This window comes from Pseudochaenichthys georgianus, chromosome 19, assembly GCF_902827115.2.
Source record: "Pseudochaenichthys georgianus chromosome 19, fPseGeo1.2, whole genome shotgun sequence".
Taxonomy (NCBI): domain Eukaryota; kingdom Metazoa; phylum Chordata; class Actinopteri; order Perciformes; family Channichthyidae; genus Pseudochaenichthys; species Pseudochaenichthys georgianus.
Genome location: NC_047521.1, coordinates 23741567 through 23884447, shown reverse-complemented (window position 1 = coordinate 23884447; position 142881 = coordinate 23741567). Strand labels below are relative to the sequence as shown.

General features: G+C 41.5%; 12 protein-coding genes across 13 annotated transcripts in view; 4 read left to right on the top strand and 8 right to left on the bottom strand.

Moving 5' to 3' along the window:
- Positions 1–19462, bottom strand: part of cyth3a (cytohesin 3a) — a 32372-nt gene extending 12910 nt beyond the window's left edge. The window contains exons 1-7 of the mRNA XM_034106678.2: positions 19090–19462; positions 5314–5396; positions 4915–4979; positions 4625–4691; positions 4364–4482; positions 2075–2155; positions 1879–1991 (exon numbers count right to left, since the gene is read on the bottom strand). Coding sequence (XP_033962569.1) covers positions 1879–1991; positions 2075–2155; positions 4364–4482; positions 4625–4691; positions 4915–4979; positions 5314–5396; positions 19090–19108 — 547 coding nt within the window. The 5' untranslated portion in view covers positions 19109–19462. The remainder of the gene's footprint in view (positions 1–1878; positions 1992–2074; positions 2156–4363; positions 4483–4624; positions 4692–4914; positions 4980–5313; positions 5397–19089) is intronic.
- An 8456-nt stretch (positions 19463–27918) lies between these two features.
- rac1a (Rac family small GTPase 1a) lies at positions 27919–34731 on the top strand. The gene is made up of 6 exons (XM_034106681.2): positions 27919–28239; positions 30239–30310; positions 30989–31106; positions 31607–31669; positions 32182–32341; positions 33414–34731. Exons 1-6 carry the CDS (start codon positions 28205–28207, stop codon positions 33542–33544), a joined length of 579 nt encoding a protein of 192 aa, XP_033962572.1. The 5' UTR covers positions 27919–28204; the 3' UTR covers positions 33545–34731.
- A 2457-nt stretch (positions 34732–37188) lies between these two features.
- crym (crystallin, mu) lies at positions 37189–40883 on the bottom strand. The gene is made up of 8 exons (XM_034106680.2): positions 40420–40883; positions 39849–39999; positions 39616–39678; positions 39427–39528; positions 38699–38882; positions 38500–38621; positions 38333–38417; positions 37189–37768 (listed from the first exon to the last, which is right to left on the bottom strand). Exons 1-8 carry the CDS (start codon positions 40584–40586, stop codon positions 37695–37697), a joined length of 948 nt encoding a protein of 315 aa, XP_033962571.1. The 5' UTR covers positions 40587–40883; the 3' UTR covers positions 37189–37694.
- Positions 40884–41505: 622 nt separating this feature from the next.
- Positions 41506–43345, bottom strand: LOC117464854 (NHP2-like protein 1). The gene is made up of 3 exons (XM_034107573.2): positions 43127–43345; positions 42848–42968; positions 41506–41970 (listed from the first exon to the last, which is right to left on the bottom strand). The coding sequence occupies exons 1-3, from the start codon at positions 43127–43129 to the stop codon at positions 41708–41710; spliced, it is 387 nt and encodes a 128-aa protein (XP_033963464.1). The 5' UTR covers positions 43130–43345; the 3' UTR covers positions 41506–41707.
- A 2663-nt stretch (positions 43346–46008) lies between these two features.
- uqcrc2b (ubiquinol-cytochrome c reductase core protein 2b) lies at positions 46009–54626 on the top strand. The gene is made up of 14 exons (XM_034108143.1): positions 46009–46113; positions 47270–47353; positions 48053–48202; positions 48504–48568; positions 48664–48720; positions 48955–49079; positions 50112–50209; positions 50299–50356; positions 52361–52456; positions 52544–52743; positions 52952–53032; positions 53118–53194; positions 53758–53911; positions 54347–54626. The coding sequence occupies exons 1-14, from the start codon at positions 46081–46083 to the stop codon at positions 54428–54430; spliced, it is 1362 nt and encodes a 453-aa protein (XP_033964034.1). The 5' UTR covers positions 46009–46080; the 3' UTR covers positions 54431–54626.
- Positions 54627–54962: 336 nt separating this feature from the next.
- LOC117464917 (uncharacterized protein C16orf52 homolog B-like) lies at positions 54963–64592 on the top strand. 2 transcript variants are annotated; one of them, XM_034107680.2, is made up of 4 exons: positions 54963–55531; positions 55618–55677; positions 60716–60928; positions 62477–64592. In XM_034107680.2, the coding sequence occupies exons 1-4, from the start codon at positions 55513–55515 to the stop codon at positions 62659–62661; spliced, it is 477 nt and encodes a 158-aa protein (XP_033963571.1). In that variant the 5' UTR covers positions 54963–55512; the 3' UTR covers positions 62662–64592. The 2 variants fall into 2 exon arrangements, with proteins under 2 accessions (XP_033963571.1, XP_033963570.1); XM_034107679.2 differs by having other exon boundaries at positions 54963–55677.
- Positions 64593–66848: 2256 nt separating this feature from the next.
- LOC117464984 (transmembrane protein 235-like) lies at positions 66849–81113 on the bottom strand. The gene is given in 5 exon segments (XM_034107804.2): positions 66849–68061; positions 68063–68139; positions 79860–79997; positions 80516–80593; positions 80790–81113. Coding segments are annotated over 5 exon segments (666 nt in total). The 5' UTR covers positions 80968–81113; the 3' UTR covers positions 66849–67866.
- A 986-nt stretch (positions 81114–82099) lies between these two features.
- LOC117464985 (baculoviral IAP repeat-containing protein 5-like) lies at positions 82100–82828 on the bottom strand. Its single transcript, XM_034107805.1, is given in 4 exon segments — positions 82100–82313; positions 82315–82346; positions 82474–82591; positions 82684–82828. Coding segments are annotated over 4 exon segments (315 nt in total). The 5' UTR covers positions 82794–82828; the 3' UTR covers positions 82100–82258.
- Positions 82829–88203: 5375 nt separating this feature from the next.
- On the bottom strand, positions 88204–90124 carry LOC117464613 (transmembrane protein 235-like). The gene is made up of 4 exons (XM_034107142.1): positions 89801–90124; positions 89527–89604; positions 88831–89009; positions 88204–88305 (listed from the first exon to the last, which is right to left on the bottom strand). The coding sequence occupies exons 1-4, from the start codon at positions 89976–89978 to the stop codon at positions 88204–88206; spliced, it is 537 nt and encodes a 178-aa protein (XP_033963033.1). The 5' UTR covers positions 89979–90124.
- A 987-nt stretch (positions 90125–91111) lies between these two features.
- Positions 91112–93530, bottom strand: LOC117465002 (baculoviral IAP repeat-containing protein 5-like). The gene is made up of 4 exons (XM_034107830.2): positions 93312–93530; positions 91698–91807; positions 91488–91605; positions 91112–91360 (listed from the first exon to the last, which is right to left on the bottom strand). Exons 1-4 carry the CDS (start codon positions 93417–93419, stop codon positions 91271–91273), a joined length of 426 nt encoding a protein of 141 aa, XP_033963721.1. The 5' UTR covers positions 93420–93530; the 3' UTR covers positions 91112–91270.
- A 980-nt stretch (positions 93531–94510) lies between these two features.
- faap100 (FA core complex associated protein 100) lies at positions 94511–101366 on the top strand. The gene is made up of 8 exons (XM_034107704.2): positions 94511–94808; positions 95378–95496; positions 96150–97006; positions 97667–97829; positions 98377–99286; positions 99363–99470; positions 100059–100145; positions 101014–101366. The coding sequence occupies exons 1-8, from the start codon at positions 94653–94655 to the stop codon at positions 101143–101145; spliced, it is 2532 nt and encodes an 843-aa protein (XP_033963595.1). The 5' UTR covers positions 94511–94652; the 3' UTR covers positions 101146–101366.
- A 1316-nt stretch (positions 101367–102682) lies between these two features.
- Positions 102683–116262, bottom strand: fscn2b (fascin actin-bundling protein 2b, retinal). Its single transcript, XM_034107914.2, has 7 exons — positions 116166–116262; positions 115764–115862; positions 113291–114017; positions 105007–105163; positions 104506–104627; positions 103979–104146; positions 102683–103457 (listed from the first exon to the last, which is right to left on the bottom strand). The coding sequence occupies exons 2-7, from the start codon at positions 115854–115856 to the stop codon at positions 103252–103254; spliced, it is 1473 nt and encodes a 490-aa protein (XP_033963805.1). The 5' UTR covers positions 115857–115862; positions 116166–116262; the 3' UTR covers positions 102683–103251.
- Between the last annotated feature and the right edge of the window lie 26619 nt (positions 116263–142881).

Genomic DNA, 142881 nt, shown 5'->3' with positions numbered 1-142881 from the left:
GGGGGGGGCGGCGCTGCGGAACAGCAGAGTGGCGAGTGAGAGCTGTCTTCGTCCCTTTACAAGCTTCGAACATGTATTTATCGTGTGATTTTGGAAATAAAAGTGTCATATTCTGAAAGCCAAGACTTTGATTATTTAAAATCAAACAAAACACCCGAACCCCGTAAAACATTTTTTTTACGCAAATCCACGTTTATTTTGAAATGAGCCGTAGCGACTTCCGACTGATTTCGATAGAGCGGGTCACATACAATTTATTCTCTGGAGAACATCACATCTCTAAAAAGCTTTGTACAATATTACATTTGATTTAAAAGCATTTGATTTGTTTTTACTTTGAGCATGGAATTAACAAATCTGGCAGGCTTCCCTCCACGGCACGACATGCACCCTTTAATTATTTACAGCCTGTTGTAGTTGTACTCTTTGTTTATCACAAGAACACGCATCACTCAGCCACATTGAGCCGCTATGAATAATGGATGTCTCTTGTTTGTTGCTGCTTGTTTACTCTTCTGCTGCATCGATCCTGTGATCTGAAGTTACTGTAATCTGGTTGATCCTCATTGAGCTCTAGTTACAGTAACTCTCATGGCTTAATGAATCAAATGCATTTTAAAAAAAGGCTGATGCTCAATGTATCCTGGACCCTCAGGCAATTCTTCTGTTGGCACATTAGGGTAAACTGATGTTCAGTGCATTGACATGGTCCAACATATTGAGTTCACACTCTGCTCTGTTGTGTCACAGGGGCAACTTTTGCAACAACATAGACAATTAACTAAATCCAACTTGTTTTAAACGGCTTGCAATTTGATTAAAAAAGAATAAATGCAGCTGTAACATCAACACTGTTGGGATTAAGAGTTAATAGAACTCGGTCGCAAGAAAGCAGAGAAGTCTAAACGGAGAGTAATAGATGAAATGGTTAGCTAAGATTAAAAAATAGTAGGGCTGTCCCGTATACCATTTTTCGGGCTCCGGATATTCGGTAGTAATCAGCAGCGACTATTCGGATATTCGACACGCGCCCGCACGAAAACACGTGTATTTCGGTTTATTCGTGGCATTCATTTTGTTATTCTACAGTATTGTTGTTTTATAGTTATTTGTTCATGTAAATAACCCAATTTATGTTCTTGGAGATTGAAAAGGATATTGTGTTAGTTACTTTCGTTGCAGTTGTATATATGTCTTAAGTGTAATTTAGCTTGGCTTCCTATTTTGTATGGACATGCTTTTATTTTGAAGGAGAGTTAGCGCTGTTGACAGGAAGTTGTTGTTGCTATGGAAACAACGTGACAGTCATATGACGGAGAAAAGTCATATCTTACATATAAAGACGGAGAAAGTAAACGATCAAGTTTATGGTTAAGTGTTGGCACCCTCCGAAGAGGCACAAGCTCTTACGTTGATATTGGAGATTTCAACTGCGGCTGCCAAAAAAAACGGAAAAACAACGAATAATGAAATTGAAAACCGAATAGTGGGCCAACGACGGGGTACAGCCCTAAAAATAGTAAGCTAAATATTTTTTTTAAATGGATTGGAAAACACAACAAAGTAAAAAAAAAAGAGTTAGCAAACAGGTGATATAATAAATGCTTCAAATAGTAAAATAAACAGTTGGTTAAAAAAGAATGCAACCGAACGAATGCAAAAGTGAAAAGCCGACCTCAAGACTGACTTCCTCCAATAAATATGATATGCATGTGTATATAATTAAAGTGTTTAACAACATCCTGTTTAAGATCAATTGAAAAGACAGTTGATGTTAGTGAAGGGGGCTCTGGAGCTGATCCAAAGGGCCTTTGGGGCAATCGTCTCACATGAAAGGTTTGGTGAACAATGATCTACTCAACAGACTCTGACTCTGACCTGTGGACTGGAAGACCCCCGGGTTGCACTGGCAGTACCGCGCTGCAAACGCCTCCATCATACGGTCAATCTTCTGGGCTTCGCCTGGCAGACGGAAACTCCACAGAAACTGCCTACAAATGGAGGAGAGAATGGGATTTGTATTTGTGATGCTAGGGTGCATACAACTTTTCTTAGTTTTTAGAGTTGTGCTGACCTTAGTGCTTGGACCAGATTGAGGTCTGCGAACTCATGCAGCTCCACAAAAGCCGACAGCACCTTGAGGTTGAAGTCCTCCCTGTTAGGAGAAAATACAGATGAAAAAAATCAGATTTCCAATAGCCATTCTTTCAAATATCCTCCAGAAAAGATGCAACATAACTCTGGACAATAGGCGAACCCAGAGGAAAGGGCGACGAAAACCAGATTTCCTCCGTGAAAGCATTTCTCAACCTGGATTCGCGTTTCCCAGCATTCCTGTCATGTTTGTGCTTTTATTCATACCGGGCGCTGAGCGTGGAGTCTGGAAGCAATTTAAACAGCTGGCTGATGCTGAGTATTTCTCCCCCCTGAGGCGAGGAAACGGTGCGTTTGACTGATGAAAAACAGCTAAAACACAAAACCCACACAGGCTCCTTTTTGTCAGAGGTTTGTTTGGCTTTTGGAGGGTTTTCTCAGTCCACAGCTGCTCTCGGGCTGCGGTCACAGCTTCTCTGATCGTGTACAACACATGAGGGGCCATAATCCTGAGCCTACATCCTCTTTCTGTGGTTTATTGTACAAATGAAGCCAGGACATTTTTAGACTTTTTGTGGAGCGACATCAAAAACAGCGTTGGTTTACGAGAAGCAAAACAAAAACATGTTTCGCAATAACGGTCTTGGATCACTTGGACGATGACTCGGGGGATTTCTTCTACCCTACACTGTCATCTGCAGCCAGATCAAATGAATCCTGTCCGACGAGGGTTGCATGGGTTTATTTCTATAGGTACATTTATTAAAAAGAGACCTGAATGTGGTTTGTCATTTGCAAAAATGAAATTGCATTTATTGGTGTCTCAGTTTAAGGAACAATAAGATAGAGGCGTGTGGAGCAGTGGGTTGTGCGTTGGTGTTGGGATCAGGGGGTCACAGGTTCAAACCCCACTGCAGTCAGCATGTCGTTGTGTCCCTGAGACATTTCACTCCAAATTGCCCACAGTATTGAGTATGTAAGTCGCTTTGGATAAAAGCGTCTAACAAGTGACATGTAGTGATAAGATCTAGTGGCGTCATTTGGGAGCCAATCACCTGCTTATCCTGCATCTCCCCCATCTGTCCTCTCTGCATCTCCCCCCTCCTCCTCCCCCTCTCTGCTCAGCATGTAATGATAGGTTCTGCTCCCTGCATAAGCTCAATTAGTGATAATTACTGCGTGTAAACCCTCCGCCTGCGTTTAGTGTGATTTCCACAGGGTAGGTGGGCTCTTTGATGATCCCCCGTGAGTAAAGCCCACCGCCAACATGAAGAGTCCCCAGAGCCCCCGACGACTGACTCACATTGTGCTTTGTTTCTGTGCTAATGTAAGATAATTAAGACTGTAGTTGATGTGATTTCCTACGTATGAAGACTTCAGACTGTGCTGCTTTAAACAGGATCCTCTTCATAAGATGATTTGAATACTTCACAGCTCTTTCACTGTTAAATTCGGATAAACTACACATATTTATTTTATCTTTTTATTGCTTTTTTGTATGTTTTAAATGTTGGTTTTTAGTTTTGGGGGATTTACAATAGTTTATATATATTTTTTACATTTGATTTAACTTTGAATCTTAATTTCTATAACTGTATTTCGGTATATTGCATCATTATTGACCATAGTCATAGCTTGTATGGGAAAACCTACTTAGAGAAAAATCTGACTTCAATTACATTTTTTGTCCTAAAGAGTTTTTCTCAATGTTTCTATTAATATATATAATTCATAATTAATTACAAAAATAGTTATGTATATTGTTAATCCATCTCCTCTCTCACTAAGACCTTTATACAAAGACTGTAACATTTGGTACAACTAAGTCAAATATATTATATTTTACTCACAAATATAAAACAATTAAATGGCCTGCCTTGGAAATGTTTAAATTATAATTGTTTTGTTCTATGACATTTTGGGTGTTAATTGCTCGCTGCCATTTTCTCTCTACACTTCTCAAAGATCATCTGTCAATCAAAGAATTCGACATTTTTTCTGCTGACTATTTTATTCAGGCAGAGCAGATATTAAAACTCTAACTACCCAGATCTTATTCTGTAGGATCCGCAGTAAAATCAAACTTTGAGGGATCCTTACAAAACAGGTCCTGCTGTTAAATACATCACCAGAATTAATCAGATTCATGTTAAAAAGCGTGTGTGTTCACAGCAGCAAATGTAATCGTTTTCTCCTCTAACCACAAAGGGTGAATAACCCTCATGTGAGGAGGACGTTCTCCTGCCGCCTGATTAATGTTCTGTCTCACCGCTCGCCCAGGTAGTCTCCGATGACCGTCTTGTTGAGGCCTTCTCCTTTGTAGAGGAACTGGGAGACTTCTTCGGGGGTGTGCTGGAGGAGGTCGTTCTCCAGCAGGAACTGGATTCCCTGGAGAGGAACAAAACGGGACGGCTGTTCATCTCGACTGAGGACGGACGATGGAAAATGGATCTCTCTTCAGACTATAAGAAAGTCATTCCTTTTCAAGGCTACAGAGACTTCGGAGGATGATGAAAACATGAGGCATTACCTTCTTTGGATCCATGTTGAATTTCTTCCTGCCCATGGCAATCTGCTTGTTTCTCTGGGTTGTTTTACTGGAACACAAGAGTATAAATGTTAAATACAAATCTATACATAAAAACAGGTAGATGAGGCAACATCTTTCCTGCCTGCATTTTTCTTCTACTACACTTATGATGTTCCGTTTTATTTCTCAATAACTTCAGTATACATATAGCTACTATGTGCTTGAAAATACCTGCTCTGTTATAGCGATATTTTAGAGATTCGACCCCATATGCACATTGAGTTACTCACCTTTCTCCGACACACGTCAGCTGCTCGATCTCCGTCATGACTTCTGCTATCTCAAACTTCAACCTCTGAGAGAAAAGAGCGAGACAGTATTTCAATAAAAACCGGATAAAATACAGAGACAAAAGCATTAAGGCATGAACAGGACAGAACATGCACTGTACAGTTAGTAGAGGGAAGTGCATTACTGTCTGTAATCAAATTGAGAGTGCAATGATGTACTGGAAGTTCATTTGCATTACATAGATAGAGCATGCAAATACTTCTTCCGTGCAGCAGTCGAGAGCCATCAAAGTTCATAAATAACTAACTAACAATAACCAAAGTTGCAGTGCACTACTAATGAACTGAAGCTGAAATGCAACCTGTATATATAGTGCTCATACGTGCACAAACACACACCTCAATATCATCGAGCAGCTCTCTCTTCCTGCGCCGGATGTTTGACAGCTCATCCCTCTCCTCCGGGGACAGATCCTCAGGAACTGAAACACACGATGGAGGAAACACAGCACACTTTAACTCTCATTTTGTACACAGCTTGCATCACTCACAGCGCCCTGCAGATGAGAGAAAACTGGAGGACATTCCAATCTAATAGCAGAAGAATTCACAACCAGGAATGGAACATCGTAAGGAGATTCATCCTCCTCGTGCGGGAGAGTGACTGCTGCTGCCTGTTTCTGCCTGTTCAGCCGCAGCATCATATCCAGAGCCTGCATGATCGTCTTAATTAACAAGAGGAAGTGAGAAGGGTCTTAATTATTCCACTTGAAAGTGTTTTGCCCCTCCGTCTCCACTTGGCCCCGGGGGAATATTCTATTAATAAAACCAATCCAGATTAAGCGCTCTTTCATTAAAAGTGAATTTGCTCATTTAACACGGCCTACGACCCCGATTCCCCGACATTGAGGGTTTTCCGAGCTGCAGGCATACAAAAAAAAGAGGGGAGGATGTTCGATGTTCCTCCCTCCTCTTCTTCACTCACATCTTTCTGTCTCAATCTTCTTTTTCAATCTTTTTATCCCACTCCTCTCTCCTATTCTCACCCCCCACGCACACATTATTTCTCCTGTACGATCTTGCTTCATTAAGCCAGCTTAGAGGCAGATAACTCAAATCTCTCAACGGGAAAATGGCACATCTAATATCACAGTCTGAGCTTTGTGCCTACATGTTGTCGAAGGAGAGAAATACAGATGAAAAAAAACAACACTTGTTATTCTACCTCGCAGGCGGAGAGCAGCGGCAATTACGGTAAAACAAGGTCACTGGGCTCAAGAGGAAGCATTCAACCCAGTTTTAATTCAATATCTTGTACAATAGTTGAATACAAGGGAGTGGAGTATATATATTCACATTGAATCTGAGACAAAAGGCACTTCCTAACCTTGCTATGTAATCCTGAAGCACCGTGATGAGGGGCAGGTAACAGCAGGAGAAACAGCAGAGGGATTTCCTTCATGTGGTTTTAATACACCAGTGGGGGGATTTAAATGCTGAGACTATGACAATAAAGATGATAATTAGCATTGCTGACCTCCAGCTACTTACATTATGCAACTGTGAGAGCTGTGAATCTGACTTTAAATCTAATTAATACTCTAAAATAAGTTTCTTGATTCTTCTGCTCGAGGAATACAGCGTCTGTACTCCAGGGTCGTTTGATTCTTAAGCTCGAGGTAAAGATGCATTGTTGCTCTTAACGCTCAAAGCAACAGTTCAACATTGTGGGAAATACTCTTATTACTTTTCTTGCTAAGAATTATAGAAGAAGATAGACAATACTCTTATATTTGGCCAGTTCATATAAGGCTAGAGCCAGCTGACTGTTAGCTTAGGTTAGCTTAGCAAAGAGATTGAAAATGCGGAAATAGCTAGCCTGGATCTGACTGAAGGTTAAAAAAAATACTAGCAGCACCTCTAAAGCTTAACTTTCAGGATGTTATATATTTTGTACAACATTTAGTTTGACAGATGCAGTATTCCTCAAGTAAAAGATCTGAGTTCAGGGTAGCCATTTCTCTCTGCTTCCAGTCTTTATGCTAAGCTAACCGTCCGCTGACAGTAGCTTTACATTAAGCAACGTAATTTTCTCATGGGACTCTTGGCAAGAAAGAGAATAAGGGTATTTCCCAAAATGTCAAATTATTTATTTAAACGCACCGGGTTAATGAGGCCATTAAGATTTAAATGACAAATTGTTTGACATTTTGACGAAGCCTTGGGAGAATTAATGTATTTTATCACTTTGGTTTGCTGGTTTAAAGATAACTAAGAAGACACTGTAATTAAAAGGTCAACATATTAAACTTCTAAAAGGTTGTTCATTGTTCAAATACTAAAACTGAGAAATAGGCATTTGACACATAAAATTAACGTTGAGTGCAAATTAGCAAATGTTAGAACGCTAACGGACTAAACTAAGACAGTGCTAAACATCACTATGTTAGCTTTGCAATTATAATAAATTAGCATAGCATTAAGCTCAAAACACCACTATTTGTAGGCTTGCTTGGTGCATGACTATTGAAAGTACATTAAATCCCGTCTATTAATGTAAAAATACTTCATATCCTGGCAGAACATGAATATGAATATGTTAATTTGTGAAAGGCTTTTTATATGTTCACTAGACCAAACCAGTCAATAATAATCAGCAGATTGATCAACAATGGCAAGAGAATAAATCAATATTAACAGCCCTAACATCGGGATTCTCCTTTGTCTTATCGAACATCTTGCTCAGAGGAAGATGATGAGTGATCGGCCGAAAGCTCCATGTTTTCCATTAGCCTGAGGCCGTGCATTAGCTAATGGAGATCTCCAGTGGCTGCAACAATGTGCAGGATTGCAATCTTGATTCATTACAAATCAAATGAAAAGCAGAGGATGCTTCCTTTAATGAAAGCACCCCCCCATTAATGGAGAAGCATTGCCAATATCCTCCAATCTGGGTCTCTCTGACTGTATTACTGTAATATATGTCTTTCAAACGACACATTTGATAACAGTGAACCCAGTGCTAAGGTCTCTGCTCCAGAAGATAATCTTGTTTAGTGGTGGGGGGTTTCTACAGAGGTGGTCCATCAATTCCATTATTAACACACCTCCCCCTTTGACCTATACGACTCATTTAGGAAATTAGTTTAGTGTCTTTAGAAAGCAACAAGGGCGTCGTGGGGCTGGTTGTTACCTCAAACCAAACACAGCCACGCTTGAGTTGTAATCCAATAAAATCATTTATGGCATGAGTCATTGCTTCGTAGTAAACCTAGTCAGGGTCAGATCATCTGTAGTGGGGGTAGCTGTAGCTGATGAGGAGCATATTTGAATATGTGCGTGCAAAAATATAGACGTCAAGCCCATTTGAACCTCTGTGACTTCTAAGATAAATATGAAGCTCAGAAATCCACGTGATCAAGCGGTGGGTTGAGAGGGTTTAAACTCCAACATGTGCACCACAGAACAAGCGGCTCTGTTCATTTCCCCCCTCATCAAAAACAAAATCCCTCAAAATCTACTTTCAGGAATAAATCCCCTGCTGCTCTTCACACCCAAAACTAACAACTGTCCTCGGGCCCCCACTGAAACCAGAGGCTTTGGTGGCATTAGACTAATGCCGTGTGCACAAACCCACACCCGTCTGCACCAAACTGTCACTTTGATTACTTTCTCTTGTTTATTTTTGGTTACATATCAATTCATGTTGAAGCCATTTGTTGAAAACTAATTTCAATGCATTGAGATATGTTTCAAGGGCTGTATTTATATCAGATGCACGGCACTTCAACACATGGAGATCAGAGTGGAAATCCCACGCTCACTTAACCCTGGCTGCAGCCCCAGTTTTCACTGACTTGTGTGAGTGTGAGAGAGGACTTATCCAGATATACTGGCTTTAAACTAGTGACTCTAACGGACTTTAAAGTGGATGAGCTTTAAAAGAAAAAAGGAAAGATAACCCTGTTAACCTGCTGGCCCTGCAGCACAATGGGACGCATGGAAGGAAGCAGGACGGCGAGTGAAACTTCCTCTTGGATCCAAACTGTAATCTAAAACCCACCGCCCCCGATCCCTCTAACTAATGCTGAAGACATGCTCTGCTTTAAAATCTGGTTCACACATACAGACAGACATGTGCCCATGAGCACACACGTTAAGGCCAGCTGGCGCTAATCCCACACGCTCGCCCTCCCCGCCGCTCTGTGAGCCCGACACGAGTCCGTCAGAGCGGAAGTGTGATGTATAACAGAGCATGCAGATGTTGGCGTTCACCAGCCGCTGCCTGCCTTTAACCTACTTTGCCTTAGTGATGAAATGATGTGACGGTATGTGCAGCAGCAGATAGTCTGAGTGGCTGTCTGCTGAGGCACTTCGGCTGTGAGGCCGATGTGAGGATGTTAAAGAGGTCACGTTACAGACGGTGAAGGGCCATGCACACATGAGACTATGAGCACGTGCTTACATGCTTTTTGCATGTAAGTAAACATTTTAGGGCTACATATAAAAAACAACATCATTCAATATTCCATTAACATTGTTTTCTGGAAATTAAATCACTTGGTTGGTGAAATATTGTTGTGTATTTGATATGTCTGTTTTTGCTGCATTTAATGACCTGGACAAAGAAGAACTTCAAAGACTTATAAGGCAAAGATAGCATTTATTTTTTATAAGGCAACAGATTATTTGGTGCAAATTAGATTTGTGGCAAATTGCCGAAAGCTCAAGGCAATGTATTCTGATGATTGTTTGTCATTATAAAATTACAATTATACGATACAGAATTGCAGCAAATCCAAACTGAAAAGCAGGAACTGGAGAATGTTTGGCATTTTTTTGTTTCAAAAAAGTATTAAATGGTTAACTGATTATCAAAATAAGGACCATTTTTGTTGGTGTTCTGTTTATTCGAATCACTGAAAAATAATCAGTTATCTGTCAAGTCGTTTCAGCTCCACGTCGAGAGAAAGAACAAGAGAAAGTACAGACATACCATACAGAAATCCATTAAAACAGAAAACATAGAAGCTGAGTGTACGCTGAATCATCAATGGGCCAAATTAATTAGGTATGGGGAGCAGCAAAAATTGTACGGTGAAAATATCAAAGACTATTCCTTAACAAGAAGCACATTTTGTCTTAGTAAGCACACTGCCTTTTTTTGAAATTGTATGAAAAAGTTATTTTTGTCCTTTTAAGCAGCAGTAGCTGTTCTGTAGCCTGTTCAGTAATAATTCAGAAACAGCAGTCTGTGTGTGGGAGGAGAGATTTGGGGGGCTCAAATGGCCTCTAGTTTTTAAATACATCTGGGGTCACGAGGAGAATCTGGGGCTCGGGGAGCTGAAGAGCCCTCACGCTGATTATTCCGGTTAATCTGCAGGTTTTTGGGGAGGGACCTCCTGCTGTGAGTGCATTTGTGTGGTTGCATAGGCGGTGGTCTGCACGCCATGTCCTCCTTATATCACACATCTGCTCAGCATCAGCACTATGTCAATATTTGATTCGATGAAGGGAATCTAAGGGGCTTCCACCGCCATATGCCGGGGCGGCCAAAATAACCATTATCTGATTATTTGATCGGCCTGAGAAAGAGTTAGAGAGATGCTGTTTCTCCTGGCGGTGGGGCAGGATGAGGGGGCTTCTACAGGCTCAGTGCAGTCCAAGTGGCTTCCTGTGCACTCGCTGCAGAGGGTCTCAGATGAGAGGCCAGGTTTGAAAGGGGAGCAGTACAAGTTTAGTCTATAAAGTCTATGTTAATATATTTCATTATATCTCTCAAGGTGCTAAAATGTCCAAAATTCAACAAGAAGCGGTACCAAGAGTACAGGTGTCACACAGAGTTAGATTCTCACTGCTAGTATCGCCTCCCTGAATGTTACCATACCGACATGCAATGCTAAGATGGTAAAAAATGGCTTTAAGCATTGTTGTGCCTAAGTAGACTTTCTGGGTCTCAAAAGTGTACGGAGGTGCCTTAAGGTGCAGGTGCCGTACTTTTCGGACTATAAAGCGCACCTGCATATAAGCCGCAGCAGCTAAATTGTCCGTCTGTCTTGCTCTCGTTCTGTCTCTCGGTTCCACTTTCACTTTGGCGCTACCTGTCTCACTCTTTTCCGGCCTCCAGCTTTTCCTGCTGGAGCCCGCCCCTTAAAGGTGGCGGGCGCGGACCGGTCATAGAGCCCGTAGAGTTAAAGGTGGTTAATTTTACCTGTAAAATCCATAGATTTAGGAGGTTCCCTAGTGGCCGTTAGCTGGACAACAAAAGGGGAAAAAAGTCGCGGCTTATAGTCCGAAAAGTACGGTACTTAAAAAACAGCAATTGTCTAATAGCCAGCAGGGGGCAACTCCACTGGTTGCAGAAAAGGAGTTCAACCTAACTGAAGTCTAGGAGAAATGTAGCCGACTTCTCACTTGATTTGGTAACCCAGCAATCATTTTGTTGATGAGTTTATGATTTCGATCGCAAGTCTAAAGTCCTATTTATTACAGCTAAATGGTCACCTTGTAAAAGATGATCCCTTTGAAAGTCAAATAGACGATAAAGCTGCATCTGCTATTGGGCGCTGCTACATTGAGATTGACAGGTCTCCACCACGATGGTGTTTGGTTTGTGTGTTGTTTGTGTCTTACTTTTGTCTTATGTCTTGCTCACTTCCTTCCCAGAGTCTACGACGACTTCTTGTATTCAATATGGACAAACGTTTTACTTGCTAAACCGCATTGCAAGCCGGCTGACTTTAGCATTTAGATCTAAAGCACCATTGTGCCCAAGTACAATGTGAACGTCACATAGCTTCTGGACTTAAAGCGTTCATTTCTTTAATATTGTCAAATTAAAAGCTAAATCAGGATTTTCCCTATCTCAACAAACAAAAGATGGAAGACATGGATGTGACATTACATTTTGAAGGGCGACATATACATTTGAAGGATCATTTCCTGACAGACGCTGCTGCTGCCTCCTGTAGGTGTCAGGTGATTGACAGGAAGCAGAATGAATATGACGCTTTATCTGATATGAACACGCTCACCTCCATTATTGTGATGGATATCTAGCTCGGGAGGCAATTTTGAAATCTGTAATCGGGTTCTTTTCATTTCTGCACACAATGCAGGAGAGGAAAGGTGTTTTCATATCTCAGATGACGATATGCAGGCTCCAGCAGGGAGAGCGTCAAACTGCATGATTGGCTCCGACTTCAAACCTGCAGAGTGCAGATTCAGGATGTTCCTGTGATGCTTGTGCGCCTGCCTGCAAAAACACTGACTTCTGCCGGACCACCATGATCCCGTCCACAATGACACTAGAGCAACGTTTGATCGAAACCACCCCACAATGTTTAGATAAATGGGCTCTCCTGGTATTCACGCACTACGTTTTCTATTGATGGATTACATATCAACTAGGGTTGCCAGAAACTGACCATGATCAAAATCGATTATTCGGCAGCCCTGGCGAATAATCATCGATTATTCGACCGTTGAAACTAAGCCAGAAAAAAAAATAATAATAATAATAATAATATATATAAATAAAATCGATTTTTAAAAATAATATTCGATTATGGAGACTGTAGCGAATATTCGAATAATCGAATAATCGCTGGCATCCCTAATATCAACCTGTCCCATGCTACCTGCTGGATCAAAGACAGCTCTGTGCTCAGCAGGTCAACTTGAAAACAGAACAGGAAGAAAATATACTTGAACAAGGTCCGGGCAACGTTTAGATATCATGACATGAGACTAGATATCATCTCTTAGATTTTGAATATCGTTAACAGTTGTCTTTTTCCTGGTTTTAAACACAGCCATAGAGTAAAACATGTCATTTTCTGCAATTACCAGATGGATTTAACATTTTAAGTATTTTCCTTTGTTCGATTTATCAAAGAATCTGTATAATAGATTCTTATTAAGTAAATATTTTGTAAAAGCAATATCTTCATGACTTTAAGGTAATTGATCAATAATACCATAATAGGATTTCATGTCGTCCAGCCCTAACTTGAACATTTCAGCAACAGGAAATTAAATGAAGGCGTGCAAGAACATGTTATTAAGGTCAGAACAAGCTGTGATCTTTCTAAATGTATTGAGCGAAAAGCCAGCCCTCCAGCCTCTCTCTCTGCACAGCCCTCCCTGCGTATGGTCAGCTGGACCCTGTTTTCTCTTTAACCCTCCTTCCACTGACATGAAGTGTAGATTACTCGAGCACACTACATCTCTGCAGCCCTTCAATGTCTGTCTGTGTTCCTCCTCGACTCCAGCTCATTTAATTTGCCGTTCCTTTTGTCTCCCATCTGCTCTGTGTCTCGCGCTTAAAGAGCCTCCCCTCTTGTCAGCTCTGAGCAATAACTCCAGGCAAAGCGTAACTCTATTCACAACAGCAGAGATGTTGCCTTACAATGTCTTGTATCCACACACACACACACACACACACACACACACACACACACACACACACACACACACACACACACACACACACACACACACACACACACACACACACACACACACACACACACACACACACACACACACACACACACACACACACACACACACACACACACACACACACACACACACACACACACACACACACACACACACACACACACACACACACACACACACACACACACACACACACACACACACACACACACACACACACACGGTGATGGGAACATGTTGGGAAGCCTCCCCAGTCCTCTCCTAATCAGGTCCATATGTAGTCCTCTTTCTCACCACTTAAGTCAGGCAGTTTGTTACGAGCTCAATCCCCGCACAGGGCTGTCTGTGTTTGTGCATTTATCTCGTTGCATGTGGTAGACTCTACTCTACTGTATATTTAATCTTCTAATGTTGCACCACAAAAACCCATAATCTTGGCAGTCAAAATTAATTCCCGTTCTCTCAAAATCCCCCCTTAAGCCTTTAAACAACACGGCCAGCTTGTCGGGTCAACCGATGAGATTGTAAAGAGCACATTTCAGCACATTATTTTGGCATCTGTGTCAACACACATTTGAGAAGCGTTTCGCCTAAAACATTGCAGACATTCATTCATTTCAGGCTACTGGGTTGTTGCAGGAAATGTGGAAGTGGTGGATTCAATCCAGCTCCGGGTTTTGATATCCAAGAGGAAATTATTTCTGCAGCCAGGTGAATAAAACAGATGTGAAGTATGAAAGAGGCTCACATAAAACCAAAAGCTTTTAAGGTATTTATAATTTAAGTTATACTCAGTGGCGGTACTCGCACTGGTCTATTATTCGACACTTTGGGAAATACGTTTTTTTGCCAAAATGTAGATAAAAAAGATCCATACCACTATCATGTCGTTACGGTAATGAAGCTACGGGCAGCCTCAAGGAAACTTAGCTTAGCACAAAGACTGGAAACAGGGACACTTTTCGTATAAAAGGTAACAAACCTATAAAGAATCTGTGACATAACATCCCTATTAAAACCGTAACACCATTTTTTTTAATGAAACAAACTTGTTGTTGTTTTTGTTGTGCTTTTGTTTCTTTGGACAGAGCCATGCTAGCTGTTTCGCCTGTCTCCAGCTATTATGCTAAGCTAAGCTATTGGCTACTTAGCTTTAGCTTCATATTTAGCGTGCTGACTTGTAAGACCAAAACATTTTCACACTTGAGACTGAGCAGGAACTAGTGACTAGTACTTTGTCATTTTGTGAAAGTACAGCTGCAGGTTGATTTGATCTATCCACAAATGCTCTAATAACTTAACCTCTAATGTATTTAACCTAGCTTATCACACAAGCAGCAGGTTAGGTAGACAAGACATCCAGATGCAGAAAGACACAGCTGTCTGCTTCCATCTAGCCATTCTGCTCCGACCACTTACAATAAGCTAGCCTCCCTGGGCGAGGTATATCTGGAGAGCAGCCGCAGCTCGCCCCCAGACTGTCTGATGTCCTCCCACACACTCACCCTAAAGCCACAACAAAGGCTGTACCCTAATCACACCAACTTCCCCTTCTTACCAGCTAATCCCCCTCAGAACGAGAGCACTAGGCGCCAAGAAATCGCACATACAGTGTGTTGATTCAGGTTTTCACAAAAAAAGCCACCCAAGCTTGGGTTTCCTGCCTGCTGGGGTGATCGTGATGTGAAATAATTGCATTAAGTCAAATGTCCAGTAAGTTTAAGGAGATGTTTACAAAAAAAGCAGAAAACAAAGACGTTTCTTTTCTTTCTTAGGGAGATATTTCCAAGCAGAAAGCCAAGGCATGACACTGCACACAGACACTTCCAGGCGTGCACCATTAAAAAGGCGCCTACAGACAAAACAGTAAGTGCTGCAGTCAGATACGACTTGTTATTTCAGCGCACATTGAGTCCAAAGAGAATAGAAGAATCGAAGGAAAAGGCCTTTCCCATTCAACTTTTCCCACGCTCAGATAGACAGAAGAGTGTTGATTGACAGAGCGGGGTTATCACGGCACACGCAGGAAATATGGTGAAGGAAACCCCATTAACAAACATGTCAGAATATTTTCGGGCGTCTGCACGGCTTGTTTAAGAGCCTCAGTCGACACAGACATCTTTATTCAGGTGAATTCTATTCATGTAAGAGTTTTAATACCCAAAAATCCCCAAAGAGCCCAGTCCATATTAATCCTCTGACGACAGCGTTGCATAGCTCCTATAAAGAAGAGAAAATACAAGGAGTGTTCAAACTCACGGCCTTCCAGCCAATTTCTGCTTCTGTGTTCTTTCCACTTCTCCATCCAGCTAAACGAAGGTGCTAAAAATAGACGCGTGAGTAATAAAAACACTTAAGCCTGTTGCTGGTTTTTGAGCATTCTGAGGCCTGGCCCTTGTCTGCTCTGTGGCATGTAAACGGAGCAGAGAAGCGCCTTCTTCACTTAGCAAGCACAGTAAACATGTAGCAATGAATCCCATGCTATAACTGCAAATAATGCACAGTATTGTTGTATGCAGAAACGTGTGCAGGTTGGTCCAACTCCACCGTTAGTCCACCACTGATACTCAAATGAAGGTTTTCCATTGGTTGACAAAAGGTCTCTCAGTTCAGAAGCGTCACCATCCTTTCCTCAGTTTGGGGCCCTGTGTAATCAGTAACTGTGATTACTCACCGCTAACTGTTTCCGACTCATGAGAGGGGGCTTGTGGGAGCCTCAGGGCACTTTCACGAGCCATTGTCAGTTTGGCTAGTCCGAATCAGAGTGAAATTAATCGTCTTGGTTCGTTCTATTTAGTCTGGTTTGAGCAGAATTTATTGCGGACCAAACCAAAGAAATCCATGTTATTCGTCAGAAATCTGGCGGTGGATAATGTAAACATACAAATCAACCAGCGCTACATGAAAAAGATTCCTTTCTCCTCCAGTTTTTCATGGAATAGTTTATAAACATTGCCATTCTGTGGATTTGTTCTGTATGATGAGCACATGTATGCAGAAGGCCAAGTCTTCCATTCATGTTAAAGAAGACATAGTATGCCCTTTTTTAATTTCAAATTTGTATCTGGTGCCTCTGTGAAATTATTACATGCTTTATGCTGGAGGGAACTTTGGGATTTTAGCCTTTACAGACCATTTACAAACACCAATAATCCTGCTTTGTGGTTAACTTTCAGCATTGGGTCGGATTAAGTTTTCACTATCATCAAACTCTAAGCGCTCACTTGGAAAAGGACCAGACCTGCAATTATAAGGCTTGTGAAAGCGCCCTTAGCTGTATAGTATTTATTAATCCTGAAGAGCATCTGTTCCCTCTTTAGTCCACTGGTGCAGAACAAATCATAGCCCCAACTTTGAACATATCTTGCGCACATACATGCAAGCGTGAGAACATACCAGAGTCCCTAATGCACACATGATGGTAATGTGAACCATTGTTGGCATGCAAAAAGCACCTTCGAGCAACAAAGCACAGATTGTCTATGGATGTATTCAAAGCCACTCAGCGGAAAAGCCCCAACACATAACGTGGACAATTATGTTGAAATGTCCTGATCTGTATTTTATTTCAATGTTGATTTTATAAGAATTTGACCCATTGCTGTGTACGAAATCCGACACGTGTTAGTCCAATTTCTGCATGTTCTGATTCAAAACTATTATCATATGTCGGTTTACGAGTTGTATCTTCTTCTGCTGCTAAATCAGTCACTGTTTTAATTGGCACCGCTCTTGATGAAGGTGTCACTTTGACTTCAGCAGCTGTAAGTGACTAGGTGAGACCGATTTAGCTCTAAGTGCCCGTGCTGTGATACCAGCCGATCGAGGTGTGTGCATGTGAACAATGTTAAGTGATGCATGCAATAGAGTGAGACGCAGCCAGGGTGTGAGTGAGCGAACGAGAGCTCTTAATTACTTTAACATTTATGGTAAGTTATTTCAACAACTCTGCACACAATCTCTCTCTGGGATGTGTCGTATGCTCTGTGCTCGCTGACGGCCTGTCACATGATTCAGTATCTCTTCACTGGTCTGCTGTACGGCGTGTGGAACAGGTGATTAGATCAACCGATAAAGGGGAAGTGTATGGTTTATGATATGGTTTGAATCCCAAAGAGAACACGTGTCAATTTCTACACCGTGATTTTAGTAGTATTATTACTTTCAACCAGATTCTCAAACAACATTTGGAGATGGTGACATACTTAAATCTGCACGCAAGATGAATTACATATTGCTTGTGTAAAGTTTATACCAGAATAAAGCTAACATTTGAAGGGCTCTTCTCCCTGGATCTTCAATATGCTCAAATAGTTTTATGACAGGTTGCCCATTTAATTTTGATGTGTCTTTGGATCTAATGTGACCAAAGTTGGCACGAAAGGAACATCAGGAGGTCACCAATATATAGCTTGGACTCATCCTCTTGGCAGTTTGAGAAAAATAAAGCGCTTTTTGAGCATTAAAACATGGAGACATGTCACAGTAGAGGATCAAAATACAAATATGAACATGAAAATGAGCCCCTTTCAATGAAATCAGGCATTTCAACTTCAACTCAAACTTGAGTCACTAAATATGATTCGGTTCATTGAGACAGTTCAGACAGGAGAATACTGTGAGGGGGGAAAAGTGGAAGTCCAGATGAGGGTCTCTCCTGGCTCATGCTAATCTCTCACAGTTGAACTGACAAACTGTTATCAGCCGTTTGTTTACACACTGCCTTCATGGCCTTCAGCCCACAAGGCGGTTTGGATTATCTGCTCATAAGCATCTTGCGCTGTGTTTCAGAACACACATAATAACTGATATGGGCCTCCGAGCTGCGAGCGCTAATCCTGAAGCACCATGCAGCTGCACGGCTTCAATTCATTCACTTTATCACGATACACAGTCAGGTCTCTGGCACCAAATACTTTATTATATACCTGCTGGATTCTTACTTTCGATGCTTGATTTAATATTTACTTTGGATCATTTTAGCACAATGTCACTTTATAAACCTTTAGCTTCAAGTCAATATTTGTATTCCTTTATTGTCCTAGCCACTTCCTCTTTTATGTTTTTGTCAAAAATAACTGTTAATATGCATTGTTTTCTGTACTGAAAATGGCATTTAAATGTATGTTTGCTTCATTTATAATATACCATATCATTGCACACATATATTTGGCACAATCTGCAGCTTTTGAAATAACCTTAACACGCTTTATCTGAATCAAATATCATAATAGGGACCTATTTTGTATGTTTTTTATCAAAGGATGTAGCTCCTGCAAGGTCTCTCCTCCTCCATATGGAAGGCTGCCAGTCCATCTTATCATTTTCCACCAGTTTAGAGGCTTCAAACGGAGCAACAAGATAGTGAGAGCAACTTCAAAGCCTTACAGCAAGACATCAAACAGATGGAGAAGGTGCATGCATGATGAAAAAAATGCTGTGTTTTGGGCTTTTTATTGCCATGACTCCAGCATTTCGATACGGTTCTGTAGCTGCAGGAGACTCTCTCTCACTGAGAAATGCTCCAATAATGTCATGATTTGTTTTTTTTCTGGGCTGGTTTGCAGAAAAACATCCTGGTTGTTAATTCTCCACACACACCCTCCTGACTCACACACACACACATCCATCCATGCCGTCCATCCATCCGTGCACACAGGCTAAGGAAGAAACCCAATAAAGGGACAGAAAAACAAAAAACAGCCTTACCGTGATTGTCTTCATCCATGTTGATGGCAGCAGTGACAGAGCAGTCAGTCAGGAAGGTGTGTCCGGGTGAAAACCTTTTGGAAAAAAATGTATTTTGATTTTTTTTTTACAGCGGGATTTTTCTCTGCTTTCCCCCCGCTGACAGACAGTCGAAGCCGGCGTGTTGACAGACAGATAAAGGGGTCTGGTGCCAAGATGTCAGCGGTGAAATTAATGTGAAAAGAGGCAGAAAAATAAAAACCGCAGTCTGGGTGTAAATTAAAGGGAGCTGGTTAATTGTAGAGCGGGTTTTCAGAGGGTCTGACCGCGGTGTGAGGCTCCAGCAGCGGCGGCGTTTCTCCCTCTGTGCTCCATCCTCCAGTCTGCACCGTCTGCACACAGAGCAGGGAGGCGTCACTAAGCCCCGCCCCCTGCTAATATAACACACACACACCCACAACCACACACAAACACACACACACACACACACACACACACACACACACACACACACACACACACACTATGAAAACAGTTCAATTAAAATATATAACATCTAAAAATACTGTAGCCTATTAATTTGAATGTATAATTGGACAATATAAACTCCCCTCAAAAATGCTATAAAAAGACACAAATTACAAAACACTTAGGCTATAGTTGTGGGGAAAGTATTTAAGAGAAGCAATATCAAATTATGAGCACAAACATTCATGCATTCCATATTTTATATCACATACTTTTTTTTTAATAGATACTAAAAGTTATAATCTGAAATAAATAGATAATAGGCTACGGATTTGAGCTTTTTATTGCATTCTTGGAGGATTTTTGTATGCTGGGATCGCTCTAAATCTTTTCATACAATACTTTGCCTCATGACATACAGTACATGCATGATAAACAGCAACTGAATTGTGAGGTAAAGATTTTAAAGAATAGCGTAATCAGTGCACTAGTCAAGAGGCTAGATGTTAGTTAGACTAATGGAGTTGATCTATTAGTCAAGAGGCTATATGTTAGTTAGACTATTGGGGTTGATCTGTTTGTTATTCAGACACTATAAAACACTGATTATTGTGTCTGGTGACTGTTTAAGGTCAGAGGACAGGCTCCTTCAGTTCAGCGAGGGGTTACACTCCTTAATCAATGAGGTGAAGGTAAACGGATAAGGGAACATGTCAGAGGGCTTTGGGATCACGTTTAACTCATTCACCTCATACATCTACTCCAGTGTTTCTCAAACTTTTTCATACCAAGGACCACTTAACCAATACAAAAACACTCGCGGACCACCTAACTCCACAGATATCCAAATCGTTTTTCTAGAACAGATTACAAATCGCCTGAAAATTGTACAAACAAGTGGCAACAAGTGGGATGAAGGTGTTGCACTGGGCTATATCATGCAATCGAAAGTGAAACTTTAGCTCGCTCCATTGCGGAGATATTCCCGCGAGAGTGCGGAAAATGTAAATGTATTTATTTATTTCAAATGTGAAATTGTACCAATATACTCACAGACCACTAGGGGGCCCTCACGGACCACCAGTGGTCCGCGGACCACACTTTGAGAAGCACTGATCTACTCAGCCCATGAATATACATTCTAATATATCAGTAAATGAAACTTTGATATATTTAATAAAATATAAACTCTGTCCATGCACTGCTCCCCAAAAGTGATTTTACGTAATTCTATTAATGGCAGATGTTAGGCTTTGTGGATATTTTGTTGTTATGCTAGTTTATCTGGTTGACTTTTAATTTTTCATTAATTTTGATATGCTTTTTTTACATTTTTACCAACATATGATTATCACCATCCACTCTCTTTTTGAGTTTGATTCATAGTGTGATAATATTGTTCTCTTGAATTCCTTTGGCCATGATAATCTTGTCGTGAGAATTGAAATGGCCAGAGTCCCTAATGCAAGTATGATCACTTTACATTGTATTACTTTGTTTAATATTATACATTTACACTTCAGTATTTCAAATGTTATGATTTGCTTCATTTCTCATCCACAGTTTTGGTAAACCTATTCAAGAAGCCTTCCATAAATGCACGTCAACTCACTGATTCTGACCTCATACCTCCACCCTACTTCGCTAAATGATGACGCAGGCATGTAGACACCTACAAAAATAAAACAGCTCAAACATTTCCAGTGTGTCCCGGCCCTATGGTCCCGGCCCATGTGAGCTCATCCCGCGTTTCCAGGGAAGATCCCGGCAGCAGGGATGTTCTGTGGGGACGGATGTGAGCCGGAGCCAGAGTGGTCCAGAGTGCAGGAAGGGAGTTGTGCTGAGACGAACTGTGCAGCGCTCTGCAGGCGGACAATGGAAGAAAGTGTTGGAAAAGGAAGTGATGTGTAGGCCCTGCCCTCCACCCTCATTAAAAAAAATCTGATCTGACCTGTGTCACTGTACTACCAATGGTTGAGTAGTTTCACTCACGTCTATTGTGATTTACCTGTACTTTATTTGAGTATTTCCAGATTAATTATACTTTTCCCACCGCAAATCAGAGGAACTAGCCTACTACTTTTTACTACACTGAGAACCTAAAAAGTGCAATTTTTGGGCCACGATTAAGGCAACCAGGACAAAGAATCCTTGGTCTGGGGGCCTTTGTGCCACGGGTTGTGTGTGGTTCAGTCAGAGTAGTTTATTTGTTAAAAAACGAATTGTTCAAATCTTTGTCCATGTGACCAGAACATCCATTTAAGGGCAGCCTAATGCCACAAAATGTTGACTTTTATCTGGTCTACAGTCTTTTCTGGAGGGTTGAAGCGTGAAGCACACAGGATGTAGGTTTAATTCATCAGTCAGACATGGTCAAATTATCAATAGGCCAACATTTAAGTTGTAGGCATGCATGGTTAAATCAGTTTTAAGTATCAACTAGCTCGAAAAAAGAGCATCAGTCTTACGATTTGATCACATGTTACAAAAGTTTCTCTTTCCTAAAATAGAAAATAAATGGTCTCACATGTGTTTTCCCTCAAAAGCTCCAGGCATAAACAAATACTGACTCCATAGCTTACAATTAATTTGCGGCATTCCCCCATAAATTCCTCCTCACACCCCCGAGAGGCCCGCCTGCAGTGGGTTTCATCTTTACAGAGAAACTTGATGATTTCATCCTCATAACCCTCTCTCTTTCTCTGTAATACTTCTGCTGCTGTGGTTCCCTGAAACGCTCGCAAAGAGAGAAGTGTGAGGGAAGTGAAGGCTGTCACTTTTGGGGAAAATCCCGCGTTGAGTGCCGATGTCCGGAGCAACACAGGAAGTGGCTCCGTATCCGGAGTAAACAAAAAAAAAGGGTGGAGACCAGCAAGAGCTTTCTCTGTGCTACAATCAAATGAGTTTAATCAATAAAAGTCTGGAGTTAATTCATCTGCAATGCTCAGTGTTTATCAAGATTTGGAAATGACGCAGTCGTCTGACGAAGACACAAAGGCATGTTTAAACAAATTCAATACAACAGAAGATGTAAGAGTCTGTTTGATTGATATTTGACCCATACACTTGGCCTCGCTCTGACATCATGTTTGCCAATGCTAATATAGTCACGTTTATTTTTCCCCCTTTGCAAGCCAGCAGAAGAAAACATTAGATGGATGCACTTTATATTTCACTGGAAGCGGGTTACGACAAGGCAGCATATGTCAGCCACATTAAAACCATCAGTAGACGGACTGACCTCCAGCCTGTGAGTGATGGACGACCATGTGCATGTTCAGCAGTCTGATTACAGCCAGGCACATGCACTAATGTATGCATGCATGTGAGAACTGTAGGGTAAGGCTATTTTAGTTGGCTCATGAGGCTTGGTGAAGAAAAATGAAGCGGAAAGTCTGAATTAAAGGGGCCCTATCATGCTTTTTCGGGGTTTTCCCTTTCCTGTTATGTGTTATAGGTTTTAGTGCACGTAAATCAGTGACCATCAACTGGCGACCCGCGGGCCAAATCTGACACGCCAGACATTCTCATCCGGCACGCGCTGTGGCGCTGGCGGAGTGGTTAGTGCGTTCGCCCCCCACTCAATTTATTTTTACAACGTCTCGTGAGTAATGTGCAGTACCGGAGTCCAACAGAGAGGCAGCAGCTGCGGGACAGTAGCCTGCGTACTGCGTAGCCTTCCTTGCCCTAAAGAAGAAGTGATCCTTCGTTAGCGTGAAGAGTCTGCTTTATGTGCTCCGCAGTAGCCGCCGCTGCGAGGCTCCGGCGACTTGACAGTACATGAGCGTGCTCCACTAGCACCCCCCGGGTCAGCAACTTCAAAAATGTAGGGCTATAACAAATAATCGATGGCCCCCGAAAGTGTCTCTAGGAATCATTTTGGCCCTTGGTCAAATGTAGTTGGTGATCCCTGACGTAAACTCCAGAGGGAGTTTCTGAAACGCCTCCATTGGACTTCTTTGTTTACTTCTGTAACAAAGTGACATCACTGTATACGTAACACTCGCGCTTCTATTGGCTAGTGCTCCAACACATTGTACGTGATAGGCTACGGGGCGGGGCATCTCTAAGCGGTTGACCAATCACAACAGAGCCGGCCAGCTAACCAATCAGAGCAGACTGGGCTCTGGTTTCAGACAGAGGGTGAAAAGAGGTGCTGCAGCACAGGCAGTATGAGGAAAATAAAGACGAACATCAAGGTACAAAATATGAACCTAAAAATGAGCATAAATGGGCCCCTTTAAATCCCAAATCAATATCACATAATAAGTTCTACTCTCTAAGGTTGTAGAGGTCGTCTGGGAAATATGGGGCAACAAAAACCTTGATAGAGAAAAATAAAATGAAGACAAGTTATCCAAACTGGAATCGTGAAGAAAAGAGCTGCTATATATAATATGCAACAGGTTCATCCAAAATGCAATGCCGTGAACTTTTGTCACACTCATGGGGAAGTGACCCTGTGCTGCGTGGGACCGGATCCATCCAGAGAATCTCTTGGCTCATGTTGTTGGCAGTGCGGCACGTATAACCGGCCTCATGACCCATACCATAATAATGAGACGTTGAGCCCTGCAGCTTCAGTCCTCTGTATTCGAGTCTGATTCGTTTTTATTGAGACATGCTGATAATGTAATGTCTACCAAGCTCTTTTGTGCACAGACATATAGGTGGTTAAACTATAGAAAAGCATGCTCTATGTATCTGTAATGTCACTGAGGACAGTCCACTACCAGTAAAGGGTCACTTTGTGGGTTCCTATGAAAATGTGTTGTGTAAATAAATACTCAAAGCCGGGATTGAAAAAGTCTGGTGTGTTTCTGAGGAATTCCTGAATCCTCTGAAAACCATCTGCAACAGACCCACACACATTCCTGCTAACACAGAAACGTGTCACACTTCCTTTCTCACAATGGCTGAGAGAGTGAAGCTGGCCATACCGGTAAAGAACGGAAGAGAAACTGAAGAAGGAGAAACACACACACACACACACAGACAGAAAAGGAGAGGGAGGACAAAGGGAAACGCGTGGGACATCTTTCCAGCTGGGAGCAAAGGGAAACTTCCCATCACATCCACTGCAGCAGCATGTGCCTCTCTTCACAGCATGAACAGATCTGATCGAATGTGAATGCAGAAATGACTCATAAGTGGTTGTCATCAGAAAGAAATAGCGTTTCAAACAGATGGGACTGGACATAAGTGATCACTCAGAAGCTCCACTTCCACCTGATGACTAACGCTCTGCAATGAAGAGTGAGGAGGACTGCTTCAAAAGTGTATTTTTAGCAACATTTAACGTCTGCTGCCAGTCTTTAAAGCTGCAATCTGAACATCCTTCGCTACAGATCAACACGCAGTCGAACGTTAGAGGCTTGCGGGGAGCATCAAGTTTCATTTTACAGCTTCCACACAATAACAAATAATCAATTTCCTTCGCTGAGACATTTTTAAATGGGATTTGTTGCATTGTGCAGCCGTTGGGGGATCATGAGACAACAGGCCACTGGGCACAGACATGTTGAAGTCCACAAAAGCAAGATGTACAGACTGTATTGTGGCCTTTTTCCTATCTCTATCTTATTTATATGCATCTTTTGGCTATATTGTGTTACATCGGGGACATTTTGTTCCCTTTTTTAGTACTTTTATGCCATTTGTTGTGTTCCTTGTTGTGTTGTTGCATCTCTTTGTGGTTGTTTGCCCTGTTTTGCAGTTGTTTTGTGCCTCATTGTGGTTATTGTGTTTATTCTTTGGTCATGTTGTGCCTCTTCATAGTCATTTTAAATCTTTTTTGGTCATATTATGTAACTGTTATGGTCTCTTTGTTTTCATTTAGAATTGTTTTTGCATCTTTTTGCACTTGTTTTGTACCTCATTCAGGTCATTTTATTAATTTGTTGGTCAATTTGTGTCTCTTGAAGTGACATTTTGCAGGAGAAAACCAGGCATTATGCATCCCTCGGCCGATGCATGGTTCACTAATCCATCTGCAGCTACACTTAGCAGAAGAGTAAGGTTTTGCATTTATGATTATATGCGTATGAGAAGGGATAAACGAGGTACAAAGTGGTTCTTTGATGCAGCTGCGACACATTATCTATCAATGTTATATCTTTATCAGATATGCAGCGCTCTAATCAGACTTGCCTCCAGAGATGAATTCTCTAGAAAATCTATCAGATGTCACGGCTCGAGCTGCTGAATGATTCATAGCAGTGCTAGATATCTATAGGATCTTATTACTGCAGGATATATGGGCTTACATTGATCACATGGGGGAAGTAGCAATAACACACAACCTCTGCTTCAACATCTGCTCTATGTTCTCAGTTCAGCTGAAATGATGACGACAACTTGAGGATACTCTCAACCTTTAGCGTTCACTCCATTAAAATGTTGTTTACTCCACATTGTGTGGTGGCAGGCCTCCCGTGGCCTCTGTTATGAGTGCTATACCATTACAGAGCACATTCTGCCATTTAAGTGTCGATTGCCTGCAGACAGTCAATCGGACTCCTATGCAAATGAGAGCACCATGACAGGGGTCATTAAACCTCTGTGATTATTTAGAGAGCTAACGGTTAAACATAATGATGCGATACAATGACTCTGAGAAAGGCAGTGTGGGGAGGCAGGTGGAGAACTGAGCGTGACGGTGCACAATAAAAGCCTCGCCAACAAAGTTCACTTTAACGATAGCAACGCTTTCCGAATCACCTTATAGGAAGTTCTTGTACCAATCCTTCCAAGGACAGGCTAGAATTAACCTTATTTTCTTGATGCTAAGCCAACGTAGATGCTTCATTCTTTATGATGATATGATTGGTGGGTGTAATTCAGTAGAAAGAAAATAGTTCCTACATGAAATGCTTTCAACAAGGTCTCTGAAGGGTTTTGTGTATATAGGTCATGATTTCTTAATCTTGACAGATATATTACTGTTGAGTTTTAAATTAATCTTTTTGGTGCTCAGAGCACTACAAGCAGAGTGCTGCCTAGTTTCCTTACATGAGAGAAAAGGCAGACATCTCTTACACTCGGCCATTTACATTAAACCAATCTTGATAAGAGGAAAGAAAGTATTTGTTTGTTTGTGGAGAACTGTCTCTTTAATAACCCAAACTTAACTTTAAAAGTGGACTAGCAGAAAAACCGTTCTAAACACAATCAACAGAGCTCCGTCCAAAAAGCAAAAATGAAATTGCTAAGTAAATTAATATGTCAGCCCGGAAAATAATGACGACAAATGCCAAACAAAGATGTATTGCACTGAAAGGAGGCACTTAATGTAATACTAACAACTCAGAAATGTGTCTATGAAACTCATTCAAGACATATTACAATTTTATAATATGTTATTTCTTTCTGAAGATGCGTGAACACTGCCTCGGAGCAGATACCCTCTTTAATGTATTTTCTCAGTTTGACATCCTGAGGTCCCACAGTGTTTTACAGACTCCCCGATGTGCCGACGACAGGCCGGTTTATCCTTCATTAATCTCTCTCCTCTGCTTTTACCACCAACTTAATGCTGACGTTTATCCTATGAATGTGTTGTTTGCTGGAAAATCCCCCAATAACATTGTCCAGAGTCAAGGTTACTAATGTATGTGAGTGTGTGGGTGGAGTGTGTGTGTGTGTGTGTGTGTGTGTGTGTGTGTGTGTGTGTGTGTGTGTGTGTGTGTGTGTGTGTGTGTGTGTGTGTGTGTGTCTCCACTATTTGCTACACTGATTGCCATGGACTCGTGAGTATTTGATGGAGAAATAAAACCATTACAAAGATTATGCCTGAGACTTTCTACATTCAACAAACTGTTATGGATACGGAGAGGTGTGTAACATTTGGATACTATCATAAACTAGTTAGACAGTAAAACGCTGCTCTCTTGTGGTCACATGTGAAACTCCAGTGAATGATTTTGCAATACTACATGTACAGTAAAGTAAGTCATACTTTTAAATATTGACCCCATGTTCAAATGCCAACTTTAATTTATTCAACACATTTAGTATTTGTATGTACCCTTAGTATCACAGAAAAATGACTTAGTATCTCTAAATATTGACTTAGTTTGCACAATAATGACATGATATCGAAAAAATAACTTGGTATAAAAAATGACTTTCACGATTTTCAAATTCTTCCTCACAAACCTAGCTTTTCATGTTATTTTTTTTAATGGCGTAAATGGGCTTCCAAATTTTTCATTTGGGAAAAGTATGTTCATATTTCTCCCATCACTCTATTTACCAAAATAGATCTACCTGAGTTGCCTTGTCACCTGGTGTGTTTCCTGTAGTCACCGGTAGATGGCAGTGTTTCTCCGACCTGCTTTCACCGGATGTGACCGTCAGGGATCTCCGAGCTCCAGCTCTCATCTGTGGGCGTTTTTTCCCCCTATCTTGCCTCCTGAGTTTTTTCTTTTCTGGGTGTTGCCTGTTCGGATTACAACTTTGGAGTTTCACCGGGTGTTGCTGAGAAGGACACACAATCTGGATAACTTTCTTAAACGACGACATTATACTAACTTTTGGAGCGCAGTCGAAGGCACTTTGGTTACGTTGCCAAGCGACACCGGCTGGTTTTATTTTAGGCGCCGTTAGCCTCTGCTAAGCTAACTGAAACCACCTACCGTTGGCTGGTTGCTAGCGAGAGAGGAGACCAATGCAGGCCATTAAGTGTGTGGTGGTGGGGGACGGGTAAGTCTAACTATATTTGTAATCTTAAACAGTTAAACTATCATAATTAAACTCATATTAAAGCAGTTAAAAGCTAAAATAGTTAGTTTTTGCTGTCCCGGTTACCAAAAGTTGTGTAACGGCTAACATGCTCTAGAAAACACGCAAAGATAGTGGAGGACGGTCACGTAAAAAACATATTTGCAACCTTATTTTAACCCATAACACGCCCAAAACTGGCTTATATGAAAGAGGTTCAACAGCTAACATTATTTGTTGTCGTTGACCCCCTTTTCATACACTTGTCTAACCGCTATGAAGCTCCAGATAACATGCTAAGGCAGTAGGAAACGTGACGTAAAACCACCCTTTCAACCTTATTTTAACCCACAAAACGCCCAAAATGGACTCATGTTTATAACATAGGTCTTTGACCCCCTTTTCACACAGTTGTCTACCCGCTATGAAGCTCCAGATAACATGCTAAGTTGAGCGACGGCTGTTGTTGTGCCTGCTCTGCAGCCCAGCTGGGTCAGACAGATTTATCTACATGCTCCGGTTAGGTGTGACTAGATGGGTCACAGCATGTCATTTATTAGACATGACGCAGGCCGCCATGTCGACAGCTAACCGAGCTGCTTTATAACCCGACCCATGAAGAAGCAGTGGTGGAAGAAGCACTCAGATCGTGTACATAAGTAAAAGTAGAAGTACCAGAGTGTAAGAATACTCTTTTACAAGTAAAAGTCCTGCATTGCAAATGTTACTCAAGTTAAAGTACAAAAGTATTAGCATCAAAACATACTTAAAGCGCCAAAAGTTAAAGTACTCATCATGCAGATTGGCTGTAATTTAGATGAATATGTATTATGGGTTTTGATTTATAGATGTTAAAGGTACAGCTAACTTTTATTAAGTTGTATACTGCAGCTTGTGAATGTTAATCAAGGTGTAACTAAAGTCTGCAAAAGTAACTAAAGATATTACTATTAAATACATCTAGTGAAGTAAATTGTCAAGTAAAGTACTAGTCTCTCAAATGTATCGTTATAGTACTTTAGTAAATGCACTTTACTATCCCTTTTCAGAATGGCCGCTTTCGCAATATTATAAAATGATATCACTGGATGGTAATCAGTAATCCTCCATTACTTCATTTTTAATTAGCTGCTGGTAGCAAAGGTGGAACTACCTTTTAATGACTTGTTATACTTACAGTAAGTCCATAATAGTACATTATAAATCATTAGTTCTCACATTAATAAAATGAAACTGCCACTCTCAACTGCTGTTTTGCTTCCAAATTAGAGTAGTATAATGAGGTAGCATGAAATAAAAAATATCCAAGTACAAGAATCTCACAATTGTTCTTAAGTATTGTACTAAGTTACTTTTCAACATTGCATACAAATAATTGTATTTTTCACTATTGAGACATTTCACACACTTTGTACATTTGTCCTTAACCAAAGTCACTTAAGGCCTTGGAACAACTTATTTTTACAACTTATTATATTGTTTTGGATAACCCAACTACAATAAAGTCCACCACCAGCTTTAAAGCAGCCTTTGGTGTATAAACTGATGACGTAATCTGAAGTGTAGGCATCAAATAAGATGACCTTTTATGAGTCCCACAACCAGGAAATTACCAGGGTAATTTCTGCAGCGAATGGACAGTGTAACAACAGGAGCAAGTACTACAAACACAACAAATGATTGTTTCCACGTATGATGATAGTTTTGCACACATATTGATATTGCACAATACATGAATACAAAAAATGGATGATATTAAACTATCATCCCATGGGGAGAAACTGCACTCAAGTGGGGCAACACAGGTTAGACCTCCCTGACTGTTTAACCTGTCAGGCGAGACAGGTTAAACATACAATATGCATACACACACTAAGAAACTGCCTTGCGTTTGCCTAAATTCCACTTAAGAATATACTGTAAAAATACATGTTTTGGTTCTCATCTTTGTATTTTCTCTTTTGATCTTTTCTAATCTCAGGGCTGTGGGGAAAACATGCCTGCTCATCAGCTACACTACCAATGCCTTCCCTGGAGAGTACATCCCAACAGTGTAAGTCACTCACACACACACACACACACACACACACACACACACACACACACACACACACACACACACACACACACACACACACACACACACACACACACACACACACACACACACACACACACACACACACACACACACACACACACACACACACCATGAACAGCTGTGATAAGATGGTCAGCAATCAGTTCTGTCTTTGAGCTTTATCTCTTCACCATATTGTAATATATTAGGTAATGTTGGAAGGGAACCGAAATCTTCTATCCTATTATGTTATTTCACATCTTGATAGTGATCTATATCCTGATATATAGCAAGTTGTTGGGTGATTATATAAACATATAGTACAAAATAATTAATGGTAAACCTTTTTTTCCATACAACTGTGGCAAATATTAACTTGAAGAAGCAAGATGTTTCAAGTAAACATTTTGAGAAAGAAAGTATATTTATTTAAGTAATAGCTCACGACAGGCCGTGGTATATTTGATTTAGTATGTGTTGTATATGTTTTTTTTATGAATTTAAACTTTATTTCACCACAATATGATTCCATTAAAAGACAAACCATTATCATATTGAATAATCGCCTAGTCCTATCCTTTAGGGAAAATTGTTGGAATGCATTAAACTACATTTTTCATAGCTTATCCCCCCCCCCCCCCCCTCCTACAGCTTTGACAACTACTCTGCCAATGTGATGGTGGATGGCAAACCGGTGAACCTGGGCTTGTGGGATACAGCGGGACAGGAGGACTACGATAGGCTGAGGCCTCTGTCCTACCCTCAGACAGTACGTACACACATCCATACACTTCACTAACAACAGCATGGTCTCAGACCGCTGCCGTGCACTGACCAGTATCAGCCAGACAATGTTAGCATGAACACTGTTCTCACTTTGCCACCATTGATTTAGAGTCATTCACTGGCTTTAAATGCTTCAGACACTCAGCAGAGTAGAGCCTCGTATCCATAGTACCTATACACTGTCTGCAGGAAGTGAAAGGCAGCTCTTGTTTGCGCTCTTTGTCCCCACAACAAACTGGCCTCTGTGCCAGAGACTCTCAAGGAGCTGAGAGCGAGAGTCAGTGTGGATCTAACCAACAGTGTCTAGTTCTGTGAACCCCCATGTCTTAGCATTTGGGGTCTATGAAGTCAATGTTGTGTGCTATCTTTAGCATCATAGTGTCAAAGATGGAGGTATTCTTGTCCCAGTAGTAACTTAAACACTTACACAGTGGCTATAAAAGGTGTTACTGGTGACTTGATGTTTGTCCTTTTCCTCCTCAGGATGTGTTCCTGATTTGCTTTTCACTAGTCAGTCCAGCCTCCTTTGAAAACGTCCGTGCCAAGGTGAGAAAAACCTGCTCTACATCCCTGTAGTTTGTAAAATCGGCCAATAATGTTAATATTAAGTTTGCATAACATTTCATAATTACATTACATTTCGGTAGAGGAACGAGACAGCCGTATCTTGGATTCTAGCCATTAGACAATAACAGTTTCCAACACACCTATTAATGTAACAGTGACTGCGCTTGTTTTGATATCATAGGCATTTTTGAATCAAATCAACAATCTTAACTGAAATATTTACTTTTATTCTTATGTAAATACAAAATAACTCACAAAACCTTATTTTAAAATATATAAAATTACAGATTTAATGACAATATGCATACTTTTATGCAAAAGACATTCAACACGTTGCGATTAATGTAAATATTCAGCCATTAAGTACACATTTAAAGGCAGAGACAGACTGTCGGTCATGTTAAAATAACCCATGACCCTTTTTGAATATATTAAATATTCCACACTGTCTGCATCCTGCGACCGCTGACTGTCCCCCCTCTCCCCCTCAGTGGTACCCTGAGGTGAGACACCACTGTCCCAACACGCCCATCATCCTGGTGGGCACCAAGCTGGATCTGAGAGACGACAAGGACACGATTGAGAAACTGAAGGAGAAGAAGCTCAGCCCCATCACCTACCCTCAGGGCCTGGCCATGGCTAAAGAAATAAGTGAGTTGAAACACCACAAATGAATCCTCAGATCCTTTGAGAAATGGTTGAATGCTGTTCTCTGAATCGTGATTTTGTGTACTCATTATTATGGTCATTTTAAATCCGTTTCCTGATACCAATTATATGGAATTAGGGTTGTTCTAGAAACCTCATGCCTGCTCTGTAGTATGGGATTTACAGTGTATTACCATGTCCTAAATACTTGGGTATTCTACTCTTACACTTTTCTTGCATTGTATGTATTTGTACTGCTATGTTTGTAATTTAAATGTTCTCAATGTTTTATGTGCGGATGGAAAGTAGCTCAAAGCTAAATCCGGCATGTTTACACTTGGCATATTTCATGTTTTAAGTATTCATTAATGTGCAATGTCCCTGCCAAATAAATAAATAAAAATACTGGTACAACATCATCAAATGTGATATAAGACATTTGCCACTTGCTCAATTGTTAAAATAAGCATATATTGAATAGGTTGTATCACCAGGGGGTCCACGGGGTCTTAAAAAGTATTAAAAGTTGATGAATCAATTTAGCGAAAATTAAGGCTATTAAAAAGTATTAAACGCATTTTCCAAGGTATTACATTTTGTGGCTTGTTTTCAATAAGTATATAAATGGTCCAAAGAGGTTGTATTGTACAGTCTGCCTGAATGTAGTCATGGCGTAGGTGTGTAGTGTGATTCTGTGTAGTTTATTGATGGCATCCCGTTGGGTTAGACGTCATCTGAACAGGACATCGCACGCTCACTGCTTGATAGTGCGTGAAGGTCCGTTTACGCCGGTTGTTAAACAACATGGTTATGGGGAAATGCAAGTCTGCGTCCAAATGGTTGGAAGATAAGGAGGAAGGACAATCAATACTGTATATAGTCAATGTGAGGTAAAGTGTGTCGCCAAGGTAACCGGTTAGAACTCCAAGTGGCAATGAGGTCTTAAAATGTATGGAAAGGGTCTTAAAAGGTTTTACATCTGACTTCAGGATTTCTGGATGCCATGCAAACAAAAACAAACTTATTTGCTGACTTGCCCCTCTGCCTTTTTGCTTTCCTCCCCTCCGCCCTCCAGGTTCAGTGAAGTATCTGGAGTGCTCCGCTCTGACGCAGCGCGGCCTGAAGACGGTGTTTGACGAAGCCATCAGGGCGGTGCTGTGCCCCCCGCCCGTCAAGAAGAGGAGGAGGAAGTGCAGAATATTGTAAGGGAGAAACACAGGGAGTAGAATAACACAGTTGCAGTCAGAACCCGCCTACCTAGGAGAGGGAGAAAGGTGGCTGGGTTCCCCACATATCTATTCACCCCGTGTCCTTGCTTACATAGAAGCTCCGGTAGATCAGATCTCCATCTAAAAGGACTTCACAGATTTAAGCAGCGCTGAAGGTTTGTCTCTCAGATCTGGTTTCTGTTTGCTTTCATCTGTATCGTCCTTTCAGATCGACAGGAATGAAGTGACTTTGTTAGGCCTTGGGGAATGTGAGGGAGAGGGTGATTTAACATTTCACATCACCTGTCTCCTACGTTGTGAAGAAACACTACTTGAATGTGATTTTATCATGAATTAACTGAAGATGTAACTCTTAAGAGAAGGGGGTCCTGCATTGCACTCTTTCCCCTACACACTACAAGATTCCTGCTGCCTTGATGACATTTTACTTTTAGCAAGAAATGTGTTTCAGTAGCTCTAATTTCCATCGTCAGTTTCTTTTCAGCTGCGGTTGTTGGACAGTTTGTTTACATGTTTCATCTGACTAAACTGAGGTGTTGCCAAAACAGGTGGTCAACGGTCATCACTTTGTAGTCGCTCCTTGGACACTAAATATCTCTTCCTTATTAACTTAGTTTCTAACCTGTTCAAGGTACCATCATGCAGTCACGGTTAAATCCTTAAATTACATGGAACCTTTCTTGTAGCAGATGCTAAACGAAGTACTAATTTCTGTGTACAAGTAACAAGCATTTAAAACGCAGTCTCTGCTAGACGTCTAACAGGTGAATGTGAACACACGCAGTATTTTCTAACTGTCGGGCCTGTGAGGGTGCAGCGCTGCCAGTGTTGTTGTGCCGTTTCGTCCTCAATCTATCTGTGATTATAAAACTCTCACTAAGTTCTTGTTGATTTTGACCACATCTACTACTGTGTTTCATGAAGTCTACGAGCCAGTGCACTCAAGGTTGTAACGGATGTCTCTTGTTGTACAATATGAGCAGTAGCTTCGAAGCAAATGCATTTTATTTTTAAACGAGCAATGATCAAATTGCATGGGTGCCGCTGTAAATCTCATTTTCAGTGCGCAGTGGACACGTGGATTTACTTTCTCGCTTAATATGTTTTAATTTTCACATAGTAATATGCAGATTTTTTGTAAGCAAATAAATTCATTTAAAATTATCTGTTTGATTTGTTATTTCTGTTCAAACATCATGGTGCAGGGAAATAATATAAGAAGTGTAGTTTCTCTGGACCTGTGCGCATCAGAGGGCCACCTAGTGGGTCGTGAATGTACTGCCAAATTGTGATTTAAATAAAAATGTTGTGTAATACACAAGCTAGTTATTTTTAAATATCTAAATATAATTCACTCATTAAAAAATAAAATTCATATTTTTAGATACAAATATTCCCATGTCAGGTAGAAACAAACATGTTACCGTTACTTCATGCATTGATACTAAATGCACTAGTTTTGGGGTAAACCAAGTCATCATTCTAATGACTTGAATGTTATAGACGAACATATATGGAAGAACCCGGTCCTATTTCAAATTAAAAAGCATGTGGTGAGGAAATATGACCGTGAATACATTAAAGGGGACCTATCATGCAAAATGCTCTTTTTTATGTATTTTATACATAAAGATGTGTCCCCCGGGTGTGTCAGGGAACTCGCCTAGCGTCAGAAAATACAACCCTCTCTTTTCCTCCGTACCCAAATCTCTAAAAACTGGGCTACAACGGAGCTGATCCAGATTTGCGTCCGATATGACGTAATATCGGAAATGTAGGCTGGCTTTACACCCACGGCCCTATCAGAAACAATGCCCGACTGTTTTGGACGTAATATGGTCTGTGTTTACATTAGCATCGCTAACACTCAGAGCTAACCTGTACTGGAGAGCATGTGTGTGAAGAAGCAGGAAGTAAAAAGGAACTCACCTTGTGGTATAACCGACAAGAGAGAAAGCCTTTGAGCTCCAAACTGTTTCAGAAAGAATCCTTGATAATCCATGATATGGCGTTTCATCACCGCAGTATTTAGTTTAGACAGTAGCTGCCGGGTCCCGCATGAGCTCAGCCCCCTCCTTTTTTTTTAATCAATTCTTTTTATTTTATTAAGTTTTATACTTAAAGGGGACCTATCATGCAAAATGCACTCTTGTATGTCTTTTATACATGAATATGTGTCCCCGCCGGTGTGTCTCACCAAGTGTCAGAAAATACAACCCTCTCTCTTTTCCTCTATACCCAAATCTCTAAAAAAGGGGCTGTAACGGATCTGATACAGACTGATCCAGATTTGAATTATTTTCTACGTCACAAAAGGGGTGCTCCGCTTAGTGGTCAATTCTCCACCTATCAGGGGAATGAGAGGTTGGGCCACGGCCGGCCATTGCCACTCGAAAGCGCTGGAGACGCTGTAGTACATATGCCAGGCCTGTAAGTGGCACTGTAGTCTGCCACAAAAGCAGCGAAGAAGACTTCCCTTGCATGGTTGCCATGGTTGTCCTTCTGTTTATTCTCCGCTGTGGCTCTTTTTCTCCCACCCCGAGGCAAGCGTTTGTGCCTCCTGCTTTAAAACAAATGAATAATGACTCTATATAATCATATGTAAGGGATAATGTGCAGCGACGCGGTCATTATGGGCAAAAGAACACCGACAGGCTGATCAGGAGCCCGACGCGAAGCGGAGGGATCTAGATCGGCATGAAGGCACATTATGCAATGTGCACATTATCCCGCTTATTACATGGCCACATTCTCAACAAAGTAACGACATGACTCCCAATATTAATTGAAAATGCTTTTATGGATTTAGAAATTTAAAATATAGTTTGTATTGATCTAAATTGATATGCATCCGCTAAGAAAAATAGTTCGTTGTTACTGTTTGAACTAACGTAGCAACGGCAGGAACTGCTTAGATAGTGTTTTTGAGGAGCTTTTTGATTACAGATTTGAAAACATCGTTGCTTGCTTTAAAAGTAGCGCAATTCATTATGTCAAACCTTGGAAAGTATCTAGATATCCCTGCCCTAATGCCAAAGGAACTGCACACTGAATATGTGTCGCCGTTTGATGTCTATGTCTGGACCGCTGCGTAAAATGGAGGGTTTCTGCCCCATTACTTCTCTTCTTACTTCTATAAGAATAAAACACGGTGGACGGAGATCTATTTTCCTCCCCCTCTTCTCCCCGCTGCAGCCCAGCAGCTGATCTCAGAGCACGCTCCCCTCTCCTGCAGGGGGGCGTGGTCAGCTGCAGCTCACAGAATCAGCCCCCTGCAAAAACAGCGCTGGAAAGAGCAAATAGAGCGACATGAGGCATGGCTAAAATGCAGGATCTTTTTGGTATTTTGAAAAAAAAACTATATTTATATACTTTGTATAGGTATGGCCCTCCAATATATTGTTCAAATATAGCATGATATGTCCCCTTTAAAATCAGCTCTTTTGAAACATGAAGTGTAATAGAGGGATATGAGGCATGGCTAGAACGGGTGATCTGTTTGGTATTTTGAGCAAAACACTTCATAGACATGTTTTTTATATATCTGAGACCTATGCTATTGCCTACAAATAGCATGATAGGTGACCTTTAAAGAAGGATTACAATGGCAGAGAGGATGAGTGAGGGTAAACAGAATATGTATTTCAGTCATTAGAGCTGACAGTAGAATCACATATTTACAGACATGTCTTAAAGGTGGGGTAGGTAAGTTTGAGAAACCGGCTGGAGATACACTTTTTGTTATATTCCATGGAATGCTCTTAACATCCCGATAGCAATGAATATCTTAAGTGCTTTGACAAAAAGCACGACCAATCATCTGAGCCGGCCCGGCTAAAATAACTGGATGGCCTACCTGCCTGTCAGCCTTCCATCGGTGCACAAACTTATCTCATGCCCTCATCGGTCATGTGTGTGTTGGAGGAGGGGCTCTGTAAGGAAGTGGCAGATTTTTTTCCGGCTGTGTATTTTCAAATTATAGCACACTCTAGCTGGTTTCTCCAAAATGACCTACTCCACCTTTAAGGTACAAAGGTTGAGGTTGCTGATTTATTCTATAACATGTCAGAAAGTTCCCAGAGTTCAGAGAAGGTTAAAACAGGTCAGGATTGAAATAGGTGGCCACTTCATGATTTGCAGGATTTGGCTTCCCATTGGTCGAACACCAGCTGAGCGGACACTGCATCTTCCACTCCCATTCCTGTTATTCCAAAAAGAAAGTTTCAATGTATTCAGTTGGGAAATGTAAGTACTTCACTCTCTAGGGACTAGCCATAACATGGAGTCATATAAAAGCCATTACAAAGAATACATAATATGTAAAATATTACAAAAATACATGTTGAAATATTATGAGTAAATAAAATAATAAATATGTCAGTAAATGCTGAAATATAGTATGAATAAATAAAATGTAAGTATAGTATATATCTTAAAGTATATCAATATAGAGAACTATTACAAATGATTAAATAATTATTAAAAGCACATTCCTGTGTATATGTATTTATAATATATACAATTAATCCAAATGTATTTATTTCCTTTTAAATTACTCTTTATATTCCCTATTTTCTTTCATCTATTTCTATGTAAAGTAATTTATTTATCTCTTTGCTTTTGCTGATGCTCTAATGTTTTTGTTACTCATTAAGGACCAGGCTGTCAGTCAACTGCTATGGGCGGGACTTGCTTCAAAGGTCACGTAGGCAATTTATGCAAACCTGAGCTTTTTCAAAAATATATACAATCAAGTAAGGCTTACCGAGGGATTTGAACACGGTTGTCTTCTCTCTGAGGGCTGGTTTGGTCCCATTGATAACATCTCCGAGCTCTGCAAACACCTCGGCCTAAAACAAATAATATTAAAACAAATTCTGCAAAAAGACAGTTATGCCAATGAGGCAGTAAGAGAGCACAATGCAGACTGACCCCTGAGAGGATGACGTCCCCGGACTCAGTCAGCGCCCCCTCCCTGCTGTCAGCGTACACCACGGCCTCCTTCATCAACACGTCGTCCAGCTCCCTCCAGTTCGGCCTGCAGGCTCCGACCGCTAATCAGAAAGAAACCAGAACCGTTAGAAAACATATATTCCTTTTTTTAGTGTGTGTGTTAAGTAAGTTTTCTCACCTGCCACATGGGCTCCTGGTTTGACCCACTGCCCAAACAGCACCGGCTCTGTACACCTGGTAACCGTCACTATGACGTCTGCGCCCCTCACCGCCTCCTCAGCTGAGACACACACGGTCACCGGACCGCTGACTGAGCGGCAAAACCTCTCCGAGCCCTGACCTGTGCGGCTCCAAACACGCACCTGTGGGGAGGATGCTGGAAGTCAATGCAACAAATAGTCTGGCAAATAACTCCCCGAAAGAATACAACCTGTTATTGCCATATCTACACTAGCTACTGTGCACATGACAATAAAGCCTTGAATCTTTACACTTATATAGATGAATTAAATGATGTTACTTTTTATTAGCTATATATCTGCTAGTAGGTGGACTAGCATATTCGTTTCCTGTCTTTATGCAATGCTGAGCGGCTATTGGCCTCAACTTCCTATTTTTGATATTATAAGAGTTTTATAAGTTATTATAAATGTCAATCTTCTCATCTAACTCTGAAAGAGAAATTTCCTTTAGTGGGAACTTTGGGAATGTAGCCTTTGCAGACCATTTACATGCACAAAAACCTTTATAACACACTAAAGGAAAGGGAAAACCCCCCAAAAGCATAATAGGGCTCTTTAAATCACAGAAATAATACCCCACTTCTTTTATCATGCATATATTAAATTGCCCTCAACTGATACTTGTGTCCAGGCTGACTTTTTAAAGATATTGTTGTAACCGTACCTCTTTAAATGAGAACATTTCTGTGAAGACGTTGTAATGACTCATGGCCTGAGCGCCAGTCCCCAAGATGGCCAACACCTCTGACCCAGGACACATCAGCAGCTGCGTAACAAAATCATGTCTAAGTTAAAACAAGAGTGTAAATTAGAGAACAAGTTTGAATCGATACTCGCAAAAAATTGGAGCTACCTTAGCAGAGATGGCTGACACTGCAGCTGTCCTCATCCTTGTGATCAGCTCTCCATTCATAACCTGCAGGGTGGAAACGTGACTGTGTTTGAGTGAAAAGCTTTGCCTTTTGCCGTCTCATTAAAGGTCCCCTATTATACTGCAAGGAGCCCCTCCCCACGCCCCTCTGAGAGAGATTTGGTTAGAAAGAACACAATGGTGTCCCTGCCTGTGTTTAATAAGGTTTTCCTCACAGCCTTTACGTTCCCGTACTCCGGGTCCAGCAGCACCACCGTGGCCTGTGTGGACGGCAAATTTGAACCGTCCTCCCTCTTGTAGAAACACACAAACTTTGTGCACAGGACTCCCTTGTTCTCCATGTATGAAGGCATCAATCCCATAAAGCTGTGAAAGAAAAGGAGGGTCAGTCAGAAATACATCTTGTTTTTAATGTTTCCCCTGTAGGACAACCAAACTACTGGAAGGAATTCGCTTGGAAGTGATAATTAAATATCATATCATCATAACTGCAATAGATGTATGTTGTTTAAAAAGTATGCCTATTGTCTATATTGTAAATGAAGACTAAGTTATAGATAGATAGGGCTATGGTTATTAAGCCTCTCTCTGCCTCTCTCTCTCTCTCTCTCTCTCTCTCTCTCTCTCTCTCTCTCTCTCTCTCTCTCCCCCCCCCCCCCCCCCCATTGTCAGTAAATGGAAGTACTTGAAAAAATGTTCCGAGGTCCGGGCCTCGGTGACTTCAATGGTGGATACGGCCATGATAGCAAACAACTACATATCTCAATCATTGAGGCATAGGCCTACCCGTGGTGTTTCTGCAGCGGCACGGTGCTGCGCACAGGCTGGATCACCTCTGCGGGGTCCCGGCTGGAGAACTTCCCCAGAGCCTCCTCCAGCCGGGGAACCAGCTCTCGGTACCGCAGCAGACCCTCCACCTCGCGCTCCCAGATCACAGCAGGAGGTCCGGCCATGCTTCAGCTCCTCAGATCAGTTACTGCGGTGCAAAGTTTAGAAGCTCACTTGGTATACGTGTTGCATTCAAGAGCCGCAGTACAGCTCTTATTTAGTAGGTTTTTAAAGTTCAGTGACTTCTGAATGTTTGCCTCAACGGTAGGGTTGGTCAAATTGGGAAAAACAGCAAGAGTAAGCAAGAGGTTATAATATGTCCAGCCATAAAACCAAGCCATGTGTTGCAAAAATGTTTTCCGAATGAAAGTAGCACAGCCGTGAAGTAGTTCAATTGAAAATGTAACTACCCCTCAGGATATTTATGGAGCTATTTCCGGGTCATACGTTTTTATTTCTGAAATAGCTCCATATCAGGACTCCTTTCAAAGCCACTCCCCCCAAAATACAAGATTAATAATGTAACTCTTTAACTTAGTTCATTCTGCCTATCAAGTTATTTGACATTTATTTTTGCTGCTATATGTATATATATATTTTAGATTGTACTTGATTGAGTGAATATAAGGTTTTTAGTTGTTGAAGTTTTTTCTAAAAACAGGTTCAGTAACTACTTAAGTTTCACTATAGCGAGTTTTATTTCGACAGAGCTACTGATATATATGTATGTTGTTTTATAATTAAAAAAAAGTTTAAACCACATATCTTCAAGGGCCAACTTTTCTATTGATAATGAACAACATACCTTGAGTGAAGTTTTTGCTCATATTTCATCACGTTCAATATCTCACCAGAACAACCCAATCTGTTATATTCAAATATGAGGTTTGCCAGTTATGTACAATAAAACCATGTTATTGTGACCGTTTTTTTAATGCATTTAGCAATGTGAGGCTTTTTGAAAATAATTTACTTTCCAAAATATCTGGATTTTTAGACGACTTCTGAAGTTCACACTGAATGAGAACAGAACAAAACATCAGGTTTAAATTAAAAAAGTATTTTTTATTCATCAGCATATGCCTTCGCAAACTGATACAATGAAGTGGACACACTGTCCTAAAAAGTACAAAAGAAAAACCATTACATTTTCCTGTCATTCATAGCTGTTTTTCGTCAGACAGATGACAAGATAACGTCTTCCTCGTTTTTCAGAGGAGACTTTGTTACAACAGTGCAACAAAAATTAGACGAGCAGTCTCTCAATGGACAATTGAACAGACTGGATCTGTGGTTTGAGCTGGGACCCCTCCTTTATGGTGACTGAGGTAGCGATGACGGGGCGAGAAACCCCGCAGGCCCGACCCAAAGCCTGCTTGGATCGGACGAACACGTACGGGACGTTCTTGTCCTCGCACAGCAGGGGCAGGTGGAGGATGATCTCCAGAGGTTCAGCATCAGCGGCCATCACGATGAACTCAGAAATGCCTCTGTTCAGGGTTTTAGTGGCTGGGGAAGAATTAAATCACAATTAGTACAATGCGTTAACATCACTGTTACATCGTCATTACTTTAGTTATTGTTTTGGCAGCAACACAATGGTGGCCTACTGGTTTAAGAACTGATTCTGAGATCTTCAGATAATTTTAGTATAAGTATTGAACAACGTAAATAATGTTCTTGATTTATGAAACTAAACTCAAAATTCAAACAAGTAGCTAATTTGAGTTGGTAAATCATAGAACAGGGTTCATACACTTTTCACCAATGATTATCCATGACCTTTACCTAATTTTCCATGACCAAAAACATTACTCTCTCAGCAGTACCACTGAAAATGGTTTATTTTAACATGAAACAGGAAAATAAGGTCTGCATATGAAACATGTTGTGCCTATCTAAAACAAATCAAATAGTCGGCTTACTAGCTTCTACAGACTAAAGCAACTAAAATCTCTCACCAGCAAAAAAATATATTGTTTTCCATAACTTTTCCAGGGCCTGGAATTAGCATTTTGAATTTCCATGACTATTCCAGGTTTTTAATGACCGTAAGAACCCTGATAGAAACAAGCAGCAAACATTCATGTTTAAGAGGCTGCATCAGAAAGCCATTTACGTTTTTTTTTTTTTAATGACTAAAAGATTAATAAAGGTGTCTTTACTTTTGAAAAGATAACAAAGTAATTGACAAATCCCTGCAGGTTTACAATGAGTTTTTTCCCCACACATGCTGCTGCGTTTGTTGTTAACCTGAACGAGACCACGTTTCGCAGCCTTTCCTGATGTTACAATAGCTCTGAAAGTAGCAAATTATCCAACTACCAGGTTCTACTTGAAGCCACCATCTAGTTACATTTAATTTCCAATATGTACGTCTCCTCACCTTCATTAGCTCCCTTCCTGAGCTGTTTGTAGTTGGAGGCTTGCTGCACCAGGTCCAGGATGGTCTTGGACAGCGTGGCGTCGGCCAGCGGGTAGGCCTTTGGGTTTACTGCTGCTTCAGTCTGAACATGGAAATAAAACAACATTTAACACACATTAACAACAGCAAAGCTCCATATAAAGTGGACAAACAAGGAGGTTGGGATGAGGTTAGTACGACATACAACGTTGTTACCTTAAGCTAATGTTAGCTCAAAGTTAGCCTACTCACAACACTCACCATTGTGAATTAGTTTTTTGGGTATTTCTGTCCTCTCGGCGAAATGCTTCACGGAGGTTATTCGTCTTTTACCTCGGTAAGAAGAGACAACTAAACTTGCGCTGAGTTTTCTTTAAGCAATATGTTGTACCGATATTAACTTTCTAAGCTCTCTGTTGCATGCAGCCAGTCAAACGATCACCACACGTGTGGAATATTCGCACATGCGCACTGGCTACACCAGCTGAAAAGGACCGGAAGTGCTTTTTTTCCCTCCCGGGCCCTTTCTCATTTCTCGAACTCCCCTCCTCGACTCCTATCTTCGATACTTAGTCCCGCCCACAGGAGTTGCGAGCGGAGGAGCCGAGGAGGGGAACCGAGGAGAGAGGAGGGGAAGCAGCAGGCGGTTAGAGAAATGAGAACTCCTCTCCTCTGAGCGGTCATTTTAAAGAGACGTCCATTAATGATGACAGAAGGCACAGCAGCCCTCTGTCTGATGGACAGATGTGTTCATGATGACTTATATATTTACTTTGATTCATTCACAGTGCGGTATAATGAGACAATAACAGGCTACAGATGCGGACATGCACACACACACACATATATATGTATATATTTATATAAATATATACAATTTCAGAATCAAACAGAGCACTCTCATAATCAGTGGCGTTTCTATATGTACAAAAGTGGTGGGGCACAACAAACTTAGATGTCTATATATAAGCTTCTGCAGAGAGGTTCATGGCTGGTGAGGCTCTGGCACTGACTCTTCAGGTTTACAAATATATTAAATCAAAATATAATATTATTTTCAAAAGCTTTTTTTGTCTGATGCTTCAATTACTTTTAAACAGACAGTTCAACAGAAGGATACCCAAAAAATGTAATTTTATCATTTAAATATTGAATTGTTCTCTCTTAGTAAGATCCCATTTTCAATAAAATTGCAGTCTTACCTTGACTTGAAGATTAAGTCAATTTGCCTATCCTTCTGGACAAAAATCTCTATTACTTTTTTGTAAAAGTCCTCCTTATCTTCTTGTAGTTTCAAAAGTCTATCATAAATCTAATCTAATCAATAGATTTTTGATTAGAAAATTATAAAAGTAGGGTAGACATGTGGATATTATCCGGCTGAACAAAACGTACATTTATCTAACAGCTACGTTTCCCACAGATCTTATTTTGAGCTATTTTCTAAAATCCTATGGAGAAATCTCGTTGCTTTTTTGTGGAGGGAAGCCATGCGCAGCTTACTTCCGGGTTTTAGGACGCCTCACTGCATCTCTCTCTCCTCCTCTTCACACACCACACTTTTCGCGGCACACGTACTCACAGCCAATCAGCTCTGAATTATGTGAGATGACGTATGGTGGGGATGGCAGCACTTTGCCCCTATGGTCATTATTTTTTGCCACACACATTAAATAGGAAAATACTCTGAGCATGCGCAGTGTAGTTTTTGCAGTCACCGTTCACTTAGACAGTCAGAGGGAGGGGCAGGATCAGGTTTTGTCCCACATGGCTCTAAACAGCTCAATAGGCACACACTGTAGACACTAATTAGAAGAACACAGACTAAAACAGCAATGAGACGAATCAGATGATTAAACATGATCTTAAAATATATTTTATATATTTTTTCATTTATTTTTGCATTTTGTTGTAATCATTATTCTAATACTATCTGCTGACACTAGGTGGGGCTGTGCCCCACCTGCCCCTAATGACCAGTCGCCACTGCTCATAATAACGTAACACTATCAGAGACTGGATATATCCCCCCCCCTCTCCCCTCTGGTCGCTACAATGAGGAAAATAAATTACGGGCCAAAAGTTGTATTTACAAGTATTAAAAGTGGGCAGAGGACACCAAACCAACAGAGACCTGTCTGTCCGCTGCATCTACTCACACACTGTACCACACACACCTACACACTGTACCACACACACACGCACATACAGCTCCTAAAACAGGCTACAGCCGTTGTGTATTTTATTATGTGAAGCACTAAATGGTTTTAGAAAAATATCAACTCTTTGTTTGTAGATATCTACTAAACTAAAGCAAATAAAGAGAGTAGGCCTGTTATACTGAGTGATATTATACACACTGCTCTGCTTTCTGCACAGACCTCACAGCTGTTCTCACTGTAAACATCGCGTCGCGATGTAAGCAGTTAATTAAATAATATCCAGGGGATGCATGCAGAGCTGTCATTGGCTGAGATAAGTCCGGGCGTGCGTCATGACTCTTTGAAACATCTCTGTTGCCGGAAATGCATCCACGAAGGAGCCGTGGAGGACCGTGGAGGACCCATCAGTGTATCCTCGGTTATAGCTCCTCCAGGGAGCCTCCTCGACGCTCGGTCCTCGGTCCTCGAAGTGCATTTAGAGAAATGAGATGTCCTTCAACATGGCGTGCTAAAATTCATTTCCGGGTCACTACCGGAGGAGTCGAGGAGTCGAGGAGGGGGATTTGATGAAATGAGAAAGGGCCCCGGTGTTAGCTGTTTTGTTGTTGTGATGACATTTTAAACTGTGATTAATGATGAAATATTAATTATATGAATGATATCAAGTAATAAACAATAAATAAAAAATATACACCTTCTGATAGTAAAATACATTTAGTATCAATAATATAAAACAACAACATTATTCATGCATTATTAAATTACAATACAATCACCTATAAAGTTATCAGTTATAAGACTGGGAACATGTTACCTTCATCTCTTAGTACAATTCCAAAACACATATGCAAAGGTTTTACGTTTTTTTGCAGTACAGACATTTATATATATCATATTTAGAATAATAAACAGTTTGTGGTCTTGTCACACATCAACAACAGAGCGCGCTCATTGGCTCAGCGGATCATCAGCCGGCAAGGAACGCGCTAAGCATTCTGGGTAGGGCACACACGGCGGCCATATTACTCAGATTTACTGAAGGAGAGAGGGGAGATGAAGGGGATTCGTGGAATTAGTCAGCTTTCGGTAAGGATTTATCCAATTTATCCCGTATATATGTGTATTGGGAGAGATATACAGTCATTAGCTGTCTGTTTCAGTGTGTGTGTGATTGTCAGAGAGTGTAAAAGCTCAGGGTCAAGGTGTGATGAAGAGCAGAGGAACAGCTAATGCTAACCTGATGCTATCCAGCAGTAACCCAACTGATAACTTTAGCTTACATAATAAACATTACACAGTAATGGACGTTATAAACATAAATTACTGTTAACTTAAACCATATTTACTTAAGTCAAAGCCTTAGTAGTAAGAGCTAGCTTCTCGTAGACTTAACTCCACAACAAATGTTGACCGATATTGTGTGATGACAGCTGGCTTTAATCAGCCTATTTTTGTTTCTATCTTTTTTTAAAACATTTATTTTATAAGAAATGAGCAAAACAGTCAAAGTCTATATAGGTTTGGACTTGTATATTAGACAAGGGAGAGCACACGTTATTACAACATGTATTAAAACCAATCTGTCTTTGTGTTTTTTAAAAGAAACATACACACCTATTTTATTAAGTGTCACGATTCCCTATGTGTATTTAAAAAAAAATGGCGTTTATTTTGCTGTTTGAAATGCTAATATAAATCTAAATTGGTTTGTGACTGATTTAACATCTGAGTGTGTTTATTGTGTCAGGCCTAGGAAAAAGGAATCCTCTCAAACGTTGAATCCTTGGGTCCCTTGAAAGGCGCTATAGAAATCTCAGTTATTATTATTATTATTAATATTTACCTCAATATCTATCCACTCTATTGAAGGTTGGGTTCTAGTCTTTTTCATGTTACAGCTCTTTTTTTGCTGGCTGCTGATGATATCTTTATCTGAATTGTCTTGAACCAATATATGAGCTGCTATATTGCTTAGAAGATTAACGAGAAATAATTGAGTCACCATAGTGTTCTATATATATAGTGTTATCCATGCCCATATTACCAAATAGCTCGGCAGCTCTAAAATATTTAGAAATGTTTTTCTGCTATTGACCCTATCCCTTCTCATTGATCTATACACCTTTATAAATCCACAATGTTTAATTCCCCCGGATTTTCCTGCTCCCCCTTGCATCAATCAGCATGCCAGCAACACATTAGCTGTAATGTCCCGTCTTCCCATGTTTTTTCTACTTTCCAGACGAGGCTTTACGCGGCCCAGGCTGCCCGTAAGGTGGAGTTCACCGCCGCTGAACATGTTAAGTTTCAGCCGCAGGATGTGCAGGTCAGTAGTTGTTGATGTGTTGTTTCTTCTCCACAGAGGCACTTCCATGTGGCTGCCAGAACAAGCCAGTCTCTCGCTCAGCCACTGGCTGGCATCAAGCTCTCTCCAGGGGCCGCACACTCCCTCCAGGACATCCATGTATGGAGGGGGAGTGAAGAGGAAGGGTTGGATGGGTCCAGTCAGTTTAGGGGGCGCACACATTCATTTTGTTATTCTACAGTATTGTTGTTTTATAGTTATTTGTTAATATAACCCAATTTGTGTTCTTTGAAATTGAAAAGGATATCACATTGTGTTTGTTACTTTCGTTACAGTTGTATGTGTCTTAAGTGTAATTTGGCTTGGCTTCCTATTTATGGACATGCTTTTATTTTGAAGGAGAGGTAGCGCTGTTGACAGGAAGTTGTTGTTGCTTTGGAAACAACGTGACGGAGATTAAGGGAGAAAAGTAATATCTATATATAAAGACGGAGAAAGTAAACAATAACGTGTATGGTTAAGTGTTAGCACCCCCCGAAGAGGCACAAGCTCTTACGTTGATATTGGAGATTTCAATAAATTCAATTTGAAAAAAAAACGGGGGAAAAAACAAACAAAACGAATATCCGAATAACGAAATTGAAACCCGAATAGTACTCCAACGAACGAATATTCGGATATTCGGGTACAGCCCTAGAAACTAAAGCAACATCTCTGCAGGTGACCAGGCTGCCCAGCGGACTGGTGATCGCCTCCCTGGAGAATTACTCGCCCGCCTCCAAGATCGGAGTGTTTGTGAGGTCCGGCTGTCGCTATGAGACCCCTGAGAACCAGGGGGTCACCCACGTCCTCCGACTGGCCTCCAGCCTGGTATGGTGCAGCAGTTAATCCCAAATGTTTTTGTAATATTTATTCAGCCATGACCTGTGCAAAAAATGTTTTGGTAGAAAAGACAAAGAGAGAAAGCTGTGCCATTGGTGTCTGATTTACTTAACGACCTTGTAACTGGAAAACGCCCAATTATTTATTTTGAATGTTTAGAATCCATCACTAAATTCATGGCAAACATTTTTTTTCTCAACTTGCAATAACACTAACGAGTTTCATTTACAATTTAGTGTTAAAAGGTCCTCCTCAGCTCGGTGTTGACTGACATGTTCTGCTTCCCCAGACAACCAAAGGAGCCTCGGCTTTTAAGATATGCCGCGGTGTTGAGGCAGTGGGAGGCAGCCTGAGGTCAGTGACGTTACAGAAAGATCATTGCAAACCTTTGAATACAAGTTGTTCCTAGATCAGTATGCTTATCTGGATATTTAATTGTTTCTCTGCAGTGTGACTTCATCCAGAGAGAACATGGTCTACACCGTTGACTGCTTGAGAGATGACTTGTGAGTCTTTGAATAACTCAACGTAGTGACTAATAATACACTTAACAGGAATCTTGATATGAATTATTTGAAGGTCAGGGCCTAATCTGATAACACCTTATTTTTGTGAAAGAATAACTGTTTGGTACTTAGGAGAGTCCGGTGGAAAGGCAGATTATGCTACAGGATTTAATATAGTATTGGTGTAGCTTTGCCACTAACATGTTTTTGTGATTTTTTTAAAATAATTTGCAGTGACACGGTGATGGAGTATTTGATCAACGTGACGACAGCCCCTGAGTTTCGGCCATGGGAGGTGTCAGACCTCACGCCCAGAGTCAAGAGGGACAATGCTCAGGCCAAACAGAGCTCTCAGATCGGTGGGCCCTTAATTCTCTTTGCCTTTTGACCTCGTCTCTTAATTTTTTGTAGGTCTATATTGACCACTTATTAATTATCATTCCCTCCTCCTTTCTGCGGAGTATAGTTCAATTTAGCTCTGAAGATGCTTCTTTGCTGATTGATATCAGAAATATGTTTTGTATTTAGTTTTTTTCACAAATAAAGCTGCAATGCTACTTTCTTTTAAATCGAAATACTACTGCAAAGACGACAGCATCTAGTGTATAAAGTTGTTTCATGTAATTGTTGGTGAGACATTTCCACACAAATCTGTTATTTAAGGTGGAATTCACACCTAATAGTCCGCTTCTCTGGTGCGCACCAGACGACAGTTTGTTTCATTTTTCAGAAGGTTCGCTTTGCGTTCACACGGGTACAATTCTAACGGACTATGAACTTTAAACACAAGTCATGTGCTCGGAAATGCTGTTCAACAATTGGTCAGACATTAAGGGGGTAAAAACACAAATCCCGGAGCCTCCGCCATGGAGCATCGGCAGGTTATTTTCATGCTGCTGTTAATCTGGAGAGCATTTCAATGGACTCTAGCAGACGGCGCATATGATTATATAATCAGATAATGTGCGATAAAAAAACACAACACATAATGAGACGTTCTGCAGTCAGGAGGGGTTTCACCGACGGCAGGTGGCTCTGACTTTTATGTATAGTTTGATAGTTGTTTTTACTTTACCCGACACTGATCAACACTTAATTCTGCTTCACTCTTTCGCTAACAATTCTGAAGACATCCGCGTTCTTATGACACGTAAATACTACGCTTCCTATGTTTTGGTGCGGACTGCGTTGACACCATCCCAAACAAACCGCACCAAGCGGCTAAACGCATCAGGGTTCGGTTCAACCGGACTTTACAAGGCTGGTGTGAATGCGACCTAAGAGACATAAATGAATTAGACAGGTGGAACAAAGCCAATTACTCCACCAGGATATCACAAATGTTGACTTAAATAATAATCTGGCATCATGTCTCTTTCTGTGTTCTCCAGATTTGCTTGAGGCTCTGCATGAAGCCGCCTACAAGAACGCTCTCTCTAACTCTCTGTACTGTCCTAACCACATGGTCGGCAACATCACCTCTGAACATGTGAGTACTGTTCCAGTGTTCATTCGTCAAGACTTACAGTAGTGATATAGCCATTAAAACAATTCTAATGTTGTTTTTTTATTCTCCAGCTGCACCAGTTTGTCCAGAACAATTTCACGAGCGCAAGAATGGCTCTTGTTGGACTTGGTAAGGGGTTGTTATACTTTAAACATAATATACATACAAGGATAGCAGCAAAGTTTGAACGCAGTGTATCACATGACGCCTATAAAGGCTGTACTAAATAGTTAGAAACCTCAACAGTCGAATGTGTGTTGTTTATTAGTTGTGTGTAAAGCAGGTATTTCACGATTAGGCTATGCTGATATTGTTGTATAATAATTGTATAAAGACCTTTCCAATAACTCAAAAGTGAAGGAAAAATATATTCTCACTAGTTTTTATCTGAAGTGATCGGTTTGTTGCCTTTTCAAAAGCATCATTTTCATTGTGGTAAAAAACAGTTTGACTCCGGCTGCTGCAAACAAAAGAAAACGCCAACGAAGATTTTAAGTCATAAAAGACGGTCTATTTAAAAAAGGAAAAAAAACATTTTATAGTATAAATAAGGGTTTCCATTAAGGGTGGATGAAGTAATAAAATATGATATCAGACATTTGAACTTTCTTCATTAAACCTTCCTGAATGAAGAAAAAATTGAATTCTGTACATACCCACTGTTTTCCTTCAGGGGGTCCGCGGGGTCTTAAAAAGTATTACAAGTTGATAAATCAATTTAGCGAAAATTAAGGCTATTAAAAAGTATAAATGGCATTTTCCAAGGTATTACATTTTGTAGTTAGTTTTCAATATGTATATCAATTGTCCAAAGAGGTTGTATTCTACAGTCTGCCTGAATGTAATCATTGTGTAGGTCAGAGTTCCCGTTAGCCGGTAATTACCGGACTACGACCGGTAAAATATGCTCAAGACCGGCAAATCTAAATCTCTCCGGTCAAAGTGTCCGTTCAAAATCATTTCCGCTTGGCGCAATACCACATCAGTTGCGCAACTTGCGCCATTTATGTGACAGACAGAAGAGTAAGTGACAGACAAGAATAGTCAACTCTAATGTCTAACACTTAATGTGGAGAAAGAGATGTCCTGTGTGGGTTGATTGTGCGTTGATCTGTTGGTAATGCCTCGGGGTTCCGGTGGGCATGTAAACAAATGTATAATGCTGCGCTATACTTTGTGGCATCCAGTTGCATAGCGACACTTATTGTGTAGTTGTCTTTTAATAAGCAGGTAGTCTATCATTAGCTAGAACTAGCTGGATCTGATCGATATGGACATAAACGCGAGTGAAGTCTAATCTGACGGGAGAGAGATCAGCTGCTGCTGACGAGTCGAGACTCGACACGCAGCTCTGCATAAGCACCTGCCGCGGTGAGCGGAACAAAACACACACTTCAGGTTAGAATATCACACGTAGCTATTTTAATTACCTCTCAAACTACCTAAACTAGTTATAGATATGTTTAGTTTTACTGTCGGGTCACTCATTACTGGATCCGCGAGCTGCATGACGGGCTGTCAGGAGGGAGAGAGCTCCGTTTATTATTCCCGTGTTATTGTAAGTTACTGAACACTTTTAAATAGTTAATCTACTATAATTAGTTTGTTTAATATCGAATCATATCAATTTGTTTTAAAGCACAATAAATAACAAAGAAGACCTTTGACCGGCACTTTTCTCATTTTGTCCGGAAGATTTAAACTTTAACGGAAATGTTGACCGGCGAAAAAATATTCTAACGGGAACTCTGGTGTGTAGTGTGATTCTGTGTAGTTTATTGATGGCATCCCGTTGGGTGTGACGTCATCTGAACAGGACGTCACGCGCACACTGCTTGATAGTGCGTGAAGGTCCGTTTACGCCGGTTGTTAAACAACATGGTTATGGGGAAATGCAAGTCTTCCAAATGGTTGGAAGATAAGGAGGAAGGACAATCCATACTGTATATAGTCAATGTGAGGTGAAGTGTGTCGCCAAGGTAACCGGTTAAAACTCCAAGTGGCGATGAGGTCTTAAAATGTATGGAAAGGGTCTTAAAAAGGGTCTTGAAAGGTTTTACATCTGACTTCAGGATTCCTGCACATATCCTGTCCTTATAAGAAATGAGTGTCTGATGTCCGTCTCTCCGTCAGGTGTGGACCACGAGGTGCTGACTCAAGTTGGAGAGCAGTTCCTCAACATCCGCAGTGGGACGGGCACCATGGGGGCTGTGGCTCAGTACCGTGGAGGTGAGCTGGTCGCACACCAATGCGCTGCAACATGGGGAGTTTTCCTTAAACATGTAAGCGTATAACTCCCTGTATTCCCGTCTGAAGGCGAGGTGCGTGTGCCCGGCCTCGGCGCCCTGGTGCACTCGGCGGTGGTGAGCGAGTCGGCGGCGGCGGGCACCGGCGAGGCTCTGGCCTTCAGCGTCCTGCAGCACATACTGGGGGCCGGGCTGCACGTCAAGAGGGGCTCGTGCACCTCCAGCAAACTGGTGCAGGGTGTTACCAAGGCAACTGCTGACCCCTTTGATGTGAGTGATAGTCAGTTATAACAGAAATGCTTCATACACGGAGGCCTTGAATGGCTTGAATCTGGAAATATCGTAGATTAATAATAGATTATATTTATTTTAGCGCCTTTCAAGGGACCCAAGGCCGCTTTACATGGTGTGAACAAACAAGTTGGGCAAATAAAGATTCAACAGAACCTGTAAAAACATGTTTTTTCTCTCTGTGCAGGTCAGCGCTTTCAATGCAAGCTACTCTGACTCTGGTCTGTTTGGGGTCTACACCATTTCCCAGTCTGCAGCTGCTAGTGGCGTGAGTATCTTTTATTCATGCGAAGAGTCTGTTTGGGTTGAAACAGAAAGATGTCTTCATGTAATATCTGTCTTTGTCTCTGCAGGTGATTAAGGCTGCTCTTGCTGAGGTGAAGGCTGTTGCTGACGGTGACGTCACCGCGGCTGACCTCACTCGGGCCAAGTAAGACATGCAGAAACCACTGAGATATGATCCCTCTCTGCATTGATCATTTTTATATTTCTATTCCAATAAGCATCAAAAACATTATGTGGAAGACATGATTTCTTGCAAGCACTACTTTTAGTAATTTATGGTTGCTACTTCTATAACATCTAACTGAACATTTCAGTAGGCATTAGGTTTATTTAAAGGAAGGAATAGTTTCAGTTTTCTTGCTAAGAGATGAAAAAGACGATTTAAAAAAACAGCTTGCCTGTGTCAGTGCAAAGATAACAATACGTGGTTCTGCAAATAGCCTCACATCTTGTTTTATAAACTGATTAAAGAAATGGTAAAACATGTTTTTTTTATATTCATATAAGTCATGCTTTGCTAAGTTGTTTGGAGCCAGGTCAGCTGTTTCTCTCCATTTCCTGTAAACGGTTATTAACCATTGTAACTGGACTTATTAAAACATCTTGTTGTCCCCTTGTTCTTCAGAAGAAACTGCACCAAGACAACATTTCTCCTCCTAGTTTCCTGTATTGTATCTTATGCTGAGCGTGTCCTGGTTCTCTCCGCAGGGTCCAGCTGAAGGCCGAGGTCCTGATGTCTCTGGAGACCTCCGAGGGTCTCCTGGAGGCCATGGGCTCTCAGGCTCTGGCCGAGGGATGCTACAGCTCCACGGACGAAGTCTCCACAAACATCGACAACGTCTCTTTGACCGACGTCGCCAACGTAAGAAATGTGCTTCTTGTTAATGCTCTGCTATTGTCAGTAGAGATGAATGAGAATGTTGTACGGGGTACTACTTTGTATACTGCTTGGTATCTTAACCTTTTAATAATGTATACTTATTAGTGGATATAAGTTCTGTCTTCTGTATTATTTATAATCTGCAAATTAACTAAAGATAACGAATATATTTAATATAAAAAACACAATATTTTCTCCAAAGTGTAGTGGAGTAGAAGTAAAAAGGGACAATACTATAGTAAACGCATCTTAAATATGTACTGTTTTGAGTAGATGTACACTGTAACACTGGCTCTCATAATAGGCATAGATGTATAATACTGAATCTACTGCAGTTTTTTTTTAAATATTCTGTGTGAAAACATTGGTTTGAAGTTAATAACGTGGCTCTCAACTTGTATTGCTGCTTGTTTTCAGGCTGCCAAGAAGTTTGTGACTGGCAAGAAGACCATGGCATCCAGCGGCAACCTCGTAAACACACCCTTTGTGGATGAGGTCTAAAACCCTCCTCGTTTGCCTCATTTTGAAACAAACAAACAAGGCAGGGCATATAATGTCATAAGACCTCTTGGTATTTATCAGTGCTGTAACGGTATATTTTCAGGTGCTCTGGCGCATCATATTGTCGTGCTCCACTCATCTGTCCACATTAACTGTATAGCTGATGTAAAATAATGAATAAATTCTATCTACCTTACAGAGTTTCAAGTGATTTTGTTGTGGCGTTTTATGTTTTGAAAGCTTGACATGAATTACGTTTTATTGTTTTTTCTTCACAATAAAGAGGGACATTAACAAAAACGCTTAAATGAAAAAGTTCAGTTTTTTTTTTTTAAATAACGAGTTTAAGTGCCACTTGTGTAGATTTTACTGCATGAGTGTATAGGTGTAACTTCAATGTGCTTACCCATGTTTACGGAACATATATAAATGTCCATGTTGCATAATTTATGTGGCAAAAAGTCCCAGCAGCCTCGGCTATTTACAGATGTTCTCGCGAGAGTTGTCCACTACAGCCAAGGAGTGACGCGAACTGCCAGAATTTGAGAGAGGACAGCAGCGTTTTGCAGAAAACACATTTGCTGTGTGTCTTAAAAGCTTTCTAAAGAAGTCTACTGAAGATATTCTGCATAGGGTGTGTGGATTTAAAGCTCCAGGAGAGCGCCGCAGAGACTGAGTCATGGGCGGCGTTTCCCCTCAGTGTGCGTCCTCCAGAGGGAAGAAAAAGCTCCCATATGGGGGGAGAAAGCTCAGGGGCTGCATGCAGACTCAGGAAATAAGTCTGCTACATGCATGAATCCGTGTCAGAGATTCAACCAGCGATTAAAGCACATTTTCCACTCCTTTTTTCTGCAAAATCACCAAGATGTGGTGGAGCCTCCGGAGCTAAGAGATCCATAAACCCGGGCTGAGAGCCTCTCCTCCGGGGCTGGAGAAGCGACAGCAGGTCGGGTCAGGCTCGGTTGTTTGTGGGCTAAATAAAAGTGGATTTCTTCAGGAACGATTTGGATCAAACACAGTGTGCAGGAACATCGTGGATCAATCCTTCATGTTGCTAACCCTGGCTGTCCTCGTGCTGCTGGATGTCCCACCTCCCTTTAGGTGAGACAGAAACTCTCTAACCTGCAGTTTGTGCAACGACATGGATAAACTCACCGTGATTTCAGGATGCCTCTTCCTCACTGCAGACATCTTCGCCATCGCCAGCATCGCCAACCCGGACTGGATCAGCACTGGAGGAGCATCCGGTAGGTTCATGGGGACACTTTTCTCCCAGTTTGTGCTGTAAAAGTGTCTTTGTTACATTAGGAGGTCAGTTTATTGGGTGCAACTAGGAGATTAAACCCTAAAAAAGGCATATGTGTTTAGGCGAAATCACATACAACAGCGTTTTATGTTTAAAAAACCAACACGCTTGAAGGCAAAGGTTGCAAACAGATTTATTGTCCAATGTGGTTATTTACATTACATTGCATTTAGCTGATGCTTTTATCCAAAGCAAGAATCATATAAGTACATCAGGTTTCATGGTTCTCAATTTGGCTTTAAAATCAAGCAATTTCTAGAAGTGGAAGACGTCCGATATTTTACTTATGTAAAAGAAGCAATTTGTAGGTTAAAAAAAAACAAATAAGTACTCAAAGTTAGAGTACTCATTATTGTACTATTTTACAATTATATATTATTTTGTTGATTTTTATTTATTGATGCAACTTCTATTTAAAGTTTCAGCTGGAAAAAAATACAGCAAATTTGTATTTTAATTGTAGCATTACTTATAATAGAACATCACAATTAATGAGTTGACTTTAAGGTTAAATGATCAATCTGAATATCTAACAAGTTTAAGGTTGTCTTCCGAAATGTAGTGTTGAATATCTATTATAAATGGAAATACTTGAGTATAGGCCTAGTTACCTTAAAATGCTACTGAAATAATGGTTATTTCATCACAATTAATGTCATTTTTGTGATTAGTAAGTTGTGAGGTGAAAGTATCCATTTCTTCACAAAAAAAATAGAACAATAACTTGTTTTTTATTAATAATCCTGATTTAAATTAATTGGTGATCTGATCTTTCATTAAGATGTTGGCATCAGACATCAATGTCGTCAACTGTTGTTACAGATTACATTTTCATCTATGATCATTTCTAGGAAAGCATATTTAATTCATCGTACAGTCAATCCTAGAACGTATATGTTTATTACAGGCGATTATCACAGTATTCTTCTTACAGTCAGCCTCCCTGATTTTTTCAATAGTCATATTATGCAAAGTCCACAAGCTAAACATTGACTAAAACTGATGCAAAAGACAAACAGTACAGTATGCACAGCTGCCTCCATCCTTATGTTACTGTGCAGCACAGATAAGCACCTAACAGGCGTGCAAAGTACTTATTACAGGATTTATATTGAAGTAAAAACACTGACTGCTGATGCGAGTTGAGTACATAACAAGCAGGTTTTTGTTGCATAATGAAATAAGTAAACCACAGACTAAATCTCTATTTTCTTAAACGTCATAGCAGGAAATGGATTGTAGTCAAGAGCAGCTCACATTCCCTCATACGAGGCGAGGGTGTGAGAGGACTGTACTACTTACTGTATTGTACTAAAAGCTTTTTGTTCCTGTTAAATTAGCCGAGTAGTAATCACCTGAAGGCCCTCAGTGCAGTGAGTGTTGTTAGGGAATTAAGATGTGGGACTTTTAATTAAGCCTCTTGAGAGAGTAATGCTTTCCACTTGGAGAATAAAGCTCCTCAGACACGGTGACGTATTTAAGTTTAAGTGCATGCATCGGAAGCATGTAAAAAAACTCTTCTTACATTTGTGACGGCAACATTTGTGTTCATTATAGCTGCTTTATGAGCTATTGTTCCTTGTGTTTTTCCATCTAGTACAGGGGTGTCAAACTCAATTTCATCGCGGGCCACATTCACATAAATGTTGCACTCAAAGGGCCGGTTGTAACTATATAAATATATGTATAAAATAATGTATTACATTATTACCTCTGAATTGGATTATTATCGGATAGGATAATAACTTAGTAATTAACTACGTCTGAAAGCAGAAGTCCAGGGGAAATAATTGCAAGTCTCTTCAGTGCGCATGTCACAAAACAAGATGCATTGTGGGACATGTAGTTTATGGGCAACCTGCTTCTGTAAATTCGCATGTAACCGTATAATAAACGTATTATATTCTTTGCAAGCTCTTGCAGGGCCACATAAAATGAAGTCGCAGGCCGGATTTGGCCCCCGGGCCTTGAGTTTGAGACCCCTGATCTAGTACAAGGTCAAAATGCATGCCTGAGCACTTTGTGTGTGTTTGGGTGTGTGTGAGCATTTTCACCATGTGTGTTTAAGTGTCAAGTGGAGAGGTTGAAGGAGCAGGAAAGTGTCTGCGTTTCAGAAGTGTTCACTAACAGGTTAGGGATTGGCCATTCGTGACACAGAAACACTTCCTGCCACTTCTGTGTTCACTTAGGCCACAGCGAGACTGTCAGGACTCTATGGGTCTAACCATGGAAATATCATGTATAAAGTTAAACATTTATGAACTACAGATAAATCAAAGTGTAATATTTAGGGAGATCTATCAGCAGGAATGCTATGCAATATTCACAAGTATGTTTGACAAACATCTGAAACTAAGAATTGTTCTCGTTAGTTTTCATTAAGCTCTTCATATCTATACACCGAGTCCGCCATGTTGCATGATTTAATTGTAGCCTAAAACAGAAGCCAAACTCTGTATCAATATAAGGCTTTCACATTTGTTATTATTACCGGAAAGAGAGGGTTATTCAGTTGGTTGCAATCTAAAACCTTACCACTAGATGTAATTAAATCCTACAAACTGGACCTTTTGAGTAGCATAATTATTACTATCTCAAATGTGAAGGGTGTTCGTGATTTCTTTCCGAACTGCTAATCATTCTTTTTCGGTCATGTAAAACCAAAAAACATTTATTTCAGCGTTATATTCTGCAACGGTTAACAAGCGATTCTGCCCCAACTCCACCTTTTTCTCGCTTAAGATACAAAGCACAGATCAGTAGTATAATAATGTTTTAACACCCCTTTCACCTCCTGTCTGATGAGATTTAGGGCTGGCATGTGGTCACAATGATAAAGAACGGCTATAAAGTACGACTCGTTCGCCTTTTTCATACCAATGAGCAGGAAAGAAACCAGAGCGTAACATCACTGGAAACTACTTTTTTATAGCTATTGCTTTCACTTTTCTTACTTTATTCGTAAGTATCCATGACTCTCCTCTTTATCGCTCGAGTTTAACAATCATCGCTGTCTTTCTCATCATTTTTATCAAAGACAAAAGCCACTTCCCAACAAAGCACAAGGCAAAAACTATTTGTTGTGTGTCCAGTATGCGGGAAATTAATGTATTTACGTTGTCTCCCGGTCTGCGGTGTAAGAGGATGTGTGTAGGGAACAGGATATCCTGTGTGTGTGGGGGGGGGGGGGGGGAGAGGTCAGCCTGCAGGAGGATGTGGTTCAACCTAGGATCATCATCCGGCACTTTATCCATGATCGGGAGCTGAAGCCACTTCAGTCCAATTATGAATATGTACATGAGAGGACGGATATGTAACATTGTGAATTGCATGAAAAAAAGTCTATTCTAATTCTATGGTGACACTTGGTGGTCTTTCACACAAAGACACTACTGTTAAATGGCAATTGAGTATTTTAATGGCTTTACTAGTTGATTGTTATTTGTACATAGTATACCAATGATATGATGTATAAGTGTATTTCTTGCACTCTTTTTAATATTGGTTTCTTCTGATTTGGACCATTGTGACAATTATGCTAATTCTCCAGTTGCTAAATTGCCATGAATGAATCCATAACACTCCTCTTCTTCTGTGTTTGCTTGGCAATCTCTAACTGCCTTTGTGAGGATAATAAGATAGAAGAAGAAAAGGAGACAAACGACATAACGAAGGAGTGGGAGAATTTCATTTCTCTGCATTTGTGTTGTGTCTTCAATGTCGTCAGAGGGGATGCAGAGCTGAGCAGATGCCGTCTGTGTGTGTGTGTGTGTGGTGTGTGTGTGTGTGTGTGTGTGTGTGTGTGTGTGTGTGGTGTGTGTGTGTGTGTGTGGTGTGTGTGTGTGTGTGTGTGTGTGTGTGTGATGTGTGTGTGTGTGTGTGTGTGTGTGTGTGTGGTGTGTGTGTGTGTGTGTGGTGTGTGTGTGTGTGTGTGTGTGTGTGTGTGTGTGTGTGTGTGTGTGTGTGTGTTGTGTGTGTGTGTGTGTGTGTGTGGTGTGTGTGTGTGTGTGTGTGTGTGTAGCACTTGACGTCAGAGCCCCCAGCAGGAGGAAGTCAGATGACTTTCCTTCTGATGTAGGCCCTGTGATCTCTTCCTCTCTAACATGTACAGTGACCGTCTCTCTCTCTCTGATGAAGATGCTCTGGTGGTCTGGTCTCTGATGAAGATGCTCTGGTGGTCTGGTCTCTGATGAAGACCCTGGTCCCGTCAGAGTCAACATAAAAACAAATCATATCACATGTTTCTCATAGGGATCGACCGATATGGCTTTTTCAAGGCCGATACCGATTATTAGTAATCAAGGAGACCGATAACCGATATTTGGAACCGATATACATTTGCAGTAAAATCAGAAAATCTTGGTGTCAAAATGTAGAATAACACAAACTCCAACACAACTCAACACAACTTCTTTGAAATGCATTTAAGCATATATTATGTTTAATTAACTTTTAAACATCTTACAACTGGTTTCCTCTCTGTGCCCTTTTCTTTAGTGCAGCCATCTGCAATGAGTTAGAGAGAGAGACACGAAGTGGGGCTGCAGGCTGACATGCTTAACTAACAATAATGCTTAATTTATTATATCTGTCTGTCTAGCATAAAATCCCAATAAACTGCTAGCAACTGCAAAACACTAGTGCTAGCTAATGTTTTGCAAACTATTAAAAGTGAGGCTATTACAGTAGACCTAACGTTAGACTAGTAGCCTCACTTCTAATATTTTGCTAAACATTTGCTAGATACATGTTGGCTAGCTAATGAGCTTCACATATCAACCTGAAAAGCTGCGAGGCTCCACTCGAGTACAAATATTTCCATAGCCTTTATATTAGTTTATGTGTAGTCGCATTGTATTTGATTTCTCTCTATGGATGTTTTACCTTCTTGTTTCTCTCTCTCTCTCCCTCTCCCCCCCCCCTCTCTCTCCCCCTCTCTCTCTCCCTCTCTCTCCCTCTCTCTCTCCCTCTCTCTCCAGGCACTCTGACAGTAGGTCTCGTCCGTCAGTGCCAGACGATCCACGGCAGAGAGCGGACCTGCTTCCCCCCCCAGCTTCCTCCAGAGTGGATCACCACGCTCTTCTTCATCATCCTGGGCATCATCTCCCTCACCGTCACCTGCGCTCTGCTGGTGATGTCCCACTGGCGCCGAGAAGCCGCCCGATACGCCCGATGGATCGCCTTCACAGGAAGTACGTTCATTTCCATCGTAACCAGCTCCCTTTGAATCGATAGGGTCTGATTTCACATGTCTCAACGCTCATATTAATGCCCTGATCATGCCAAGCCCTACCCATGATATATATAGAAATAATTGATTTCCTCTCCAATGACTTTCCAGTTGTCAGCTAACAGAAAACGACAAAAGTAACAAGCAAAATACCCTTTATCTTTACCTTTTGAGGCATCAACAACCTGGATATACATCGTTGTTCTGTATCCAGTGAGCAGGCGTTACAAAACAGAACTCATGAATATTAAAGATTCTTATGCATAAACCTTTTAGCTATAGAATACCACAATATAGACTCTTCTTGCACTATTTTATCTGTTCTGTGTCCTCTATATCTGTTGCACTGTTGGAGGGGCCTGTGACCTAAGTTTGTCATGGCCATATCCACACTGTAGCTAATGTGCAAATGAAAATAAAGCCTTGAAACATTAAGGGCAGAAATAAAAGGCAGGCGTAGGAAAAACTGCCCGTTATAGTTTTATGAAATGCCGGTGAAAGTAAGAGATGCTACTGAAGACTCTCCTGTGAAATAAATGCAGTGTCCCTCGACATCAGAGTTCACTTCAGGAGAAGCTTTTAGTCCGGTAATTACGAACACCTTTACTGCAGAGGAGCTCTCATTGATGGTCCTGTTTCTATTTGTGCAGGGAAAGGACAGTTTCTCTGTATAAGAGGTTCAGAGCAGGAGCTGAGGTTCATTCGGCTCTAAAAATAGAAAAATACGAAGCATGTTCCCACGAGTAGTTTCAGGGACAGTTATTAACACACTTTTTAAAAGCTGAGAGCTGCATTAACCCTCCTATTCTCTTCGTTCCCCCCCCGGCCCTTACTTTGGTGTTCGCGGTCAAATTTGACCGGTCCTGCTTTAACTGCTATTACATTAACACAAAAACCATTAATCACCACCAAATGTCGTTTAACACCCGTTCAAACTGTACATATTGAATCAGACTACTGGTACGCATGAAGAACTGCAGTAAATATACAAAGTATAGACACTGAACATGTATTGCATGTCAGGTGTGATCCATGTGGGGGGAAGGGCACATAAGAGCGGGAAATGTGTCAAATGTGTGTGTGTGTGTGTGTGTGTGTGTGTGTGTGTGTGTGTGTGTGTGTGTGTGTGTGTGTGTGTGTGTGTGTGTGTGTGTGTGTGTGTGTGTGTGTGTGTGTGTGTGTGTGTGTGTGTGTGTGTGTGTGTGTGTGTGTGTGTGTGTGTGTGTGTGTGTGTGTGTGTGTGTGTTACAAAGTTGACTAAATCATCCAAAATTCAATGAAAGTGGTGATCAGCAATGTATATGTTCAAATGTCTGCTGTGAAGGATATCATGAAGCCTGAATGCAATCGGATGTAAAACCAAAAAGTTATGATTAATGAAAGTAGTAAATCGGTCAGATTTGACCCGAAGACAACAGGAGGGTTAAAGGGGGGTAAAGATGTGTGGAAACGTTGTTCCAGAGAGGATGTGTAATCCGTTTCTGTCCTTCTGTTTTCTCCTCTGTCACAGTGGTTCTGTTCTGCATGGCTGCTCTCATCTTCCCCATCGGTTTCTACATCAACGAGGTGGGAGGACAGCCCTATAAACTCCCCAACAACACAGTGGTGGGCTCCTCGTATGTCCTCTTTGTTCTCTCCATATTCTTCACCATCGTGGGGTTGCTGTTTGCCGGGAAGGTTTGCCTGCCTGGATGACTTGTGTTTGTGCTTTTGGAGAAACACCACCAATGGAGGCGGATTGGACTCCTCCATGCCAGTGTGGGAAGTATCATTAAGGTCAAACGAAACCTGTTTGTGCTTCAACTTTGGATGAATGGTGCTCTGATGTGGCCTTCCTCATCTTCAACCATGAACAGTGGGAGAAGGTTAAAAAAGCAAACATGATGGAAATGGATTAAAACGTCCAGACTTTCAAGGAGGCCCTGCTGCATCATCTGTCTTCTTAACATTTAACGACAGATAACCCTTCTTCCTCTCGTCCCATCTACCAAGATGCACAAATACTGACATGTCAGGCCTTAAAACCGCCCACAGCACCAAATATCCGGCTCCAATATGACAGAGGCTCTTCCCTGAACACTATGGAGCAGACTGTAATATATACAATGATGTTTCACTTTATTGTCACATTTAATTTATTTCTGAAATCGTTGCGTTATGTTTCTTTTTGTATATATATACATAAGTATGACACCGTTTCTCTGCCGTTGATATGTGTGGTGGATCACTTTGCCTTAAAGAGCGTTTAACCTTAAAGTAACTGATAGGGTTCAGTTGTAATCTCATGGGCTCCATTTCTTATTATTGTGGATACATGAAAGGATATAGCATTAAAATATGGCAACTTCTGTCCAAATTGATCCGGGGCCTCATTTATAAAGGGATATACGCTCAAAAAATGGCGTACAGCAGTTTCTACGCAATGTTTGCGATTTATAAAATACTAACTTGACGGGAAAATGTGCCGTCCTCCACGCAAACTAACCCATGCGTACGCACTAAGCTCAACAACGGGACAGACGAGAAACTGCGACACCGCGTTGGCAGAAGGAAGAATGGAGAGAAATATGTGGAAATAATACCATAAATAAAACGTTACCTCTCATTTATCATATATGAAGAATTCATTTTCACAAATTTGATTAAAGCCAATTTTAAAATGATTAAACAAACGCCTGTTTGAGACTCCTCAGTGCACACAAAAACGTAACTTGGAGAAATAAATAAAGACGGATATGTTATTTAAAAACACCTCGAATATGTTGTGTTAATGTTATGAAATGTTTTCTCATAAATGATGCGGTAAGCAGGAGGACAGAATTACGTCTAAACTGACGCCGTTTTACATTTCTATAGGTTGTAGATACGAACATGGTTTTATATACTATCACGTTTAATCACGTTTTATGCCGTTTGCCAAGACTGGATAAGTCGCTCGTAAAACACAGGAGGTATGGAAGCTAAGAACACCTATGTGGTCAATTGTACAGCTAATATAACACAACACATTAGTTGTATTTCCTTTAACTGGTGGATATAGAGTTGCTGCGGGGAGGGGGGGGGGGGTTGAGACGCACAGGCTGCAGTGGAGAGCGCACAGCTGATCGACAGCTGGGACACAAACCACCAAATACAAAAACATAATTCAGATCCAGTCGTCATGACTCCACTCCGGAGGGATTCCCCGATCACTTCTTACAGTTTCTCATTAAGGGGGTGTCTCCTGTCCCGGTACAAACACAGTGCCTGAGGAAGGCTGTGTTTCTTTTTTTTGTCATTAACCTTTTTCGGACCACTTATTTATTTATTTATTTTGGTGACGATCCGACCTCCATGCTGCTACTCTGGTTCAAACGGCATCCACCAAACAATATGATTTATCTCGACCTCCTCAAAATAACCAAAATCTGACACGGTGTGAGATGTCTTTTTTAGCTGTTCTGTCGTCATTTCCAGCGATCTTCCTCATAAAGTCAGTCAAAATGAATGAATGGGCGTTTCTTTGACTATTTATAGGTAAATATGGGCGTTACGTGAAGCCCGCAAAAGCTGCGAGTCGGTTGTGATTTATAAAGGGAAACTGGCGTAGGCCCTGACACACCAAGCAGTCACCAGAGGACTAGCCGACGCTGAAGTCGGCTGTTGCCTGGCCGTGTTCTCCTGCGTTTTGGCCATGTGTCGCACGGGAACACACCGCACCGACTTCAGTGCATGAGTGGCAATAACTCTCCTTACCAGCAGGGCGGCGGTAGTGTGTATTCGTCATTCAAAAGAGGTAACAACCGGAAGACAGAGAAGAAGAAGAGTATCTTTTCTTCTCCGTAATATCATACAGAGCTGGCCTCTCCTGGATCAAGGTGATGAGCAGGTCTTCGTTTGCATCATTCCAGATCGCCATGATGAGATGAAAATGAATAGCAGTGTGTGTGTGCCTTCTTAAATCGTTTGTTTACGTCCCTCACTTCCGCTTCGCTTCTCATGCACTGATTTGCTAGCTGAACAGCCAATCAGAGTGATTATTTGGTCCGACTGCCAGACCCGATGCATATGTTGAATCGGCCATGCAGGCACACACTGCCTGTAAGAAGGCACACACAGACTGCTATTCATTTTCATCTCATCATGGCGATCTGGAATGATGCAAACGAAGACCTGCTCATCACCTTGATCCAGGAGAGGCCAGCTCTGTATGATATTACGGAGAAAAGATACTCTTCTTCTTCTCTGTTTTCCGGTTGTTGCCTCTTTTGAATGACGAATACACACTACCGCCGCCTGCTGGTAAGGAGAGTTATTGCCACTCACGCACTGAAGTCGGTGCGGTGTGTTCCCGTGCGACACATGGCCAAAACGCAGGAGAACACGGCCAGGCAACAGCCGACTTCAGCGTCGGCTAGTCCTCTGGTGACTGCTTGGTGTGTCAGGGCCTTAAGTGCTGTACGCACTTTCCTCGCTGGTACGCAATGTTTGGTGAATCGGAAAATGTCGGGACATTTCTGTACCTATTTTTTGGATTTCTACTACGTAAGCAACCTTGCCACGTGAATCCTACGCACGGCGTTATAAATGAGGCCCCAGAACACAATATTTGTACCTATACCTCAAGTATGTTATTGTTGGGTTGGTTATTGATGCTTTCACAAAACAATTACACAATCAGAAAATTGATGGTCACCTGTAAAAGGAAAAGTAGATAAAGGCATATAATATTAGGCTAATTTCAGAAAATTACATAATTTTACTTCACTGTAATGCAGCCTTTTAAACAAGGAAAACACACTAACATTTAAATATCCAAAATCTAAGATGATATCCAGTTCCATATCACGCTGCAAGAAAACGAGCTGGTCTCTATGATTTTGCTCTTCTTTAGTATTATTATTCTAGTAACACAGCTTTGTTCTTATTTTAGTGAATGTATTATTCACCTTGTTGAGCATCTCCTGTTGTTTAAACACTGTATCAAGAAATGACTGAAGCTACCATTAGTTTGTTTTATACTTGTGTTAATGTCGTCATCATTTCTGTATAAATGAAAAGCCTGTCTGACATTTTCTAGAAGCACTGTGATGCTTTTGAATGAGCATGGAAGATCTCATTCCATTAAAGATGAATCTTTTGAAAACTGTCTCATCAACTTGTTTTAGAAAACCATATTCCTGATATTATTTACAATCTTGAAAAAGTACATATTTAGATGGCTGCAGTTGAAGGGACCCTCTTATGCTAATATTCAGCTTCATATCAGTATGTAGTGTCTCTACTGTGACATGTCTCAATGCTTTAATGTTGGAAAAGCTTTTTATTTGTCTGCTGCAGCACCTCTTTTCACCCTCTGTCTGAAACCAGAGCCCAGTCTGCTCTGATTGGTTAGCTGGCCCGGCTTTGTTGTGATTGGTCAACCACTTAGAGATGTCCCGCCCCTTAGCGTACATTGTGTTGGAGCACTAGCCAATAGAAGCTAGCCAATAACCCTAACCCTATGTTTGAAGTAAACAAAGGAGTCCATTGGAGGAATTTCTGGCTGGAACTTAGGGATTGTAGCCTTTGCAGACCATTTACATGCACACAAACCTTTATGACACACTACAGGAAAGGGAAACCCCCCCAAAAAAATGATAGGGCCCCTTTAAGAAGCTTGAGGAATCAGAGATACGTTCAGCTTATAGTTTATTGGAAAACCAACATATAGCTTCTGTTTACACTGCGATGTCTTGGTGCTTGTTTCTCCTTGACTACAGCCGAATGCTTTAATCCGATGACTACATTGAGGCCGTTTCTCAATGTCGAGTATCTGCTGCAGAGCCACTATTTCAAGTATACTTCGTCATCGAGTGGCGCCGATTGCTGGGCATTTAACATGCATTTAAACAGTCCTTCGGCACCACTCGATGACGTAGTATACTTGAAATAGTGGCTCTGCAGCAGGTGTACTCGACATTGAGAAACGGCCAGTATCTTCAGTTTTCTGCACACATCTCCTCTCACGCCCACTTTCCATCCTTTGTGAGGACCGAAAGGATGTTTACGTTGCCTTAGAAACGTCTGGGGAAAGTGTTTTCTGAAAGGATCCGATACGAGTGACAGCAACAGGAATCCAGTCTTCCTCTCTGCTCAGTGCTCATAGTAAAACAACAAAACTACCTTTGGCCTTCGAGTCAAATCCCACAGTCACAAGTGCTGCTTGCACACAAGGAAATAATGTAACAATTGAGACGGATACAATTATTCTTAAAAAAGTAACGAAAGAAAAACACCGTAGATACAGACAATGTTCAATCCCAAAGTACTGAATAAACAGTATACACTTTAAATGATCAATCGGCTCAAAATACAGACAATAAGTAACCGCACAACAGTAACATTTTTAACCAGCAGGCACGGTGAACAAAAATGGATACATATTTTTAGTAGAAAAAAGTAAAATGTGAATATATAGACAACACAGGTTTGGCATTTCTAACACTTGAAACCTTCAAAGACAGAGTGGATGTGTGTCGAAACGTAGACTCTGAGATCCCCAGTTAATTTGGCACAGATTGAATGTGTGACAATAAGCATGGGTTGGAACAAGTGTATTAGAAGTTATTCCTTGTTATATGTTTGACTATAGTTACTCCATAGACGTGCATCTTTTTACTGTTGATTTGTATAAGTTTGTTGTTTATTTTAAATGTTTTCTCTACTCCTGTAAAAGGCAAAATAGAACAATATATTTTCCCTGTACAGTTATCTTTCGACTTCTTAAAATCAGACCACAAGAGGGCGCCATTTATCACATTTAAAGCCGATTTGAGGACATTAACCTTATAAAATACTCTCTTTAACAGTCAGACACCTCTTCAGTTGAACATGAGTGTTCCTTTAAAGCTTCTCGTTAATAACCTTAAGAGCCACATGTCAGTAACCCATCAGTCCAGTTTTCCCTCCTGGAGGTGTTGGAGTCAGGCTCTGGGGACTCCTGCACTGCTGCTTGGCCCTCCTGGCAGCCAGCAGCAGCAGGACCCCGGTGAGCAGCTCCAGGCCGTAGGAGAGCCAGGCCAGACCCAGAGACCAGCCGAAGGAGGTGTGGACGTGGGCCAGACCCTCCGCCCCCCACCAGCCTCTCCGTCTCCGCCAGAGCCTGGTAGGAGTAGATCATGTAGAGGCTCACTCCACACAGGGTCATCAGACCTGCACAGAGACACACATTCAAAACAAACCAGACGTAAAGGGCACCTATTATGCAAAGTCCACTTCTTCATGTCTCTTCTACATCAACATGTGTCCCCTCTTCTTCATGTCTCTTCTACATCAACATGTGTCCCCTCTTCTCCATGTCTCTTCTTACATCAACATGTGTCCCCTCTTCTTCATGTCTCTTCCTACATCAACATGTGTCCCCTCTTCTTCACGTCTCTTCTACATGTCTCTTCTACATCAACATGTGTCCCCTCTTCTTCATGTCTCTTCTACATCAACATGTGTCCCCTCTTCTTCATGTCTCTTCTACATCAACATGTGTCCCCTCTTCTCCATGTCTCTTCTACATCAAACATGTGTCCCCTCTTCTTCATGTCTCTTCTACATCAACATGTGTCCCCTCTTCTTCATGTCTCTTCTACATCAACATGTGTCCCCTCTTCTCCATGTCTCTTCTACATCAACATGTGTCCCCTCTTCTCCATGTCTCTTCTACATCAACATGTGTCCTCTCTTCTCCATGTCTCTTCTACATCAACATGTGTCCCCTCTTCTTCATGTCTCTTCTACATCAACATGTCTCCCCTCTTCTTCATGTCTCTTCTACATCAACATGTGTCCCCTCTTCTCATGTCTCTTCCTACATCAACATGTGTCCCCTCTTCTTCATGTCTCTTCTACATCAACATGTGTCCCTCTTCTTCATGTCTCTTCTACATCAACATGTGTTCCCTCTTCTTCATGTCTCTTCTACATCAACATGTGTCCCCTCTTCTTCATGTCTCTTCTACATCAACATGTGTCCCCTCTTCTTCATGTCTCTTCTACATCAACATGTGTCCCCTCTTCTTCATGTCTCTTCTACATCAACATGTGTCCCCTCTTCTTCATGTCTCTTCTACATCAACATGTGTCCCCTCTTCTTCATGTCTCTTCTACATCAACATGTGTCCCCTCTTCCTCATCACATGTGTCCCTCTTCTTCATGTCTCTTCTACATCAACATGTGTCCCCTCTTCTTCATGTCTCTTCTACATCAACATGTGTCCCCTCTTCTTCATGTCTCTTCTACATCAACATGTATCCCCTCTTCTTCATGTCTCTTCTACATCAACATGTGTCCCCCTCTTCTTCATGTCTCTTCTACATCAACATGTGTCCCCTCTTCTTCATGTCTCTTCTACATCAACATGTGTCCCCTCTTCTTCATGTCTCTTCTACATCAACATGTGTCCCCTCTTCTTCACATCTCTTCTACATCAACATGTGTTCCCTCTTCTTCATGTCTCTTCTACATCAACATGTGTCCCCTCTTCTTCATGTCTCTTCTACATCAACATGTGTCCCCTCTTCTTCACATCTCTTCTACATCAACATGTGTTCCCTCTTCTTCATGTCTCTTCTACATCAACATGTGTCCCCTCTTCTTCCTGTCTCTTCTACATCAGCATGTGTCCCCTCTGTGGAAAGAGACTCTGAAAGTTTCAGGAAAAAAGATTCTCTCTCTTTTTGTCCTGATCCATTTCTATAAAAACCTGTTTGAAAATAAGCCGATTTTGGCCACGTTATGATGTCATAACGATGTGTTGTCTTGTGTAACCATTAGCCAATCAGCAACCAAGGTAACCCCCCCCCCCCCCCCCTTATCACCTGAATCTCCTCCTAGAGCACCATTGAGTTCTTTCTAACCAGATCTCTCTCAGAGGGGCGTGGGAAGGGGCTCCTTATTTTCATCTAAAGTAACAGACAGAGAATCAGCACTTTGGAAACAGGGCTGAAACAGAGGGGATTATGGGTAATGCTGCAATGATCTGTTTGGTGTTTGGAGCCAAACACTTCAGAGTCATGTTCTGTATATATCTGAGACCTGTAATATATTGATGAAAAACGGTATAATAGGGGACCTTTAAAACTGTGCTGGGTTTTACTACCTAATAATTCTGGCAATTTCTTAATTCTTAATTAAAAAAAGGATGGTTCACCGCAGAAACCACACCTGTAATGCTTTCTCATCAATCTAGATTGTTTTAGTGTGAGTTACCCAATGGTAACGATATTGGCTTTTGGATGTCTGCCTTGTGTTGAATATAATGGAACTCGATGGTGCTCAGCTTGAGGTGCATTTGAAAAAAACTCAACAGAAATGTCTGTGTCCAGAAACCATGACACTGTTACTCAAGACAATCCACAGACCTTGTTGTGAGCAGTTACGTGTAAGAACTATTTTCTGTCCACAGGACTACACCTGCCAACTGCGCAGAAGGAGAGAGAAGGCGGATTTAAACGGGTGTTTTTGTAATATTGTTGGGTGAAACAGATATCAACAAGGTCCGTGGATTACCTTTAGTAACATAATAAAGATTGCTTGAAAGAGACATTGCTGCTAAATGTTGTTTGTTGGCGCTTTTAGCACCAACTTCCATCGTTTCCATTATCTTCCATACACTTCTCGGCCTTTCCTCCAGCTCACAGCGACTGACACCCTGATGACACCCTGATGACACCCTGATGGTCAGAGGGAGAATATCAATTTTTGATTTGGGGGTAAACTGTCCCTTTAAGGCAATGTTCAAGCTGGCATTGTACTCCAGCAAATTATAAAGCGGATATTTGTACCAGTCAGAGCTGCGTGCTGAGAGCTTATCAATTAAACCCACAATAACATGCTGCCATTAGCTTCCCAAAATCTCATTTTGTGACAGACAGGAAATATAATGACGTTCGTGCTGACTGCTTACTCAACATCCTGCTCATCAGAGACTTGATTCAGACACGCACAAAGCCATACTGTCCTCACCACTTTCATAGTGTTGCTATTGGAAACCCCATTTTAACGACTTGCTACTGGTTTTAAGGGGATGCAAGTGGAGCGCAGAGGCTACCCAGGGTGGGACTAATAATCCTTTTATTACGATTACACCCCAAGGTGCTTCTAGCTCGGAGAACAAGGAGGAAGCTGCATCTGAGGTCTCATTTCTATGCAGAGAAACACAGGGACAGAAACTGCCTCACGTTGTACAGACGCACATCTAAAAGGGATAAGCCATTTGTGGAAGATGTTATCAGAAAACATTTTGGTAATTGATTGAAAGATTGTGAAGATTTTGTATCTTTGTATTTTTATCCTTGATTTTCAATCGTTTTCTGACTGTTTTTACTTTGCTCGATGTATCCGTCTGCCTGTCTACTTCTTTGGTCCAGGCTATTAAACCATTACAAATATTGGATGGATTGACATGACATTTTAAATTAGACATTCATGTTCTCCAGAGGATAAATCCTTCGTACTTCGGTCATCCCCTCACTTTCAATGCAAGAGGCATGCATGTGGGTTCAAAGTGAAATACATCAACAAGTATTACATGGATTGAAATGACATTTTGTTGCATGTCAACATTAATGTACCTTTTGGAGGTGTCCCTCTCTTTTCCTCTAATATCATCATCAGGTCAACATCTTTAGTTGTTCAATTCTTGAAATGATGTTGAATATTAACCCATACAAAGAATAAATTAATGTACTTTTCTTTTAATGTTTATTTTATTAGCTTTTCTTTTTTAATGCTTAATGTCTTTCATTTTTTGTAAAGCACTTTGAATTGCCTTGTGTTGAAAAGTGCTATATAAATAGCCTTGCCTTGCCTTGCCTTGCCTAGCCTAGCCTAGCCTTGCCTTGCCTAGCCTTGCCTTGCCTTGCCTAGCCTTGCCTTGCCTTGCCTTGCCTAGCCTTGCCTAGCCTAGCCTATCTTTGCCTTGCCTTGCCTTGCCTAGCCTTGCCTTGCCTAGCCTAGCCTAGCCTTGACTTGCCTTGCCTAGCCTTGCCTTGCCTTGCCTTGCCTTGCCTTGCCTTGCCTTGCCTTGCCTTGCCTTGCCTAGCCTTGCCTTGCCTAGCCTAGCCTTGCCTTGCCTTGCCTTGCCTAGCCTAGCCTTGCCTAGCCTTGCCTAGCCTTACTTATGCTTTTGTGTTTATTGTATTTTTGTAACTCTGGCACAATTTCCTTCGGGATGAATACAATCTTATCTTATCTTACTCTGTGTATAGTGGCTATTAGCAAAAGTTAGCTTTACAGAGACAATAGACGGCATGATAACAGAAACGTGTGCTGTTTAGCTACACAACATGACATCACATCCTGTTCTGGTTTGAACATGACTTGGTAAATGTTCTCATTTCCAGAGGGAACCTCAACTTCCTCAGAATATGAATTGAGAGGAAGAGGAAGTGGAGAGGAGGCAGAGGAACGGCCCTGCAGGGAGTCAGGCAAATACCCATCAGGCTGTTTAATGCTTGGAGAGGAAAGAAGCTGCAACATTAGAACAACGCAATTAAAAGATCATTTAAATGTTATATTTATACACATTTATGTGTGTATACTGTGGGGAGTTACAGCTAACAGGGAAACATTTTTTAAGGGGAAAAGAGGTACACCATTATCGTTCAGTGCCAGCTGTTCATTCTGAAATACTGTCACTATTCAAGGAGGTCAGATTTAGAGAAGCATTTACAGATAAATGAAAGGCTTTCTTCATTCTTTTTAAATGCAGTAAGTTGACACCTGGTTTGTTAAAGGGGCCCTATCATGTTTTAAGGGGTGTTCCCTTTCCTGTAGTGTGTTATTTAGGTTTGTGTGCATGTAAATGGTCTGCAAAGGCTAAAATCCCAAAGCTCAACATGAACATTAAAGAATGGAAACCAAATACAAATATGAACCTGAAAGTGAGCATGATAGGGCCCTTTAAACAACTATGTGTTTTTACAGGTAATTAGTCATTTTAAGGGAATACAAATAACTCTTCCAACCCTACATCCTGCCTGATGGAACCCTCGGTAAACACTCAGGTATTCCATTTTTATATAATTTAATTGATTATTTTATTTAACCTCCGGGTTAGGGTTAACTCTAACTGAATTTACTCTGACACAGCAACATCTATTATGATTCTGACACTTCTACAGCCAACTCACAGGTGAATCATTGCTTTAATAAAAAAGATTATTCATGTACCCCTTTTAGTTGTGAAGATATACTCATTCATTCTGGGCATGTCCTTTTCGAGCCTGAGGGTTAGGGCCCAGGACTTAAGAGGTTAAGAGCCGAAGGGTGAAAAACAAACAAAGTCACTTTACGACGACACCAGAAAACAAAGAAACACCCGTCTCGAAGCTGGGATATTTTAAAAGTCGGACAATCAACAAGTTCACGAGTCAAGCCCAATCTAATTAAAGTCTTTATTCCCTTCCACACATCGCCATGTGCTGCTCATTACAGTGAGAATATAAAGGGTCTTTTTAAGTGTCAGCCATCACAAGGTCTTCTTTATCGAGGTCATAAGGGAAGAGCGCAGGCACTTTGTGTATGTGCTCACCAATAACCCGATTACTGTAAATACCCAGGTTAATATAATGTTAATATAATAGTGTTAACGTGCTTAACGGTAATCTAACTCTCACACATTTATATCATTGGTTTCTAGGTTAAATAATGATCAAGTTGGGTGTGTGGTAGCGAGCAGCAGCGGTTCCCAAACCTTTCTATCATTGAGTAAACAGACTAATGGCGCTTTTCCACTGCAGGGCCTCGCTCGGCTTAGTACGGTATGGCTAGCCTCGTTAGGCCAGGCTCACTTTATGCTGCGTTTCCATACAGTTTAGGAACTGGGGTAGTTACTATAGTAACGCAGTGTAGGCGGAGCCGTGATGTCATTTTCAATGTGAAACACAAAACCAACATCAGCCGTTAGCTCTTAGCCCTCAGAGCTCACAGCTCCTCGTATCTGTTCAGAAACTAGACAAAAGTTAAACAAGTCCAAACCACAGACTGCCTGTGTCATGGCGAATACAGTCGCTGCTTTATTTATGGCTGTAGGTCGTTGTTGTGAGTGTGGACGGTCGGAGCATATACTGCGTTAGCTTAGCCGATCTCCATTCAGAAAACACGCATTTTAAAGGTTGTTCGCCTGCCGTCTGTCTGAAGACTTGTCAAAGCATTAATTCATGGTTTTTACTAACCGGTATCAGTATGTTGTTACTTCGGCATCATTTTGAAACGTGTATTACAATTAAATCACGGTCAAATATGTTCATTTTGTTGTAGTTGCCAGCGATTCTCTCACTAGTTTAGCACACTCAGCCCGACTCAGCCCGGTTGTTGGCCCGGAAAGAACCTCGATTTTGGAGAGCCAGAAAAACTGTGAAAAAGTACCCGCTAGCCGGAACTACGCCTAGTGGAAACGCAACCAAAAACGGGCCGGCGTGGAAATGTAGTGGAAATGCGCCATAAGTGACATATATTATGGAGATTTCATATTATATTTAATGTATTACAATAACAGTGGCAACTAATACAGAACAAATATTGAATGCGATAAACAACAAGGGTTTTGGACGAGTTTTAAAGCAGCATTTACTATGATTATAAAGTCACAGATCAGTTTTCTTATTATTTTATGGATTTTTTAATAATAATATTAATAATAAACTTTATTTATATAGCACCTTTCATGCAAGATTAATCCCAGAGTGCTTTTCAGATACACAATAAAGATGGAGAAACACAATTGAACCCAGTTATAAACAAACAGAAAGAGTTATATCACAGAAGCATAAAACATGAACAGTAATACCAATTAAATAAATTCCCTCTGTATTGTTTTTTAAAGCATCGTTTGACATAATTAACATTTTCTTCTCCTTTATGCGTGGCTATTTCACTTCTGTGGTTGTTTTGACTGCTAATTTATGGTATTATTATATATTTCTAATGAAGGACAGGGCTTGTTGAAAAGCAGCTTTCGTTAAGGTCTTCCTCGGTGGTCTTATCCAGCATGAGATTTAACAAAACTATCTATATTATATATTTCTTTAAATTAAAATCCAAACATCAAAGTAACATTTAATTGGGTTTTTCTTATTTTATGAATGGGATAAGGAAGCAACAGGTAAAAAGAAATACTGTCAATAACTACAAACTATGGTTCTCTTTTTTCATTCATGTTTTCACTTCATGGCACGGACTCAAAACACACCTCGTTTGTAATTAGGCAACATTTGGAAGATGAGTTCTAACATATTTGACCAGCTCTATTTACTTAATTTCTCCAATCTGACAAGGACCCTGATTTACATTTTATAACCAGATCAGATTCATTATTCTTAAATGGACTGTACTTGTATAGCGCTTTATCCAGTCTTTACGAACCCTCAAAGCGCTTTACATACCACATGTCACCCTCCCATTCACAACCATTCACACAGAGCAGTGTACCTTACTCTAGGAACTAACATTCACACACCGTTGGCCATCGGGAGCAACTCAGGGTTAAGTATCTTGCCCAAGGATACATCGACATGTTGGCTGCACGGGCTGGGATCGAACCTTCTGGTTGAAAGACGACCGCACTCCCTCGCAGCCACAGTCACCCTTAAAGGGTTTGTTTAGCTCCAAGTAGCATGTTCTCTCAGCTCTTTTAAATGTGTCTGAATGGATGCTGGTTTTCTGCGCTGTATCTCAAACACCTCGTGAATATTTCCAATCATGAAAGATGTTACGTCGTGCAGTGCAGATCATTTGAGGTTTTTGACATGTGCAGCAGTTACAAACGGCATCAGCCAAACGACTCTCTGCACCCGCACTGCGAGGGGGACCCAAGTTCCCATCAGCAGAAACACGTGGGTTTGCTATCCTGGCTCCAAAATGGTGGAATGAGCTCCCATTGAAATCAGGACAGCAGAAAGCTTACACACCTTCCGGCGCAGACTGAAAACTCATCTCTTTCGACTCCACTTCGAGCAATAGAACTATTAACAAAGCACTTATATACTAATTAAGGACTGGCTTATCTAAAGCCAGTTAAGTAGCACTTGAAATGTTTGGCTCTATGAAACCTGATGTACTTTATGATTCTGTTTTCTCCAAGTTTGTGTCTTCCTGGTCTAATGTACTTATCATAAGTCGCCTTGGATAAAAGCGTCAGCTAAATGCAATGTAATGTAACAGAGAATCTGATGTATGAAGAGACAGCTTTTTATAGATCTGCATCTCAACAGTTTCTGTGTTCCTGGCTTTCAAATGAGAGGAGAAAAGCACAGGATCAATAAAGACAATGTATTTGAAAAATGCTTTAATATTCTCTTTACATTTTCTGTTGCTTATTTCACGTGTGAGAGCGTTGCATCAATTTAAAAAAAGAAATGTGATAGTGATTTTAACCACATGGCCAACCTTTTTTAATGGACACATTTTAAGAGATTTAAACTTAGTATTTCCCTTGTTGTTAAGTTGAAATCAGAGCAAATATTCCATAACCTGAGTGTATGTTCCAGCATGTGCAGTCCATGTAAAGATGGCATGATTTAAAATGCACCAATCATGCTATTTTTAGGCAATAGCATAGGTCTAGATATATACAATTATATAAAAAACATGTCTATGAAGTTTTTTTTATCAAAATACCAAACAGATCACCCGTTCTAGCCACGCCTCATATCCCTCTATTTCACTTCCTGATTCAAAAGTGCAGATTTTAAGTATAAAGCTTTAAAAATAAAATAATTGATACAAAATAAAAAGGAGGGGGCTGAGCTCATGCGGGACCCGGCAGCTACCGTCTAAACTAAATGCTGCCGTGATGAAACGCCATATCATGGATTATCAAGGATCTGAAACAGTCTGGAGCTCAAAGGTTTTCTCTCTTGCCGGTTATACCACAAGGTGAGTTCCTTTACTTCCTGCTTCTTCACACACATGCTCTCCAGTACAGGTTAGCTCTGAGTGTTAGCGATGCTAATGTAAACACCGACCATATTACGTCCAAAACAGTCGGAAATTGTTTCTGATGGGGCCGTGGGTGTAAAGCCAGCCTACATTTCAGATATTACGTCATATCGGACGCAAATCTGGATCAGCTCCGTTGTAGCCCCGTTTTTAGAGATTTGGGTACGGAGGAAAAGAGAGAGGGTTTTATTTTCTGACGCTGCGTGAGTTCCCCGACACACCGGGGACACATCGCTATGTTTCAAAAAGTGCATTTTGCATGATAGGTCCCCTTTAATATACAGAACATTAGAGAGACACACATTTTGATTGCCATTTTTTCTGATGCAAATCTACTTTGCCACATCTAAGAAAATTATGTTTAATTAAGTTGAATTAATTAGATAGATAGAATCGGAGGGATGACATGCACCCTCTTTAATGGTCACACATGCAGAGCACACACAGTGAAATGTGTTCTCTGCTTTTAACCCATCCTAGTACCAGGAGTCTAGCAATAGGAGCAGTGGGCAATTGTATGCACTTTGGGAGCAAAATTAAGAAGTAAGAGAAAAGGAAAAGTGTGTGCTCTTCTTACCCATTTCTGATTAATGATGGTGTGCTCATAATCCAATATAGCTAAACACACAAGTTGTACATATAAACAAGGTTACTTTGCTGTAAGCGGGGCCAAAGTTAACAGGGATTTTTTTCAGTAATGTAATTTAATAAGTTGCAACTAAGTTACTGAAACAAATGTTAAGAAATAAAATAAAAACAACGTTTGGCTGCATAAATAATGCATGTATTACCCCAATCTTCTTTTAAAGTTCTGTATCATGGGCCAAAGCTAAAACACCATGTTAATTGTAACAAAGTCATGAAACAAACTCTGTTACTAAATAAAACATCAATAATGGTATTTTATGTTGCTTTTTTTACTTTATACTGAACTCAAAATGTTCAAATCTACATTAAATGTTCCCCTCTTATTGAATGAACAGCCACTGGCTGTGAGAGCATGGCGTTGTTTTTATGTATTTATTTCCTTTACACATCGTGTGTCCATGTATTTCCAATGTGGAAAGAATGTTGGGACTTCCTTTGAAAATGAAAATGAGATTACAGCCACAGGCTAGATAATTAATGTGAAACACAGTCACTGTTCTGATTGAACATGCAGGGCCGTCATGAAACTGTGTATAGATATAGAAAACATAGAAAATAAAGACCTCTGTTACATCTCTCCACAGACCAATAACATCTCTCCTAACCCATACGAGGAGTGAAGGAAGGCTTCTAACAGCAACAAGACACACACACACACACACACACACACACACACACACACACACACACACACACACACACACACACACACACACACACACACACACACACACACACACACACACACACACACACACACACACACACACACACACACACACACACACACACACACACACACACACACACACACACACCCTCGGTTTCACACGGCAGTGCACATAACGTGTTCCCGTCTGCACAAATTAACCATCATGGCTTGCTCTAATGCCAACTCCAGCCTTACATAGTCCAACAGACCCTGCACGGCGTTCTAGTTCTTCTATAAAAACCAACAGTGAGTTAAATACCGAATAAAACACACCGCATTGATCGTGACCGAGTTCTAATCTCACCAAAAAAACAAGCATAAATACATATTTTCGGAGTATTCTGCCTCTGTTCTTCTTACAAAGGGACTTAAATATTACATATACGCGTCATTATCTATTATTTAACTGTGTTGCAGTTAAACTATGCTTTGATTGAAATGTTTTTTGGCATGAAAAAGCCCAAATAAGGATAGTTGTTCAAACCCTTATTGCACTGAGTACTTCTCATGCACTGGTCTCATTGTCACACTGCATGTATGTCAGGAAAATGCCGTGATGGAAAAGGTGTGAGAGCGTTGCACAGAAACACTTCCGAGGTATCGTGTTCCCTGCGCCGTTTGAGTGCAAAGATCATTAACAACGTGTGTCGCGACAATTGTCTCCTTTATACCGGCACGTAATGGCTGCGGCTTTATTTAACGCTGAGGTAAATGATCCAAAGCAGAATGACTCTCTTTCTTGCAATTAATGTGATATATTGTGTCGTTTTTATTAACACCATCTCTTCCACAATGTGTCATTTCAATAGTTGGGCCATATAAAAGCAGCACTGTCTTCCAGATAAAAAGAAAACCCCAGGCGCAGTATTTGTGAGAGAGCTTTGTCCATACTGTTCACATGGGGGACTTCCTACCCTGGCTTCTGAAGCGCTTTGATGTCGTGGCAGTAGTAATAGTAGCTGTGATTCATCTCGAGTGTAAAGCCGTGCTGTTTTTTATCTAATTGCTCCATCTGGAATTGATGACAATATATCTCAGCGGGTGCACGAAACACATCTGCAGATTTGGGAGCCAGTCATGGAAGAAGTAGATCTAGATAGTGCAATTAGAAATATTAAATTGTAAAAAAAACCTCCATTACAAGTATAGTCCAGGATTCATAGTCTGATTAATGTTTGAGTACAAAACTATTGTATTTAAATACACTTAAGTAACAAAAATAAGAGCATTTGTTATGCATTATGACTCATTACAGCGTCATCTATACTACTGGAATATGACTATTGATGCTTTATGTTCATCAATGCTTGTAAATGTGAAGCTAATTTGAATGACTATACTGCTGCTGGATGTCCTACCCTATAATAACGTCACTGTTGATTTACATTCTGTGTTAGCTCAAAACTAAATCTGTGAAGTAACTAAAGCTGTCAGATAAATGTGGTGGAGTCCTAAGTACAATATTAGCTTCCAAAATGTAGTGGAGTAGAAGTATTAAGAAGCATAACATGGAAAATACTTAAGTAAATGTAAGTACAGTCCTTGAGTAAGTGTGGAGGAAACTGGAGCTGGACTCACTGCAGATGAAGAAGTAGGCGGCGGTGCCGGTGAGGAGAAGGGGGCTCCGGGCTAGAGAGCTGACCAGCCCACAGATCGCCCCGAACAGCAGCAGCACCAGGCTGATGGGGAGCACCACCACGATGGCACCGTGCATACCTGCAGACACACACGTGCACACAAACAGGTGTATAATCAAGCATGTGTTGAATTATGCATGTGTGGACAATGCAAGATCCTTATCGGTGATTATTTGAACCACAGGGTTTTATCCAAGATGGAGGCGGTTTGAAGAATTTTGGAAACACACTTTAACTTTTGATATGTTCTACGGGGCCCTAACTAAGTACATATTGCATGCATACGACTGGGACATACAAGTCATCCAATGCACCTTAAAGTTAGATTGTGTTGCTCATATATCAGCTGTGCAAAGGGCTGTGTGTCCGAACAGCCAACATATTAGGACATAATACTTGAGGTGATTATTGGATCCAAGAGATATTGTTGCATTCAAGAAAACATGACAGGATTTCAAATTGGATAGAAGTACAGTACAAGTAGCCTACATACCATGCATCTCTGCCATGTGTTTTTCATTCATTCTTCATTTCAATCTCACTGTGAATGACTTATTAGTGTTTCAATAAGACATTATTCAGATGAAGGACACTCACTCAGCATGTGCAGCTCAGTCTCAGAGTATCTGGACTCGTCAGCTGTGAAAGAGTCAATGGAGTCTACGTTCTTCTCACCTGTAGTCACAATACAAAAGCACCACAGTCATATACATATTGTCCAATTATTTACTCCATCACTAGAAAGCCTGAAACAAATACATTAGAGTCCAACAGAGATAATGAAAATGGTTGTCATTCGATTCTATTTCACCCCCACTCATGCTCCCCAATATAGCAGCACTAATGTCAATAACAAAGAGAGAGTTATTACCTTCGTTGATGCTCCACAGTCCCGAGTGGGAACTCATGTCCTCAAAGTCACTCACATTCATGGGATTCATCTCTATGATGTACCAGTACTGCGTTCCGAGGGAAGTGGCCAGGAAAGCGAAGCTCAGCAGTCCGCAGATCCCGGCTGTGATCACCAGAAAGCCGAGAGTCACCTTCATCCTCCCGCAGGTGAGGATCACTTCACGCGTAAAACGGTTACGGGATTAACTCGCGCGTAACGCAGATGTTCTTTCAGTGTTGATCCAATCTTTGAATCGTCGAAGCGCAATACATCCCCATAATTTAAAAGGTTATCCAAAATGTGTTCTGTCCGGGATAGATCTGCAGGACGGAGATGAACTAACCCCGGACTGAATGATGAAGTGAGAGAGATGCGCGAACAGCGTCTTCTTCTCTGGGAGGGACTTGATTTATCCGGAGGCGCACACGTTTACGCAAGACAATCACAAGGGAATATGTGAGACATTAGTCAGCAGGAAAAAGCTATTCCGTTACACTTACTTATTAGTAACCTAGTCTATGACAATATCATAGTAGTGTAACCTTATGTTCCTATGCTTTCCAATCATGTAATTATAAAGGAAACGTATTTGAAAAAACGTATATTGGCTTGTTAAACGGCATCACTGGACAAATCAAATTCAATGTCATATTTTAACAGTAAATATTACTTAAAATAAAGCCAGACCTTTTTGTTGAGTGTATAGCTTTTCCTCTTGCCAGTGTCACACATGCTCAGACGCACCTATAGGCTCATTTCAGTATTTAACATCAGAATCAAGTTTTTGTGAAAACTTAATTGAACCAGGAATAACCCCCAATGAGATAATACATACATCAGGGTTCATACACTTTGTGAATGACCTTTACCTAATTTTCCATGACCAAAGGCTACCACTGAAAATGGTTTATTTTAACATGGAACAGGAAAATAAGGTCTGGATATGAAACATGTCGTGACTATCTAAAACAAATCCAATAGTAGGCTTACTAGCTTCAACGCGCTAAAGCAACTAAAATCTCTCACCAGCAAAATACCTTGACAGTTAAATGCCATTTTATGTTTCATTATTATACGATACAGTATTTATTATCATTGTAGTATTACTATTTCGTCGATTAGATAAAATATAATTATATTTGATGCAACTTTAGTTACATTTCAATGACTTTTCCAAAACTTTGGGAAAAATATTGTTTTCCAGAACTTTTCCAGGGTCTGGAATTAGCTTTTTGAATTTCCATGACTTTTCCAGGTTTGTAATGACCATAAGAACCCTGATACATAAATGAAGGTAGAAAGAACATGTTTATTGATTAAAAACGACTAAAAAAAAGACTACATAACATATGACAGTTACAAAGAAGACATAAAGGAATCTCGGATATCAATCAAGTCAGTCAGCCAGCTACAACTAATCTTCTCATTCATCTGCATCCGTCATCGTGTCACTCATCCACTATGGCCGTCTTAATGATATCTGCTCGTCTCTGTTGGATGCATTTCAAACTTGGTGATGTCGTTACAGGATTTTATCTTTGAGGGAAGGAAGGAAATACAATTTGGATAAGTAATTGTGTGCAGTTTTTAAAATGCGTAACAAAAAGTAAGGATTAAAGAAAAACAGATCGGAGAAGTACGTTGGCAGTAACATAAAACGTACAATCTGGAACTTGTGCCTCTCTCTCTGTAGTTTGAAGAATTCCTCCACGTTCAGCTCTTCTACTTTCTTCTTCCAGGCGATGAACTGGCAGGCTGCCGAATGAGATTTGTGCTCCTTTCTGGCAACAAAAACAAAAGAGTGATGAGTTAGACTAATATTTCATCCATGGTTCTTCTCTGAGCAGTACGTTTAGTAATGTGATCATCGTACTCTGGGTCATCGTCTGGCTCCCAGCCCTCCAGCTCTTTGAGGCAGAAGAAACACATGGCGATGTCCGGGCAGTTATCTGAAGGAGTGTGTATGAAGCCAGCTTTGGCCATCTGGGGAAACAATGGAAGAGACAGACCACATTCAGGGTATGTGCAGGAATCCTGAAGTCAGATGTCAGACCTTCTTTAAAGACCCTTTCCACACATTTTAAGACCTCATCGTCACTTGGAGTTCTAACCGGTTACCCTTGGCGACACACTTTACCTCACATTGACTATATACAGTATTTATTGTCCTTCCTCCTTATCTTCCAACCATTTGGAGGCAAACTTGCATTTCCCCATAACGATGTTGCTTAGCAACCGGCGTAAACAGACCTTCGCGCGCTATCAAGCAGTGAGCGTGCGATGTCCTGTTCAGATGACGGGATGCCATAAATAAACTACACAGAATCACACTACACACCTCTCAATGATTACATTCAGACAGACTGTAGAATACAACCTCTTTGGACCATTTATATACTTATTGAAAACAAGCTACAAAATGTAATACCTTGGAAAATGCGTTTAATACTTTTTAATAGCCTTCATTTTCACTAAATTGATTTATCAACGTTTAATACTTTGTAAGACCCCGCGGACCCCCTGACATTATAATAAAGGAAAAGCTGTATTTAATGCTGAAATGACGAGTTGATTGCAAAAATAATGGTACTTTTAAAGTAACCATTTAACCTTACTTTAACTCTGATGTTTTTTACTTGCATTTAATAGACTCAATGATTGAAAATATGAGCTATTAATCCACCATTAAATGAATGGTTCGCTAAAGTATTACAAATGTTAGTTGTTGGTTCCAAATGTTTAAATGCAAGGGTTTGTGGCTCTTTGCAGTTGTATACCAATGTAAATGTAGTATATTTGGGTTTAGAAAAGAAACAAACAAGCAAGCTGTGTGAGGATGTCACAAAGGTCCCTGGGAATGGAATCCATTCCTTGAAAACACAACCAGGAAATGACACAATGAAAATAATATTGAGCTGCAGCCCTAGTTAGCTAGGCTATATTAACTCAAATCAGTGGCATCTAGCCAAATGATGTGCCTGCGTTTCAGGGTAAACAGGTATTAAAATCAAATCATGCTTAATTTAACACTTTTCATAGAAAAAGGTAACTCAGAATGCTTCACAAACCAAACAACATAGACCATTTACTTCTATGCTTAAATTAGTACTTAGAAAATAAACTATCCCCAAATTATTGCGACGTTTATTTTGAGCAACAACCACTTGTTTTCCATTTGGCACATTACAGATCTATCCTACATACGTTAAACCTTTGCTTATGCTATGCAAAGGTTTATGCTATTGCAAAACGTTGTGTTAACTCTTAACGTAGCATTACCTTTATAGAACCTTTCTAAGTATTGACAATGCCAACGTTGCTCTAAATTAAAGCAAAGTCAAGAGGGATTATTTATTGTCGGTGAACCTGCAGGTCGATTAAACCCAGGTTATTTAATGTCTTTATTAACATGTGTTTAACTTTAGCAACAGCTAGTTGTTGTTGTGTTAGCTGTTAGCATTGTTAGCAGGATCATTATTCTTAAATGGACTGTACTTGTATAGCGCTTTATCCAGTCTTTACGAACCCTCAAAGCGCTTTACATACCACATGTCACCCTCCCATTCACAACCATTCACACAGAGCAGTGTACCTTACTCTAGGAACTAACATTCACACACCGTTGGCCATCGGGAGCAACTCAGGGTTAAGTATCTTGCCCAAGGATACATCGACATGTTGGCTGCACGGGCTGGGATCGAACCTTCTGGTTGAAAGACGACCGCACTCCCTCGCAGCCACAGTCACCCTTAAAGGGTTTGTTTAGCTCCAAGTAGCATGTTCTCTCAGCTCTTTTAAATGTGTCTGAATGGATGCTGGTTTTCTGCTGTATCTCAAACACCTCGTGAATATTTCCAATCATGAAAGATGTTACTCGTGCAGTGCAGATCATTTGAGGTTTTTGACATGTGCAGCAGTTACAAACGGCATCAGCCAAACGACTCTCTGCACCCGCACTGCGAGGGGACCCAAGTTCCCATCAGCAGAAACACGTGGGTTTGCTATCCTGGCTCCAAAATGGTGGAATGAGCTCCCATTGAAATCAGGACAGCAGAAAGCTTACACACCTTCCGGCGCAGACTGAAAACTCATCTCTTTCGACCCACTTCGAGCAAAGTGAACTATTAACCAAAGCACTTATATACTAATTAAGGACTGCTTATCTAAAGCCAGTTAAGTAGCACTTGAAATGTTTGGCTCTATGAAACCTGATTGTACTTTATGATCTGTTTTTCTCCAAGTTTGTGTCTTTCCTGGTCTAATGTACTTATCATAAGTCGCCTTGGGATAAAAGCGTCAGCTAACATGCAATGTAATGTAACCAGAGGAATCTGATGTATGAGAGAGACAGCTTTTTATAGATCTGCATCTCAACAGTTTCTGTGTTCCTGGCTTTCAATGAGAGGGAGAAAAGCACAGGATCAATAAGACAATGTATTTGAAAAATGCTTTAATATTCTCTTTACATTTTCTGGTTGCTTCATTCACGTGTTGAGAGCGTTTTTTGCATCATTTAAAAAAAAGAAATTGTGATAGTGATTTTTAAACCACATGGCCAACCTTTTTTAATGGACACATTTTAAGAGATTTAAACTTAGTATTTCCCTTGTTGTTAAGTTGAAATCAGAGCAAATATTCCATAACCTGAGTGTATGTTCCAGCATGTGCAGTCCATGTAAAGATGGCATGATTTAAAATGCACCAATCATGCTATTTTTAGGCAATAGCATAGGTCTAGATATATACCAATTATATAAAAAACAGTCTATGAAGTTTTTTTTATCAAAATACCAAAACAGATCACCCGTTCTAGCCACGCCTCATATCCCTCTATTTCACTTCCTGATTCAAAGTGCAGATTTTAAGTATAAAGCTTTAAAAATAAAATAATTGATACAAAATAAAAAGGAGGGGGCTGGAGCTCATGCGGGACCCGGCCAGCTACCGTCTAAACTAAATGCTGGCCGTGATGAAACGCCATATCATGGATTATCAAGGATCTGAAACAGTCTGGAGCTCAAAGGTTTTCTCTCTTGCCGGTATACCACAAGGTGAGTTCCTTTACTTCCTGCTTCTTCACACACATGCTCTCCAGTACAGGTTAGCTCTGAGTGTTAGCGATGCTAATGTAAACACCGACCATATTACGTCCAAAACAGTCGGAAATTGTTTCTGATGGGGCCGTGGGTGTAAAGCCAGCCTACATTTCAGATATTACGTCATATCGGACGCAAATCTGGATCAGCTCCGTTGTAGCCCCGTTTTTAGAGATTTGGGTACGGAGGAAAAGAGAGAGGGTTTTATTTTCTGACGCTGCGTGAGTTCCCCGGACACACCGGGGACACATCGCTATGTTTCAAAAAGTGCATTTTGCATGATAGGTCCCCTTTAATATACAGAACATTAGAGAGACACACATTTTGATTGCCATTTTTTCTGATGCAAATCTACTTTGCCACATCTAAGAAAATTATGTTTAATTTAAGTTGAATTAATTAGATAGATAGAATCGGAGGGATGACATGCACCCTCTTTAATGGTCACACATGCAGAGCACACACAGTGAAATGTGTTCTCTGCTTTTAACCCATCCTAGTACCAGGAGTCTAGCAATAGGAGCAGTGGGCAATTGTATGCACTTTGGGAGCAAAATTAAGAAGTAAGAGAAAAGGAAAAGTGTGTGCTCTTCTTACCCATTTCTGATTAATGATGGTGTGCTCATAATCCAATATAGCTAAACACACAAGTTGTACATATAAACAAGGTTACTTTGCTGTAAGCGGGGCCAAAGTTAACAGGGATTTTTTTTCAGTAATGTAATTTAATAAGTTGCAACTAAGTTACTGAAACAAATGTTAAGAAATAAAATAAAAACAACGTTTGGCTGCATAAATAATGCATGTATTACCCCAATCTTCTTTTAAAGTTCTGTATCATGGGCCAAAGCTAAAACACCATGTTAATTGTAACAAAGTCATGAAACAAACTCTGTTACTAAATAAACATCAATAATGGTATTTTATGTTGCTTTTTTTACTTTATACTGAACTCAAAATGTTCAAATCTACATTAAATGTTCCCCTCTTATTGAATGAACAGCCACTGGCTGTGAGAGCATGGCGTTGTTTTTATGTATTTATTTCCTTTACACATCGTGTGTCCATGTATTTCCAATGTGGAAAGAATGTTGGGACTTCCTTTGAAAATGAAAATGAGATTACAGCCACAGGCTAGATAATTAATGTGAAACACAGTCACTGTTCTGATTGAACATGCAGGGCCGTCATGAAACTGTGTATAGATATAGAAAACATAGAAAATAAAGACCTCTGTTACATCTCTCCACAGACCAATAACATCTCTCCTAACCCATACGAGGAGTGAAGGAAGGCTTCTAACAGCAACAAGACACACACACAACACACACACACACACACACACACACACACACACACACACACACACACACACACACACACACACACACACACACACACCACACACACACACACACACACACACACACACACACACACACACACACACACACCACACACACACAACACACACACACACACACACACACCCTCGGTTTTCACACGGCAGTGCACATAACGTGTTCCCGTCTGCACAAATTAACCATCATGGCTTGCTCTAATGCCAACTCCAGCCTTACATAGTCCAACAGACCCTGCACGGCGTTCTAGTTCTTCTATAAAAACCAACAGTGAGTTAAATACCGAATAAAAACACACCGCATTGATCGTGACCGAGTTCTAATCTCACCAAAAAAACAAGCATAAATACATATTTTCGGAGTATTCTGCCTCTGTTCTTCTTACAAAGGGACTTAAATATTACATATACGCGTCATTATCTATTATTTAACTGTGTTGCAGTTAAACTATGCTTTGATTGAAATGTTTTTTTGGCATGAAAAAGCCCAAATAAGGATAGTTGTTCAAACCCTTATTGCACTGAGTACTTCTCATGCACTGGTCTCATTGTCACACTGCATGTATGTCAGGAAAATGCCGTGATGGAAAAGGTGTGAGAGCGTTGCACAGAAACACTTCCGAGGTATCGTGTTCCCTGCGCCGTTTGAGTGCAAAGATCATTAACAACGTGTGTCGCGACAATTGTCTCCTTTATACCGGCACGTAATGGCTGCGGCTTTATTTAACGCTGAGGTAAATGATCCAAAGCAGAATGACTCTCTTTCTTGCAATTAATGTGATATATTGTGTCGTTTTTATTAACACCATCTCTTCCACAATGTGTCATTTCAATAGTTGGGCCATATAAAAGCAGCACTGTCTTCCAGATAAAAAGAAAACCCCAGGCGCAGTATTTGTGAGAGAGCTTTGTCCATACTGTTCACATGGGGGACTTCCTACCCTGGCTTCTGAAGCGCTTTGATGTCGTGGCAGTAGTAATAGTAGCTGTGATTCATCTCGAGTGTAAAGCCGTGCTGTTTTTTATCTAATTGCTCCATCTGGAATTGATGACAATATATCTCAGCGGGTGCACGAAACACATCTGCAGATTTGGGAGCCAGTCATGGAAGAAGTAGATCTAGATAGTGCAATTAGAAATATTAAATTGTAAAAAAAACCTCCATTACAAGTATAGTCCAGGATTCATAGTCTGATTAATGTTTGAGTACAAAACTATTGTATTTAAATACACTTAAGTAACAAAAATAAGAGCATTTGTTATGCATTATGACTCATTACAGCGTCATCTATACTACTGGAATATGACTATTGATGCTTTATGTTCATCAATGCTTGTAAATGTGAAGCTAATTTGAATGACTATACTGCTGCTGGATGTCCTACCCTATAATAACGTCACTGTTGATTTACATTCTGTGTTAGCTCAAAACTAAATCTGTGAAGTAACTAAAGCTGTCAGATAAATGTGGTGGAGTCCTAAGTACAATATTAGCTTCCAAAATGTAGTGGAGTAGAAGTATTAAGAAGCATAACATGGAAAATACTTAAGTAAATGTAAGTACAGTCCTTGAGTAAGTGTGGAGGAAACTGGAGCTGGACTCACTGCAGATGAAGAAGTAGGCGGCGGTGCCGGTGAGGAGAAGGGGGCTCCGGGCTAGAGAGCTGACCAGCCCACAGATCGCCCCGAACAGCAGCAGCACCAGGCTGATGGGGAGCACCACCACGATGGCACCGTGCATACCTGCAGACACACACGTGCACACAACAGGTGTATAATCAAGCATGTGTTGAATTATGCATGTGTGGACAATGCAAGATCCTTATCGGTGATTATTTGAACCACAGGGTTTTATCCAAGATGGAGGCGGTTTGAAGAATTTTGGAAACACACTTTAACTTTTGATATGTTCTACGGGGCCCTAACTAAGTACATATTGCATGCATACGACTGGGACATACAAGTCATCCAATGCACCTTAAAGTTAGATTGTGTTGCTCATATATCAGCTGTGCAAAGGGCTGTGTGTCCGAACAGCCAACATATTAGGACATAATACTTGAGGTGATTATTGGATCCAAGAGATATTGTTGCATTCAAGAAAACATGACAGGATTTCAAATTGGATAGAAGTACAGTACAAGTAGCCTACATACCATGCATCTCTGCCATGTGTTTTTCATTCATTCTTCATTTCAATCTCACTGTGAATGACTTATTAGTGTTTCAATAAGACATTATTCAGATGAAGGACACTCACTCAGCATGTGCAGCTCAGTCTCAGAGTATCTGGACTCGTCAGCTGTGAAAGAGTCAATGGAGTCTACGTTCTTCTCACCTGTAGTCACAATACAAAAGCACCACAGTCATATACATATTGTCCAATTATTTACTCCATCACTAGAAAGCCTGAAACAAATACATTAGAGTCCAACAGAGATAATGAAAATGGTTGTCATTCGATTCTATTTCACCCCCACTCATGCTCCCCAATATAGCAGCACTAATGTCAATAACAAAGAGAGAGTTATTACCTTCGTTGATGCTCCACAGTCCCGAGTGGGAACTCATGTCCTCAAAGTCACTCACATTCATGGGATTCATCTCTATGATGTACCAGTACTGCGTTCCGAGGGAAGTGGCCAGGAAAGCGAAGCTCAGCAGTCCGCAGATCCCGGCTGTGATCACCAGAAAGCCGAGAGTCACCTTCATCCTCCCGCAGGTGAGGATCACTTCACGCGTAAAACGGTTACGGGATTAACTCGCGCGTAACGCAGATGTTCTTTCAGTGTTGATCCAATCTTTGAATCGTCGAAGCGCAATACATCCCCATAATTTAAAAGGTTATCCAAAATGTGTTCTGTCCGGGATAGATCTGCAGGACGGAGATGAACTAACCCCGGACTGAATGATGAAGTGAGAGAGATGCGCGAACAGCGTCTTCTTCTCTGGGAGGGACTTGATTTATCCGGAGGCGCACACGTTTACGCAAGACAATCACAAGGGAATATGTGAGACATTAGTCAGCAGGAAAAAGCTATTCCGTTACACTTACTTATTAGTAACCTAGTCTATGACAATATCATAGTAGTGTAACCTTATGTTCCTATGCTTTCCAATCATGTAATTATAAAGGAAACGTATTTGAAAAAACGTATATTGGCTTGTTAAACGGCATCACTGGACAAATCAAATTCAATGTCATATTTTAACAGTAAATATTACTTAAAATAAAGCCAGACCTTTTTGTTGAGTGTATAGCTTTTCCTCTTGCCAGTGTCACACATGCTCAGACGCACCTATAGGCTCATTTCAGTATTTAACATCAGAATCAAGTTTTTGTGAAAACTTAATTGAACCAGGAATAACCCCCAATGAGATAATACATACATCAGGGTTCATACACTTTGTGAATGACCTTTACCTAATTTTCCATGACCAAAGGCTACCACTGAAAATGGTTTATTTTAACATGGAACAGGAAAATAAGGTCTGGATATGAAACATGTCGTGACTATCTAAAACAAATCCAATAGTAGGCTTACTAGCTTCAACGCGCTAAAGCAACTAAAATCTCTCACCAGCAAAATACCTTGACAGTTAAATGCCATTTTATGTTTCATTATTATACGATACAGTATTTATTATCATTGTAGTATTACTATTTCGTCGATTAGATAAAATATAAATTATATTTGATGCAACTTTAGTTACATTTCAATGACTTTTCCAAAACTTTGGGAAAAATATTGTTTTCCAGAACTTTTCCAGGGTCTGGAATTAGCTTTTTGAATTTCCATGACTTTTCCAGGTTTGTAATGACCATAAGAACCCTGATACATAAATGAAGGTAGAAAGAACATGTTTATTGATTAAAAACGACTAAAAAAAAGACTACATAACATATGACAGTTACAAAGAAGACATAAAGGAATCTCGGATATCAATCAAGTCAGTCAGCCAGCTACAACTAATCTTCTCATTCATCTGCATCCGTCATCGTGTCACTCATCCACTATGGCCGTCTTAATGATATCTGCTCGTCTCTGTTTGGATGCATTTTCAAACTTGGTGATGTCGTTACAGGATTTTATCTTTGAGGGAAGGAAGGAAATACAATTTGGATAAGTAATTGTGTGCAGTTTTTAAAATGCGTAACAAAAAGTAAGGATTAAAGAAAAACAGATCGGAGAAGTACGTTGGCAGTAACATAAAACGTACAATCTGGAACTTGTGCCTCTCTCTCTGTAGTTTGAAGAATTCCTCCACGTTCAGCTCTTCTACTTTCTTCTTCAAGGCGATGAACTGGCAGGCTGCCGAATGAGATTTGTGCTCCTTTCTGGCAACAAAAACAAAAGAGTGATGAGTTAGACTAATATTTCATCCATGGTTCTTCTCTGAGCAGTACGTTTAGTAATGTGATCATCGTACTCTGGGTCATCGTCTGGCTCCCAGCCCTCCAGCTCTTTGAGGCAGAAGAAACACATGGCGATGTCCGGGCAGTTATCTGAAGGAGTGTGTATGAAGCCAGCTTTGGCCATCTGGGGAAACAATGGAAGAGACAGACCACATTCAGGGTATGTGCAGGAATCCTGAAGTCAGATGTCAGACCTTCTTTAAGACCCTTTCCACACATTTTAAGACCTCATCGTCACTTGGAGTTCTAACCGGTTACCTTGGCGACACACTTTACCTCACATTGACTATATACAGTATTTATTGTCCTTCCTCCTTATCTTCCAACCATTTGGAGGCAAACTTGCATTTCCCCATAACGATGTTGCTTAGCAACCGGCGTAAACAGACCTTCGCGCGCTATCAAGCAGTGAGCGTGCGATGTCCTGTTCAGATGACGGGATGCCATAAATAAACTACACAGAATCACACTACACACCTCTCAATGATTACATTCAGACAGACTGTAGAATACAACCTCTTTGGACCATTTATATACTTATTGAAAACAAGCTACAAAATGTAATACCTTGGAAAATGCGTTTAATACTTTTTAATAGCCTTCATTTTCACTAAATTGATTTATCAACGTTTAATACTTTGTAAGACCCCGCGGACCCCCTGACATTATAATAAAGGAAAAGCTGTATTTAATGCTGAAATGACGAGTTGATTGCAAAAATAATGGTACTTTTAAAGTAACCATTTAACCTTACTTTAACTCTGATGTTTTTTACTTGCATTTAATAGACTCAATGATTGAAAATATGAGCTATTAATCCACCATTAAATGAATGGTTCGCTAAAGTATTACAAATGTTAGTTGTTGGTTCCAAATGTTTAAATGCAAGGGTTTGTGGCTCTTTGCAGTTGTATACCAATGTAAATGTAGTATATTTGGGTTTAGAAAAGAAACAAACAAGCAAGCTGTGTGAGGATGTCACAAAGGTCCCTGGGAATGGAATCCATTCCTTGAAAACACAACCAGGAAATGACACAATGAAAATAATATTGAGCTGCAGCCCTAGTTAGCTAGGCTATATTAACTCAAATCAGTGGCATCTAGCCAAATGATGTGCCTGCGTTTCAGGGTAAACAGGTATTAAAATCAAATCATGCTTAATTTAACACTTTTCATAGAAAAAGGTAACTCAGAATGCTTCACAAACCAAACACATAGACCATTTACTTCTATGCTTAAATTAGTACTTAGAAAATAAACTATCCCCAAATTATTGCGACGTTTATTTTGAGCAACAACCACTTGTTTTCCATTTGGCACATTACAGATCTATCCTACATACGTTAAACCTTTGCTTATGCTATGCAAAGGTTTATGCTATTGCAAAACGTTGTGTTAACTCTTAACGTAGCATTACCTTTATAGAACCTTTCTAAGTATTGACAATGCCAACGTTGCTCTAAATTAAAGCAAAAGTCAAGAGGGATTATTTATTGTCGGTGAACCTGCAGGTCGATTAAACCCAGGTTATTTAATGTCTTTATTAACATGTGTTTAACTTTAGCAACAGCTAGTTGTTGTTGTGTTAGCTGTTAGCATTGTTAGCAGGATCAACCGTTTTTACTCACGTTCTCCGGCGTACACGAACAGTTTTCTTCAAACGGCCACCCCTCGAAAGTTTTCAGTCTGTTCTCATAAAAGAACATTTCGATGGAGTCTTCGCTAAACGGGTCCATTGTATAGTTAAAATAGACGTAAACAACTTTTGTTTCAACCAGAATGTTTCCAACAGCTAAAGCCACAGAGCGGAGGGTGATTTCAAATTTTGGCGAAATTCACTTCGACTGTTTTGATTGGTGGATTTCTTCTTCGTGGATCAACGCGAAAATAAATACACAGGTCCGCCACCCGGTGGTCAGTGTGAAGCATTTACCGTAAACTTTTACTGGAGCTGAACTTTAACAAAAAATAACTTTAAACATTACTTTTAAATACATATATTTTGGAAGACATTTCTCCCACCTTCCATACATTCATAAATACATCCTACATCATCTTCACTTGTATTATGAGAAACAATTGGATTACTTTTATGTTCAGGGTCTTTGTATACTTTGTTAGAAAAAGTGGTGGGGACAATTTCTCCAGATTAAATTCAGCAAAGCAGAAGACAAACGATGTCCCTCCCCTAAGTGTTGAATCCCGAGCACCTTCATGAAAAACCAATGAATAGACCTCTGGACCACCAATGAACTATAAGTGTTATTGTGATGTGATTGAGTGAATTTGTACCTTCATGCACACAACGAGCACACGTGTATGGAGGACAGAACATGACATAAGAAAAACAATTAATAAATGCATACATACAGGAAGAAATACAGGAATACAAAAATAAATCAATAAATATGGAAAGAAATGTATAAATAAAATAATAAAAGTTGAGAATAAAACAGAACACACATTTCACTTATATGTATATTTTGATTAATGTATGTGTCTGTGCATGTTTCACACACTGTTGTTTTGCTTGGCAGCCATTCTGTTGATACGACAACACGACATTGTTGTTTTTTTGTCGTCTTCATATCAAATGACTTATAGAATTGGCTTAAAAAACGTCATTATTTTTTATGTATTTTTGTTAGCATTTTACAGGTCGGATTTGTTTTTATATTCAGCGCCTATTCTGAATAAGCCTGAGAGTCTGGTAAAAAAAGAAACATTAAAAAAAAGAAACTTCACATTTTTCATGGGTAATGTAGTTCTTTGCTCTCATTGGTCCAAAACGCGACGCGCGGAATTCCGTGAGGGGCTTCCCTTCTGATCAACAACCGGTTCAGGACTGGAGTACCTTGTCCATTTTGCCACAATTTTACCCTTTATCATCACTCACTAAATTAACAGTGTCAACAGTACCTAGCGTTACAAATGCGGACTACAGTTTCTTCTTCTTCGGTGGTGTGACCATGGACGGACGGTGTGCTGTGGAGACTTGTGCAGAGTTTGGCTTTGCAGAAACCTCGTGCACACCCAGGATCAGGTGTGGTTTTGGGACAGATGTGCTCCTCTGCACTGGAAGCGACGAGGCTTATGTTTTCAGCCCCCAGGAGAGGAAACTCAAGGTAAATAACTCATGTGCTTTCAGTGGTGGACAAAGTAGCAATGTCTCAGTGTAGAAATACTCTTCTACAAGTACATTAAAAATGTCTTGAGTAAAAGAATAAGCGTCAAAATGTGCCTGACGTACAAAAGTACTCATTCTGCACACTGTCCCATTAAAACATTTTATAATATTGTATATTTATTTATTGATGCATTAACGTGTTCATCAATGTGTGAAGCTGGTAAAGAATTAGCTTTTTTTGTACCTTCATATTAGCTTGTGAATTTCCTTGATGGATCAACGCTATTTTAAACCTTTAAAAGTACATAATACATTATTTTTTCGTTATGAATTGGACTATTAATCAGAATATGATTCTGCAAAGTTATCAGACAAATGTGGGTGAGTAAAAACAACAGTATTTGTCTCTGATGTGTAGTGAAGAAGCAGAAAATGGATATATCCACTCAAGTACAGTACTAAATAACTGTCCACCACCATATGCTTTACACTGACAGGTGTACTTGCACATCTAGATATCTAAAGATAACTTTATGTGTTTGATTCTCTTATGATGTGTTTTTTCAGACTGTCCTCCAGTGTCCTGGTCCTGTGAGTGACCTGGCTGTGAGTCATGATAAGCAGCGCCTCTATGTAGCCTGTAGGAGCGGAGTCTATTGTGTCGGTTCACAACTTCTGCTATCCAGGTATGGACCCACACAAAGGTGCTCCAATGTTACTGCAGCACAATAGTATGTTCAGGGCTTTTAAGTGGCCTTCCCTCAGACAAAGTTAGGATAACCCCCAAATCAAATGGCCTCATGTTTATTTCATTGATCCCATAGAGACCCAATAGTCGACCCAAGATAGCCTAAGGTTTTTTTTCAATATTAGATTTCATTTAGCTGATGCTTTTATCCAAAACAACGTACACAAAGGGTAGTAAACCATCAGGATACACACTACCAAGAATACTCTTCAATTAAGCCAAACCTTTAAAAGTCTTGCATATAAATATTTTGTTTTTGTTGCATTGTTTGGGCCACCTATCACTTCAGACTACACAAAATAAATAAAAATGTCGCTCATAAGGCATTTAATAGCTTCTCACTCTGGGAAAGTTAGAGAACAGTGCATCTCCATAAACCTCAGTATCTTTTAAATATGTCTTTAATTAAATCTCACACATTCGGGCTACTTTATGTGATCTTCTTTTGATAATTCATTTAAATTAATATTGTTTCACTCAGCCCCCTATCAAATAATGTCCAGCCCCCCTCTGGGAAAGGTCTGCTTCACAGATAATCCATATGTTCGATATCGTGTTCAATTCAATCCTGTCGTGCCCCCCCCCCCCCAGGGTTAAAGGCTCCCCAGCTGATGCTTCCTCTGGTCCACCTGAGCTGACAATCTCCTCCGAGTCTCTGGTCGTTGCCGAAGAAGGAGTGTTATCGCTGCTCCTCGTCGGCTCCGTGCTCGTGACTCTTTCCCAAAGAGACGCGTCCTGGATGTTGACTCTGTACAAATCGTCAAACTACGAGAAGCTCTGCTCTTTCAGTCAGGTCTCAGGAGATGTAAACACTGAGGAAAAAACAGAAATAAGAAGAAGTCCGGTGCTGATTTGTGTTCATTCAAGGGAAGCAACACCATCGCCCTCCTCCTCTAATTCCTCATCAGATGAAGCTCCAGCTCCGGGCCATTTTCACCTCGATTCAGTCCTCTTCAAACTTCTTTTTGGGGTCGATGTCGCCCTCGCCAAATCCCCCGTTATCCTGTGTGGCCTTCCAGACGGGTGCGTGTGTTTCGTCCCTCTGCGTCTCCCAGGATCGAGGCTCCGAGTCCTGCACAGCCTGGAGCAGCCCGTGGTATTTGTCGGATCATCGGGTGCAGGACGGTGTTTGGTGGCAGTGGGTGAACTGGGGAGGGTGGTGCTGATGAAAGCCGACAAAGGAGGGTCAGCAGAGGGGAGAGGGAGCGTTTTTATTGAGGGGTGTGTCCCGGGGCCTGTGGTGTGTGGCTGTGTGGATAAAAACACTGTTTACTACAGCACGGGGTCAGACCTGCTGCTGCTGGATCTATCAGAGGGGACATCTGGAGAGGAAGGCCAAGGAAAGGACGAGGAAACACGCAGAAAGATGGACGCTGCCCTCCAAAGCCCCACCAGTTTGAATGTGTGTCGAGTCGTCGCGTTGGCCCCGCCGACATGCAACACTGCAGGTAAACAGGCCTTTCATTAATGTCTCTCAGTCTAAATGAAAATTGCGTGTTCCGCATTAGATATTTTATAGTTTCGTTAGGTGTCCCATTTTGAACTGAGGCAGCTGCTCAATAACCTTTTTGACGGTAAAACAAAATCACAAAACTCCCAGCATCTTTTCACAGAGAGGTGACTTGACATAATTCATGAGAAAAGAATGGCGACATAAGGTTCACACCGTTTGATTTGCGGTCTCTGCATGAGAGTTGACTTTCCATACAGAACATTCTTGAATTAAAGGGGAAACATTAAGGCTTTGAAGGTGTTTGGAAATAGACATTCATGTTTGAAATGTAAGTACTTTGAATTCTGCCATCACTGTTACAGCACAGTTGAGAAGTCTTCACACATTCAAGGCTTCTCATTGTAAAAATGCTCAGTGTTGTAAAAGAAATAACCTTGATCTGTGTCTCATACTTTGTCTCTGCCATTCATAAAAGACCTTGGATGTATTGTTTAAGAAGCTGTAGGAACCCTTCACACAGTAGTAAAAGTAAAGTAGCGATAATGTCTTAAACCAGAAAATGTATCTTTACACTGCATGAAGTCCTCAGTCAGCAGACATGAACCCTTCTTTCCATTCAACCTGTGTCTCTATCCTGACTACGTTTGCCTTATAGCTCCAGGTGTAGTGGAGCTGCTGGGTCTGTCTGTCAGAGGGCAGCTGCAGAGGATCCGTCTCCCTGTGAGGACAGAGGACAGCAGATTGTCCTCGGGGTCAGACTCTCAGGTCGGCCGCAGCGTCAGGGACCTGCTGTCCTCCATCGGGGACGTCTGCGAAAGGTGAACCCAACACAATAAACATTTATAGTAGTCATGACATGTAACATTTCTGCATTCAAATGTCTAAGAACTACTTTGTTTGTTTGTATTTAATTGAGTTGTGTACGTACATTATACCGAAACCATAGAAATCCACATTTCCATGTTTCATTTGCTCTCCGGTGATAGCAACATATCCATTATGTCAATGTTCTGATTGTATGCCAGAAACTGTCATAATTGCACTTTTTAAATTTCGGTCGTTCTCTATTTTCTATTTTAGGCAAGGGTCAGATTTAAGCCATCAAACTTCTGGCTATTGAGTCAGAAAAACATAAACTGAAGCGTGAATGTGCTTTATTCACGACGAAGAGAGCTTTGTGGATAGTTAGTGAATTGTGGAAATGGTGGCGATGACAACCATGATCCCACTACTTCACAACACATCCGAACTCTGCCTATTGTTATGGTTTTGGTTGAGAAACCCCTTGTGGCAAATAAATGACTTTGTGCCTTTTTAATATTATCTTTCTGTTCATGTAAATGTCATTTCCTTCCTCTCCTTTAGAGCATCTGTGCTGAAAACATCCATCAAATCCAAAAACCAGATTCTCCAGCGCCTGAATCAAGTGCTCAACATCAGCTTCCTGTTGATGGCCGGTGCAAACGGTGCAGAGCATCCTCCCCTCCAGGAGAATCCAATCCGATGCCGAGCTTCGACCAGTTGGAGCAGACTGCTTCAGGAAGACTCCCTGACCCTCACATGTGTCCTGGATAACTCCAGTGCTTATGTTCTGGAGCGAGGCTGGACATTAAGCATCACTGTGTTCCCTCTGTGTCCTCCTCCCAGTGCAGGAGGAGAAAACCTCTCCACGAACGTTTCATTCCCGTTCCAAAGCCTCCATCCAGGCGAGACGTTAGACGTGTCTTTGCCTCTAGCGGCTGCAGGCGGATCATCCTTCCCCGTGACAGTGAGCTGCTCCCTCCTCTTCTCCCTCACCAGCCTCCTGGGGGAGGAAGCTGCAAACCTTCCCGCTCTGCAGAGCAGCTGCATCAGTTTGCCCCTGAACACCCTGACAGTGGATTGGCTGCACGCCCTGCAGGTGAGCAGCTCTCAAGCCGCCCAGGAAAAGATCACGCCTCATGCGACAGATGCCATTGAAGCTTTTCTAAGGTCACATCGAATAAGGTGCGGTGGAAACGCAGAGGGAGGAGGTGGAGGTGGTTTAAAGTATTCAGCAAGTGTACGGGTGTCTGCAGAGTTACTAAGGGACACGCTTATGGTGGGAAAAAGCTCAGATTCAGACCCTGCAAAGACGGCTCCTGAGAGTGTGTGCCTGTCCCTGCTGGAGTGGCTGCTGTCTGAAGGTCCTGGAGGAGTGACGACGGGACAAAAGGGAGACCACATCGCATTGAGGGGACCAGTGGTGCATGCACGAAGTCCAAACAGACATGCTGTCAAACTGACTGCCAAAGAGGTAAAGAACAATCTGATGATATATTCACAAAGGTACATTGTGTGTATTTATGATCCAACGGTGCTTTGTTCCCCAGGTGGATGTAGGGGTGGAGGAGTCCCTGCACACGGTGCAGGTTCAGGTTCACAGCTCGTCTATAGCAGCGGTGTGTGGACTGCACCACGCTGTGCTGCGGCGAGTACAGGTACACACACACACACACACACACACACACACACACACACACACACACACACACACACACACACACACACACACACACACACACACACACACACACACACACACACACACACACACACACACACACACACACACACACACACACACACACTTCTTTCCAGAGTTTTCTTTTGTCTGACGTTTGCAGACACTTTAATGTTAAGGTTTTATGTGCACCCACTATTTATTGTAGACGGGTGCGTAGGAGTCTTGAGACGCTTCACCAGATGAAGGTCTTGGGGCTAAAAACTCTGAGTCAGCACATATTTTTTATTGCAAGTAAACAACAGTGTGCAGGAATGTTCCCTTCGCTACACATCTATCTAAATCATTTTCACATCTACACATTTGACTTATCGCTACATTTTAACTTGCACCATTTTGTCATTGGCACTATTTTATGTATTTTTGAATCTGAGAGTGAGCAAACATGTTAGTTTGGGCGTTGCAAATTTGGATATTATGATGGAGGGACATTAGTCATTCCCTTACACAGTCACGACGTATATTATAACAATATTAATCATAACTTTGTTGTTCCTTCACACAGACTCTGCTGCAGAGAGCTCCAGAGAGAGCCGCGTCCACAAAGAGGGTCCAGAGTTTGGGGTTAAGAGAGGCGCTGCAGCGGGCCGAGGTACCTCACGTTCTCCCTTACAGCTACATTCTCTACAGTTCAGTCAGACAACTCACGTGTTCTAATATGTTTATTAGAAGCAGCATATAGTTTGAGTTTGGCGTCTAGGCTCGGGCCTCATCACTCCACAGATTTACAAAGAACATGAGTGATGATTATATAACTATCCCCCGAGCCTACAGGTGGAAGCTGGGGTGGGAGCTGGGGTGGAAGTTGAGGTGGGAGCTGGGGTGGGAGCTGGGGTGGAAGCTGGGGTGGAAGCTGGGGTGGGAGCTGGGATGGGAGCTGGGGTGGGAGCTGGGGTGGAAGCTGGGGTGGGAGCTGAGGTGGGAGCTGGGGTGGAAGCTGGGGTGGAAGCTGGGGTGGGAGCTGGGATGGGAGCTGGGGTGGAAGCTGGGGTGGAAGATGGGGTGGAAGCTGGGGTGGTGGTGGGAGCTGGGGTGGAAGCTGGGGTGGGAGCTGGGGTGGAAGCTGGGGTGGAAGCTGGGGTGGAAGCTGGGGTGGTGGTGGGAGCTGGGGTGGTGGGGGGTCAGGCAAGCAGCAGCAACATGAAACACAGCAGCAGGAACATGAACAGAGCAATAGCAAGTGAACACAGCAGCAGCAGCAGCAGCAGCAGCAGCAGCAGCAGCAGCAGCAGCAGCAGCAGCAGCAGCAGCAGCAGCAGCAGCAGAGGCAGGAAGACCTGGCAGTTTAGGAGAATGTGTTTGGGTGGTTGTCAGAGGGACGAGGTGCGCCTCCTGTTAATGCATCATTGGTGCTCGGGTTGACTGCCTGAACTAGCTCGCAGGCTTCGCCCCATTTGTGTTTAAGTCCAAAGTATCTTGTTGTTTTGAAACCTTCCTTTGTCCCCCTCCTCTCCTCCCAGCACCTGTTGCAGCAGATCCAGCAAAGTCGAGTGTCAGGGGTCTTCAGTGGGGGGGCGTCCACGGAGCAGATGAGCCGCACGCTTCTCGACGTTTACCGAGAACTCAGAGAAAACCCTCTCCTCATAATCTAACACCTCCTGCCTCGGCCCTGTCCGGTGCTCCGTAACCCGTCTTTGCAGCAGATGCGTGAAGAACAATTATCATGAATGTCATTGCTATTGTAAATGCGCTTTGGCATCAATATCAATTCTGTTTCCGTTTAATATTCTACACAAAGAAAGATTTATGACTCATAATTTCCAACCGGTGTTTTACTATAGATTCCCTACAGCTTTAAAAAAATAAAAGATAAACCTCGTGTTTTTTATATATCGTTCATCGCGTTACCGATATTTTCTGATGAATGGATATACAAATGTCTCTCTTTGGTATTTCAACAAAAGGAAAACATTTTTTTTTTTAAGCGAGCTTTATCAAATGTGCAGATTTCTGTTCCAAAATTTTTTGCAAATGCCTTTTTTGCATATTAAATACAACATCTCAGGAAACTTGTAATACAAAAAAATATAGTTTTAATGTAGGTAAGGAACTGGGGAAGTTGAATTGAGATTTATATTAGTTAACGTTTTAACCTCCACTCACCTGCAGTGCCTTTCTTCAAGGAGAGACATTCAACATGTTCCTTTAACACGGCACCAATGCGCTTTGATGGAATAAAAGCAAGAGCGAGACCCATTTTTTATAGACATCATAACTATTCTAGGGATTGAACCTGAAGTGTTCTTGTGATGGAAAACCTCCATTAAAACTCAGGAGTGTCTGTGCAATTAAACCAGAGAGTGAAAGCTTGAGGCGAGGATCCTCACATCACCTATAGAAAGATCTTCAGTAATGAATCTGACCTTGACATGCAACATTACTGTTTTAAAGGACATTTTATTTTGTTAAAATCTCTTAATGTAAAGCAACTAGTAGGGCTGGGAATTGCCTAATAAGGGACTTCAAGTTCTACGTCCTGATAAGAAATGTGACATTACTAAAACAAAACCTAACCCGCCTTACAGGTGTACTTTCAGTAAATGTAGATAAATGAGACGGAGATAAATGCAAAAAATCCACGCCCTTTTGTCGCAGCCTCAGACAACAATGCTATTGACTATTGATAAGTATGTTTGTCTCAAATTACACATTTATTTAAGTTCTTAAAGGTGGGGTAGGTAAGTTTCAGAAACCGGCTCGAGATACACTTTGTTATATTCCATGGAATGCTCTTAACATCCCGATAGCAATGAATGTCTTTGTGCTTTGACAAAAAATCCATAACAAAATGTCATCTGTAGAAGCCGTAATACTGGCCTACCTGCCCGTCAGCCTTCCATCGGGGCACAAATTTACCTCGTGCCCTCATTGGTCATGTGCGCGTTCGTATGTGTTGGAGGAGGGGCTCTAAGGAAGTGGCAGATTTTCTCCGGTTGTGTATTTTCAAATTCTAGCGATCTCGAGCCGGTTTCTCAAACTTACCTACCCCACCTTTAAGCTTGATGGTGTCTTGCATATCTGTTTTTTACGGTGGCCGACAGGGGAAAACATGCCGAAAAAGTTACATTAGGAAAACCTCACTGCAGTTTCAAAAGCGATGCAAATGTGAAAAACGCTGTGTGCATCACTTTTCATTGTCCTGGTTTCCGTTGTGTTTTAAAGTTCTTGCAGTGCTTTTAGTAATGCGTTTGTCCCTTTCGGCCTCCATAGTTCTACCACTGTGCTGTCAATGATATCACACCTGTAAGGAGGGAGAACGTTTGGGAACATAAAGACAAGGAGAAAGAAGGTTTTGGTTTTACATCTTCAGGGGCTGAAGGACATTGAGAACGTCTACTTGTCTTTATTGAAAGGAGGATTTTATTTCTAAAGATGGAGATGTTAGATTGGACAATAAATAGATCTTGCATCGCATGCTCTTTGGAAAAAATCTTAAGGAACAACACAAAAACTCTAAAGTTCATTCACACTCATGCTGCTGTTTGATCCAAAGCATTGTTCACGTCATCGGGACTTCTCTTGGTTCTCGTTCTCACACTCTCCTGTGGTGTGAGGCTGTGACTTCTTTGTAACGGGTAGCTGGAAAATGTGCGATGAATTCAGTACAAGTTGCAGCTCGTCTCTGGTGCGTAAATGTCTTCCACCTTAAAGTGTCACAGACCTTTAGACTCTTGACGTCACGCTGATGATGTAATGTTTTAATACTCCCACAGGGCCGAGCTGCTCAGGCTGAGTCCGTCTCCCTTCAGCGTTCCTCCCTGGTCTCCTCGCAGGTATTTTCTGTTCTTCCCCCGGATGGCGAGGCGGCCGTGCTCCAGCAGCTCCACCGTGAAATCCTCAGGAACTTCCCCGTCTGAACACACCAGCCCGGAGCTGTTCACGTACCAGAACCGACCGTCCACTCCTGCAGGTTTGACCACAAGAGCCATGAGAGTGGAGCAACAGAATCAGCCTGTCTTTATCTTATTCAATTTGACATGTGCATAGTTAACTTGTTTCTCCATTTACTTGCACATTGGGTGACTTGCACCATTGTCTTACACTATTTTATTTCTATTTTCCCCTTCATGTCTAGTACTGTACTTCTTCCTTTACTACTTCCTTTTTTGTAGGAGACTTGGATGTAAGACTTTCATTGCCAAAACTAGGCTATAGTAGCTATTATGCATTTGAAAATAAAGCCATTGAATCTTTGAGAAACACCTTATTTACATCAGGGGGAAAGCTGGATTTTGTATCAGTTGCCCTGTTTTAGAATATGTACATTGCATTACCATAACATTACATATGTAAAAATGCTTAAAAAACAGATTAAAGCTCTTAATATACAGTCTATGATCAAAGGTTCCAGTTAACACAGGGTGGGTTATTGAAATGATCATTTTGCAGGTCCTTTAATCCTCAATTTGAGTGTGTGCCCCTGACCTCTGATGTGGTACGCCCCGTTGCTGAACTGCAGGCTGAAGATGTCGTAGATGGACCGGCTGCCGTCCAGCAGGTTGGAGTTCTTGTGGTGACAGATGAAGCCGTTCTCTCCTCTCAGGATCAGCATCGGCCTGTTAATTAGTTTCAACGTCAGCTGCTCGTCCTCGCCTGTCAGAAGATGAGAGGAATGTAATGAGTAAACTAAATATCGCAAACTTATTTTTTCGTTGTTTAATTCTGTACATATTCCACAAAGTCTGGAGATTACTGATGCCAAAACATCCCCCTTAGGAAAGTACCATTTAAAAGTTACTTATTTTTCCGGGGCAGCAGTTAAAAATCCAACTCAATCAACAGATCAGATACATTTTTTATGGCACAGAATACACAGTTATTCTCACGATGTCTTAATTTTCACAAGACAACTTACAAATGTTCTTATTCCAACATCATGTTCACATCAGAGCAGCCAGAGAGAGGAGGTACATTAGTGAAAAGTTGTAATGTTTATTAAAAACGTCTCTCACCGATGGAGTCACTGACAGCCAGCAGCTGGCCGTTCTTCTTGGTGCAGATGTATTTCCCATTGTTAGCTTTTAGTGCCACCTTGTGGCCGAGCCACTCCACTGAAAACATGCTGGTAGCTGACCTGCACATCATAGGACATTTTTGTAAAGCTTTAATAGAAAATAATTTTGGTTTGTAAAAAAAAGTGTAAAGCAACTAGTAAGTTTAAAGAAAAAACTACATCAGTGGTCGGTTTTCAACATTTCCACACAAAACAACTCACTAAAACGGCGAAGGTCTTTTATATTTAATTCAGATTATTTAAAGAAAATATTTCCTTTTTTTAAATTATTCTATATTTATGTTATTTTTACAAATTTTTATATAATATTTTCACGTTTATTATATTTTTCCTCTACTCTATATTTTAGTTTTCTTGATTTTAAATGTTTATTTTTGACTTTGAATTAGGGTTATGGGTTTGTTTATGTTCTGCACCAACACACAAAGCAGTCACTCACACTTCAGTGGCTGAGCTCTGGATGCCTCCGTGGGCCACCAGGTCCCAGTAGTTCCCTTGGCTGGTGCGGAACGTGCACTTCCTGGTTTCTTTGTCGATCTCCATCTGAAACGTCTCCATGTCCGTCTCGTCCTCCTGATTGGCTGCAAGGCTTACTCCTGAGAGGGGCAGAGGAAGAAAGGAAGTCTGGAGCAATCCATCATAGCTGCTCACAATTGTTTGCTCAATTGTTTTGCCATGTTGTATTCCTATATGTGGATTTACTGTTGTGATAGGGGAGGCGTGTGGCGCAGTGGACTAGTACGTTGGTGTTCGGATCAGGGGAGCACAGGTTCAAACCCCACTGCAGTCAGCATGTCGTTGTGTCCCTGGGCAGTATTGAGTCGCTTTGGATAAAAGCGTCTAACAAGTAACATGTGATAATCCACAGAAAAGGTTGTTCACTCATAGATGCATGCTTTCCCTGCGCGGTGATACAGTTCACGGTGTAGTTCGGTGGAAAGAAAATAGATATGAAACTGCTCACAACTACATATATATTTGTCCTGAGTAATGTCATGTTTTAAATACATTGATTGCTGTTAAATTGGTCAAGTTGTATGCCATATAGTTTTGTTATTTTGAAGAGAAGGCAAACATCTGTATGGCCTTTATCTCCTACACTCTGCAACTAACACCAACACAATGTGAATTTAAAATTACCCAATAGGTTTTGATTTCGGGGTACTGTCTCTTTAAGGCATAGTATGTGTGTTCACAAACGTTTTTCTTTTTGTTCTGAATAGGTGTTATTGTGTGCATGAAATGAACAAATTCCTCAAAAAATCTCCTCTTTTTCTTTCTTTGTGAACTCTCAGTGGCAAGCCGAAAGCCAACAAAGTCATTTTGGGAAAACAGCGACATAGCGGCTTGCTAATCAGGCTGCATTGTTATGTTGAGTTTGGCCCAGCATGAGACAGTTGCTAATCACATTTGATCCTGGGATGTAAGGTTATTTTTAAGTGATGCCGTTAAACTAAACTGAACCCCTGATCTGACTTGTCAAGTATAGCCAACATGAGGGTAAATACATTTTCACTGATTGGGGTTCATTCATGCACAGAAAATATAACTGTAAATAAAGTTAATTCACAAAATGTGGCCGTGCAGGAAATATTCCAGTAACAAGCTATACACATATAATGTTCTTACAGTAATTCGCTATACCCTACGCATCAACACCTTTTGATTGCCTCACGCTTAAACCACTCAGAAACCAATCATTTTAGCATTTTCTTTGCTAACACGTCAGCACGAGAAAAACACAACACAGTGACATCACTTCCTTTGAGCTTTGATTGTCAATTCAGTATCCAGGTTCAGGAGACAGCTTTATTATTAAAGAGGCCATTTATGCCCAGTTTCAGGTTCATATTTGTATGTAGTGTCTCTACTGGGACATGTCTCCATGCTTCAATGTTCAAAAACCTCTTTATTTTTCTCACACTGCCTGTGCTGCAGCACCTCTTTTCACCCTCTGTCTGAAACCAGAGCCCAGTCTGCTCTGATTGGTTAGCTGGTCGACTCTGTCGTGATTGGTCAACTGCTTAGAGATGTCCCGCCCCTTAGCCTATCACATACGTGTTGGAGCGCTAGCCAATAGGAGAGTGAGGGTTACATAGTGATGTCACTATATTCTTGAAGTAAATAAAGGAGTCTAATGGAGGCGTTTCAAGCAGGTGGGGGAGGGGGGGAGTGTGTGACCATTTACATGCACTAAAACCTATATAACACTACAGGAAAGGGAAAGCCCCCCAAAACACAATAGACTTTAACCCTTTCTCTGGTTGAGTCCTTCTTGGTAACTTGAAAACAGGCTGCTTTCATATTTTCTACTGTACTTGTAAATGTTGGCGGGAAAGAAAGCAGTTGTTCGCCCCCAACAAAAAGCAGATTACACAGAGCTCGTTAATTAGATGCGTCCAAATACATTTCTTAATCCTTTAACAGCTCTTATTTGTGCTCATTGCCCTCCCTCTTATCTCCCTGCTCCCTTCTCCGTCACCCTTATCCCTCCCTCCCTTCCCCCATCTACTCCCCCACCTCCGGCCCTGCCTATCTGCCCTCTTCACAGCGGGGCTCTGATATAATCAGCTTTCAAGTGCTACCCGTCCAATCCCTCAATCCCCTCAATAAAAGAATAAAGGAAAAACCGGAAAAGACCAGAGGATTTTATGGTCCACACTTAGCGGGATGTACGGATAATTAGCGAGCCGTCTTAACCCTCCAGCTTACTGAGCGATGAATGATCAAACATATGGAAAACACGGTCAAAAAATGTAACTGCATTAACTGGATATACTGGATTTTTATACACCATGAAGTGGTTTTTATACACCGTTAAAAGTACTCGTGTAGAGGGGACTTTTATTCAACCAACAGGAACCAAACTCTTTTTTCTTTGAGAACAATCAATGACTGAAAAAATAAAAAGGCCACTTCCAGAATGCAATCTTCTGCCAAGGTCGTTTCCATAATTGAAAAATAATGAGTGTATCCGCCCCGTGATCTAAACTTTAATGGGTTATTCCTTGGCTCCTGCTGCACCATTCAAACCAAGTTTCATAAACACTTCACTATTACTTGTTTGTGTAATCCCGCTTAAAAAAAAGAAGAAGAGAAGAAGCAAGGTGAAAACAGGACAAAGTTAAAGCCGAAAACGTCAATTTTTAAACATTAATTTTCCAACCGAAACTCTCATAGTGAATCTACATTGTGAGTCAGCCGAAGTGGTTCTGTATCAGCAAATACAAACTCTTTAAGCATCCATTTTTTAAACTCTGTAACTCATGGCACCTCCTTTCTTTCCTGCAGCCTTGGACACTGCAGCTGTGTGCCGAGCTTACACTGGAAAGTGCGTTGGGAGGCGAAAACTATTTGTGTGTGTAAAGCAGCAAGGTCGAGGCAGTTGAGGTAAGCTTTTCTCTGTGTTTCTAACTTTCTCCGTTATTTAAATGATATATTTGGATACTTGTGGGATATCTTTAACACTGTCTTGAGTTCATTCAAAGTGAGCTATAGATTCATTAATGAAAAGCTCCAGTTCCACCTTTAAGTTTTGATCCAAACACATGTTTTTCATGATCAGAAGCCTACATCTTGGTTTTCAGGGCTGTCATCAAAAACCCTCCAATATCAAAGAAACAGCAGCGGCCCTAAAATCAAAGTTCAGGCTGACGGTGATGCTATTAGATTTGCACATATTTCATTATCAACTAAAGTTTTAGGGCGTATAAAACATGAGGCCTATTGATTTTGCTTGGCCATGGTAATCCATGTATTAGTTGTTGAGTTCAGTCTGGGTCAATGGAGTGATAATGATTTGGAAAATGAAGACTAAGATAGTGTCTGAATGAAGTGAGGTCCAATCAGGTTTTTTTCTACATTTCATAGTCATGTGTTCGTAGGGCATCATCAATAATACACCTGGGCCATCACCTGGCTGTTGAGGGTGCATGAATATAAATTACATCTGCATAATCCCACAGACTTCACGTACCACTAGAGCTCTATCACAGAGGTTTTTGACCCCCCAACAAATCTTCAAAAGTGTATACTTGATGTGTGCTTTATGACAATGTGAATCCCATCTGTTTTAAGATTCTTTTTCTGGGATTTTGCTTTCATGTAATGCCAGTAGATGAGGAGGAGGGAGAAAAGTCGTTGACATGCGACAAAGATGTCATGGTTACTGAGCCGCCGGGACGCTTCAATCACATCTTATTCACACCCGATAAGGTAGATATCACGAGGTCTTACAACTGGAGAAATTATCATTGATCTGAAGTGCATTTGAAGCATACATTTCGGCTCCTCTACTCCACACCTACGCCTGGAGGCCCGTCACTCTCGTTCGCTCTCATCCCGACTCAATGTCATGCTTTGTCTACCTACTCCATGTGTCCATTTCACACTAATTCAACCCAGAAAATGATCCTCAGACAGGCCTCAGCAGGTCTGATAGACGAGAAGGGGTGAGGAATAGAGGAAAGAGAGAAGGATGGAGGAAGAGAAAGTAGATTAGATGCGCTGAAATCCAATCTAGCAATCTGAGATATCAATAGCTGTGTTGATGACCATCTTTGACACAGAAGTTGGTCAAGCATGCACACTACGCTGTTGTCATCGTCACTGATTAACTATGCACACTCCTAATAAGTGGTGGACTCTGGACTGTAACGAATACATTTACTGTTAGAATTGCAGGTACTTTACTGGAGTATTTTCTTTTTTGTACCACTTCATACTTCTACTCAACTACATCTCAAAGGGAAACACTATACTCTTTACTTTCATACATTTAATGACATCTAAAATCATTTTATTTTAATAATTTTTTGCATTCATTTGTGATTTATGTTGTGTCTTTATGTTTAATGTGGTTTTACTAGCTCAATATTAATTACATTTGTAATATGCATTTATTTCTATCTCTGTAAAGTATCTTTGAGCACCTATAAGAGTGCTTGATAAATAACATGTATTATTACTTATGATTTGCATTATTTCTATACTAAAGTACTGTTACTAAAGTAGCATTCTCAATGCAGGACTTATAATGGAGCATTCTTACAGTGTAGTATTACTCTTTTTACTTAAAGCATCTGAATACTTTCTCCACCGCTGCTTCTAATCAGTACCCTCCCCCGTGTATCTACACAGCAGCAGTAGCACATTTTGGATCAGACCCCAGATCTACTTTCTGTTGTTGTCCTACCTGCAGGCTGCAAGTGGAGCAGGCCTAACTAATCCATCAGCGATAGCCCGCTCTGACATCCATTATTAATGGTAAGCTGATTCCACTATCCCCCTGTCCATTATTTCCCTCTTTCTCCCAATCATTCATCCTCCTCAAATGCATTTCTCTTGGTTTTTTATTTTCAGTCCATTCTTTTAATCCCCGTTTATCTGTGTGTGTGTGTGTGTGTGTGTGTGTGTGTGTGTGTCTGTGTGTTTGTGTGCATGTGTTTATAGAAGGTTTTTCTCTCGTTAGACAATCATCTCTTTTTCTCTTTCAGGGCAGAGTGGACCACAGGGAGGGGATGAGAGACATGATGACAGATCTACACGCACGCACGCACGCACGCACGCACGCACACACACACACACACACACACACACACACACACACACACACACACACACACACACACACACACACACACACACACACACACACACACACACACACACACACACACACACACACACACACACACACACACACACACACACACACACACACACACACACACATCTCAGGATAGATATTTCTGTTCTACATTACTGTTTCTTTAACACTTTTTCCAGCTGCCTCATTACAGTTGACCCTCTTATCACTCACCCATTTACCACATTTGTACTCACTTTAAAATAGAAAGCCAATGTGACTCCTCTGCGCTAAATGGAGCAGAAACAAAGGTGCTAAATGTGTGTAAAGACACAGGTGACATTAGGGAGGATAAAGAGCCCACCTGTCTCCACACACAGTCCTATTGTCCTCGAGTCCTTTGAGAGTTGTATCCCCCCTTCTCTGCTTTCCGCTTCCCTCCTATTCATCATGTCATACGCAGATGTAGACAAGGTATATTTACCCAAGACGCTTTTTGAGGTACTCGCATGTGAGGGTTTCCCCTTGTATCCCTCTTTATTCTAACGATTCTAACCTAACAATTAAACCTTTCACCTAAAACAGATTTTGTTCTGCAGTAAATGTCTGATGTGCTGGGGTTAACCCGGGATAGATTAGAGAGGTAGAGCGGGACCCGGAGGGGCAGAAGCTTTGGCCCCAGGTGAGAGGCAGCTTGGGTTTCTGAAAGCAGACTCCCCCCCCCCCCCCCCACCTTCCAGGAACAGGGGCCAACTTCATCAATAATTCAACACACCTCAACTCACCACTCTCTGCAGCAGGATGGTTCTGTGTGGGCGAGTGTGTCGGAAGGAGATAAAGCTTTTGTTTGTGCAGAACAAGTGTAGGAAGAGGGTAGACAGCAACACAGAAGATGCTGCTTTATATACTTTATGCATGTTACACTGCACCACATTTCCCTTCCCTTCAACCAATCAGCTAACAGTCCTCGCAGTCTGTCGGTCTCTGCCCGAAGCTCCCACTGCTACCCAGGAACAATAAGAGGGGCAGAGGTTGGGTTACAGCACCGGGGGCCGCAGAAACTCAACCCTGCAGACAAGAATCTGCAGCCTGCGGATGGGTGTCATGGCCAAGTATGCCGAGAAGCATTGTTAGTGTATGCTAATCCACCTCAAATCCGGCTTCAAATCAAACCAGAGAAACCATTTCAGCAACTGTCCTCGTCTGTCGAGTGGTAACATTACATTTCATTCAGCTGATGCTTTTCTGCATGCGACTTACAATAAGTGCATTCAACCATTAAGAAACAAACTCAAAAGCAAGAATCCTTGAGGTACATTGTTCTATAAACGCAACCAGATGAAGTGCTACTGCATTAAGTTAACTGACAACGTAATCTTTTGTAAATGCGAGTTACAGAATAGATTTTGGTAATAATCTTTTAGGTACGACACAGGTACGTTTTCAGTCTGCGATGCACACGGACTGAAGTATGATTTTAGTTTTGGGATCACCCTGAAACCTGCTGTTGACAGCCAGCAATCAAACAAGCTCGGAGTGGTGTTTGAAAACCGAGTACTGAAACTCAAAAACGAACCAAATCTAACCAAATCTAATCTCGAAACACAGTTTACAAAGAGCACAATCAACGGGGAAGCCAATAAAACCAAACATAATACTCAGCATGGTCCAAGATCTGTTTCAATCAAATGTGCAGGATGCCATGACACCCGATAGCCACAATTACATTGTTTTCTAGTTTTTAGACCGATCAAAGAAATCCAACCTTTGAGAACAAGCCCAACGTGGAGCAGGTGTAATCCATCAGTATTGTAGTGTGATGTCGTGCCTGCATGCTGATCAAATAACGCACTCCAATGGCCCCGTGACAAGGCCGAGGGGTAAATACATAATACAGTATCAACAGAGCATTACTGAAGTATATAGGTTACAAGCAGCTGTTTCAGTAAAGCCTGAAGGGTAAAAGCCGTGTGTGTTCACACCATTACCCGACAAAGCCAGGAGGTACATTGGAGAGGGAGAAAGGGGATTTTCCAGAAGATCACCATTTATGATGATTATTTGGCTCATTTCTACTAGAAGCATTTTACGAGGGGTATCCAGTGTTACAGGAATACAACACTTTCTCCGATAACATCAAATCTCATTCATGAAAACTTGAAAAAAAAGTGTGTTTTCTGCAGTTATTCCCAACATGGGTGCAAAACAAATCTGTTATTGGACCGATGCAATACTTAATACCCACGGTGGATTAAACCTAAATCAACTGCAGCCCTAAAACTAATCCTATCAGGTCTCAGACATCGGACTGATTGTCTCCCCTATCAGCCTCATCTTGTTTTCCTGACTATCCAATGTGATGTGAATGCATGTTGATGTGCAGACTACATTACCCATAATTACCATGCATCCCTTATCACATGTCAATCTCAAGAGAGTGGCCCATTCTCTCAATGATGCATATTCAGCTACTTCCTGTGAATTGTAAGCTCGTTTTTCCGGAGGCATATCAGTGCACACAGTATGTAAGTATATAGGCTAGTAGTAGTAACTGTAGTAGTTGTAGTATTTGCGACCCCTCTGCTTCATTATGCATGTGTGTAGGTCAGTGTGGCTTTAGTGGCACATAAGGTCAGACTTAAGGGAACGTAGGAACAGTTGGGGTTTGTGAACACATCCTAAAGGCTATGCTTTTTTGTGTGTAGCATCATACATACACTGAAGCATTTTTAACCAACTCTATTTTACTAGATTTAATGCTCACAATCTTGTTGAATTTAGTGATTGTTAATTATGTGTTGTGCCGTTGTGTCAGTGTCTTGCAGCTGCTGAACAACCCCTGCCTATGTAGATGTGCCTGGTTAATTGGACTGTGCCATTCCCCTAAAACTTGAGGGGTGTTTTTAAAGAAGCCCCTTCACCTAAGCCCCTCATCGTTTAACAGTGAAGAGTCTTCTCTCCCCTGCACTCAACTGTGGACTCGCCAGCATTGTTATACATTCCTGCAGTGTGGAGAGGAAGTTGGTGGGCAGAAAAGCACTCATCCTGTCACCCATTCTTTGAAGTTGTGTGTTTAGTTTTAGCGTAGCCTGGTCCTTCACAGTGCATGAAAGCAAGGCCACAGTGTTTTCCTTACCTTGTCTTATGGAGACATATCGCCCATTGGCGGCGGTCAGGACCACCTGTGGGTGGCTCTCCTCCAGATCAAACAGTTCATCTTTTCCCGGCTTGGAGCAGCGTCCGGACCTCAGGGTGCCCGTGGGCCCCATGGGGGACAGATACTTCCCCTCACAGTCTTTAAAGGCCAGCTTCCCACACTTCAGCTCCAGTGTGTACGCAGTCGCCCTCCCGCTCTGCGTCACCAGCTTCCCATCGTTGCTGAGGAAGCGGCTGTCGCAGGTCTTTAGGCAGTACTTTCCCTCCTGGTACACCAGGGTGAGGAGCGCCGCCACCCCCCAGGGGATGTTCATATCCACGGCGATCTCCCCGTCCTCCATGGAGAGGTGGGCGTATCGCTTTCGGGCCACGGACAGCAGGTTGGCCTGGGGGTGTAGCGCCAGGTGAACGGCCCACAGCTCGGCGTCTGTAATGAGCTGGGCGAAGCAGGACAGGTGGTCTCGAGACCCTCCGAAGAAGCGCAGGTGCGGCTCGGACTGCAGGGCCCAGCTGCCGTTGGACTGAGCCACGATGACGAAGCGGCAGTCTGCGTTCTGCCCGTCGGCCTCACAGGTCACCCTGCCGTCCTTGTCGGAGGCCAGGTAGCGACCCAGGTGGCTGCGCAGGTAGACCACCTGGGGGTCCTGAGGGTCCTGCTCCAGAGTCCAGATCTGCTTCTTCTTCAGGCTGGGAGCTGACGCATTCAGCTGAGGGAGAAGGAAGCAGAGCGTGAAGGCTTTTTAGTCTTGTGTTTAACTGACATTTATTAATTTAAGATAAACCCTGTTGAGATTAACCATCTCGTCTTCAAGCGGGTCCTAAGATATGCTACAAACCGTAAGAAAGTAACAAGAAAACAAGCAAACAAAACAAATTGGACATTAGGCAGAGAGGGCAAAAACAAAAAATGTATCCTAGCAATAATACAAATAAATAAATACAAATAGTGCTTTGTACTTGTGAAAGTCAGCGTGTTCTCCTGCGTCTTGGCCATGTGTCGCACTCGGTCGAACCGCAAAGACTTCAGCCGAGTACGTACGAACTGCGCATGCGTGAGTGGCAATAACTCTCCTTACCAGCAGGCGGCGGTAGTGTGTATTCGTCATTCAAAAGAGGCAACAACCGGAAGACAGAGAAGAAGAACAGACTGCGTGATATAAACAAACAACAAATAGCGTGTGCGTTCCATTTTCACTCTCGTCCATCGAAAACATGTTTCGTGCGGCACTGGAGCTGTCAGCCATTGGAGTGTTGCTTGTGGAAGACATTCTCAAGCAACCGTTTCGCTTCTCATGCACTGATTCGCTAGCTGAACAGCCAATCAGAGTGATTTCTTTGTCCGACTGCTTGTGGCCGAATAAATAAGGCTTGTCACGGCCAACGGTGCAGGACACACCAAATTGAGTTTGGGCGACAGGGCACGCTTCGTCGTCCGACTAACGAAAACGGCCGAAATCTTGTTGAATCGGCCGTGCGTCGGCCACAGGCAGTCGGACAAAGAAATCACTCTGATTGGCTGTTCAGCTAGCGAATCAGTGCATGAGAAGCAAAACGGTTGCTTGAGAATGTCTTCCACAAGCAACACTCCAATAGCTGACAGCTCCAGTACCGCACGAAACATGTTTTCGATGGACGAGAGTGAAAATGGAACGCACACGCTATTTGTTGTTTGTTTATATCACGCAGTCTGTTCTTCTTCTCTGTCTTCCGGTTGTTGCCTCTTTTGAATGACGAATACACACTACCGCCGCCTGCTGGTAAGGAGAGTTATTGCCACTCCCGCATGCGCATTTCGTACGTGCTCGGCTGAAGTCTTTGCGGTGTGTTCCAGTGCGACACATGACCAAGATGCAGGAGAACACGGCGACGCCACAGTCGGCGTCGGTGAGTTCTCTGGTGACTGCTTGGTGTGTCAGGGTTAGATGCCCGAGTGACTGGAACCGACACTCTTCCATAAGTCAGTCAAAAAGGACCCGTATTAGAATAATATGTGTTTTTATGCCATTTTTGTCATTTTGGTTAAGAAAAATCACTTGTATAATATTTAGTATTATATTTTGGTTCACACTAGAAATATTTTGTATTTAATTTTCCACTATTTATAATTTTAGAAAAAAAAACGAAATTCCATAGGAAATGCATGCGGGTCATTTTTGACCCACTTATGGAAGCTTGGGTAGTAATTCAAAAACTACAATTTATTCAAATGTACATTTTCAATTTGAATGGCATGATATCCAAAACTTGTTTTTTGAGGAATAGCTGGAATATGAAATGATAAAACTATTTAAATACAAAGATACTCTAAGAAAACCACCTCACCGGGTCAAAAAAGACCCACTTATGCATCTGAGGGTTAAAATGCTGCGGTCACGAACAAAACAATCACAAATTGGGATCAATTAAGTGAATGTTATCTTAAATACTTTTTGTATTGAATGATGTGTTTATACCTTGAAGCCAAAAGCCTCCGCGGTGAGGTAGCGACCCTCGTGGTTTATCAGACCAAACTGCAGCTTCAGAGGACGATTCCCATTAGCAGGCATCTTCACCTGTGGGTTCAGGAATGTGAGACGGACGGAGAATGAGTTAGGGATGAGGAAAAGGAGAAAGAGAATAGGGTAATAAACCTGATGCAAGAGTAAGAGCTATGCATAAAAAAACGAGGTATAATGGTTTTTTAAGGAAGGAATAAGACAGGCTATGAAATCATGGAGAATGATGAAAAGAGAAATACTTCAAGACAGGAAATCAATTCATTATGGTACAGTATATAAAGCACTCTCAAGACCACCAATTCCTTCCCCCGCCCATGGCTTCATTATACATTTTTCCAGCCTTCCTAATTTACTTACTGTGGTTTTGTGGCTTCCCCTCTGCAGTTTCTTGCGGCTCTAATTCCAGCTTCCCAGATTTAAGAGCCTTCTTTTTCTCCAGGCGTCCTCTTGTAATTCTTTCTCTCTCGATGGCTCTGGCGTTGTGTTGATCGGGGATCCCACCACTAACCCTCCTCTCCCTAATCAGGCAGAGAGACTTGAGTCAGCCTTGATCTCTCTTTAGGTCTGGCTTCTACCTCTCTTTCTCTGCAGACTAATTTTGCTTATCTCCACTCCTGCAGTCGACCCTGTCTCTCTCTTCCAGCCTAACTCCTGTTCTTGCTTGACTTGTTATTCCCCCTGAAGGCTCAATCACCTGTTCCCCGCTGACTCTCCTTCCCTTAGCTTTTACCCCCTTCTTTTGCCAACTATCTTTGAATCACATCCAGTGCACTGACCTTCTTCTTCACCTTCCTTGAAGTCCCTGGTTTGTCAGACAAAAGTTTGATCAGTGAAGAAGAACATCCTCATGCAAATGTTATGGAAGTGCATTGAAGGACTCCTTCACTCTTCCCCTAAACATAAGCCGTCCATCACATCTGAACTCGGCAACAAAGGGTCGCTCTCCTCTGTAGTCTTAAGCCTCCCTCGCTCACTCTTTCCTCCCATCCTCTCCCTTCTCCCTGCCAGCCTTTCTCTAACCTGCCATGTGTATAATCCTGCCTTTCTCTGCGCTTTATTCCCAGCTCTGCACTTCGCCTCTTGCTCCGACACATAGAGACAGGTAAGGAGAAACAATACACACACACACACACACCGCCGGGTAACCAGAGCACACCCTGTGCCGGCAGGGTAAGTTGCCTTAGTGCGGATCGCCTTACGCACCTGGCTTTAGTTACACACCTTCTCTGATTGCAAGCTCTCTGGGTCAGTCATAATGGGGAGATGTGTCTGAGAGACGAGTGTGCATCCGTATCTGCACTGAAAAACTGAAACGTTCATTAAATGTATCATGTCAACAGATTTCACCTAGCTGTATTGGGTTAGTTGAAAGCAATAACATTAAGTTGGATCTAATGCCATACACATAATATTATTGCGTTCAACTAACCCAATACAGTTAGTTATACACCTCGGTGTATTCAGACGCTTTACTTGAGTAAAAGTACCAATACATTATTGTCAAAATATTTAATTACAAGTAAAAGTCCTGCAAACAAAATCTAACATAAAGTGGACCTATTATGCTATATAATATATTGTAGAGCCATACCTATACAAAACATGTTTGTGAAGTTTTTTGCTTAAAATACCAAACAGTTCACGGATTTTGGGTCCTTAGCTTGAAAAAAAAGAGGAGGCGGAGCTAATGCCTGATCAGAATTCTACCGGAGATAAAGTTCAATTCTGCTGTGATAAAACGCCATCCTGTTCTAAACCACATCAAGGATTATTTCTGAAACAGTATGGAGCTCAAATGCTTTTTCTCTTGTGGGTTTATCTCAAGGTGAGTTCCTTTTTTTATTTCCTGCTTTTTAAACACATGTGCTCTCCAGTACAGGTTAGCTCTGAGTGTTAGTGAGGCTTGCTAATGTAAACAAAGACGAGATTACGTCTAAAACACGTCAGGCATTGTTTCTGATAGCAACTTTTTGTGGGTTTGACGTCAGATCGGCAGCAAATCTGTATCTGCTCGTTGTACACTCGTTTTTAAAAGATTTGGGTACGGAGGAAAAGAGAGAGGGTTTTATTTTTCTGACGCTGCGTGAGTTCCCCGACGCATCAGGGACACATGTTTATGTATAAAAGACATCAAAAAGTGCGTTTTGCATGATAGGTCCCCTTTAAGTAAAAGTACAGAAGTATTATCAGCTAAATGTGTAGAATAAATGCCTCGATGTGTGTATATGATTTTATTTATATATGGATGATATTGTAGCATTTTACTGTTGTGGACAAACAAAGTTATGATTGACTTTTTCTAAAATATTTAAAGAATTTGACTCTTTTGTGACTTAACTTTTGTTTTAGAGCCTTTTCCCCTTTTAAATGTAGTGGAGTAGAACTACAACGTAGCATAACATGGAAATGCTCAAGTAATTTACAAGTTCCTCGAATATGTACTAAAGTACTTTGTTAGCTCTGTTGGGGAGACCCGCAAAGGGAAAAGGAGATGGCGGGCCTTTTAAGGAAACAATAATAAGCTAATCAACATATGGGGTGTTGTGTTTGAATGACGTGTGTGTGAGTAATCAACCTCGCCAATCAGCCTATTATAAGTCTTCTTTGCAGAATAAACAGACGTGTCTGTTCCTGAATCCATCTAATCCTCAACCCAATCATCCCAACCTGGCTAATCTACACATGCACATGCACGCACACACACACACACACGTACGCGCGCGCACACACACACACACACACACACACACACACACACACACACACACACACACACACACACACACACACACACACACACACACACACACACACACACACACACACACACACACACACACACACACACACACACACTCCCCCTTCTGCTTGTCAATGGCTATAAACATACACATCGACTCACTGACCCACAGCAACATGCGTGTCACCACACACACACACACACACACACACACACACACACACACACACACACACACACACACACACACACACACACACACACACACACACACACACACACACACACACACACACACACACACACACACACACACACACACACACAAAGGTCGGAGGAGGGTCCCAGGGTTCATAGTAGACACCACCCACCTAAAGATGTACTCCTCCTGACCCAGACTTGAACTGCTGCGCTTTACGTAAAAAGTGATAAACACTGCTTGTGCTTCACACACACACACAAACTCTCTCTAACACACGCAAACACACACACGCAAACACACACACACACACACACACACACACACACACACACACACACACACACACACACACACACACACACACACACACACACACACACACACACACACACACACACACACACACACACACACACACACACGGAAGGACTTGCTGTTATTGAGTTGGTGAACACTAAACAGACAGCGAACCTTTTTTTTCCATTTTTTCTTAAACTTTGCTTATTTTGTTGCGAGTTTACTCCCACAGTGTGTGACTAAAGTCAACATATTAAATACGATAAGGAGACAGGAACAGATCATTGGCTATGAGTAAGACAGCAAAATTCAAAATCATATATCCAATTATCTTAGTGTCATGAAAATGATCACTTTTACCCTCACAATATTTATCAAAACCCTATAAATGCATCACATCTCCTCGAAGCAGCACCACAATCAGACATGGATCCAAAGCCACGCTTCCTTCTTACTGTTTAATGAGATAATGACTGACAACAAGTATTTTATTGCCTAAATAAATCTGAATAATTTACATACAATCGACTTGCTCGCCTAATCGTCCGGTACAGTCTAATATGAATCCTTCCATCTTAAACATTGGACAACATGTTTAATTGAATTGACACACATTATTTAAACTGACATTAAAGGGACGTTTAATGGCATTGGCAATGTACAATATAACACTTTATGTGGTCAATTAATTAAGACGTTTGAAAACTCTGCAGTACGTACCGTACGTACTGTATGTTCGGAAACGCTCTTAATGACTCGGTTAAATCTCTTCACTACAAACTGCTTTTTGACTTGGACAAGACATCTGATATCCTCTTTGTAAGCGGATCTGCCTGTGTGCAAAATGTGTGCGGAACAATGCTCCTTACATTTAAAATAACATACACATAAAGTGGAAATCAGATCCTCACATGCATGCCTAAAGACACGTATAAAGGAACACTGTTACAGAAAAGTAGCTATTTAATTATTAAAAAGCGACAAAAAGAGCAAAAAGTCTGGATCCATGTCTGACCCCGACGGTATTTAAAGGAGATTTTCACGCATTTATACGTTTTTTTAGAAAGACAAGTATTTACACCAAATTAAACTCTCTTTTTCTCATATAAAACACACTGCAGAAAGGCAGAACAGATGCACCAGGAGCCGACAGACACACAAAGTCATATTCTGGTATTGTTATACTATCACTATTATCACTACTGTATGAGTCCTATCCCACGCATCATTAGCTCCCTGCGGCCCCCGGGGGGTCGCGTCACTGTCTGCTGTTGACGCCTGTCGATACCCAACCAGATGTTTTTTTTACCCCCACCCCCTTCAACCTCTTATTCTGGGATGGCGCCTGTGCAAGGTTCACCGTGGCAACCGTGGAATGGTGCTTTAGAAGCCATTACAGCGGTCGTCTGATGACACTCAAATAGCTATCATTACACCTCCTCCAAGGAGACACCGAGGGGGGAGGAAGGGTGAGGAAGAGAGGTGGAGAAGATGAAGAGCGAGGAGGGGGTGGAAAGAGAGAAAAAAAGGGGAAACAGGTGACCGGTGGGAGACGGGTTAAGGGTGTAAGGGAGACAGGAGGCGAGAATGGGCAAATGACACAGGCAGGCAGGGATGGGAATCCACGTTATGGAAGGTGAAGGGAAGAAGGGATGAGAGGGAAAAGGGAGTGACTGAGGGAGAGAACGGGGAATTCAAAATGACCGTTCTGAGTTAACAGCCTCCGGCCTTTTTCTACCCTATTAACTTCTATTCTGCCATTACTTGGGACTGCGGGGGGCTGCATCGTACCCCACAGTGCCCCCCTCCCAACACACATGAATATACGCAGTCCTTTCCACGCTCTTCCTCACTTTCCTCGTCCCTCCTTTTCCCACTTTAAGTCATTCTCCCACCCTTTTTCCTCTCTCTTGTCTTCAGTTCAGTTTCAGAGGTCACCTATAGATGCATCTTTGAGTCGGGTGGTTGTCTTTGTTGTTGCAAACAGCAAACCGAAACAAGCTGTTTTCTGCTGCTGCCTTGTTTGACTTTACTTCCTCTCGTCCCAGACACATTATGCATCTGTTTCATCAACAATCCACTTGTTTAAAGCACCATTTTGTACTTAACACTGGGAGTAGGCATTACATGGCAACCTGTTAGTCGGTCTTGAATATGTATGGGAACAGGTTATGCTTTAAGGTCACCATTTGTGCAACACCCATGTCTGAAATAATTGGAGAATTAGACTAACAGGAAATATGAGTATTTTTAAACTGTTTGGTTATATTTCAGGTGGAAATATATGGTGGAAAAAGGTACACAAAGTTGCACATAAATATGTTTATTGAAAACACAGAACTTGTTAACCCAGTCTTATCTTACCACAACAATACCCACATGCCATGTTTTCACTTTCTTATTGCCACATTTTTCTACATGCAAGGGGTTGAGCTCAAGTGAAAATAAGTCTGAGGATGCTGCTACTCTAAAAGCTTTTAAAAAATCACCAAGTAAAAGAAGGAGGACATGATGCAATACACAGACAATCCTGTTTCCCACATTTAAGGTGTAAAAAAGTGTTTAAAAAAAATATGAAGCATGTTCTGTGTCCACTTTTTCCAACCAATTTCTCCTCCTTCCCTCACCAGCACACTTCCATTTGTTAACACTTCTTCCTACATCTCTTCTGGTTATATTGGAGGACATCTGAAGGAGAATATTGAACTAAAAACATCCAGGATAAATTATTTTTACGTATAATATCCAAGAAAAGCAACAAAATATTCCTACAATTCAGACAGGTGGCGTCAGCGTGTGAGAATTGAAATGACATTTTGTGCCATTTGATAAACATTGTAATAATGTAATTTAGAAACTTTATAATAAACTTAAGAACAACTATCCAAAACACAGGTTTTAACAGCTGATTTCTACTTTTTATACCTGAAACACTGAAACTCATACTTGTAATCCCCGAAGCCTCCACTGAGAGGCGATGTCAGCCTTCTTCTTCGGCTCCTTTATGAGAACCTTCCCTTGCCTATATATTTTTTGGAGGTTAAAAAAAGGGAGAGAAGATTGATGCTTGGTGTGTCAGTGTTGGTGCCTGTGTGACTGCATAGCGTAGGAGGGAATGACTTTAGTGCTATTTAAAATGGCTGCTTTTAATGTCTCCTGGTTTTGTTCGGTGGGACTTTGGAGAAACTGAAAGGCATCAACAACACGTGTAGCGTTATCAACTGTAAAACATCAGGGCAATTCAAACAAGAGAGGAAGAAAAGGAGAAGGGGGGGTTTATTTCTGCATGTTTCAATCAGTTCAGAGTGCTTCACGAACATGCAATGCAGGCTGCACAACAGGAGCAGGTTTGAGCCACACTTTTAGAGCCTGAATGTGGGTTATACCTCACTGCTAAGCATGCATTTCTCATGTGCTTTTAATCCCATTGGTTTTCTTGCATGCTGATTTGATTATGATCAGGGCAACGCTTGAAGAGGCTGCAGCGCTGCTCCCCATGTGCTCCTTGCACCGCTACAGTTCACTATATTACCCTCGCCTTTTCTTTAAATGTGTCTGAAATGAGGCTTTGAAACAGTCCGGATTAACTGATGTATCGCGTTTCTAAAAACAAACCGCCTGTGAATCATTCATTAATTCACATTTGGCTATTACAGTGCGGGTTTGTGTTTTATGGGCAAAGCAGCTCCTTCCTGTGTGGTACGAAAGAGTTAATAACAACGGGCTAAACGTGATGAGTGAGGGGGACTCTGTGAAAAGGAGCGAGCCAATCCGCGTCAAGATTAACACCTTGAGCGCCTGTGATTGGCCCGGAGCCCGGTGGTTGTTGTTTGGAACTCAGAACCCACGTGGGGGCTGGAACCAACATCTGAGTTTTTATTGGCTGACATCCTACGATGAAGTCCCGCCCCTAGAGAGTCTCGCTGTGTGATTGGCTGAGCTGCCGCAATAATCTCCACCGCCCTTCCTCGCCTTGTTTTTCTGTCCGATCCGCCGCCGTCGTCGCTTCACATCTATCAGGAGGCGCTCAAACTCACAACTGACATATCGTAGCGATTTTATTCTTAGCGAATAATACGAATAAACACTATTACTAGATATAATGTTCAACTCAGCGGGGAGGAGTTTCCCGGTATTTCCTTTTAGCACCAATTTCTGCGAGACGTTTGCTCTTGTCTCTGTTTCTTCAGTCTCTCTCTAATGCAACACACACACGCACACACACGCACACATACTTCATGTCCATGTTCATATGTGCAGTTTTGCTATGACATGACCATTAACCTTTAATGAATTAATTATATTACTAAAGATTAACAAGCAAGGGAGCTTAATCAAATTTGGTGTGTGAGAGTATAGCCTATGGCCCCTATCTATCTATCTATCTATCTATCTATCTATCTATCTATCTATCTATCTATCTATCTATCTATCTATCTGTGCATTGGTTATACTAAAACACTTTAAATGTTTAATTGCTGTTAATATAAATGCTTGCTTTTTTAAATTGTTTTGCAGCTGAGATGAACCACTGTATCAAACAATGTTGTAGTGGTGAAATCTACCTAAGAAGAAGAAGAAGAAGAAGAAGAAGAAGAAGAAGAAGAAGAAGAAGAAGAAGAAGAAGAGACAGAATGAACAATGAAAACCAGCTGCATGTAAGCGGTAGGAAAACAACATTTACTTCAGTTGCAACGTTTCCTTGCCTGATTCTGTAAAAAATATATAATGGATTTATCAATTGGCACAATATCATACAACCGGGTGTATGGAAGTTAATATGTCCAGTTAGTTGCAATCAGTTCATACTCAGTGTGTATAAATATTAAGGCAACCAGGCGATATATGACTCATAGACACTTTACACTTGAATTAGGAGATGTAGTGATCCTCAGTGCCAGAAATGTGCAGCATGTTCTCTTGATTAAGGGGAAAATGTTCTTATAGCTTTGTTGAATTGAAAAGGTGTCTTCAGAAAACACTGTCAGATATGTTTCCGATATGTTTCAAAGAAGTCAAGTAAAACTGGACTCCATTTGTGGATTCTTCATCTTCATTCAGAGTTAAAGTTAAACCAAAAAAAGAGCTATATCCTCTGCTGTTAGCCCTCTGTACGTCTTTGCCCTTTTCTCCATAAACTGCCAGAATAATATTTCACTGTTTTGCCAAAAATATATAATTTCACAACTCCTTGCTAGCCCTGTCTGCTCTTTGATACTGTGGATGTTTATCAGACTTGTTTTTGACTTTACTGCAGACATGGAAGTTCAGAAAAAACACGAGACCAGCCAAAAAGCCACGGAACAGCCGCAGAGATGGGAATGGCCTCTCCAAGATTTGATGGAGAAACATTGAGTTATCACACCGAATAGAGGGCCTATTTGTTGTTGCACAGGCTTGTTAAATCTTCTTCATCCTGAACCTGAGTCATTCTGCAAACTCTCTTTTTGCTGAACCACTGTGTTGAATCTGTGTCTTCTTCCCAGGTACATCTGTCCTCCATGAGCCTCAGAGACCAGATTCAGGGACTCTTTCTGGGGGGATTTCTGCCTCCAGAACAACCCTTCCTCCTGTCCTCCTCCTCCTCCTCCTCCTCCTCCTCCTCCTCCTCCTCCTCCTCCTCCTCCTCCTCCTCCTCCTCCTCCTCCTCTTGAATTGTTGAATAATGCTGCCGAACTGGGCTCAGATTGAATCTCCTGTCCGTTCGGTTTCACCTCAGAGTCGAGATCAGTCGGCTTTCCCTTCTCCTCATCCTCTGCCGGCGCCTTGCTGCGGATTTAGCTTTCCTCTGATCCAGCAGCAGCAGGACCGGCGGCCCTCGCTGTGTGACGGCTGCAGGAGGGGAGTCGGGCCAGCGGGGAAGTGGGATACCCCCAAGTGTGCGCTCTGCAATTGTTGTCCTGGCGATACCGGCCGTAGTGCTGGTTGCCAGGGAGATGGCGGTTTGCTTGTCTGACCCGTTCCCCCTCGTGCTGTCACCGGCGTTATTGATGCACGCCGCTACTTGGCTTTGTGGGAGTGCAGGAGGGAGGTCGGAGAGGACAACGGTTAATGAGTTCAGGAGGAACAGGGACTCTCCCTGCTCTCTCTGTTTCCTGATCACCACCTCTCTCTTTTCTCCCCCCCCTCTCTTCCTTCCCCCTTCATTTCTCATGGGTGTCTGTCTTGTGCGAGTGTGCATTAAGAATGTGGGTCTCTCATGATCCATCATGGCAAAATGCACTTTCCCTCTCCTTCAATACACTCCAAAACACCCTGGGAAACACACACACACACACACACACACACACACACACACACACACACACGCACACGCACACGCACACGCACACGCACACGCACATACCATGTATACATCACTTCAGGGGACATTACATTATCCTAACCCTAAACCTAAAACCAAGTCTTCACCTTAAAATGAATGATCCCCCTTATGGGGACCTGCATTTTGTCCCCATAAGGGAGGTGAGTCCCCACACGTGACTGTGTAAACAGATTTAGGTCCCCACAAGTATAGTAATGCTAGGCCACACACACACACACACACACACACACACACACACACACACACACACACACACACACACACACACACACACACACACACACACACACACACACACACACACACACACACACACACACACACACACACACACACACACACACACACACACACACACACACACACACACACACACACACACACACACACACACACACACACACACACACACACACACACACACACACACACACACACACACACACACACACACAGCTAAACGGCATACAGACGATGCACTCACAAAAACATGTTCTCCTACACCTTTACTCGAAAAGCGTAACTGACTCATTCGCAACCGCTCCTTTCCCGCTCACTTATACACACACACACACACACACACACACACACACACACACACACACACACACACACACACACACACACACACACACACACACACACACACACACACACACACACACACACACACACACACACACACACACACACACACACACACACACACACACACACACACACACACACACACACACACACACACACACACACACACACGCACACACACACACATGCTGCCCTGCTGTTGTGCCTGAAGGTAGGAGAGCTAGCAAGATTAATAATGACCCCTGACTCCCCGTAGACAGACCCAAATATACACCGTTGGGAGAGAGTGGGAGAAAGAGCGAAGGCAAAGAGAGTGAAGGGAGGAACAAGGTGAGGCCAAACAGTGACTAAAGATACACAGTTTAGACACAAAGAGAGAGAGGCAACGTATACAGTTTAGAGAGTGACCGGGATGACGAGCGGGAGGCCCAACACGCAGAATCTGGCGAGAGGAGTTTTCGATGGAGGTGAAGAGATGATGTCAACATTAATTGGGCTTTATCACATTTTTTCTGTGACACCTTAAAACTAGGAGTCTTTTTTTCTTCAAAGGTCAGGATGTGTGCTAAGGGCACCTGCTAGTGGAGCACGCTCATTAACGGGGGGGCAGACCCTTCGCGCGATAGCAGAGCGCACAGTTACAGGAGGGGTAGTTAATCGATCGCAGATGGCGTCGTGCTCGCGGACGGATAAACAAAGATGAAACCTAAATGGGTTCGAAATATACTTTGGCGGACGTTCATATATGTGTGTGGGAAACCCTGCCATGTCTACGCCGTCCTATGCGATCACATGGATTAGCGATAGTTACATTAGCGTGTTAATTATCAACGACCCCCGGTGAGCCCTGTATCCAGTGTTTATGCTAAGCTAAGCAGACACGCGGCTAGCCATAGCTTCATATTTAACACACAGATTGGCATATTCTCATTTTTTTTTTAAACAATGTCATTCATCTGTTTTTGTGTTAACGTTCCCAGACGACTTCTGAATAATCCTATCATTTAATTGAATTCGGCACTAGCTGAGAGCGCTAGGTTAGACGCAAATTGTTTTCACGCGTAACCCGGGTTTTGTACAAAAGCTTGGCCTAAAGAGAGTGGCGGCAAGAGCATTGGCTTTGACAGCGTGTTGCTACCTCTCACGTTCTTACGCTAAGGCGCTCTCCGAGAGTTTTTTCAGCTGTCTCCCCCTCTGTCTTACACACACATAAACACACAAACACACAAACACACACACAGGCTTGTATGCATGCATGCTTGTGGCATTATGCAGAAAAAAACAGGCGACACACACACACACACACACACACACACACACACACACACACACACACACACACACACACACGCACAGAAGCAGCGGCATGGATTAATGTGTTTGGCTCAACTATTTCATTTATTACTGTCGAAGGTCTTTTATGATGAGGGCATTTTTCAGGTTGCTAACCATTAGTCCCTCTAAGCCCGAGGCTCATCAAAGGACTGTGTGTGTGTGTGTGTGTGTGTGTGTGTGTGTGTGTGTGTGTGTGTGTGTGTGTGTGTGTGTGTGTGTGTGTGTGTGTGTGTGTGTGTGTGTGTGTGTGTGTGTGTGTGTGTGTGTGTGTGTGTGTGTGTGTGTGTGTGTGTGTGTGTGTGTGTGTGTGAGTGTGTGAGAGAGATTTACCCAGCCTTATGGTTATGGTTATGGTCTAACCAAGTAGTCAGATTTTTTTTCTTTCTATTCTTCGGGGGATTCACTTTGCCATTTGTGACTGTACTCAATGCCCCCGCCCCATTTGTCAACACAAGCCTAAGCACCTCGAAGGCCTGTTTGTTTTGCAATGAAAGGGTTTTTTCTTGCACCTCTATCATACCTTGAAATATTGCTGAGTGTGCTGTATCCATCAACACACCGAAAGTGTCCAAGAGAGGGTAAAAAAAGAAGAGGGAAAGCGAGTAAAGAGAGAGACCACACCACTCCCCCCCCCCCCCCCCCCAGTGTATTAAGATGTGTTTACACAGTACTCAGATCATCTACGGCACACATTACATGCACATACAGATATAAACTCAAACCAGATGGCGTTGCTTCTCATCTGAATAATGGTTGGTGTTCGGTCCCGTTTTCATGTGGGGGACTTTGCCGTCGCCTCGAGTGTAAATTAATGAATTGGTTTATTCCTGGTTTTCATTGTTTTCAGAGGGACATTTGTTTTCTGGCCAGTGGGCCCATGTGTGACAGTAATGCAATAGTTAATTGAAATAATGTTGGGTGTTGGAGCCCATCATCATCAGTAGCTTGCCTTCCAAGTCGGCATCATCGTGCCATATACAAATATAAGATAACAAGTTTAATTGGCTCAACTTTTGTTATGGTTAGAAGCCTGAAAGGAAGTCTGTGGTTAACACAAGCCGAAGAGATGTTCATGTTTTGTTCTCCGACATAAGATACGTCAATAATTACCTCGCTCGTGAATGTCCCAAAGCGAGTGACTGAAAGAGACTTCGAAACAGCATCACGCTGACGCGAGTCCACCTTTAGCTTAGCAGTGGTCGGCTAACTGCACTCACAACACACACACACACACACATTATCATAGCACTTGCAAAGGGTAAAACGCAGCCCAAACAGCACTGCCATGCGAATAGCCTCTTGGTGCAGTTGTGCTATTTGCACATATTTCAAGTATATGTCGATTTTCAGGACTGCTTTGAATAGTAACAAAATAATGAATCAATGGAAAACCAGGAACATTTTCAGAAAGGTTGACATCTTAGTATGTGGCTTAAATGTGAGTCCAACACACACAAAAGATTGAAAAAAATAAAATCTTTCCTGCTTTAATTTACGGGATGAAAGGCATTTCGAGTCAAAGCTCAGCCACAGATATTAGACGAAATCGTACTTTAGGGAAAGCTGTTAACATTTGTAGAAATACAAAATTGACCACAGATTTGAATCAACCTCTCAACCCTCCTCCGACCCCGGGTCAACTCAAGCTGTACAGTGTGAGGAACACAACGCTGGCATTCAGGCCGGCCGTTCACGAGCAGTCTATTACCAAGGCCACCGCACACAGATGCAGTCGGTGTAAGCAGCAAAACAACCTGGAGCAATGAAGATGTAAGATGATGTAATGAGCTGCCTTGGTGTCATGAGAGTCAGCTCATGGTCTCTCTGTATGGCTTTATAACCGCTGAGGAATACAGCGGTGCAGGAATGATTCTTAAAACCTGGAAATTAGTTAGCATCTCAACACTTTTGGTTTCCTCGTATAAAAGTATAAAATACGGGCTGTGGAAAACACAAGCTTTAGCTAATATTATATTGCTATCATATGACGTAACAATATGTCAGTAAACTCCACTGGTAATCGTCCCAAGCTTCTATATGTCGTAATAATGGCGGTCGCTATCAAGTGGCTAAATGTCATAGCCAAACATTAGCCGCCTTTAGCTTAGCGGTGGTGATGTTAGCTTTTTAGTTTGGCGATTGCATTTAAGCTTCGGAAATGAAAATGTAAAAAGTGGTGTTCATGTGTAGAGATTACCCTGATGAATACGATGTGTAAGTATCATAAACGTTTGTCTGCAATAAGTCACAATTCAATGGAAAAATCCCGTTGGCTATTATGAATGGATCCAGTGCAATGGTAACTTCTGGGTTGGCCTACACAAATAAGTTGTCAATGCTCCACTCCATACTAGGCCATTTAAGTGCAACATCTCCGCCTAGTCCATGATGATGTCTGCGTGCACACTACTACAGAAATTCAGATTTAAGTAAAAAAAAAGTCCATCAGTTCAGTGCAGGAAGGCATCTTTGTCAACATTCAAAGAACTGGAAGACAATACAAAATAATATTGATTATAGCTATTATAGTAAACTAATCCTGAACAATATGTATTACAAGTAAAGAGTTCCTGTCTGTTATCTTTCAATCAAAAGCTTAACGTTGTATTATTTGTTTTGATTATCTCGTTTTCTGAGTTAGAGGTCTTTCTCCATGGAAGTTTCAGTCTGCTCGTACGCAGTGTTTGCTCAACAGGAAGGAGCAATAGGGTGTTTCTTTATTATAAGAGGTTAGAGTTAAAATAACGAAAACACAGGAAGTTGGAAGTTGGCGTCTAAACCACAATAATGCATCATAATTGTTCTTGTTAAATATCGGGTAAGACTCGTTTTCCCACAATGGCCAACCTTAACAAGACAGTTAATTGACCTGTTGCGTGACAAACTATGAGGACATTGTTTATGACTGTTTCGGCTCTTTCTCACATTTCTCTGGTATGGCATTACACTAAGACACAACGCGGTTTGTGAAAGATGTTTCCCTGGGAATTCGGGCAATGAGCAGTATGTTGTGTGTGAGGACACACATACAGTATATGCTATATCAGCGTTAACGGTTTAATATTGTTGCACCTATACCTGCACCTAAGGGCATTAGGAACTTGATTGAATGCAATTTGTTTGGTTTATTTTTAAAGGTCCCCTATTATAATGTTTTTCATCAATACATCATAGGTCTCAGATATATACAAAACATGTCTCTGAAGTGTTTGGCTCCAAACACCAAACAGATCATCGCAGCATTACCCATAATCCCCTCTGTTTCAGCCCTGTTTCCAAAGTGCTGATTCTCTGTCTGTTACTTTAGATGAAAATAAGGAGCCCCTCCCCACGCCCCTCTGATGCCCCTTTCACACCAGCGCCTTTTCAGCTCCGGCTCGGAGCTAGAGCCTGAAAAGCGCTGGGTTTTCCAGTTCACACCGGAGCTGCGCCGGCTCTTAGCTCCGGAATCCACTTCATTTCCAGCTCCAAAAAATTGTCGGTCCAGAGGCAAGAGCTTTGGAGCTAAGAGGCGACGTCGCTTACGTCGAGGCGTGCAGGAAACTAAACCCACCTCCCATGGGTCGACTGTCAGCCTGCCTACAAGCAGTAGTGCCTATAAACACACTTTATAAAGTCAGGCAGCACTAACCAGGCTTCGTGTGGTTCTGTTTATTTGTGCCTTACTTTGACCATCCGTTCACTGTTATCGATCATTGTGGAGAGAGGCAGACGTGTTGTTTTGTATTATTGCAGCTATCGGATGCAAGTAGTCAGTTTAGCCTCGGTTGCTATGCCAACATCACCCGTTTTATACCAGAGAAACTTTCATAACAGCGTTGTGATACCAAACAGTGTCAATTCAGACTGACACACATTCACTTAGGCTAAGGGAACTGGGGATATGCATCAGCTGCTTGTGTGAGTCGGACAGTGAATACTTTAGAGCGGCCGCTGCAGTGTGAGCTAACCGGGAGCTAACGGGAGAATACACTCCGTGGAAGAGCAGCCAATACTGCAGCGGTCGGTAAATGCTGCAGAAACACATTAATAAACAATGAACCACGGCACTCTGGAGCAAAGTATAAGGTTGGAGAAGTCGTTATTCAATTTATTCTGGCTTCGTGTGATTAAAAGCAACACGATCATCGACCCGACGCAGTTGTTGTTGTTGTGAGCTGCCGTTGGGGAGCAAATCAGCGATGTAAACGGTGACGTCACGCTCTGGGGCGCCAGTGGGCGGTGTGCACAGAGCGGGAGCTGAAAAGGGAAACCGGAGCTGAACCAGAAAAGCTCCCGCTCGGAGCTAGAAACTGAAAAGCTCAATGGTGCTCTAGGAGGAGATGCAGGTGATAAGGTGGGAGGGGGGGGTTACCTTGGTTGCTGATTGGCTAATGGCAAAATCTGATCAGCTCATTTTCCGACGTTCTTATAGAAATGGATCAGGACAAAAAGAGAGAGAGAATCTTTGTTCCTGAAACTTTCAGAGTCTCTTTCCACAGAGGGGACACATGCTGATGTAGAAGAGACAGGAAGAAGAGGGGACACATGCTGATGTAGAAGAGACATGGAGAAGAGGGGACACATGTTGATGTAGAAGAGACATGGAGAAGAGGGGACACATGTTGATGTAGAAGAGACATGAAGAAGAGGGGACACATGTTGATGTAGAAGAGACATGAAGAAGAGGGGACACATGTTGATGTAGAAGAGACATGAAGAAGAGGGGACACATGTTGATGTAGAAGAGACATGAAGAAGAGGGGACACATGTTGATGTAGAAGAGACATGGAGAAGAGGGGACACATGTTGATGTAGAAGAGACATGAAGAAGAGGGGACACATGTTGATGTAGAAGAGACATGGAGAAGAGGGGACACATGTTGATGTAGAAGAGACATGAAGAAGAGGGGACACATGTTGATGTAGAAGAGACATGAAGAAGAGGGGACACATGTTGATGTAGAAGAGACATGAAGAAGAGGGGACACATGTTGATGTAGAAGAGACATGAAGAAGAGGGGACACATGTTGATGTAGAAGAGACATGGAGAAGAGGGGACACATGTTGATGTAGAAGAGACATGAAGAAGAGGGGACACATGTTGATGTAGAAGAGACATGAAGAAGAGGGGACACATGTTGATGTAGAAGAGACATGAAGAAGAGGGGACACATGTTGATGTAGAAGAGACATGAAGAAGTGGATTTTGCATAATAGGTCCCCTTTAATACTTAATGCTCTTTTTGCTACCCAAAAGGTTTACGGTTCAATACTTACAAACAACTTTTGTATGTGTACACTACATGCTTTTTTGTAACATTATAATCCTGCTAGTTATATCCTGATTACATAATCCCGTTAAATGTAATCCATTACTCCCCATGCAAGGCTATCACAACACATTCTAGAGTCTGCTGTTTGTCTGAACATCAGGAACACTTTGTAAAGATGGCAGATCAGTGCTGAGGATATTTCTTTCTTCCTAAACTGGTGAGTCATGCTGATTGACGCTGGGGGAGTCTTTAACCTCAACCCTGATGTATTGTTTCATATTAACTGACCAGACGTCCCCACTGAAACAGCTGTAAGTGTGATCTTTTATTATATGTATTATCATTTGTGGTAATAATTGAACATATATGCAAGATGTTACAGTCCTGCTATATCATTACAAGTGAAGTTACTACCATGTATTTTCATGTTAGAAAAATATATAAATAACCATGTTTTTCAAATCTACAGCAACGTATTTACAACCTTTTTTGTTACTTTGATTGTTCATCTTCACTTATTTGTAGCATTTCTGATTTCAGGATGGCAACTATTTCATTTCTTTACACGAGATTTACTCTAAATAGCAAAAAAAACCTGTTTTAACAAGCAATGTACATTTTCTCTTCATTATTAACCAATGGCAGCGAGGACAGCAGGAAGTGGCCGTCTTTCTGGTGCTATTTCCTGTGGCAGATAAAGATCTGCCTTATTTGTATTGTTGTTAAAAAGTTGTTGATTATTTCCCCGCAGAGAGTGTTAATCAAGCCTGTTTGTGTTTTATTTCAGTTCAACTGTCATCCGGATGTGTTTCCTACTCAATTAAAGAAACATGTGGCTCATCGGTACGGTTTCGCTGCTCCTTCAAACATACTCAACGTAATCTGAATTCCTTCTAATTGTCAGAAGGGGGCGACTCCACAAAAGAGTGCAATTGTAAAAGTAAATTATCCTATATATCACTTAATTTATTACTCATTAAACATTTACATGTGGTTTCAATTGCTATTTTCAACTATTTTTCAATTATGTTAATTTTGTAACTGATCAACTGTGCCAACTCAAGATGTGATTAAAAAGTATTGAAGGCAAGGCGAGGCAAGGCGAGGCGAGGCAAGGCAAGGCAAGGCTATTTATATAGCACCTTTCAACACAAGGCAATTCAAAGTGCTTTACAAAAAATGAAAGACATTAAGAAAATGGCATTTAAAATCAGTCATTAAAAAGAAAAGCTAATCAAATAAACATTAAAAGAAAAAGTACATGGATAAAAGTTACAGTGCAGTCTAAGATGTGAATAGTTCAATTAAAAGCAGCGACAAAAAGAAAAGTCTTCTTGCTGGATTTAAAAGTAGTCAGAGTTGCAGCGGACCTGCAGGTTTCTGGGAGTTTGTTCCAGATGTTTGGAGCATGATAACTAAACGCTGCTTCTCCATGTTTAGTTCTGACTCTGGGGACAGAAAGCTGACCAGTCCCTGAAGACCTGAGAGATCTGGATGGTTCATCATTTAGCAGGAGATCAGAAATGTATTTTGGGCCTAAACCATTCAGTGCTTTATAAACCAGCAGCAGTATTTTGAAATCTATTCTTTGACACACAGGAAGCCAGTGTAAAGACTTCAGAACAGGAGTGATGTGATCCACTTTCTTAGTGTTAGTGAGGACTCGAGCAGCGGCGTTCTGAATCAGCTGCAGCTTTCTAATAGATGTTTTAGTGACACCTGTGAAGACACCATTGCAGTAGTCCAGTCTACTGAAGATAAGAGCATGGACAAGTTTTTCCAAATCCTGCTGTGACATTAGTCTTTTAATCCTAGATATGTTCTTTAGGTGATAGTAGGCTGATTTAGTAACTGTTTTAATGTGACTGTTGAAACTCAGGTCAGAGTCCATGACTACACCTAGATTCTGTTGTATCTCAGCGCTCACTTTTATACGTTCTGCCTAGCCAGAAGTAGTTTAACTTCTGATATGTAGTTCTTTGGGGGAAAGGGTGTATATTTCATGGTCATTTCATGAAGTGTTATGACTTTCTTGCAAACAAAGAGGAAAAGAATGTAAGTCTTTGTTTTTGAATATAGTTTCTTGAGAGTCCAGGCATGTCTGTTTAGGGAACAGACAGACAGAAACCTTTAAAAAGCTGTATGTAGTTGCTAAACGCTCTTGTTTTACCAAAAATGCTGCTCTTTCTGCGTGTTTGTGTCTCTGTACCTGCCAGCAGCTTTGTGTGTGTGTGTGTGTGTGTGTGTGTGTGTGTGTGTGTGTGTGTGTGTGTGTGTGTGTGTGTGACGTGTGTGTGTGTCTGTCTGTCTGTGTGTGTGTGTGTGTGTACTCGTAGTTCCAGCTAATGACATAAGTAAGCAGACATGTTCAACAACTTATTGGTGCATGTAAACATTGTACGCTGCAGCAGCCCCATCCTTCCCTCCTTCTGTTCCTCCACGCTTTTATCTCCCCTCTTATCTCCTGCCCTCTAAATCTGCTCCTCCATCGCTCCTCGTCTGTCTCTACTCGCCTCTATCTGTTTACCCGTCTCCCTTCCCCCGGGCTTTCAAATCCTTTCCCTCTTCTCTCTTTATTATATATTTCCTCTCTTTCTTCCACCTCCACCGGCATTATTTTTCTTTCCCCCCTGCAACTCCATCTGTCTGACGGTCTGCCTGCCTTTCCTTTCCAGCCATTCATCCGCCGTCACTCTGTTGCTTATGTGGTTGTGATGGAGGAGGTAAATAAACACAGCCAAAGCCAGGGATCCTAAAAGATCTTGTCTGTGCATGCATGACGGTAATTTATCTCTACCTTGTCTCTGCCTTCCTTGTTTGTTCTGCATATATAAGAAGGAGGATTTATCTCTAATTGTAAGTCAGGTGATCGAGGAGGGAGGTGGGTTAGCGGGGGAGAGGAATTATTAAATATCACTGGGAGTTTAAAGTTTTGGGCAGAGCTGCCATCTTTGTTTTGGGCATATAGTGCATTCCAGTTGTCTTCTTGGAAACTCTGATAGCTGGCCATACGATATCATCATTCAAAACGAAGTCTCCACATATAAACATTAAGAGAACATTTGATTAAATATCACATTTTCTAGCTCTTCTGTATTACCTGTGTCACATTAAATCAACTGTACTGGGGTAGGCGTACTGGTCAACTTCTATCTGTGGATATGTTGCTACGATGTTGGTCTTCAAAAAAATACAAAATAAAGCGTAGTTACTTATCACCCAGTATTGCTAACAAAACGCTAATTCGAAGTGAATGCTAAAGCTGTCAACAAGGCAAACAACTTCCTGCGGCCATCTTTTTGCTACATGGATGTCGTCACTGCCACTTTCGACTTAAATTAAACTCAGCACCGCAGCTTTCTGCCGGTCGTGTTTGGTTTATCGCTAGGTATTGAATGTGTTTGAGAGTAATGGCTATCAAAAGGTGGTGAACAAAAGAGGAAATATTCTCACCTAATTGTAGAAATCCCCCACCTAACCCTGGCTTCCTTCCTCCTGCTCCCTTCAACCACCCCCCCCCCCTCCACCTCCATTACCAATTAGCTCTAAGGCCATAATGGATGTTGTTTGCCATGTTTCCCTGTCAGCGGATTGAATTAGCGCCTCTGTGTGTGCGAATGTGTGTGTGTGTGTGTGTGTGCGTGAGTGATCATCTTATCGGCTCTTAGTACAGTAATGAAACACAGTTATAAATGGCTGCAATCCTGTTAACAAAACAGCACCTGAGTGTAGCCCGCTAGATAAATCAGAAATGGGCCGTCGCCACGCCGACCCGGCGGCTGTTGCTAAGGTGCGGAATCACCAGAAGACAATTGAATCATTTGCTTACTGTCTGATAAAGCGTCTGTCTTTAACAACCGGATCACTGCTATAACAAATAACATCATTTGTTATCACTGTGTGTGTGTGTGTGTGTGTGTGTGTGTGTGTGTGTGTGTGTGTGTGTGTGTGTGTGTGTGTCCTTCACATGTTCAGGATAATTTCTGGTTTTGTAATCAAACTGTTATTACAAAAAAAGGCAGTTTTTTTCTTTGTGTTGCAACAATTTTGGCATTTTTTTAACAGCCACGATTTTGCTTCTGGTCTTTACTCATCGCACCATGGTGATATCAGTTGTCATGCATGCTTTTTCAAACACACACACACACACACACACACACACACACACACACACACACACACACACACACACACACACACACACACACACACACACACACACACACACACACACACACACACACACACACACACACACACACACACACACACACACACACACACACACACACACACACACAGGCACATTCCTCTGTCTTTGTGCTGGGGGACTATTAAGACTGTGTCTAATGCTGCGACACACTCCAGCGCTCAAACACTTAATTGTGTTAATGTTTGAGTTCACATAATCTTTCAGGGCTGTCAGTCTCTCAGATTATTCAGCCCTGTTTTCAATTACTGCGCGCGTTGCCACTGTAAATGCATGATATTCCTGTCCCCGTGTCCGTACACACCGTTGTTTGTGAAGTAAACCAGAAAAAACAAAGATTGAGGATGAAGTAGCGTGAATTATTTTCATGATGCGTTCAGTTATTTTGCTCTAAGGCTGCGTGCATCTCTGTGTTTTCAGCCTGCACATACATGTGAGTGCATCTTCATATATTTATACAAGCAGCTCGGGCTTTCAACAGCCAGTCGGTTGAAACATTGAACAGCTCCTCCTTGAAACTCATTTTGAAACCTGTCTGCAATAGTTTGGGCCACAGTCACCGATCACACCACTTCATCAGTTATTGTGAATATGAGATAGTGAACTCTGTTTCGACACACTAACACCCACATGAAAAAGGCAACGGAGCATGAGTCAACTATACGGGGGTAATAAAAATAAAAAGCACATAGCACAGTCATTGCGTGCTAAACAGAGCCCACTCAAGCAGATCGGTGGTGTGTGTGTGTTGGTGTGTGTTGCAGAGAAAGAGGGAATATGTGCAAATTGTCTTTGTGTTTGTGTGCTCATGTCAGTCATCCTTCAGTCTCGTTGGCGCCTGTCAACTGCTGGAATTTCTTCATCACGCTTTACTTACTGTCACACTAAGTTGCTTGTGTACAGTGAGGATTATGTTTGGATATTCACTTTGTCCTGTGAAAGCTGTGTGTACCTACTACCATAGAGCCCTAAATATTGTTGTGTATTGCCTTTTGTAACTTCTTAATGATGTGTTAACGGGAAAAGTAAAGATAGCGTAGCAGCGATAAAATACGCCCTTGATATAAAAACATGTCGTGATCACTTCTGACCTGTGATAACATTGTGGTTTTATAATTTCCTTCACTTTAAAGGTTGTCAAGGTCTGCAAAAACAAATGAGTTGACAGTTTGTAGGTGATTATGGTTGTATGTAATGCTCTGGATGTGTGAGTCTTTAATGCAACAGGTCAGCCCTTTGTAAACCGGATATGACGCATGTATTACGTACTTCTCTCCTGGGGATAATAGTTAGTCATTGAGGAACTTTGACTTTATTTATTAAATGTGGATTAAAGATGTTAATAAAACCACACCAATGCAGTTTTAAATGACGATACATTTATTAAATAGGAATATCAAATAGAGAAATATGGAACATTCGAAAACGAAGGAGCCTATGAAAAACTTTAAAGAGGCCCTTTTATGCTTTTTTAGGTTTTCCTCTAATGTGTTGTGCGTCTCCCACACACTGCCGGAAATGCCTCAAATTATTACAGGACATATTTTGCTAATTTTTCAGTTCATATTTTAGGGTAGTGTGTGGAAGAGAAACTCCCTCTGGAGGGAGCTTTGGGATTTTAGCCTTTGAAGACCATTTACATGCACTAAGAGATAAAAATGTTGGGCGGCTGTGGCTCAGTGGTTAGCGTGCTGGACTTTGACTCAGGGGGTAGCAAGTTCGAGTCCCACTGCAGTCAGCATGTCGTTGTGTCCCTGGGCGAGACACTTCACCTCAAATGGCTCCTGTGGGGATTGTCCACAGTATTGAATGTATGTAAGTCGCTTTGGATCAAAGCGTCTAACAAGTGACATGTAATAAAATATAACACAGTACAGGAAAGGCAAAAAGCATAGGGCCTCTTTAAAGACTCTACTACATACCGTATGTTATGAGTAAACTACAACTTCTGGTTTCATAACAAAGGAGAACCTCATCATGGAAAATAGTTTGATAATAAGAAAAGACTGTGTAATTATCCTGTCGCTGCGGGGAATCATAAGTCATGCCGGCGTCACCGTTGACAGATCTTTAAAAGAATAGGTGTGAAAATAGAGTACAGACCTTTAATCATGCCGCGACTCATCCCTTAACAAACAGTCATACACACAAATGTCTGTTGCATTTGCATACTATGAAGATTAGCTGGAATATAACTGATGAGAAACTCCTATAGGGTCTGACTGTGTTTTTGTTCCAGGATCACCATGTGGACTCCTGTATGTGGGCAACTGCTTCTCTATTATCATTATCTTACGGTTTCACAAAGAAGGGAAAGATAACCTTGAAGTAGATCATGCTGCTCTGACAGTTTTACGATTAACGGTGTTTGTAGACAGTTATGCCAAACGCCCTTAAATGGTGCACCTGTCCTTTTATCACCGTTCAAATAAAAAAACACACCGCTTATTAGATACTCGAAAGAGGCATTTCATGTAAAAACTCACTCATCATATTCAACCAAATACAAGCTTCTGTCGGTGGTGACTGTAGATTTTAAATTGATTTCATCATAAGCGTGTCTTTATCTTGGGTTCACCCACAGAGGTCAAAATGTACGAGCAAATTGAAAAGGAAAATGTCTCATACATCTGTTCTGTATTGTAACTTTGTATTGATGGATTGGGTTTGTGAGCGGATGCATTTTTCTATAACCAATCTGATTAAGTAATAGAGTCCTTGCTGCATTTTAAATAGTTTATTAAAGCCCAGTTGTAACTCTATTGCTACTCACCTGATACATTTGACTAATTATTATGTTAATAAAGTCAGATCCACTTTTATATTATTTATACATAAGCAGGTTTCAGGTCATACACCAAATGAATACACTAAGCAAGGCTAATCTCCTTATTTATCAAACCTTCAATTATTTAAAATAGATCTCCATAAGGAAATAGGAGCATTTCTATTTGCAAAGGGACTTAATTAACATTCAGACTAATTGAAATGAATTCGTTTTTTATCAGCAGTCCCTAAACCTGATAATATAATGTGTACAATAGTTTAAAACATATAGACAACCGAGTTTAACAACATGAGAAGACAAAACATATTCTGTACTGAATGGAAAAGGCTATTATTCAGTTAAACGTTTAAACAAAATGCAAATGAAGTTCCTCAGTTGGTCAGGAATCCAATTTTCCAGCGAAGGATTTTGGAAGTGTAAAAGCCCGCCGCCTTTTCTACCCTTTCTGTTTCTGCCTCTTTGACAAACAGCTCAACAGCTGTGTCGGGGCTGACCCTTTGTAAACAGGCTGCAGCAGAAGAAGAAGAAGGCCAGGCCGGGGAGACAACTGAGGCTGTTTGCCATCAGGTGTGTGTGTGTGTGTGTGTGTGTGTGTGTGTGTGTGTGTGTGTGTGTGTGTGTGTGTGTGTGTGTGTGTGTGTGTGTGTGTGTGTGTGTGTGTGTGTGAAGATATCTCCCAACATTTGGACCCTGGAGATAACAACATGCCAGAAAAGGGGAGGCAGGGAGACAGACGGGGATGAGTGTATTTTCCCTGGGACCACCTAAGCCGCCTAATCAAGATATGACTCCCCATGCATGTGTGCGTGTGAGAGAGACAGACCCAGAGTGTGTGTGTGTGTGTGTGTGTGTGTGTGTGTGTGTGTGTGTGTGGCTGAGATAAAAGGCAGTGAATCAGAGGTTTCCCTCATCCTGATCCCCTGGAGCAGGTGAAGCTGTGTGTGCTGCCGCCTGCCCCCATCGCATCACCTCGACCGTGGAAACCGGCACAGAGTAATGAGCAGTGTGCTGTTGTGTCTATGCCACTCACTGTACATGTGTGTGTGTCTATGGGGGCGCGTGATAAACGTTAGCGCTGTGATGTTGCATTAATTGCGTGCAGAGTCTTTGGTTCCCTCTCTGCAGTTAATGAAGACACGACACGTCGCTCATCCCTCTCTGAGTGCCACTGAGGCCTCCGCTGCATTTGAGCCCTGTAATTTGGCTTTTTAAATGAAATAAATGAGTTATCCGGGTGATCCTGAGGATTACGATTATCATTATTTTTCCCTTTAGTGACAAATGCCACGCTGTGATTGGTTAATGACTTTCTTCTGAGTGGCAGCCGTCCTATGGGGTCGTCCGGAGCGAGGCAAATGGAGAGGGAGTCGTAGGTGTCAATCTGTACGACTAATGAGGTGCAATTATATCACTGACTGTCTGTTGACATGACCCCACACACACACACACACACACACACACACACACACACACACACACACACACACACACACACACACACACACACACACACACACACACACACACACACACACACACACACACACACACACACACACACACACACACACACACACATTTACTCTTAGAGACCCAATTTTTGGCGGTTGAATGTTTGGATGTTAGCTGAACTGAAGCTCATTATTAAATACTGTATATTATTTTTGGGTCATTTATGCCCGCCTGTTTTTAGGAGTAGACTTATGTTTATTTTCCATTCTGAGCTAGTGATTTAAAGGGGAAGTCCTCTGATTTTACACATCAAAGTCTTAGGGAGTTAACTATGTGAGTTTTAAACTGTCCGGGGCAACCCCACATCTGTGGAGTACCGCTTAAAGTTCATTAGTATTTCCATTTAAAGAGGCCCTTTTATGCATTTTGGGTTTTCCCTTTCCTATAGTGTGTTATATTGGTTTGTGTGCATGTAAATGGTCTGCAAAGGCTAAAATCCCAAACCCTGCCTCAAACCTCCCATTGGACTCCTTTTTTTACTTCCGTAACAAAGTGACATCACGACATAACACACACTTCTATTGGCCAGTGCTCCAACACATTGTATACGATAGGCAATGGGGCGGGACATCTCTAACCGCTGACCAATCACAACAGAGCCGGCCAGCTAACCAATCAGAGCAGACTGGGCTCTGGTTTCAGACAGAGGGTGAAAAGAGGTGCTGCAGTGTGAGAACAATAAAGAGCTTAAAGCATGGAGACATGTCCCAGTAGAGACACTACATACAGATATGAACCATGCACATGAATATAATAAGACCCCTTTAAGAAAATGAAATAATATAACCTTTATCTTTAAATCCTATTTATGCAGGTCCCTCTTTTTGGTTATTTCTTTCTAGACGTGTCTCATGATGCAGGGTCCTTCAACCCATCACCTTGCATCCGTCATGTACATATCTGCATGGATGATAAGTGACAGTTAATAACCGTGCACTAATGGAGACTCTAAGTCTTTACGTCCTGTGTAAGATCAGCTCAAGCAGCATTCACGGCACAGACAAGGTTTTTTCTTTTCTCCTCTCCTGCAGTTTGTAGAAAGCTTTCCACTCGTCCCTTTGTCTGTTGCTCTGAATGCTTCTCCCATTGTCTTGGACTTCTTTCAGATAATCTCATTTAGACTTCCCCTCTTGATTCTCAAGCCTCCTTCTCTCTCTGTCCCTCAGCGGAGCTCCCTGCCTCTCTCCCATGGCTCTGTCTTTCTCTTTCTCCCTCTCTCCCCCTCTAAATGCACACAGTATTGATGTTTTTCTCTCCATCATGGCCCCTGTGATGCTTTCCCTCCTTTCAGTTCTCCCCCTTTGTCTCCCACCTTTTATTTGTCAAAGGTTCTCTGTAGTGTTTTCTCCCCAGGTATACTCTCCCTCCTGCACACAGATGTATAGATATACCAGGGGTTTGACAGAGTTTCTGAAGGCCACGAACAATACGGATTTCTGTTCTCAAGCTGCTAATGGACAGTATGTAAGTCAATGAACAATATTTATAAAAAATAGAATTGTGCACCTGACCCAATAGATGGAAAAAAATACGAACAAAGGTAAGGCTGTTAGTTGACTTTATAAAATGCTTCTGCCTTTCCAATACACTCTCATACCTAAATGGTAGAATAGGTTGTGTGACAATGGATCCTAAAATGGCATTTGCCCTTTGAACACTAGAACCGTCAACGGGTACATTTGACCCGCAGCTGTTTTCTTGATTGTATGTAACTTTTTTTCAATAAAATATTCAAGTCTCCCAGTCTGTGACTTTTCCTGAAAGGGTGTCATGTAGCACCCTCTGTTGTTAAACATTGTCAATATGAAGTCAGATTGAA

What these genes read in the sequence shown, in the direction of transcription:
- crym (XM_034106680.2), bottom strand. Translation starts at nt 40,586, where the DNA reads ATGGCCGGACCTCCTGCTGTGATCTGGGAGCGCGAGGTGGAGGGTCTG. An exon ending in AAATGTTCTCATTTAAAGAG is followed by an intron (nt 38,883 to 39,426) that starts GTACGGTTACAA and finishes TCCTCCCCACAG; the next exon opens with GTGCGTGTTTGGAGCCGCAC. An exon ending in AACCGTGTTCAAATCCCTCG is followed by an intron (nt 37,769 to 38,332) that starts GTAAGCCTTACT and finishes TTGGAATAACAG; the next exon opens with GAATGGGAGTGGAAGATGCA.
- LOC117464917 (XM_034107679.2), top strand. Translation starts at nt 55,572, where the DNA reads ATGGATAAACTCACCGTGATTTCAGGATGCCTCTTCCTCACTGCAGAC. An exon ending in CAGCACTGGAGGAGCATCCG is followed by an intron (nt 55,678 to 60,715) that starts GTAGGTTCATGG and finishes CTCTCTCTCCAG; the next exon opens with GCACTCTGACAGTAGGTCTC. An exon ending in ATGGATCGCCTTCACAGGAA is followed by an intron (nt 60,929 to 62,476) that starts GTACGTTCATTT and finishes CCTCTGTCACAG; the next exon opens with TGGTTCTGTTCTGCATGGCT.
- rac1a (XM_034106681.2), top strand. Translation starts at nt 28,205, where the DNA reads ATGCAGGCCATTAAGTGTGTGGTGGTGGGGGACGG. An exon ending in CTCTGTCCTACCCTCAGACA is followed by an intron (nt 31,107 to 31,606) that starts GTACGTACACAC and finishes TTTCCTCCTCAG; the next exon opens with GATGTGTTCCTGATTTGCTT. An exon ending in TTGAAAACGTCCGTGCCAAG is followed by an intron (nt 31,670 to 32,181) that starts GTGAGAAAAACC and finishes TCTCCCCCTCAG; the next exon opens with TGGTACCCTGAGGTGAGACA.
- faap100 (XM_034107704.2), top strand. Translation starts at nt 94,653, where the DNA reads ATGGACGGACGGTGTGCTGTGGAGACTTGTGCAGAGTTTGGCTTTGCA. An exon ending in TCAAACTGACTGCCAAAGAG is followed by an intron (nt 99,287 to 99,362) that starts GTAAAGAACAAT and finishes TTTGTTCCCCAG; the next exon opens with GTGGATGTAGGGGTGGAGGA. An exon ending in AGGCGCTGCAGCGGGCCGAG is followed by an intron (nt 100,146 to 101,013) that starts GTACCTCACGTT and finishes CTCTCCTCCCAG; the next exon opens with CACCTGTTGCAGCAGATCCA.
- uqcrc2b (XM_034108143.1), top strand. Translation starts at nt 46,081, where the DNA reads ATGAAGGGGATTCGTGGAATTAGTCAGCTTTCG. An exon ending in GCAACATCACCTCTGAACAT is followed by an intron (nt 50,210 to 50,298) that starts GTGAGTACTGTT and finishes TTTATTCTCCAG; the next exon opens with CTGCACCAGTTTGTCCAGAA. An exon ending in CTTTGACCGACGTCGCCAAC is followed by an intron (nt 53,912 to 54,346) that starts GTAAGAAATGTG and finishes GCTTGTTTTCAG; the next exon opens with GCTGCCAAGAAGTTTGTGAC.
- LOC117464613 (XM_034107142.1), bottom strand. Translation starts at nt 89,978, where the DNA reads ATGAAGGTGACTCTCGGCTTTCTGGTGATCACAGCCGGGATCTGCGGA. An exon ending in ACTGTGGAGCATCAACGAAG is followed by an intron (nt 89,605 to 89,800) that starts GTAATAACTCTC and finishes TTGTGACTACAG; the next exon opens with GTGAGAAGAACGTAGACTCC. An exon ending in TCCACACTTACTCAAGGACT is followed by an intron (nt 88,306 to 88,830) that starts GTACTTACATTT and finishes CATCAATTCCAG; the next exon opens with ATGGAGCAATTAGATAAAAA.
- LOC117464854 (XM_034107573.2), bottom strand. An exon ending in CAGGAAGGGAGCTAATGAAG is followed by an intron (nt 41,971 to 42,847) that starts GTGAGGAGACGT and finishes ATTCTTCCCCAG; the next exon opens with CCACTAAAACCCTGAACAGA.
- fscn2b (XM_034107914.2), bottom strand. Translation starts at nt 115,856, where the DNA reads ATGCCTGCTAATGGGAATCGTCCTCTGAAGCTGCAGTTTGGTCTGATA. An exon ending in CGGAGGCTTTTGGCTTCAAG is followed by an intron (nt 114,018 to 115,763) that starts GTATAAACACAT and finishes CTTCTCCCTCAG; the next exon opens with CTGAATGCGTCAGCTCCCAG. An exon ending in ATATGTCTCCATAAGACAAG is followed by an intron (nt 105,164 to 113,290) that starts GTAAGGAAAACA and finishes TGCCCCTCTCAG; the next exon opens with GAGTAAGCCTTGCAGCCAAT.
- LOC117465002 (XM_034107830.2), bottom strand. Translation starts at nt 93,419, where the DNA reads ATGGACCCGTTTAGCGAAGACTCCATCGAAATGTTCTTTTATGAGAAC. An exon ending in GAGCCAGACGATGACCCAGA is followed by an intron (nt 91,606 to 91,697) that starts GTACGATGATCA and finishes TTTTGTTGCCAG; the next exon opens with AAAGGAGCACAAATCTCATT. An exon ending in AGAGGCACAAGTTCCAGATT is followed by an intron (nt 91,361 to 91,487) that starts GTACGTTTTATG and finishes CTTCCCTCAAAG; the next exon opens with ATAAAATCCTGTAACGACAT.